General features: G+C 39.9%; 1 protein-coding gene across 1 annotated transcript; it reads left to right on the forward strand.

Annotated features, from left to right (window-relative positions):
* Positions 1-3,037: 3,037 nt before the first annotated feature.
* On the forward strand, positions 3,038-64,467 carry VIPR2 (vasoactive intestinal peptide receptor 2). Its single transcript, XM_082309580.1, has 13 exons — positions 3,038-3,164; positions 6,689-6,791; positions 20,121-20,228; positions 23,979-24,076; positions 41,866-41,963; positions 46,360-46,501; positions 49,521-49,671; positions 50,600-50,660; positions 52,005-52,074; positions 57,344-57,435; positions 61,849-61,978; positions 62,062-62,103; positions 63,780-64,467. The coding sequence occupies exons 1-13, from the start codon at positions 3,114-3,116 to the stop codon at positions 63,951-63,953; spliced, it is 1,320 nt and encodes a 439-aa protein (XP_082165706.1). The 5' UTR covers positions 3,038-3,113; the 3' UTR covers positions 63,954-64,467.
* The last annotated feature ends 60,770 nt before the right edge of the window (positions 64,468-125,237 follow it).

A 125,237-nucleotide genomic window follows, 5' to 3' on the forward strand; every position in this document is an offset into this window, starting at 1 on the left:
ACTCTACTGTCATGTACCTTTCCTTGGTAGGCAGACTTTCCCAACAGCTGGAATTGGAGCAAACCTTTTGGCTCCTGCACATGCCATGGGAGCAGAGAGCTTGCAGTACCTTGGCATTGCTTGCCACTAGGTCCATTACCTGCCACTGAACTTTCCATTTCCACTTTTACTGCTCTTTCTGTAACACCCAGGCTCTGCTGATTCAAAATAGTATCTATTCCAATCAAACTGCATTTACTTTTCTACCACCTCTGTTGCGAAGAGGGGATTAATTTCTCTCCATGTCTGGACTCCATCCTTTTCCTCCATGTCTGTGCAGTCCTTCTGTGCCTCATGGATACCTCCACAAAATCTCTGTCTTTGTTCCTTCCTTTGAATTTGACAGGCCATTCTTGGAAATAGCATCAAATCTACTATGACTGTCTAAATTTATATGACCCCTTGGTTCCTTCATAACCCTATCCATTCTTTGCTACATAAAAGTATCAGTCTCATTCGTATATATCTCTATATATCAACAACTGGTTTAGTTCCATTCTTGTTCTTTTTTCCCCCTCTACATCTGCTATAACAGAGCACTGAATTGTGCTACGTTTAAGCGAAAAGACCTTGAACCATGTTTTCTGGGCTTCATCCATCAATAATTTGTATTCTTTTCAGGAAAAAAAAACAGCACTTAGCTATATCTAAACAAAAATATTAGTATTTGATGCCTCTCTTTCATCTGATGTCTCTTTCATGTCAAAGAGTCACTGGGAACAGCAACAGAAGAAATGGTTGAGAAATAACTGATGATTTTTCTTTTTGCCTTAAAATGCTGATTTATTGAAAACAAAACATCACAAAAATCTGACTCTGGACAATCTTCTGACTCTGGACAATATTCTGATAGAACTGATACAAGTTTCAAAACTTCTTTGCCAGTTCTAGGGCACGTGGACTGCCTGCTACCTGAAATACTAGTTTCTGTCATTCCACAGAAGGAATAATGATGACAGTTCCCAAGACTGTTTCTACACAGAATGTTAACACTAATTTGTTAATTGGTTTCCCAGGCTACTCAGCTTCAACAGCTTAATGAATCATTTGCTCGAAGAATCAAACACTGAGTTTTGGTGTCTGGCAACTCTTGTGTCCTCAGCTGCTGGGGCAGTCCAGCTGGGGGACAGTCTGCCTGAAAGATCCTCTCCAAAGGGACTGCTGTTGGATTTACTGCTCAAGTACTTGAAGAGCCTTGACATGCATAAGTTTCACTCATGAGAGGGACTGGATTTAAAAACTGCTTTCTTAGCAGGATGCCAGTCATCACAAAGTGACTAAATTTCACTTCACAAAGTGAAGAAATAACTTCTGAAGAGAGAGAAGACAGAAAGGATTTTTCCAAAGCCTTGCCATAATGATAAGACATCAGATTCCTGTAAAATATGAGATTAGAGAAATGGTTTTGAAATAGTTACTTTGGAAAGACCTATAGCTCTTAAGAAATTGCTAAGAGCACCCCCAGACTGCATGTATCAATCACCAGGAGCCCAAAGAGGAACCTTGGACACTGGTCTTGGGAATCAGGGGGGTTGCACTGTGCAATTCTCCATTTCCAAGAGGTTTGACCTGAAAGTCTGCTTGGGAATCTCAGAGCTAGCAGCATAACCAGGTTCTTCTCCAACACAGCTGATTTAGAAGTAGGTGCAATTTGGCATTTCGGTCCACCTGTCACGTACAGATCAAAGTCAATCCAAAGGGGTACTATTTTCCTTTACAATGAAAATATTTTCATTACTTGATCACATGCCATCCTACAAGAAGTTTTTCTTTCTACATTAATGTTTCCCTCTGCTCTCAGCATGCAGGTTGTAACACTGCTGTTTATGGTTTGTGGTATTTCTTTTTAATGATATCACAGAGGTTATAATCAAGTCTTTCTTCTCAATATATGAAAAAAATTTTTGCAAATGCATTAAAAAATATGAAAATTCTCTTCAGCTTTTCCCTAGAAGTGTCCTTTGCTTATAGCTGGTTATTTTAGGTGGCATAAGGTTATTTAGGACAGTCTTATGTTGCCTGCTCAGTCCCTTTTAATACATAGTACTTAAATTACAGCACATATAAGCCAGTGGAAAGACAACTCTAATTTATTCTCATTCTCAGCTAAAAGCCAGCATATAAACTCTGCTTTTTCTACAACAAAAGGCATGGGGTAACATAAATGTCACTTAATTATATATTTTAAATGACTTGTGAGGCAAAACCAAGATCCATGCCTGGTGTAAGCTGCCAGGCAATAATACGGAGTTGCCTTAAACTGTTGGTCCTCTATTGAGACCTCGAAAGAACAGCTTGGGGGGAAGAAAGATTTTGTAATACGGTTGCTGATCTGCCCAGTGATAAGACTGACCCTGCCAGGCATCACTTCACTTACCCCACATCTGTGTGTGGGTTTTCACGTGTGTCTGGCCTGGGGGGACCGTGCTCGATTATCTTAACGCTTTCACGGGCAAAAGGCATCCCAGTGCCGGCACCGGTACGCTGTCGGGACGGGCACCCAGGCCCCTCCGATGTCTCTGCATGGGAAGAGGGGGCTTCTCCGGCACCTCGAGGCTGGCAGAGCCGGGTAAACGCCGTCCATAACCCGGCAGGAGCCCGGGACGGCGGGGGAGCACCTGCGGGTCGCCGGGGTGGGCGGGGGGCGCCCCGGCTGAGGGGAACGGCCCGCACCTCTTAGGGGGGGAGCAACCGCGGCAGGGAGAGGGAGGAGGAGGAGAAAAGGAAGGCGAGGAGAGGGGCTGAGGAGAAGCGGGAGGGAAGGGAGCCGGGGTCTAGAGGAGGAGCTGAGCGCAGAGAGGCGGCAGCGGGCAGGGACTCAGTCGGGCCGGGAGCTGACGGCCGCCGGAGCGGCGGGCGGGAGGCGGCCGGGGGCAGGTGCGGGAGCCGCCTACAGCCGCAGGGCGGCGGCCGCCCGCGGGGCGCGGGGCTCGGCTCGGCGCCCCGGCAGCGCGGCGGCGGCCCCCGGGCCCTATGGTGCCGCGGCGGGACCCGGCTCCTGCTCGCCGCCTTCGGAAGGGCTCCGCGGCGCGGCGCGGGGCAGCGGAGCCCGCCGGCCCCGGCGCTTGGCTGGCATGAGGAACCTGCCGATCCTCCTCCTCTCCCTCTGCTGGAGCCTGGGGCGGGTAAGTCACCCCGCGCTCCCCCCCGGCCCTGGGGGGTGACTCGCCCCTCCAGACCGCGGACGGGGGGAGCCCCGCGGCTCTTCCCGCCGCCCCCCTGCCTGAGGTGCCTGTGCGGAACCCCCCGGGCTGGCGGCTCCCTCACAGCCTCCCCCCTTCTCCGGCGCGGGGGCGCTCAGCGGTAGCCGCAGCAGGTGCGGAGACTTCGGCCCCGCTGCGCTCACTTCGGGAGACAAGTGACTCCGGCGGCCCGCGCCGACCGGGTGTCCCCGGGCGGGGATCTCGCAGGGGAGGCGGCTCCTGCGCCCGCCGGGACCCCCAGCCCGCCTCCCCTCCGGCGCTCCCGGGGACGGGCTCCCTGGCCGCAGGGGCAGCGGCGGGCCGGGCCCGAGGCGCAGGCGGCGGGGGGCGCCGCCCCGCACCCCCGGGCGCTGCTGAGGGGCCGGGACGGCTCCGCCCCGGCGGGGCAGCGCGGGCCGGGCCGGGCCCCGTCCCCGGCGGAGCGGCGCTGAGGGGGCCGGCGCCGGGCCGTTCGTCGCCGAGTCGCTTGTCCCCGCTCTCTTCCCCGGCAGCCGGTGGCCACCCCTCGTTTGCGAGGAGTTTTCACAGGGCACTGCCCTGGTGCAGTCCGGAGGGTCGCTAGCAATCAGAATTATCGTCTGGAGAAAAGGAGGCTCAGGGGAGACCTTATCGCTCTCTACAACTGCCTGACAGGAGGCTGTGTCTTCTCCCAAGTAACCAGCGATAGGATGAGAGAAAACGGCCTCAAGCTGCGCCAGTGGAGGTTTAGATTGGATATTAGGAAAAAATTCTTCACCGAAAGGGTTGTTAAGCACCGGAACAGGCTGCCTAGGGAAGTGGTTGAGTCCCCATCCCTGGAGGTATTTAAAAGACGGGTAGATGTGGTGCTTACAGACATGGTTTAGTGGTGGACTTGGCAGTGCTGGGTTAACGGTTGGACTCGATGATCTTAAGGGTCTTTTCCAACCTAAACGATTCTATGATAATATGAGGAGGAAAATCTGCATAATTAATTTCTCTTTAATACATACAACCGGATAACAACGTACAAAGCATTCAGAATATTAAAGTCCTCAAATTTAGGGCATCTGCTTTTAACATATTTATATTTTCAAGTGTTTCTTCAATTGTTTGTAAAAGTCTATAACATTGCTGGACACATGATTTATGAAAAATAAAAAAATCTGCCCTCTAAATCTTTCCATTTTTTGTTATTGTAAATTTAAAATAACAGATCATGTCCACCAAAAGTTGGGAAACCATACTGAAGGTAAATGCCATTGCTTCTCAGAAGAAATCTTTTTCCAGTCAAACTGCTCTTCTGAGTACCTTAAAAATTGTTAAGCCGCTAAGAACGCAGAGAGACTCCTCAGCTGGATTTCCAGCTAACTGTGTACCTTTACAATGCGCAACACGGCGCACACGGTTCTGCATGCAAAGGATTACCTGCCCTTGGTAAAGCAGAGGGAAAGATTGATGAGCACTAGCCCTGGAAGGTGGTGAGTGCCCTCAAAATCCATTTTGGGGTTCTTGATGTGTTTTGGGAAGTGGTTAGTACCACATAGTCTTGAACCCTAAATCTCTTTATCTTGGTGAAGTACATCTGAATGAAACTGGTGTATGTATTAGAACAAAGTATATTACAGTTTGGCATGCATCCCGGGTTTGAAAAGTAATGTTGTGTTACCTTTGAGTACTAACAAATTTATATTCTCAAAGTAACGTTTGCTATTAGATCGGCGATGCTGAGAAACTTGCAGTTCTTTCGTAAGTATGAGAGAGAGAAGTCACTTATTTGGCAGGTTTCTTACTTGCAGTAGCTACTTTGATTTACCCCTCATTTAGTTCACATTTCTATTTACTGGAACATACCTTTCCAAGACCCCATAATTATAATACTTTTTGATAAGTAGGAGATCTACTCTCGGTTACTGAATGCTTGCAATTGTAAAAAAAAAAAAAAAAAAAAAAAAAAAAAAAAAAAAAAAAATTCAAAATCTGTTATATGAAAGGAAAATGCAATTAAAAACATCATGTATACATGGGACTTTATTTTTCATGGGAGCTATCTGGATGGTAGATAATACACAACAAAACACAGATATTTTCAATATAATGCTGGACCTTCTATTATAAGTGCTAGAAATCCTAAATTATGTTAAGGATCTGTACAAATTCACTTTAAGAAGACAAAAAAAAATCTGCCCTGAAAACAGATAATTCCAATAGTCAATATAGAGAAAATGAAGTAAGGTTCTGGTGTTGTAGATGGTGAAATGAGACATTTGGAGAAGAGGCAGATTTTCATGAGTTTTCATAACAGCTCCTGCTGTTACGCTTAAGGCTATTACGCTGTATTTTTAAAAGCCGCGCAAGTGGCTTGCCCACAAGGAGACTGCAGAATAACCAGGTTCTCAGTCCTAACTCTGGGTCCTAGGTTCTGGGTCCATGATCACAGCTTAATTAATTAAGTATTGCCATTTAAAATAATAGTGTCTCACGAATCAGATACTATTACCAGATTCTGCTAATAAATGTCTCTTAGAAAAAGAGAGAGAAAAGGGGAGAGAGAAGCTTGGAGAGAGACCACCCTTTTCTTGGTACTACAGGTGTGACGATGACTGAAGTACAGCATAGTCACATTTTATTTCATTATGATGTCATTTCATTTGAGCTAATCTCACTGTCCCTTCAGCTCCAGTGGCGATTCCTGCTTTCCCATTTGTCACCTACTACAGTCATTTCCCCCGTGCAGTCTCTTATGGACTCTGCATGTTTCTCTCTTAGGCTCTGGGAATCCAACTGACTTCAGTACAACTTCCCAGTGTCTTCTTTCTCTCCCCGCTACTGCTATATGCGTGTCTCTTCCCATGGACATAAATAATCCTTTCTGAAAACCAAGGAGCTGGGGGCAGGGCTATAAATGAGTAAAGGGAATAGTACTTTCATTTTCAAAGGAGTGGGGTTTTCTTCCTGTGTAGCACTTGCTTGAATCAAATAATCATTCTCTGGGGCCTTCAGGAGGTAAAATATACTTGGTGGAAAAGGGAATAAAAGCAAAACTTACCACGTCAAAGAGAATGCAGTTTGATTGGGTTTCAGGTTCTGTGATTTGTATTAAACTTTCAGCTTCCTAACTTAGTACAAAAGCAAAAAAATCAAATGTGTTTACTTTCCTGCTTCAGTTTAACTCAGTTTTTCTGGACGAAAGTGTCTCATCAAACAATATTGGTGAATGCACTAGAAAGTTAAGTATTTTCTTGTAAATGACAGTTGGCCTTGAAATGCTACAGGAAGGAGCCAGTGAATGGTCTAGTAGATTATTTTAACATTTTATTTTGAAAAGTGTGAGAAGCTAAAATGGGCAATGATTGTGTCTGTAAAATGCCTAGCACATACTTGGGCAAAACCAGTGCCAGTTATGTGGATTTCGTTATTGGTATTTGCATCCTTCATAAAGCATTTTAATTCATGTTTTAAGACCCTGACCTGTTCATTTGACACAGGTGAATGGTGTCCATCCAGAATGCAGATTTCAGCTGGAGATTCGCAAGGAGGAAACAAGGTGCATGGAACTTCTAAAGAATGCAAAGCCAGTGGACTACAAAGGTAAGAAAAGATAAGCTGTAATGTAGAGACAACTGGAGTATTCAAGATTTTCTCCCTTTACTTTCTTTGTTGTTGCAGTTGTCTGTACCGTGCTTATAATTTTATGTATTTTAGAATTTATGCAGGTTTTGCGTTAAAGGTACAGCTGCAGCAAGCATGTTGAGAGGTGTGCCAGGCGCTAGGCACGCACTGGGTGGGATGCTAAATGGGAGCAAATGCATTCTCATGTTTTAAGCTGTTGCTGCTAGTATTTTCTGACTGGCAGAGAAGCTGCAGGCTGGTGATGACAGGACCAACAGAAAGAGCAAGTCTGAGGAAAAGTTGAAAGCCTTGGATTCTAGCTATGGTTAAAAGTCAAGTACTAGTGGCAGGAATGATCTCCGGGTTTCCCAGGCAGATGTTTCAGACAGAAGATCAGATTCACACCCAGAGTACTATAGAGTCATGCAAAGGAAGAGCTGAGCCATAGTGTTACATTCAAACCCCAAATTGTCTCTGTTACTTTATTGTTTTTATTTTCTCTCTACATAGGAAGATAAATATATAGATACAGATATGGCCAATTGTAATTTAATAGAAGAAAGAAGGAAGAGGAGGTGTAATTTATTATTTTTTTAATTTTAGATTTTACTAGATTTCCTTGCTACATTTTCATGTGAATAGAACATAAGATTATGAAAAAATGACATTTTTCTTGTAAGTTGGAGCTGCTGATAAAGCCATTTGTTCAGCAAGCAAAATACAAAGGTGACAGATAAATCCAGACAGCTAAATGAAAAGCAAATCTGTAACACTGAAGTAGCTAGGGCAGAACTTGGTTAAAAGTTTTTTGCTTTTTAGGAAAGTTGACAGTGTGTATTTATTAATTTTAATTTTTTTGTGACAAAAGTATCGATGTTTTATGATTAGTTATCTGTTGCAAACTGTATGCCAGAACTTGTGAGCAGAAAGCAGTCTCTATGCACCTACTGGTGAAAAGATACAAGTGCTTCTTGGAGTGCCTCGTTTGCATACGTTACCAGCCCAGCACTCCTCTGGTAACATGTGAAATATTGAAGGGAAGGGTGGGCTTTCAGTGAGACTTAGAAAAAGGGGAAAGAAATTTTAGATCTAAAGGCAACTGAACATTTTTCAGTTCAAAATACAATTTTGATTTTTACAAAGTAATGTCACATCTAAAACGACTCATTAAATTTCTGTTGTTAAATGATCTTTAAGTGGCTGAAAGTATTTAATTTCAAATTAGTTCTCCAAACCCTCATCGGTGTCCTGCTTTTTGATATGGTACTCCAGGTATGTATCATCTCAGAATAACTGGGCTCCTTGGAACACTATAGCTCTTGCAGCGCAGTTGTTTTCCCTTGGCTGAACTAGGTGATACATAGTGTATTTGTTTTTTCATATTCAGTCCTTTTTGAATGTGCTGTGAAGATGATTATGATACCTCAGGGACCTGCCATCTGCAGTGCCCTTTGAGCATAAACATGAGTCCCAACTTATGATGTTTTCTCCACCTCTCTTCTTGCTTTGAATGCATAACTCCCTCAGTGCATACTCTAATATCAGTTTGTATACAATAAAATAATTAAAAGGATCATCAACAGTTTGTATTTTACTATAATTTTTCCTTTTGATTAATCCAGATCAGTAATTAGAAAAATTATAATAACAGTGAATAGTTTACATGGATATCTCTTCCAAGCAAAATCTTACTGGAATAATTGATCTACATTTAGATTTTTTTTATTTATATGAGTGGTGAAGAGAGACAGCTGTTACATAAATAATACTAGTGTGAAGCCAGATGGAGGAGTAATTACTAGCACAGCTTAATGAATTAAATCTTGAATTAATAAATTCAGTATTAGCTATTATACAGTTTTGAAAGACAAGCTTTCTTCAAGATCCTCTTTTGTGATCCAGATGCTGGGCTGCTCTAAGGGTGTCCTTGTGATGCACACCAGTTTTATTTTGGGTTCCCTAGGGGAAGAAAGAAGTTTTCTGTCAATATTTTCTTCACAGCCTCTTTTCGCTGGAAGAAGAGTGCCTCCTGAAGGCAAACTACTGTGTAGGAACTTCATGTCTTGGAAGGCGACAGTATGTCTGATGGTGTTGATTCATCCCTGCGGGTAGTGATAAAACAGCAGTGGAAGGATTTATACATTTAATTGAATTCCTGGCTGAAACTAAGGGAATATTCCGTTTTGTAGGAGACTGGAATAAAGCCCCTGCGGTAACGAACCCTTAAAAACTATATGTTTAATGTTATAGGATAATTTGTCCTATGCTTCGTGTTATAGATACCTTTACCAAGACCCTGTTCAGAAGAGCCTATGTTAAATATACGTATTTGCATTTCCAAAAATATTCATTCTCTATGTGTCTTTATTTTCCTAATAAACTCTCTGTATTCATACAAAGATGTAAGGAGTATTTTGAACAAAGACTTGCAGATTGTCACAGTGTACTCTGACTTCTGATAAAGAAGAATTACTAATGAAAATTGGCAAGCTGGAACTAGTCCAAGACCTAGCTCCACACCTAAAACTTGTAGTACACTTGAAACATAATTCTTCACAATAAATTCACAAAACCTATTTCACTTTTTCGTGACGGTTATGCAGCCCTTGTTACACTTTTCTAACTTTAATATGTGCTACCTACCTCACAAAAGCTGTAATGAAATCTAGTGGAAGGTTCTGTCTAGAATTTGGAAATAAAGGTTCACTGAGATTTTCCACAGGAGGCTTGGGCCTCCATTATCAAAATCAGTGGGAATTTTTTCATTAACTTCTTGGGCACCTGAGAAGCCTTCACACCTCTATGTAACATGCTTCAGAATTTGACTGGCATGCACAGCTACTGAGTTTTGGAGGATCCAAATTTTATGGGACAGGCAGTTTCTCCTTTGTCCTAAATGTCAATTATGTATGGAATACCTTATCCTTCAGCCTGGAGAAGAGGAGGCTGAGGGGAGACCTCTTTGCGGTCTACAGCTTCCTCACAGGGGAAGGAGGAGGGGCAGGCGCTGATCTCTTCTCCCTGGTGACCAGTGATAGGACCCGAGGGAACGGCAGGAAGATATCCCAGGGGAGGTGTAGGTTGGACATTAGGAAAAGGTTCTTCACCCAGAGGGTGGTGGAGCACTGGAACAGGCTCCCCAGGGGGGCAGTCACGGCGCCAAGCCTGACAACATTCAAGAAGCATTTGGACAACACCCTCAGACCTAGGGTGTGAATTTTGGGGTTGTCCTATGCAGGGACAGGAGTTGGACTCGATGATCCTTGTGGGTCCCTTCCAACTCAGGACATTCTGTGATTCTATGATCTAATACTTCTCAGCTCCCAGTTAGGGAGACATAAAGGAAAGATTTAAAGGCGACTGTACTATTTTTTTTTTATGTAATAAAATGATGTTATAGTCATCTTACCTGAGTTGCTCATAACATGGGCTGAAGAATTTCACTGAGTAATTTTTGTAGTGCACCTAAAATCATTGACTATGAAGTCTACGAAGGATTTGCTTACTTCATGGCTTAATAAAGCAATAGTGTGTTTTGCAAGGAAACACTGTATAAATACTGTGTAAATATCCTCTGAACAATGCTAAGGATATATTAAAACCACAGGATGCAGTTTGTCTAAATTCTGCTCATTTGCCAACGTCAAACTGTTAGACATCCGGACCTCCTGCTTTGCACCCTTTGGGGGATTTTCAGGCATTAGTGCATACTCTTCCATTAGTAGAGAGCATTACACTCCATTTAGGGAAGAAAGTCTCTCTCCAAAGATCTGTGGCAGTGCTGCCTGCTCTGTAGTGCTCTCCAGCAGATCTCGTTGTTTATTTTATGAAGCCGCATTAGCTTCCATCCCCGTTTATTGTCTTCTTTCCTCCTATAATTTGACACCTGAGGTATGGATGCCCCTTAGCTGGAAGCCTAGGAGAAGGTTTTTTTTGCACTCTCATTTTTGGAGGGCAGATTAATTCCATTCTAAACAGCTCATAATAGCTACAGGTTTTGAGGTCCATATGGGAAAATGCTAATTTATCTTTTACCCAGTACCCATGGCTCATCATCTTAAAAAAATAGCTCCCAATAAAAGTGATTGAAAATACATAAAAAATGGCCAACTGCAAATTTCTGTCCTTATTCAGTATTTAAAATTTTACGTTAAAAATTAGTTGATTCATTTCCGTTCACCTTTAAATGAAAAGTAAAATCTTACAGTCAAAAATGTTAAAACTCAATCAGTAGACTTTATAACAAGGTTCTACCACAAAAAGTTCTAAAAAGATCTCATTACGAAAAAAATGAAGTCTGGGGTTTGGTTTTTTTTCATTTTAGACAGAGTGGCTGCACAGTTAAATGAGTCTTTTCGGCTCTTGCTTTCAAAAGTGTGTTTTTGTGAGACCCATATGCCAGACAACGTTTTTAATTTTAGATATGGCATCTTAACTTTGAGGAAGGGATGTAGACGGAAAGAGAAATGGCTTTGGAAAGAATTTCCTAAACCTCTCAAAGAGAAGCTTCATAATGCAGCTAGTAATGGGAAATTAAAACAGACAGGACTACCAAAATGATACTCTCACTTATTCATAAATTTAAAGCAAGAGGGACCAATGTCACTATGAAATCTAACCTCTCAAATTACACTGCCAGTAGAATTTCACTCAGTGATTCCAGCAGTGAGCTCATGATGTTGCAGATGAAACAAGAGCACAACTTTCTGAAAGCTCTTCAGAATGGTGGGATGAATATTCGAATGTTGGACCCATGGCAAGTTGTCCAAAAGTTAGTTTATCCAACTAACCTCTGCTGTTAAGGTTATTTCTGCAGTAAGAAAGGTGCCTATTTTGCATTCCAAACCCACACATACACACACACACATGTATCTCTCTGTATTGCGCAAAAGAAGGACTGCCTGTGAGCATAACTGAGCCACCCTGATGATCGTTCTCTGCTCCACATCAGTAAATAAGAGACTTACACAAAGCCAGATGAGGCCTTTCTTTTGCTATGTGAAAAGTAATCTCCTCAAGCTTCCCCCTTTCTTAATCCTCCCAATCTCATCAAGGTCTTCCATCATTTTTTGTTTGTTTTTCAGCTATTTTCTCTGTAAAATGAGTCAGTAGTTCAGACTGCAGTGCTGCTTAGAGTTACCTGAGGTAGCATTAAAGGTAGAATTAAATGAGATAGTGGGATCATGGAACTTCCTTTCATGCAGCACCAGTAGCTCTTGGCAGGACAACTTTCGCTTGCTTGAATCTCTGTGGTGCTGCTTATCTAGCTGTAGTACAGACATGCTGCTACTTTTTGGTTCACACATTTTTTTATGAGGGGAGCTGAAGGGGCTGCTTTGAATGTTTGCCTTTTTTGGCTTCCATTAATTGAAGTGTCATTGTTAATGACACCACATAAAACTGATCATCTTTATGGTGTTGACAATGTCTGGGCTTTGTGGAAGCTATACTTAATTATTTGAGGGCAGAAGAGAGGCAGAGCTGGCTCATCTTTTGAGGAAGCTGGGCAACAGGCGAGAAAGGAGTTGCTTACTGAAAAATAACCAACAGGAAATAAACGGTGAAGACCAAGAAAATGTTCTGATCATCCTCATTCAAAAATCTCACATAATGAAGATTACTAAGAGTGACAATGACAAACTTCTTTGGAAAGAAGAGATACAACATGTGGTCACGGATACATTCTACAATTTTGAAAGTCTGAAATTTCTCAACCCGCCCCAAACGTAAATAGAAATTCAGCAGTAGACTGTAATAAATGGCATTTGGAACCCTGAAAAAGGAAAGTGTACAGCCATAAGTGAATTTATTGTGTTTTTCAGAAGATTCTGAAAGAAATACTGCCCCACATAGTTTTGCGTTTGAGTCCTGGTAAAGACAGCTGTGGCCATGGCAGTCTACTCTCCATGACATCCAAAGTTCAAATACCACAAGGAAGCAATCTTGAATACCAAAGGAGTAAAAAAGCCCCAGCTAATACAACAAATAACACGGGTTAGACATAATCCAAACTAACAGAAATATATGGTCCTAATACTTTACAGAGATTTTAATATTTTGTGGTGGGATTTATATGAACAGGAAATTGATATTTAATTATATTTTTTGAAGAATGTACAGCATGTCTAAATTGGGGCAACATGAAGATGAAGGTACCTCTTACAGATTTGACTATACATCCATGAATATCTTTCCAATAGAAAAGAAAACGGTGTTCTTATGGTAAGAGGAGCGTGCTGTCCAGTCATACAAAAATAAATGCTGGTGTCTCCAAAGAACATTTTGAGCAATTGGAAAGCAGGATTTACTTGGTAGAAAATGTGGATGGAAATGTATTTTGTTTTTCAGAGTTTTTTTTTCAGAGTTTTTAGCTGGCAACTTCCTTATTTCCTTACAGTATGCTAAAAATATGTAAATTACATTAAAAACTAAAACTGGCCTATAGATTTTTGATTCTCTGATGGGAAGCTGTTCTTCAGATAGGAAATAAGGCATTTCTTCTGAAATGTTTCTTTTAGTGAAATGCCAGTAATCCCCTAGAAATCTCAGTAACAGTATTTTTGTCATTCCTGGTACTAGGACTAGCTTTTGAAAACCTATAAACTACAAACATTTTAAATGAATATGAGATAAACTCCACTGGTTTTGTCATTCTGTTTAGCTAGTTAAATCTGATGCGTACTGTAGCCTTCCCAAATTCTACTTGCTGTGTAGGAGTAGTTTTTGTTGTCCAGTAATTACATTCCCACTTCCTCGGTGTTTCTGCACAATCAGAGCTTGTGTGCACTCTGTACAATTTCACAACAGTGCTTTAGTTCAACATAGACATATTGGAGAGGCTTCTTGACCGTTCTCCAGCCAGCGTTTTCGTTTTCACAGGGTCACAGGCCGGCAGCTCCTTGTGGAGGGGGTTTGGGGTCCCTGGGCAGGCAGGGCAGGCAGGCAGAGCCTGAGCTTCGATGGGACTCTGGGCAGGCGCGTGAGGCTGATCAGGGCCATTAAGGCCTATTAGTGCACTCAGGGCCCTGACAAAAGCAGATGGCAAATAACTTTAGCAAAGTGCCTTGGAGCAACAGTATTTTTGGTACTATCTTCTTTCTATTACCGCTGTAAGCAGTTCTGCTGTGTGTTTGCTTTGCTTCCAGTTTGCTAGCTCACTATTTCTCTAGCGCCTCCTTTTCCTTTCTTTCGTAATACTTGTGTGAAAATGCAGAAAGAATTTCAGTCCGTATATGTTCATAAATTCTCATGCGGTCTAAATTACATGCTGGGGCGTTCAGACCTGCAGTCTAGAAAACATTGCCCATAAGAGGTGAGATTGCTTCTGCTTTGTCAAGTTAAGTACAAAAATCAAAACGTTTCCCTGTTCAAAAAATAAACCCTGGACTAGCTGACAACTTTCTGGCTGATTTTCAAAGCACTTTCTCTTTGTTTCATGTATCATGCATGCCTAGATAGTTTAAAAAATGCTAAACCTCTCTTTGAATTGGCAATTTTTAAAATCCAAATGCGAAGTGCCACCTAGTGGTTAATATATGGACAAAATGTATATATAAACAAAACTTTCTGGTACAAACTCAGCATTACACATTTTCCTAGATGAAGAAGCACGTGTAGGTAAGCAAATTTGTTGCTCAAAGACTGGATCTTGGATAGCAGGATGAGGAATGTGGTGGCAATACTTACGTAAACTGAAAAAAAAGAGAAACAAAAAGTAGTTTATAGTCTGTTACGTTTCCTTTCATTATAAAGTGTCTGCAAATGCATCACAAGCATTGAAGACCAAACATTCAAATAAAGTAAGTGATCTCATTGAAACTAAGTAAGAATAGCATCTGCAATATCATCTGGAGGAACGGGAGGGAAGAGTGGTAGAGGAGTGACGCCGTGGCCACACTTTTGAGCGAGTCATTGAGCAAAGGTTTTCTGGGAAGACTGATTGTTTCCTTGGATGTGCTGTGAATGACACACCAGAGAAACAAATGATGTAAAATGAAGAGGTTGAAAAGAGATTGTTATATGTAGGGTGCTGGGGAGTTCTAGACACCACAGCAATAGAGATGAAGAACCTATTTTTTTTTCTTTGCTAGCTTTATTAATCAGTAAAGAGTATAGTAGCAGAGATACACAGGAAAAGTTGGGGAGCTAAGGCAGATCAAGAGCTGGACTGGTTTCGTATGTGTACATATCAGGGTGAAAGGACAAAAACGTTCAAGGCTTGAGAATTTATTGAAGCTGGATGCAAACAGAGACTAAATCAATGAATGAACAGAAAAGGATATAAATGTACATTAAAATACTTTAGGGTACTTAGAAAAAACTTTTTAAATATGATAAAGAAAATTGCAGACATATGAAAATAAACGCTGGAGCAATTTAAGTTTTATTTAAAATGTGAGATATTTTCTATAGAATTATTGGTAGAATTGCCGCTAGAACTAAAACTTAAAACCTTATTTAAAGCTACGAATAAATACGTTTTGTATCTTAATTAATTAATATCCTTTGGAGATAGTAGGAAACATACCTTTCCTTTATGCAGGAGATGATAGGTAAAACTGCCAGGGAATGAGAGCGTGCATAATGATTTTATGGAATGCAGCGGTGATGGATGACAGTCCAGAAATCCTAACACTGAATGAATTAATGGCTGGACAGAGAGTAGTAGAGAGTAAGTGAGTAGAGAGTAGCATATCAAGCTTGATCAAGCTAGATATTCTATGTGCAGAAAGAGACACATTTAACACAGCATTTATCACACCTTCCTTTTCCAACAGTGTAGGTATTTATAGTACTGTAGGCTGCTGTATAGTCACTGGGGAGAAACAGGCAATTGTTGGGAGCAATTAATCGGGCCTATTTTCATGTGTTTTAGAATAAAGTGAATCATACTCTGTCACCCTCTGACAATATTGCATGTCGTTGTTGTAAAAGGATACTATGGTGGGTAAAGAGCAATATCTGCTTGAAGACCTGTGAAACTCACCAAGGTCTCCAGTTGTGCCACATCTTGAATTTCCAAGATCAGTGGGAAATTAATTGCTAGTTTCAATTGTGCACAATTAAGCTCGTGCTATACAATAGAGATATGTTGTTGGGATGGAAGAGACAAATTGATGCAAGTGTAGTAAGAATGGACTTGTTAATTCTATCCTGCCTCTACATAAGGGTGTGTTTTGCCAGGAGAAGAAAAAGATATGTGACTGCAATATTGTAAAAAATCTGTAGTAATAGGAGGAGGGGGAAATGAGGAGAGGTGTAAGTTGAAAGCCCAGAAAAGTGCATATCGTTTAGCAGTTTTACTTCTAACAGCCCCTAGCGGTGCACCAGTAACACCATCATTTCAGCATTCAGCCCTAGACCAGTTTTCAGAAGCACACTGTAGTCATTCAGTGACTATAAATGCCTCGAGGACATTTCAGCAGTTTTCTCAGATTTCCTGTACCATAATAAATAAGCCTGTAAATGTACATAAATTGAGGCTTAACGTTCTTCTTGGAATTCTGGTGACAGCCGCTCAAGTTCCACTCTCATGATTGTTGATGCATCTGAATGTAGTCTAGATGTAGGAAATACATCGTCCGTGTTATTTCATCTATTTGATTTAAGGAGTCTGGAAAAGTATCATTCTGTCCTGTGCCATAGATGCCTGTAAAGTCCTAAAATACTGAGGAAAAACTGAGGTAAAAAATACATTCTCCAGAAAACATTAGTGACTTGTAATGTTTTGAATGTCAAGAACTTGTATACTGATTTCCTTTCTGCAAGCTAGCTTTGAGATCTGATACAAATTTTGTTGATTGATTTTGGTGGGAATAGGACTTGGACCTCTGTTTTTCTGTATAATATTTCATGTAAGTGAAGCTTGAATAAGACTTTTGTGGGTTTTTGTGGAAAAGGTACTAATGGAGCTCTGAAGTCCACGTTGTTCAGCTGCCATTTTAGCAAAACCTTAGTCCAGTCCATATAGCAGTGTAGCAAAAATTTATAAAAGCTTCTAAACTGCTTGCAGATTACTGTAGCAAATCCACCATTTTACAGAGTACACCGAACAAAAGGGAAAATTTGTGATAGTCATCAGCTTTTATGGGTGTGCATGAACACTTTCATGACTCGACTCATCTCTCACTTGCTAGTGGAAATGGGGATGAACTAAAAAGGTCTGAAGTCACACAAGATGCTAATTATTCTTGTGTACTCCAGGGCTTGTTTATGCTGGCTCAGGCAGTACATCAATCAAAGCCAAGAGAGCTGCATTTTGTCACTATAGTTCTGAGTGCTGGCAGATCAAGAAAATAGTTTCTTTGTCTTTCTTGTATGTCACGTTGATGTTGCTTCTGGCTTAAATTCAATTGGGAAGGAAGCATGACCTGAATTGGCTGAAGTAAATATTATTTACTTTGCGTAAGCCCTGGTGTTGCATCATAGAGATGCAGGACTTGACTTTAATCCAGTACTACAACTCAGGAAGCACCTAAGCATGTTTAAGTTCCATTGACTTCAAAGGGTACGAAGATGACTTGCTCAGATGTAAACCTCTTAAATTATGTACACAAGTCAACATCACCTCAGAGATATCATTACTAATGAAAAAGAAAAGCCACAAGTGCCAGAGGGAATAGAAGGTAGTCAGGTAAAACAGAGCATAGATAAAACCCATGAGCTAATTCTTAAAGAAATGTATGAACCAGCTGTAGGGGCAGATACACTAGAAAGAACAAACTCTGCATGATCATCAGGAAAAAGGGAATGATTATGGAGTTCAAAGAGTCAGTTGCTAAAAACACTCCTTCAAGAGGTAAGGACCAGAAACCTGAAAAAAAGTGAATTGGCAATGGGAACACGAACTTCTCAGCCAACTGTGGAATACAGATAAAAAGAATGCCACTCTCACAGTTCCTAGTCCTAAGTAAATCTCCCTTACCCTAAGGAAGGCTAGAAGAAGGAATCTGATATATTGGTCTAAGGAGTCAAAGTTACTAAAGGAACCAAAACAATTAGTCCTCTTTAGGTAACCGGAGAAGTTGACAAGCTGAGGTTAGTCACACAGTATTAACCAAACAAGGGTGGGATTGATTAAACACAGGTACCTACAGTCTAGATTCTGCAACTGAATTAACAACTTTAGGCTCTCTTGGGAAGAAATAAGCATTTTTTAGGATGAAATTCTTCTGAACCATTTTACATATTTGCTTTAGAAATATATTAATTTAAACATGAGTCAGCAGTGCACCCTTACAGAGATGAGGCTTAACCATATACTGTGCTACATTAGCAGACTGATAGATCAAGAGAAGCAATTGTCTGTCTCTATTTGGCTCTTGTGAGACTGCATCTCAGCGGAGTACTGTGTCCAGTTTTGGGCTCCTCTGTACACGAAAGCCATTCATCGGCTCAGCAGAGAGCATGGAGATGGCAGTAGAATATGCAGCGTATAAGATGATTGACTGAAAGCCGGGGTTGTTCATCTTGGCAAAGGATGATGTGATTGCTGTCTTCACCTACCTAATGGGCTTATAGGGAAGATGAAGCCAGACTCTTCTCAGATGTGAACAGAAAACAAAAAAAAAAAAAAAAAAAACAAAACCAAACAAAAAACACAACAAGAAGCAATGGAAGCAACTTGCAGCAAGTGAAATCCTGATTAGATGCATGGCAAAATTTTTCATAGAGGAAATTGTGTGGGTGCAGGTTGCCCAGAGAGGTTGTGATAGATTGGAGATTTGGAATCTCCACATATCTTTGGAGATTTTTGGTGCCTGGCTGGAAAAGGCATTGAAGTGAGTATGGGTGAGTGTGTGAGGTAATGAACAGTAATACATTTGTTGCATACCTCTTTGGAGGTTGATACAGCATACAAGGCAGTGGACAGTAAGGCATTACATGTTATCTACCCACACAGATAAACTTTGTGAAGTGTTCCCATTAGTAATCCCCTATGTTTGGCATCATCTTTCTGAATATAGAACAGATGCTGCATTTAGACCTGTGTAATCCTAAGAGGAGTGAAGAAAGACCCAGTCTCCATGAACAAGTGACTCCTCTGGAGAATAGCATTTCCTTGGGAAACTATAAAGATGACTCTATGGAATTGGCGACCAAATGCAGAATTTAGCCCATAATCCTCCTCTCATCTTCTTTTTTCATCTCCAAACCCTATTCTTGGTACAGCACAGAGGCTTCCTCCCAACTATCACACTTAGATGTCTTCCAAAGGAAAGCAAGGCCCATGGGAATGCTATGCCACTGGCTCTCCTTCAAGCTACAGCTAGGACATACCCCTAGGGGCGAATCCGACTGCCAGTTCTGTAACACACTCTTGGGTTCCCTAGTTTACATGTACTTTGAAAGTAACTTAAACTTTGGAAGTAGGATGCTAGACACTTTAAGTCAACACAAGCTATCCAAGTTTAAGTGCACTAAGATGGTTTAACACAAATACAGAACTTTTAAATGTTCCTTTTCCAGCTTCATTTCATTCAGGTGGCTTGATTTTGGGCGTGACCTCACTAGCACAGAGTAAATGAATAATGAATTGCTAATACTATAAATATTCTGAAGAATAGTATTATACGTGGATGTGAGTAGTTCCTAAATCAAGTTTCATGTTCTCTGCTGAAGGGAACAAACTGTCCCTTATACTTTCTAATAATCTTATGGAGATAATACTGGTAGGATAAAAGTTTTGTTTCTCTCTTTAGCATTAATTACAAATTTAAATTGTCAGTTGTCAATTGCCTTATTTGAAGACATAAATGCCCAGAATTTTGCACATGATCTTTTTTTTTTTAAAAAGTTTTTACAAGTTGTTACTAGTACTACTATAAAACGTGCCTGTAACATTTTATGATCCCCCTTTCTGAAATAAATATACAGCAGCATTCTTTGTTCAAATCTCTGTTATTTAGTTTAGGAGAGATGATTTTGTTAGTCCATGCCCATTGTTCCAAAAATTCTCCAGTCACGATGCGCTCCCATTGTATTTGTGATGCTGAGTCCAATGAACTACTACTACTTTTTTTAACATTTTCTTATCTTTTCTTAGCATGATCCCATCAAAATGACATAGTTTTAATAAGACATTTTGCAAAGAATGTATTAACTGATGTAAAAATAAGCTGGTTAATCAGCAGACTCTTACAATTAACGTTTTCATAAAAAATAACATCTTTGCAGCTTTCTTGAAGGAGTCTAGTCTTTATTGAACTACTCATCCAAAGCTTCTGCCAAGTCTTTATAAGGTAAATACAGTAGGGTGATTCGGACCAGACAGAGCTTTCAAGTCTGTTACTGCTGATTTTGTTTCAGGATGTGTTGGAGTTTGGGATAACATCACCTGTTGGCGTCCTGCGAAGATTGGAGAGACTGTCACTGTCCCTTGTCCAAAAGTATTTAGCTTTTTTTCTGGCAAACCAGGTATTTCATTTTAAGGTGTATTTTTGCTGGCTTCTCTTTGGTATTTTATAACATAACATGCTAACAATGGGGTTTTTTTTGCAGTTTAAAGTTTTTATTTTCTTTTTAAAGAGTTAAAATAATAGATTCTTAACAGAGCTGTTCATGATACATCATGAAAAGACCAAATTGTCTTTGTGGTCCATATGGTGTTCTTTGAGTCAGATACTAGACATATATTCTGATATAGTGACACTCATCAAGGCTGAAGACATTGCTTCCTCTTTTTGACCTATTTATGTTAATTATTAAGGCAGCTGAGCCTGACTGACATCTTTAACAATTGCCAGCAGGTTACATGCAGGTTGTTCCTTTTGTGCCTAGGAGGGGAGCTCTGCTTTGCCTTCATGAGAATAATGAGCCAACATTAACACATAATACCTAAAAATTATCACCATTGCAATTTAAGGTAGTCATTATGAAACCTTTTATTCTGCTTTTTAATGGAACTTGAAAAGAGCTCATCAGTGTCTCAGACTGCTGGAACATTTAACTGTTTTAAGTCTACCATCTTCTGCACTATCTTGTCAGTATATCATACTGTGGTTTAATTTTGCACTTTGGCTTGTTAGTGGGGTTTTAAAAATAGATGATGCACACATAGCATTTCACATATGTATCTCAAAAGGCAGCAGGAAAGATCTTATCCCCATTGCTCAGGTAAGAAACCTTTGTCATGAAGAACTGGTGAAAGATGCAAAATTTATCACAGTGATTTAATTCTGCTTTTGAGGTCTCTGTGGAGAGCTTTTTAACAATATTACTTTTACCACAAATGCTAACTTGGGGTATGACTAAAATACCTTTATTCTCAAAACTGTTGATTAAGTCTTATTCCAGTAAAAAATAGATAACTAAAACAATCTACAGATGGGCAAAGGTTTTCATTCCTGGAGCTGGTGAATCTTGATTAGTTCATCATGGATAGTGTAAACAGTTTATAAAGGGGAAAGTATGTGTAATCTTCACTAGATCTTGTGAAATCTATAAAAGTATTGAAATGACTCGAAGATATTAAGGTGTTGTCATCACACAAGGCAAACTAATAACTATCAAAAATTCAAAATCTGAGTTAAATCACACTGTTTCTGTCCATTTGCCAAAAGCTAGAGCATGCATACTCTCTCTCAAGTTTGGATGTTTGATATTTAACAACTGTTAGTATCTTATATTACAATAACATTTTAATTTTCCTATAAAACAACTGCAATAAATATTTAAGTCTGAAACCTTCACAATGCATTTCAACTCTATCTCACTTGGGCATGGCATCATCAAGACTGAAAGATCACTTCCTTTTTATAGTTTGCTGTAATTTTCCCGTATACAGCTTTTTTTATAGCTACCTGGTTACTTCTTGTTTGTAGAACTAACAGGGTGGGTTTTTCAGAGGTACCTGTTCAATTAAGAAGATCTTTTATATCTTGTCTTTCTACAATTTCAGAGAAGGAAGACAGCAAAAATCTTGCATGGTTGATTCAATTAAGATCTAACTAAGTATCTCAGCACCTTTATAATTTGATTATGCTCAGGACTATATAATTTATTTTATTCATATATAGCACATTTCAAATTCACTTGATTCTTATGGCAGGAATTTATAAAAATATCTTTAAACAAGAAATCTACCTCTTTTTATTTAGCCAGATTTGCAAGATATATGTTTTAGTTTTTTCAGGGTTTAAGAGGAATTAAAATTCTACTACAAGATGGTCGAGACTACTTCATTTTTTATGGAAGTATTCCAAATCTTAAGTAGGCTTTTAAATACCATCAGTTCTTTAAAGGATTTCTTAATTTAAATTGTGAATTAAAAAGGTAGTTGTCTTCTCATCTTCACAGCTTTTGGAGAACTGGCTCTTAATTTCTTCTGTGATGGTCAAGGTTATAGTTTAAGCATACCACATAATCAATTCTCTGTTGAATATTAGTAACTTTATGTTAAATGACCTTTTACTGTAAAAGCAATCATATTATCCTATAATGTTTTTTCTGTATTGTACAGAATGATGCAAGTATATGAGTATCAGAAAGTTATTCTGTGAATTTTTTATTCAAATGTATGTATCAAGTTATAGCTTTTAAAGAGGTTGCCATCTGAAATATTTAATTGCATGGAATGATGGTGTAGAAATAAACAATGTGTGCCACAGAACATTGCCTAACTGTCTTTAAGTTAGAAGGCCTTACAGTACTTATAATAGAAAATGCTTCAGCATCTTGAGTACGTAGTCTTTTTCTTGCAAAACTGGCAAGAATCTTGACGTAATTTGTGGTTCTGTTAACACATTCCTCTGCTCTGCCTGGTCAGAGAATCTTGATGTGCTTTTAAAGTGAAGACTTTTCAGAGTGTATAAATAGCTTACCTTTTCTTTAAAAAGTGCCACATCTATGCCAAATGACAGAAGTGGTCCTGTTGTTTGAGGAGACACTGTGGTTTGAGGTCAGGGCCTTGTTATAAGCTAGAAAGATTTGGTCATTGGTTGGTCAACCATCTGTAGGATATTTACAACTTTCCACTGAACACTTTATACAAAGAAGATATTCCAGTAACCGATCAGCAAGATAAAAATCACAAAAGCTTTAGTTTGGAGTGTATATAAACACGTTTGGTTATTCTTGGCCAGAGTTGACCTGTGACACATAAATTTGTTCGTGTGTGGTGAAAAACAGGCATCTTTAAGTCACTTAAAGACCAGTGGGAAACTCCAAACCAAAGCAGTGTGTTATTATAGATTTCAAGTATCATGGATATAAAATTTGCTGTAAAAAAGGTGAGGGGAAGTTGCTTATGATTTAACATTGTAAGAGTAAGTAACAGTAATTTTAATGACTGTTCTTTGTTCTGACATCAAACTCTGCAGTTTTCTCCTATTGGAGCTATTCCATATTGTTTGAACATTAGTTCATATTAATTAGATTAAGGAGTAGAATCATGGGTTGCCCCCATCTCATCTGCATGACTTCATCTGGGAGAAGAGTCAACTTCTCTCAGTTCCAACCAAAAAATCCTTTCTGAAATTAATAGATGTTCAAAATTCCTTTCCAACCATGCTTGCACATCTCCTGTATGTTCCTTGGACTACATTGTTTCAGTGATTGGTTCAAAGACTGAGATTCAGCATGCGTATTTATTTCCTCGTTTTTCAACCTATCACATAATTTGACCTTTAAAGTGCATTACCAACTCTACCAACATTTGCTGTAGCAGTAATTCATCACCATAGTATCTAAGAGCTTTTATAACTCTCCAGTAGATCATTTGGTATTACCTTCTCAGAAAAGCTTAAATAGGAGGTTAGAGCAACTCTCACTTAAATTACTTTTCTATTAAATTACTGTGCCTACAAATTATCCCCTTTATAGAGTGAGCTGAAAGACTCCCTCCAGAATACTTCAGATAAAACAGCAAAATATTTCAGGCTTTTGCAGATGTAACAGAAATAGCTGTTGTACCAAAGCAGAAGCTTGCCATCACAGCTTGGAATTACTTTCGTTTTTCTTTCGTGCAAAGGCAACTCAGAGCAAGAGTAAAAGCTAAAGTAACATGAATGAAGAGCCACATGAATGGAAATGACTGGGTTGCTTTAACAGGAGTGCTAGGAAATACAGAGTGTTAACAGAGAATGACAAAGTTAGGTTGTCTAAAGATTCATTGATGAGGAGACTTTTGAATCTTTCTGATTTAAACTCTCAAATTTTGCTTTACAGGAAATATTAGCAAAAATTGTACGAGTAATGGATGGTCGGATATTTTTCCTGACATCTTAAGTACTTGTGGATATAATGACTATGAGGATGATTATAAGGTAGGAAAAATACTTTTTCTATTCATTTAGATGCTGGTGTTCAATACAGCTATCAGACATATTCTGCTTCTAAATAATTCCTGTTTTACTCTATCAGAATTAATGGAAATCTGTAGTAATTTTTGGTAGCATTGATTGCCATATGCTTGGATTGCAAATGTCATATAAGATAAAATGAGAAATGTAGAATTCAGTAACTGTTTGAAACTCAAGGCTATAAACAGTTGGAAATTGCAGTAATGCATCTGTATTTCTAATATTGCAGTGTTACTGGGCTTATGCACAGTCTGTTTTTCATTGTGTTATTTCTAGAATTTTCTATTACATCAAAGCCTCATACTGTAATAATCTGTTAATAATACATGCACCACTTGATTGCTGGTATGTGTTTAATTTATAAGTAAAATAGAATGAATTTAGGTCATTGGAATTATTGCAAATTTGTATTGGACTTTAAATTGCGTTAGCAATTAGAAGTGGTTCAAAAAGCTATCAAGATATCCTATTTCTTGTTCTTTTTGTTGAAGGAAGTACTTTTGCCATCACATTATACCTATTTTCTACCCATTTTTCTGCTGAGGCTAACAGAGCAAGATCTTGTTTACAAGGATGAGCCCGTAGTGTCAGTAAAACTCGTATGACGAGCGGATGAAATCCTCTCATGAATAAAGATACTCGGCTGGTTGGGTTTTTCTGGATTTTAGTATATATGGAATAGCTCTAGCAGACCTGTTCTATCTGGTTTGCAGAGATGTGCTGGCATTCTAGCTAAGACATGCAGTTCTTGCCATCTCCTTCTGCATTTAATAGCCCAGCCATTACTGTAGCTGAAAATAGATAATAAAGAAAATGGATAGAGTATGTTGTTTTCCCAACTTTTCTGAAGATACATTCTAAAACATTGGTATCATCTGACAGCTTGGGGACGCACACATGTTACTGCTAAAACAGCCATTTTAAAACACTGTCGTTCAACCCAGACATTGTCATGTGGAGCGAAAACGGGTCAAGACTTAAAAATTTGAACTAACAAACGATAACATTTCAAATAGTGAGAAGTACTTAATTAGCAGATGAACGAGTATAATAGAAAAGCAGTTCTTGTTTGACATATTCGTTAGTAATTTGAAGGAGAAGAATGAAATGCAAGTTGACTACACTTGCAGAAATGAACCTAGAGAAACTGGAAATAGGAAGCAGTAGCAACATTTACAAAAGCCTGGGAAAGAGCAACTAATAAACCAGTGAGGATAAAAATCAGAAGAGAGATGTGGAAAGCAGGTACTGAAAAAATGATCAACAAAAGTACAATAGATAGCCAGAATACAGATATCTAACATAGATAGTATACAGAATAAACGCATAGCATGTTTCAGGGAGGGAAAGAGGAATGCAAGCACTGATTACATTCCAGGCAACATGGCCCGAGGGCCCTGTCCTTTTTTTTCACGTACCAGTGTCATTGCTCAGGGAATATTCTTTGCCTGGAGATCATAAACTGGCTATTTCAGTGAGACAAGACAATAATTCTTTTCTAACCTTAAAGCTGACAAGTCAAAAAGTGGATACAAGAGTGCTGGCTTATCAGAAGATAAGCTGTTCCTGTACAAATATTATATATTTTGTAATTAAAGAAAGGACAAAAATTATCAGGATAAAATCTGAAAAGGGAAACAGGAAAGCATATGTTTAAATCCATCTCTTCATGGGAGACAATATAAAAAATGCGATTATCATGCAGTTGTGAAATTTCAGGAGGCATTTAAGGTTCTGCATCAGCCAACTGTTACATGGAAAGAAGATGTTGTCTTGAATTTCGTGAGGTGCTCAGTGGTAGCACCTCAAAACAAAAAATCTGTACTCAACATAAACCAGTATAGTTCATTTCTACTTGACCTAGAATTTCAACCAAAAGAACTCAAAATGAAATCCTAAATATTTGGATACAAAATATTTTGGACACAAAAATATCATGCAACAATATGCTTTGTGGGTGATGTATGAGGTTGCCCTCAAAGTTACAGTAACTAAGGAGATCATATTTTAGGGAAGGTGGGAAAATACTTATCTTGTGGTAAGTCTTAAATTTTCTTCTGTATGCTTTCTCTGAAGACAATGTTAAAGGAGTAGGTAGAAACTGTCTTTGGTGTCTGTTTGGTGCCTGCATTTTCACTGCTGAATGAATTTCCATTAAAAATCCAATTAAATATTTATTCCTTTTTTTTGCTGTCTTTTAGGATATGGACTTGTATCTTTACTTCAAAGGGGACTTATTTTTATACATATTTTATATTTATATGTATATATATATACACGCATACACACAGACATATATATCGCTCCAGATATGCATCTATTTTGGGCAGTTTTGAATATTCTAGAGAAGGTTTAAGTGATAGAGCAAATACCGCACAGGCAATTTATTAATAGGTACCAAATTTTTATGCTGAAAATGCACTGAAATGAGAAAGCTTATTTAAAAATACCGTAAGCATGTCATCTATTATTTGTCTGCCAAATTCACTGATATTGTTCAGGGTATGAAAGAACTTGTCTGCTTCCACAGTTTGCATTGATTTTACTCAAAGTTAAAACGTTCAATTTTTATTCCATGTCACATGGTGTATTAGCCAGTTCTATGAAAAGAAACAATTTGCTTAACATTTTGAAATTAACTATAAGTTCCTGGTACAACATCCTTAAATAGAATGTTTTATTTTATGTTAGATCTTCTGTTAGTATTCTTCAGTGATCCTGTCTGTATTTATAGGGGACCAATTTGACAGGTATGACAGTGTCTGAACAAACTATCTGTATGTTGTTATCACATCAAACTGTAGTTCTAAACCTTTATTATATACTTCCAGTCTCTTTCCTATATGTAAACTAGTTACTGCTAACCTTCAAGATCAAGTTTTAGATTCATCAAATGAGTGTCTTTTTTTTCCTTTTATATTTCTGTTGAGGACATGGCAGCACAATGGGAAAATTAATAGCTTGATTTGACCATGCTAGAAATACACGTCAAGGTGTGTTAACCCAATCCAAGCCTCACCGCAATCTTTCCTTTCATGTGGACGTATTTTGACATATTCTATCTAGACTGAACAAGCTAAAGATGTGTCCTAGCTGTCCTGAGAGGGTATTAAACTCTGTCAACATTATTAATATACGGCAAGATGTCTGGTGAATGTAAAGGACCGAAACGTGTCCACTTTACATAAAATAATGACTGGGTCAGTTAATACAGTGTTGTCTAATCTTAGCATGAATTGGCCCAAGGTTTATTAGATCACACAAAAACCAATATATACAAGTTACGTGCTATGTGATTTGAATGCGTAGGGTCATACAAAGACAAATTCATGGAGAGAAAGATCCTCAGGGCTGTGAAATGTGGTGATGCTGTTGCAGCTTGTGCATAAGTAGAAGCATCATCTATGGAAGAAGGATTCCCCTATTTGGCCAGTTTCCTGAAGCATTCTCTCTTAGGCTGCTGTCAGGGATAACATCCTGGGTGTGCTACCTGCTACCCAATGCAGATGCACTACGCAAGACAAGTGGAGTCGAGGCAGTGAGGTCAGGACTGACACAAACAAACACTGTCTTGAATGTCTGTAGGTACTTTTAGAAAACAGATGCATTACTACTGTCTGTGAAGTGGATCATTGCACTGGGTTAATGGACTGTTTGTATTGAGTCTAAATTGAATCCTTCCCTCTCAACAAAATGTAATGCAGGGCAGCCATCTACCAATGCTTTTTATGTGTGCCTATAAGTCATGCTATATTGATTTACATAACATTCTGCATTTTTCATTACTTAAAGATGCTACTATTATTAAGATATACTTAAGGCAATACTGGTCTCATCTTTTTTGGGTGATGTTTAGGCTTAAGGTGAATTGAAAGAGAAGCTTGTTGGAAAAGGGATATCATTAATTACTTGCATAAAGATTATTAAATACCATGAGGAATACCCATTTTATTACATATATTTTTCGTAAATTCTGTTTTGCTCTGCACCATTTAAAAAAGTGTACAAGTTCTTGGTAAGAAAAGAGTAAATTGTCCACAACATGTAATCCATCTCTTTATCTCAGTTTATGTTTATTCTAACTAAGTACTACAAGATTTTAGAAAAGGCTACTGTGTTGTTGAAGTTCATTTTGCAAAAGGAAGGAACTAGGGTTCTTTATTCCACTTTTATTTGCATTTGCTCATTTCAGTGTTTCTAAAGCACTGAACTCATTTGCTAGGCCCAGTTCTGATTTTAGTGTTTGTACAGTTTAAAGTTTTCTGGTATGTTCTTCTAGTATGAATCATAGAATCAGAGAATGCTTTGGGATGGAAGGGACCTTTAAAGGTCATCTAGTCCATCCCCCCTGCAATGGGCAGGGACATCTACAACCAGATCAGGTTGCTCAGAGCCCCATCCAGCCTGGCCTTGAATGTTTCCAAGGATGGAGCATCTACCAGCTCTCTGGGCAGCCTGTTCCAGTGGTTCACCACCCTGATTGTAAAAAATTTCTTCCTTATATCCAGTCTGAATCTGCCCTCTTTTGTTTAAAACCATTACCCCTTGTCCTTTTGCTATTGGCCCTGCTAAAAAGTCTGTCCCCATCTTTCTTATAAGCCCCCTTTAAGTATTGAAAGGCTGCAATAAGGTCTCCCCACAGCCTTCTTTTCTCCAGGCTGAACAACCGCAGCTCTTTCAGCATTTCCTCATAAGAGAGGTGCTCCATCCCTCTGATCATTTTTGTGGCCCTCCTCTGGACCCTCTCCAAGAGGTCTATGTCCTTCTTGTACTGCGGACCACAGAGCTGGAGGCAGTACTGCAGGTGGGGTCTCACCAGAGCGGAGTAGAGAGGCAGAATCACCTCCCTCGACCTGCTGGCCACACTTTTATTTATTCAGCCGAGGATACGATTGGCCTTCTGGGCTGCGAGAGCACACTGCTGGCTCACGTCCAGCTTTTCGTCTATCAGTACCCCCAAGTCCTTCTCGGCAGGGCTGCACTGAATCCCTTCATCCCCCAGCCTGTACTGATACCGGGGATTACCCCGACCCAAGTGCAGGACCCTGCACTTGTCTTTCTTGAACCTCATGAGGTTCACACAGGCCCACCTCTCCAGCCTGTCCAGGTCCCTCTGGATAGCATCCCATCCCTCAGGCGTATCGACTGCACCACTCAGCTTGGTGTCATCTGCAGACTTGCTGAGGGTGCACTCGATGCCGCTGTCTATGTCATTGATGAAGATATTGAACAGCACTGGCCCCAGAATGGACCCCTGAGGGACACCACTCATCACTGTTCTCCATCTGGACATGAAGCCATTGACCACTACCCTCTGGATGTGACCATCCAGCCAATTCCTTATCCACCAAACAGTTCACCCATCAAATCCATATCCTTCCAATTTAGAGAGGAGGATATTGTGGGGGACCGTGTCGAAGGCCTTACAGAAGTCCAGATAGATGACATCCGTAGCTCTTCCCTCGTCCACTGATGTAGTTACTCCATCATAGAAGGCCACTAGGTTGGTCAGGCAGGACTTGCCCTTGGTGAAGCCGTGCTGACTGTCCTGAATCACCTCCCTGTCCTCCATGTGCCTTAGCATAGATTCTAGGAGGATCTGTTCCATGATCTTCCCAGGCACAGAGGTGAGGCTGACAGGTTGGTAGTTCCCAGGGTCCTCCATTTTACCCTTTTTAAAAATGGCTGCAATATTTCCCTTTTTCCAGTCCCCAGGGACTTCACCTGACTGCCATGACTTTTTTGGATATTATGAAATGTACTGTGACACATGTTTCATGAAAATATAAGACCACAAATTTTAATATACTTGTAAGTAATCATATCTGTGAATACTAGACTCTCTTACATACAATATTACAGGAATATACTAGCCCACAGAATAAAGAAAATGAAGAGTCATCTGGGATGATAATGATTGTAGTGATCAATTATATTTTTGGTTAAATGAATAAAGAGGTGTGGGTTTTTCTTTCACATTAAGGATGACGTGGTCAATAGTAAAACTCCTTTGGACAAAGAATCAAGCCCCAAACTTTCTTCAGAGCGTTTTGTCCTTCAGCACTGAATTACCCTCTCACCCCTAGAGGTCCTTCCAAACCAAGGCTGAGGTTCAAAGATCCACTGGGTACCTGTCAACTTTGCCTAGGAAGCTTCTGTGCTCTGTCTATTCTGTAAATAAACAGAAGAACTATGTCTCTTGAATTCAGTAAAAATAGCATGAAACTAACTTTAACAGAAACATTAGCAGGAAAAGGTGTCTGTTCTAAGAAAACAAAGCACAAGTGTGTGCAAGAATAGATTTTACAAAAAAGTGTATTGAAGATAACACTAATTACACAAACTTGTAATAATCCGATTTATTTTTATATGTGTGTTTTTCGTACTCTTTTAAAACCTGTTAACATTAGGTAGCCACAAAAGAAGAAACATGTTAGGATTAGGTCTTTATAGTCTGGAAAGCAGTTACAGATTCTGTAAATGTTTCCATAAAATTGTTCTGAAAATCATAAGCCACTGATTTTTGCTGTGCCTGACTACCTATTGAGTTTAGTTTAGTGACTGTAATTTGAATATTTTCCTCAAAACTTTAAAAGTAAATTGTTGGATTTCAGTTTTGGAATCAGTATTGCTCAGATAATCATGTGACTATGTTGCAGAGGACAGCTGTTCTTACTACTGTTGCAAATGTACTATTTTTGTTAGACATGCAGAAAATCTCATGTCATTTCAATTTCATAATGGCATTTCAGTTTCATATGCATGGCTCGAATAAGTTTATGCTTTGAATACAGTTGCAAAATCTAAACAGGTTTTGATATTTATTCTGTGTTAAAATCTTAAAAATATAATTTAGTTTTAAATTCTGTTTTGGTCAATCTGTACCTTCTTTGCACTCATTTTACTCCTGCCAATCTTGCAAATTTTTTATAAATTCAGACGTTAAAGCTAAAGTTTAATTGAGAACTGGCTAATTATGGTTCACACAGAATTGTAAATAAGAGATAACATGCCTATCTTACATGAAAGACATTGATTTTTATGTGCTATCAGATTTGGTATTGCTTTGCCTGTTCTTTTGCAGCAATACAATATAAAGAGTTTGTTTATAAATGCTACTATGTAACATACAGGGTAGTGACAAATATCTAATAGGTATAACTAAGTCAATATTAATCTAAAGTAATTTCCTGGTTGTTTTCAACTACCACAACACAATGCAGAATTTAATTCTTTGTCTTTAAGGGGGTTGTGTGTATATTTAATAAACATAATTTCAGAACACCGTTTGCCAGTTTTTTTGTTGAGTCACTAGTCGTTATAGAGGTCTTACAGGCAAATTAAGACACTTCTATTTACGCTCGTACAGGAAATTTAAGTAGCATTTATGATTGCATCCTCTTTGATGCTGAGTCTGACAAAGTGCTTCATGCTAATCATCTAAAATTTTTGCTTGTTTTTGAAAATCATAACACCTGAATTTAAATAATTACAATTTTTGATGTTAATGGATTCAAAATGTAGTAGTGTTTACTTAACTTTGCAGTAGTTTGAGAAGCAGGGTTAATTTTTGATCAGTAGAAAATTTTAAAACATTTAAGATTTCTGACCATTATAATACTAGACCAATAAAATGGTCTGAAAGAAGGAAATGTGCTCATTAGCCACAATTTCAAGTGTAGAATAGAGAATAATTAAAAATCTATGTCATATGATAAAATAATTTCAATTGTGTAATTATTTCTTATTTGCCTGTACTTAGTTTGAACACAATGACCATGCTCAGCATTAAGGTAATGTCAAAGTACTCTTGGCTGATTAGCTTCAACCCTGACTTACACCTCCATGTAGCTGTTTCGTGTTCGTCCATTTGGCAGATGAATGGCCAGCAGATAAATTCGGTCCTGCTGACACTGACAGCTATTGTGCTGGACTAAAAGTACACAGGATTCTTGTTTTGATTGGAGTCAGACTATTTGTTGTAGGGGTCATGCGTGTGTACAGAATGCCAGAAACTTTATTTTAAATAATGTGGTTTTTCTAGAGGAAGACAACCTCTTCTATTCTCCCTAGTGGGTAGAAGTGATGGGAGTCATTTTACATCCGGGCTGCCTGACAGTTACTGTCAAGCTCAGAGTGCATAGCTAAAGGCTAAATTAGAGGCACGGTTACATCAGTGTGGCTGGACAACAGATGCTTTGTTAGAAAGTTCAGGTGGGGTTTCACCTTTTTTTCCTTCATTTAAGAATTCTGAAATCAGATACAAGTAAGATGGGTCCAATTTCAAAAGATTCAGTCAATGGACTTTTTCTGAAATCAAATCTAGACAGATTTTTCAAGATGGTACGGAATGGTAAAAAAATGAAACAAGTCCAGCTTTTTTGTTGGGCATGTTTCAATCGACCCAATGCTGTTTGAACCACAGCTACTTTCTTTATGCCAAAGTACAAATCAGTCTCTTATTATATAGTCTAATGGCTGAAAAATATTTAAAGTAATGTTTTCAGTTCTGTGATATCAACACCTCCCGTGCAAGTTTGTTTATAGATGGCAACAATTTTGGTAAGTTTATGCAACTGAATGCAATTTATGCATCTGCATCCACAGTGTTAGTTACTAGACGATAGTCCAGCTCCCAACTTGAATAATGGGGGTTTATGATGCCTTCAAAAATTGACAAGGTGAAGGACCTTTCAACTTTCAATTCAATGAACATAGTGAATATAGCTGGTATAATTCCATCTACTTCAAGAGGTGACACATGGCTTATGTATAGAGGGCATGACTCTTGGGAGAATGTAAATATAATGGCTCCTGCATTTCTTGCCAGTGATATATCTTGGCCATTAGATGCTTTCTAAGGGCTGAGATCATCTCAGTTGCAAGTTGATAATAGCTGAAGCATGAGAGAACTGGAGTAAAGGATGTCTCTAGGGAGCATCCTTTATTGCCTTCAGGGGATTTCTGGACCATTCACCATTCCCTTTAGCAGATGCTTTTACTACTGACTTTGGAAATTTACTCCTTACACGTAAAAATAATCTCAGAAATGATGTCAGATAAATTTGTGTTGAATTCTGAGACTGCCTGCATATCCATTTAAGCTGCTTTCCTTCTCTATGAATGTTTATGAACAATTCTTTTAAAATAACATCCTTCATTTTTTTCTTCGTATGTTATTCCTTTTGTCTGTTTATTTGATGCCTTTGCAAACTGACAGCCTCCAAAGTCGGTTAACTTAGCAGTATGATGGCAGATCATAGTCTAGCCCGGGCAGTCAAGAGCAGACACAAAAGGAACAATTTGTCCACTTAACCACGAGCACCAAGGGGTTATGAATTAGATATAAGCTCTCCAGGACATTGTGGAGGCATTATTACAAAGAGGTCAGTCAAAAACTTTGTGCAGTATACTTTATTGGTAAAAAGAGCAGGTAGTATTTTACTCATAAGGGAAGGAGTCCATCAGGCAAAAAATACCTTTCAATGATATTGTTCTCTCTCCCTCTACCTATTTGAGTTTAGATTCACATCTCAGGAAATAGAAGGTACAAGTCAAAAAGGCAAGTTATACGGTGAGATATTAAGAGGAGACATAGCTCTAAGGCACTGATTGTAAGATAAAAATGTGTTAGAGAAGGGCTTTTAACTCTTAATGTTTTTATGGAAACTTTTCCTCAAACAAATGCAACATAGGGATGCTATTAAAACCCAACAAATTTGAAATTAACATCTTGGTTTTCTTTAACATACTATAAAATCATTCTGCAGTATTGCCTTCTGCAAGATATCCTTTAAGAGAAAAGCACAGGATATTTTGAATAAAAATAACATCTGCAGTTTACAGCAGCTAGAACTGGAGCTGTGCTCACTACGTGCTCTGTGCCCATTTTAGACCTGGTGAGAATGACAACTCCTTTTGACCAGTGTCTTGCTTTGAATGAATGTAAATTACAGCAGAAGAAATGAATTAAAAAGACTAAGGCTCAGACTCTGGCTACCCAAAAACTTTAATCAGTTTAACTATGTGGTTTTGAAGTAAGCTGAATTGACGAACATTGTATTTAATTTTATTTAAAATAGGTTTACTTGAATTACCTTAATTTCTAACTCACAAAGTATATATCACCTGTGTGCATACATAGCTGTATATACATATTAAAGCCCCTGTCTATTGTGAGAATGGTGCAACACAAGATTAAAATACACAATTTTTATGTATTTCCCTGGGAAAACGGTATTTAAAGCATAGCTTAATCAGTAGCTTCTGACACCTGACCTTTTAGTAAATTACCCTTCAAAAATGCCTCCTCCCTGACTTCCCTGTAATTTCTCTGTACCAAGCACTACTGGTTGCTTTTGCATTAGTCTTTAGCAACTTTGAAGTACACACTCATTATATTACACGCTGGCATCACTAGGACTGTGTGCAGTTACCAGTAATAGTATGATGGCTGCTAATGTCACATCACAAAACTGAGATTTGTGAACAGTAAGCAAAAAATATGTGCTTTTGCATGACTAGAATTACAAGTCAAATTAATTTCATCTGACTAGATTGTACAATGTACTCATCTGCATTTAATCCAGTCAGCCTGTGCCTTCTCTACAGTCAAAGAAGATCTAGTCTTTGGAGCCTGAATGGAAATCATGTCATCCTAATTTCTTTGAATTACACTACAATTACACTACAACCACAACAAAGCACATGTAGAAGAGTCTGTTCTTCTCCGTTGACTCCCGCATCTTGGGAGGCAGTGATTAACTCTGTTGAGTTGCCTACCTTTTAGAAAAATTATATGCCACTGTTACATATATTAAGCTAAATGAGTCTTACCTTATTCATTTCACCTAGTCACCAGTAGTTATTTGAAAGGTTTTAAAAGAATACGTTACATTTTTTTCTTCATGTTATTATTGAAGAATAACAGACTTGTGGTATCAGAAATCCAAAAAGAAATGCCAAACTTCAAATGCTGGCCTTCAAAACAAGACTGGAAAAAAGAATAAAGGAAAAAATCTTAACGGAAATAAAAACCAAAGTTTTCTAGTGCTTTTACTGCCCAATGGAAAGCTGACCAAATCAGTGGAGAAACTCCTGGGACAGAGTCGTGTTGTCCAACTTTAGACATTTGTCATCTGCATCTGCAGTAGTCTCTTTAGGTTCCGTTCATATTTAATGCAGAAAAAGTAGGTGGTTTTACTTCACTGTCCTTTTAAATTTTTTTAAATGCCTGTCTTAGGATGACGTGAATAGCACTCTGCTGTTTCTATTTATTGGGTATAAAGAGAATCTTGATACCTCACTCAGATGGCCTCATCCCTGCAAAATTCAGTGCTATTAGTGCGTCTGTTTCTTTAGTGTACTGTCCTGCACTTTATTCTAACTTATTTTGAGGAAGTAAACAGGGGCTCTGCATTCCTGGGCATGGAAAACATTTACAGGAAGGCAAGATTGCTTATCGTAAAATCAACTTTATAGAGATCTCAAAAAAATTTATTCCACAAAAAATGGAAAAAATACTCAGTTGAATTACATAAACCAGATAAACTTTAGTGTTGTTACTCAGTGTAATGGATTCCAAGAAAAGGGGAAATAAAAGATACATTGAGTTCAAACTGTTCTTGACATGAAGCAATGCAGAACATATAAGCAGAATCAAGGCTTTCCCATGGGAACATTGGTCTGACTGCAATTTCCTAATAATGACTTCTGGTTCAGAATCATTCCTATAAAAACCTTAGTGCACGCAATCTAAAGACTGTAGTGACTGTGGATCGTTAGAGTCTGTAAGTCAGTTGATTCTGTGTTCTTAATTTATGGAAGTATAATGGGTGCTGTGTCTAGGACAGGAATGAGGGGAGGAAAAGAATGTGGGAGCAGTGCAATTCATTCTGAAATGAAGATGGGCAAAAATATGGAAAAAGTGAGGAACAGCAATGCAGACTAAACATAGATATGAATTGATATACTTGGCACCAAACAATTTACATATTTCCTAAACAAAAACTTCCAAGGCAAGACAAAACTTAAGGAGAATATACAGTCTCTGTCTAGATGTGGTATGCCTGGGCCTTTTAAAGGATTATTAACATCATAAAAATACAATACATAGATGAGAGAATTATATGGTAACACAAGTGGGGAGTGTTTTATAAGCAGGTAACTTGTTGAATTGCAAATAATTGCATCAGAAGAAGTGATCAGAAGACGAGATTTGTTATTACTCATTCAGAGTAGAAGTCGAATGTGAAACCTTTCACCTTATGCGTTAGGTTTTCTTATCTGGTGGGCACTGACTCGGCTGTGTTCAGAACATCAGAGCAGGTGCTGGCACAAATTTCTCAGTCATGGTCTCTCAGTCATGTCTGTGCCAACACAGTCAACCACATCAAATTCTTTCCAGTCGTTTACATTGACATACTTACCACATATTTTAAAACCTGGAAGGATGAAATTTAAATTGCAAAACAAAATTCCTGAAGTGAGATATTTACTTGAAATGTAGGTGTCTAATCCTTAGTGTGTGGAAACAGGGCTTGATGTGATTGCCTAAACATAGGTATCTAGTGCCGTTTGACTCACTGCTGCCATTCCAGCAAAGAGGTCCTTTGTCACATCTGCCATGCAAGTGTCTTGGATACCCTAGGGCATCTTAAGTGGTCCTAGATGACTACATTTAGACAAGTAGGTACGGTTTGTTCATTGTGTCAGTGGAACTTGTGTTGACCAAATGGTGATGTCTGCTTAAGGGTGGAATGTCTCTCTTGATGGCATTTTTCCAGGCCTTGGTTCTGTAATCAGTATCTCTGGCTGTGTAAGGAGGGGAGCTAGTATGTCTGTTGCTATGAAAGTCAGAAAAGTTGGGCAAACCTTTTGGTACTGTGAAATGTTGCAAGTGGGCAGATGAGAACCGATCTCTATCCTCTCTTACTTGGTAATAAATTATCATCCATGATAGCCAGCAAAGCTGTTCTTATCTCATGTACTGATCTGAAATCAGCTGGTGCTAAATCTGGTATGTTCATTTCAATGTAGTCAGCTTGTAGCTTCACTTTATTTAGTCTGGCCAGCAAAAAAAGGCAATTTGGTAATCGGGTTTTATTACTTAGATATTTTACAGCTAGAATGATGTTATTCTCTATTTCATTTTCCTTTGTGTATTTGGAAGGAGAGAATGAATGGCAATGAGTTGAGGTATTCTATACCAATGAGGAGAATGCACACTTTTGATGGACTGTGATTTAAGACATTTAAGACATCAAATGTAAAGGTGCTGATACAGCTTAACTGAATCATTATACGTGATAGTGAGACGTGTAGCATGTTCGCGTTTGTGTATGTTGTACAGCCTGGATTAGTCGTTCAGAACAATAAAGACATAATGCCTTAGTACAAGTCTTTGAAATCCACTCCCTGCACTAGATACATGAACCCCCTGGATGAATTAATAGTAAAGGATGTTATGACTCATTTTTAAGAAACTAATGTTATATTCAGTGTCAGGTAGAAGCCAAGGACTTGAGTAATGAGTTCTTAAAAATGTCAAACGTTCAAAAATAGCTACTTTCTATTGTTGAAAGGAAACGTGCAAGTTGAAATTACTTCTTATAGTTGCCGGACTCTTTGATCACTCATGTAAATATGGGATAAGTAGCCACTAGCAACAGAATTATACAAACAAAATTACTAACATCTTTATTGTAAGCTAAATATATTTTATTAATTCAAATATTTTTAAGGATCCCTGCATCAAAATAACAATTTTTCTAGTACTGCCAGCTTCCTAATAATTCCTGTGTATCGTATGTGTGCAGAGTTCTTTACCAGATCTGCAGAAAAAGGGGTTCCAGGCTGTTGTGGTTAACCCTGGCCAGCAGCTCAACCCCACGCAGCTGCTCACTCACTCCCCCACAGTGGGATGGGGGAGAGAATCAGAAGGATAAAAGTGAGAAAGCTCATGGGTTTAATAGGTAAAGCCAAAGCTGCGTGTGCAAGCAAAGCAAATTAGGGAATTCATTCACTGCTTCCCACCAGCGGGAAAGCAGGGCTTCATCACATGTAACGGTGACTTGGGAAGTAACTCCAAACGTCCCCCCTTTCTCCTCCTTCCCCCAGCTGCTGTTGCTGAGCATGAGGCCACACGGTGTGGGACAGCCCTTTGGGCAGCTGGGGGCAGCTGTGCCGGCTGTGTCCCCTCCCGGCTTCTTGTGCACCCCCAGCCTCCGCGCTGGTGGGGCGGGGTGAGAGGCAGAGAAGGCCTTGGCTCTGTGCAAGCACTGCTCAGCGATAACAAAAACATCAGTGTGTTATCAACACTGTTTTCATCACAAATCCTATGAGCTACTGTGAAGAAAATCAGCTCTCTCACAGCCAAAACCAGTACAAAGGCCTAACCCAAACATCAGCAGTGAGAAAGTCAGCACAAGAGAGTTTTTGAACGAAGCAAGGAGGCGATGGGCAGAAGTTTAAGTTCCCTCTAGCCAGAGGGACATAATCTTACGTCTGGAGTATAGAGACCATGGTACTTACAGAAAGGTATACAGCTGGGTCAGTTTAGTCATCTCTTTAACAGCAAATGCATGAGTTGGCATGTGTCAAACTCACACACTTCTTGTCTCAGAGTTATTTCTGCTCCTTAGGCAAACCTAAGACTGTCTTTGGAGCAGATCCTATAACTAACTCATAGCACACTTTGGCTGCCCAGCAGCAGAAAGGGACCTTACAGCTACTTTAAGATTTTCTAGCACAATGAGAAACCTGAATAGGAGGGAAGGAGTCATTTCTACTGGGCACTTTGAAGCGCCAGGACACAGTTTCCATCAGAAGTCCTGGTTTAAGTGCTTTCCTTTTGAAGGCTTTTAACAAATGCAAATTACAGGAGGCCGGTGGTTACTTTAACATGTCAGGATTTGTTAAGCTTCTTGGTAGTTCCCAGGATAAGAAGATGAGTAGCGTAAAGTTGTCCCTGTGTGCACTCTTACCAGGTGTTGTGTGCATGGCTTTAGCACACCTGGGGAGACCCCTGTCTGCTCTGCAGCAATGTGGTGTTGAACATCTCTGCTACTATTAACAGGGTGTATCTGCTAATCATTTTTTTTCCGTGAAAGTGAACAAGAAAACTTCCAATCAGTCTTTAAACAATGCAGATTCTTTGTCATTGCAACTTCTTTTGCAAATGACATTTATCTCCCTCGGATTTACATGGTGGATGTTAAGAATTTTTGATTTAGAGACCATTCAGGCTTCTGTTTGTACACTCAGTAGAAATGTGTTTTAGTGGTTTCTGCAAATGCCAACAAGTTGATAACAAATAGAACATATTGTGGAACCGCTGTGCATCATTTCTAAGCTTTACATTGTATTTGCAACTCCTGATGTGCACAAAGTCAGGAAATAAAACTAATTTTCTTCCAGAATACTGATGATGGGGACATGAGGCTGCCAAATTAAGTAATTAAGTCATTTCTTGGAGCATCCTTTTTCTGTGATTTTGCAGAGCAGGTCAGGTTGAATGAATGAAGGAGGGTGCCCAAAGTATTTGCAGTGTTCTTGGTGCCATGGGCTGTTGTAATTGCTGCTGAGAAACTGTTTATCACTCTATTCCTAGAAAATTGCCTGGAGACTGGCTGATGTTCCTTTTGCTATGACAGAAGCCAAATTAAAGAAGCGTAGGGGTGCTCTACAGTGCTTGTCTGTAGGCATACTTTTTAGAGCTGTCCAAAATGAGCCTAACTGAGGAGTATAATTCTGCCATTCTAGCAGGGAATTGAATGGCTGTTCTTCAGAACTGATTTTATGTGAAATTATGTTAATTTTGAAAAAAATATTTTTAGAATTGTATTTGAAAACAATTTTAGAAACATTGTTCAAGAAACATTGGACTACTACTATTTAGCAAACACTGGATTCATGTGGAAAACCAGGATCTTTTTGGTGTACCTGTCTAAGTGCAAGTACACTCTGGGTAACTACACTTGAATTAGTCACTGTGGGGCCCCTTCATTGTCTGCAGAAATATATCCAATGAATGAAGTCCATGCTGACTGCTTACATAGATATAAGAAGTGCTTCCTAGGAGGCCCTATGAAGATACCCTACATTGCCTTAGATATTTACATTTGCAGCGTAGACACCTAACGCTAGTTGAAGTAGAGCCTACGATTTATGCCCACAGAGCGTTCCTAGGGATGCAGTGGGGCTCTGCAAATATACAGCAAACTCTGTAGAGAGCAATAAAGTAATACCTTAGGTTTTATCATTTTAACCACCCGGGGACACCAATTTAAAAAAAAAAACAAAAAACCAAAAAAACAATATTTATTCAGGATTTTAACTGAGGAACTTTCTTATGGTCATTCTAATGGCACTGGAAACCTCATTAAGTCCATATTTTCCTTCTTTATCTCTGAAGTAAATGAATATTACGTAAAGCAAAAAAAACATTAAACAGTCAGGACTGTTGTCAAAAAGGCCATCACAGCTTACTTCTCTAATTAAAAAAAGAGATTTTTGTTTCCTGTGACACCTCGTATACCACTTGTAGCTCCTAACAAGTGTGACAGTTGCTATGAATACACAAGATCTGTGGCAGTTATGTTTCCCTTATTTTTCACCTTTAACCATATCTACGATAGTCCAGTTTCAAGATTCTTCATTTCATTTAATATTTCATTTAGTCTTTTCCATATCTGTACAATATTTGCTAAGTTAACGTCCAGCTAATTTCATCATGAATTGGGATGGCTAAAGTTACCTCTTTACTTGGCCTTTAAATAAAAATAAATATATTAAGTGATTTGCTTTTCCTTTTGCTATCTTAGTTTATTTAAAAGTATTGCTTCCTTGCTACTTTTTACAAACATTGTTGGAGAAGGTGAGTGATATAACCATGTGCACTAAATATTGACATTCTCTCTGTTATACGTAGCACATTCTACACTGCTATTAACAACTTTAATTTCATAACAGTAAAAAACTTTACAATTTTAATATTTTATCTAGCTTCAGTGGGAAATAATGCAGTATGACTTTGTTGTAGGCATAAATAAAGAAGCAGCTTAGTTCTGAGAATAGTTAGCATTATTTTTCTTGATGTCATTCAGAATAGGATTTAATGTAATATGTAGCTGCTAAATTTACAGATAACTGCAGTTAATCAGCAGACTGCGCACTTCAGTCTGCTTTTCCTCTGTTGAAAAATTTCCTTTCCAAGTTTTAGCATATAACTTTACTAAAGAGAGAAAGGGTTGTTTGGGTCACAATTTAATAAAGTATTTGAACATTTAGATTAGGAAAGTAATGAGACTTAAACATGTCTTTAAAATTAAACTCATGTATAAATGCATTCTGAAGTACACTGGAGCAGAAGGACTGAGAGACATTCTCTCTTTCAGAGATAATCCATTCTTTCAAACTGTGGCTCATTCTTTCCAGTTTGATTATGTTTATGGAAGTTGATAAATCTCATATTTTCTTTGACCTCATTGACATGGAATAATCAGCTGAAATTGTACCAGCTTGTGTGTCTAAGTTTTGAGTTCCTGAGGCTGAATTTTCTACTGAGGTCAATTGGCTTGAGGTGTTGCATTGCAAAAATGTGTTGGAATAAACATATTCTCATCACGTAGAGCAAAGAGTGAAAATAATGCTATTTATTTAGCCTTCAGAGCTATTTAATGGAAAACTATATCATTTCACAGTCAATTTTACATATCAGTAAGTGGTTTCTGCATATATTTTTTTCTGTGCAGGTCAACTTCTATGTAAGGGTGAAGGCAATTTATACCCTTGGACACAGCGTATCTCTGATTGCTCTTACAACAGGAAGTATAATTCTTTGCCTTTTCAGGTATGTATTTTTCATGAGTAAATATGAACAACAATAAGATAATTTAACTGTTGTCTCGTTGCTCTGATATTTAGAAAATGCATCGGTTTTACACTTTTCTCAATTAAACAGATGACAATAATGTAATGCTAACTTGTTTTTTGCTAGCACCAGTCATATTAAAAAATTTCAAAGCACTTTACAAATTTACAGACATTACAGCCCATGTAAGAAAGAATAGTCATTTAGGAACAGATTATATAAAGCATTTTCTATTTGATTATTAAAATCAACACCTTGAATTGCTCTTGAAAATTAGTAGGATGCTGGTCTCAACACTGGACAAGTGGGCAGCCATATTTTGCAGAAGCTTCTGAGTGGTCTCCAGGGGTACTATAATCAAAGGTAATCATGAATTTGTCCAAGTGGGGTTGTAGAGGTATGGATAATTGTGCTGAAGGATAGTGCTGGGCGTGCAATGTTTTTGTTAGGCAGTGTTAGGAAAGGCAGTACTGTCTGTTGGTTTTGCCTAATTTCTGGGAGTTTTCCGAGACTGAAAGCAATCTCCAACTGGTAAAAGAATTTGCAAATTGATATTATCAGTATCATAGCTTTTCTCAGTCTCTCCGCCTTCATGCCTTTGTGTATCACTTCTACCTGTCTAATAGAATAGCCTTTATATTCTCCATTATAAACTTCACACAACTTTTCCGTTCCACTCTGCACCAAGAAAAACAAGAAAATGCATGTCTCAGATTTGGTAGAAAAGAAGTGCACGTAATATGTAGAGGATAGCATGTTGTTTGTCAGAGCCTCATTCCTCTGATGAACTATTCCTATGCTGAGTTCTGTAAGCCTTTCAGTCTGCCATCAAATTTTCTCAATATTTAATTATTCAGAGACTGTTCAGAGCAGATACATAACCCATAATTATATTTTGGAACATCTTTGAAAAAAATTAATTGTGTCACCCATGGTTATCTTCTTTCTACCAGCAGATGCTACAGGCAGATCATGCATTTTCAAAACTGTTAAAACCTAATAACCCATTTAAGACAGTGTGTTACAGATATCTGAATGTTGTCCATCAATCACCAGAAGTCAGTTATAACTAACAGATCAAGAATTTCAGAGGTATACTCAAAACCTTCAACTTCAGTTTAAATATCCAAGTTGAGAACTCCCCAATCTCTCTATTGAGTCAGTGGAAAGACCCAGGCTTTTCAGGGGGGAACATAGGGTCTTCCAAGTCTGCCTCTAAAGAAGCCTGTTTCTCTGTTATCTACAGGGAGCATAGGGGCCTCCTGACATACTGAGTTAAATTAGCAACCCAAATAAGTTGTAAAAATACCCGGTTCAGAATAGTTTCCCAAGCACGTAGCAAGCATCCAGTTGTTTATGGAAGGGTGCAGCTGAACCAGTTGTAAATTATCAATAATGGAAGTGAATGCAAATAGCTATGTGTGTATGTCTATGTGTCTCTCAGACATGTTGTAGGTCATCCCATACATCATGGTCATTTTTAAGGACAGAGTTTGGAAAATAAGAATGTTTCTGTAAGTTTTAACTTCTCGCAACTCAGCTGGTAACACCTCCTATCCAAGAAACATGCGTTGCCCTGAAAGGTCCCAGGGTTCTTTATAGAGAATGTCAATATACTGTTTAGAAAGATCAATCACTCACCCCTGAAACACATTCACCTTTGAATGTAACCAGCAAACTTTCACCTTGCTGTGTTTAAAAGGGAGAGCAAAGAACAACTCTTCTAACTGAAACTATCTAAAGGAGATTTGGTAGTTAAGCAGTGAGTTAAAAATCAGAAGGTACTAATGCTGTAGGGTTGTCAAAATCCTGACTTCATCCAGCAGGATTAGGATTTGAGCTCTGGATTTTAGTAACACAAGAGATTATTAAAATTGTGCATTGCTGGGTTTGTATTTGTGCAGTATTTTTAATAAAAGAAAACATGGAATAATGTGGAGTTTAATTTAATTGTAGGTAATGTGTTCATGACAAGGAAGTGGAAATTCTTTTTTAAGTATTACGACTTGACTTCTGCGGTCCATTCTATATTGTTGCGTACTGTCTGACAGAACAGATAGAGCCTTGGGGCTTTGCAGTTGTTCACAATATCAGCTATAAACACATGAAAGGCCGAACTGTTGGGTGGGGAAAGGAGAGTTGTTTCTGAAAGTTTCCATGCAGTTGCAATATTCTGTTTTGCTTTTCTTCCGAAGAACTGGACTTGATTTTAATCTTTACAGAAACATTACATGGGTTCTCATTATTAATATCTGTAAAGGGCACATTTAGAACCATTGTAAAAGGAAAGGATTTTATATCTGGCTAATCTTTTAATCTCAAAACAAAGACATTAAACATGAATATCTGTAAATACCTTGCCAGACTAAGCTGACAGCATTTTTCAAGTTACTATGGTGCCACTCCCCACATAATACTCTATGCACTTATTATGATTAAAGCTAATTGGGAACTTTCCGGCACAATATTTTCCTGTTGGAGGTTGCCAATTTGTCAGGCACATTCTTGTTTCTGCAAACTTAATTTCTAAACAGCAAAGCTAATAATTCTGATTTTGTTAAAAGAAGTTGCTTTACCCGTCTTAGAATGCACGTTTCTATTTCTTATTTTTAATGTCTAAGTTTTAATATATCATAAAATTTTAGAAAAGTGGAAATCAAAATGATTGAAAATAAATAGTATTTTTCAGATATTTTAAAAAAGGTTGGTTTGTTCCAACTCAGAGTGAAAATAAATTGTAGAACAGCATATTTCTACGTAACACTGACATTCTAGATCTTACTATAGATCTCACTATACTTCTGTCAGGGTTTCTCCTGTATAACAAAACCTTCCAAAAAAATGTCAGTTTCTCTGATATGTGTTTCCTATCAAGGAGGAAAATATGAATCTCCATCATGTCTATAAGATGTGCTCTCATGTGCATCAACTGTCTGTAAACGTTCCTCACATGGTAGTTTTGTATCATGAGGTAGTCATATCAAAGGAGTAAACATGATAGCTTTCGTTTCATTGTTAAAAGAACAGCATTTCTTTGTTATTCTGAAGCATCATATATATCCCAAATAAAAATACTTTCTTGCCCACTACCTCCAAAATGTTGGTTTGACAGACTTTTATATATCCAACAGTTATTATTTCAGCTACTGAATGGGATGAAGAACTAATCATCTATATTAGTTACTCAGGAAAAATATTTTCTTCCCATTTGCAGCTTGCATGTATCTGAATTCCATAGGAACATACAATGCAGTCCAACATAATCGTGATATTTCACTTTTTCTCAGAACCCGTTTCAGCAAAGGACATGCATAGCCACAGAAATCACTGGATTTTTGACAACTGTTTTAAGTTCAGCCTGGTATTATGTCCTTTGCCGAACTGGGGGCTAGCAAAATGCATCTGTTATTTATTTCCCTACACTCACTGTAACTATCCTTGCTTTGGTAGTTTCGGAATGGATTATTTAGTGGTTTTTGGTAAAAATCAAAATGTGAAGACTACTTGGAAGCTGCCACTGCACACCACCATAACATCCTATTGCATCTTCATTCTTTCATTGCTCGTACTTGCTAAAATGCCCTGGCTTCTGGCTTATTTCCAGGTGCAGTTCAAGGTGCTGATTTTGACCAAAAAAACCTCTTAGCAGTTTGGTTTCTGGGGATTTGCTATAAAAAAAAATCTGTTAAATGGGAAAATCTGGAAGGGAATGTCTTTTAAGTGAAAAGCCCTCAACTTATAACTTGCTTCCCCTGAGCACTCATTCACTTACTTGGAATATTTAATTTGTCATTTGTTTGTCAGGCTTTCACATGGCTGCTGGACTAAAGAGTAAGTTTTACATCTCACTGGATAGAAAGGATAGGCGATCGATCTAATGTTTTGAATGCAAATTGTTCCTGCATACACTCACGTCATAGGATGAAAAGCCATTATATAGCAAAATGCAGGAGTTAGTTAGTTAAATAAAAAATTAAATCAGAAAATAACAGGTGAGAGCATGTCTGAAATATATCCAGGATAATCAAAGTTTTATTTGCAAGAAAAACACTGGGATCAGTGCACACACAGAAGAATAATAATCTATGTTTATTGTCATCTTATGTTAAAGTGTGGGAGAAATACCACTGGGATCTTTTGGTCCGTGATACTGAAAAGGAGTAAGAGATACTTTATTTGTATATTTTGGACAGCCTATAATGATGATGAGGATGATAAAAGAAAACAGCAAGGCAGCACTGACAATGTGACAGAGGAGGAAAGGGTAGGCTCTTACTCAAGGTTCATATTACTAAGAAATGACCAGAGAGTAACAGAAGTCTATTCAAGAGCTTTTTGTCTCGAAATCTAAAATGCCTGTTTTTAAATCTCTTAGAAAACTTCATTGTACTCGGAACTACATCCACCTGAACCTGTTCCTCTCTTTCATTCTAAGAGCAATCTCTGTTTTAGTCAAGGATGATATTCTCTATTCCAGCTCCAACACAGCTCACTGTCCAGAGGATCAAACCTCATGGGTAATAAACCTAATTTGCTACCTGGTATAATACTATTGTGTCACTAAATTTTCCTCCCGGATCCTTTTAAATATTTAGGAATACCAAGCTGTCAGTGTAGACAATTCTGTAGCGAATATAATGACTAGCAAAATGGTCTATTAGAAGTAGCCAGAGAAAGGAAGTTGCAGCACAAGTAAGAGAAGAGAATGTTGTTTTGAAGAAGAGAATGTTGTTTTGAAGAAGAGAATGTTGTTTTGAATGTCCATGAAGGGACAACATGTCATCTGCCAAAACAAATCATGACCAGCTATAGCTCAGAAGTATGGCCACTGCATTAAACAGCTGGGAGAGTTTAAGACAAACAGGGGTGCCATCAGCTGGGAACGATTAAAGGCAGCTCATCTGGAAATGTTCCAGCAGCTTTGTCACGGGTCCAGGAATTGGACAGGTATCGATGGAGGGAGAGAAATGAGTCAGGGAATTAAATATTTGCAGGAGATGTCTTTATTAACTCCTCTGTACTTTGTAGCTCTGACAGAAGTGTTGTCATCTGCATTCTTGGCAAGCTAATATGTTGACTGCATTTTCATGCACAGGGGTTAAAAAAAATCTCAAGTCTTGCTGTTAAAAGGCTGACCACTATATGATAGTCCCCATTCTCTGCCTCCGTTGTTTCAGTCAAAAGTGCTGCAGAACCCTACAAATATTGCTGAATACCTTCTGAATTTAATTTACTACAGTTTAAGCTTGTGAGAAAAAAATGGAAGGAAGTTTACATACATGCTTTATACAGTTTATATTGATAAAGTCATATTGTCCCAAAGCATAAAGTTCTTATTAGTGACTGCCAAGCTCTATGTATGAATTCGTAATCTGGGACATTTCTAATGATGACAAACAGGCTCTGAGTTAGTAGGCCCAAAGTAGGCAAAGTAGTTAGGCAGACTGCCAGGGGTAATCAAAAGTTCTTAGGTCCTTGAAAGATTAGTCAATGGACTCTCAAAATACTACTTGATTTCTGCAATTTCCTTTATTTTCCAGTTATTCTTGGCTGCACAGCATCATACGTTCCTATTTGGATATGTCCAGTTTTGCAGACTGTTGAGTAATGTCTGTTGCGTTACGTGGGCGATGCTCTGACACCAGCTCGGCAGGGCTGTTTTGTCTTGCGTTGGCTGGATGCTGCCTTTCTTACGGACCAGCATGCGGGGTTTGCCCCTTCAGTCACACGTGTGTGATGTTCCACAGTTCTGCTGCACGCACAGGTGTCTAAAAGCACACAATGCAAAATGCAGTGTAACTGGGTCCTGGATCTGAATGACACAGAGCCATAATTTTGGCTAACTCTTTACTGACAGATACCTTGGCTGTTCAGCATCTGGAAATACAGCTGATACAGGATTAACTGCAGGAGGAAGGGAAAATATTTTGATGCGGGGTTCTGGTATGTAGACCGAGAATATAATACAGGGGAGTATTGGAACTTAAAAGAGATTACAAAAATTTTAGACTCTGACTGCTAATCTGGTTAGAAGTAGTCATAAGCATAAAAGCAAATTTCAACTTGCATTTTGAAATGTTTCATTTTCTCCATGTTAAATTTTCTGGCCATTACTGGTCTGCAATGGATATCCCTTCAGTGGATACAAAGTCCAGAGGTAAGATTAGTCTTACCAAATGAGATGACTGAACTAAACTGTTTCTCTGGGCTTCTTTCTGCCTTTCTCACTGGACGGTTTATCTCATCTGCTTTAAGACTTTCTCTGGCCATGCCTGTCTCTCTTCCTGAGCTGTATAAGGAGCTAGTTGGCTGGTAGGTGGCTAGCTTTCACCAGAAACCTCGCTTGTAGGCAGCTAAAATTAGGTGAAATGAATTCAAGCCTTTGGGCCTTACTTAGTTGTCTATATAGGCGTGTACACAGGCATAAATGTAGGCATGTATGTTACTTGGGATGCACCGAGACATCTGAGACACCACAAGGGGCTGATGGATAGACAGAAGTATCTCTAGGAGGTCTGTGCCCTTCTGGCTTAGCAGCTGGTGCCTGGGGTCCCTGAGGGCATCTCACTGCGTAACAGACACCCATGTTTAGACAGAGGAATCAATCACTAAATGAGTAAGTTACCTACTTAGGCATTTGGTGTACTTGGAATTTTAACAGAAACAGTGGAGGTATGAAGGGTATTTAAAATGGGGAAGAGAGTAAAGCAGGCAGAAACTAGAAGTTTTATTTAGTCCGGTTTGTTTAGTCTATTACATTCACCATATCAACACATTTCTCAGCTCAGTCTCAGCAGAAACATTTTTGTGTTCAATTCTCTCATCCCAGATTCCTGCTGGGAAGTACCAAAGTAGCAGCAGCCAGCCCTGTGGAACATCAGCAGCACAGACTTCTGAAAATTAATTCTGAAGAGCAGCACACAGACTATAAGTATATTGGGACTTCATTTTATGATACATGCTTATGTGTTTTGTTAATTAAGAAACACTAAAGCATTTTCTAAAGGGAAAACATATTTTTTAAAGTCCAGTCAACTTTTTCTTCCAAAGATACTTAGAGTATTCATCATGTAAAGTTATATTTTTCACTCAGTTTCCTATTTAGCCTTGAAAAATTCATAAAGCAGTTTCTTTGTTAATTTTTACTATGTTAGGAAGCCAGCTGGGATTTTGAGATATTTATTAGCCACCTAGTGTATGGTCATCTAATCTAATAGCCGTTCATCAACTAACCATTGCAAATGTGTGCATTTCTTGATAACCACCACCTTTTACAATATTTATGCTATGAAGTTTTCAAAATTTCTGAGTGAATTTGCTATGAGAGCCATCTAAATTTTTTTTAATAATTCATTTTCTTTTTATATATACAATAACATTTACAATGTCTCAATTTGCTTGACTGAAGAAAAAAAGTTTCTACTGGACCTGGGTTACTAGTATTACATGGAGAGTTAAGACCTATGGGATATATTAATAATAGGATAATACAGCATCTTTCCTGCAACAACTTTGATCCCTATTCTCATATTTCAGGTGGGCTGCAAGGCTATTTTGGTGTTTTTTCAGTATGGTGTTATGGCAAACTTTTACTGGCTCTTAGTTGAAGGAGTTTATCTCCACATCCTCCTTGTGCTAATATTCTCCCCCAACAGACACTTCACAATCTACCTGCTGATCGGATGGGGTAAGAACTTAAACATTTTCCAATAATATTCTTTTTTCTGTATGTATGTGTTAGTCAGGTTCAAGATTTCATACCAAGGCAGTTATGCTGTTTCTGTTGAATGGCTCCTCCAGCTCACTCGTTCCTCAGTTCAGCTCCAGCATAGGCTGCAGCCGCTGGACCACGGGAGAGACTGGGCACAAAACTGCTGAAGCACAACTGCTAGCTTGCTCCTGGGCATGGCTCTGCCCTGTGCTGATCTGCACAAGGCCCAGGGCTTGTTCAGGATATAGGATGGTGCAAGGGCTGCCACCGCAAAACATAGGATACGGGCTGCCCTGATTTGGGAGGAAAAAGGAAGCTCAGCTGCACAGCCACAGGCTATGCTATGCTATTTGCCTTTTTGAAAAGCCCAATAATATTGTCCATCTGGTTTTAAGTACATGTATGCCTTTCATTTCCAGAAAGTGCAATGATATTTATACAGAGCACTTTAAAGCTTCCAGTAATAGGTGGTCATAAAACATTTAGGTATTGCTGGGAAATGGGAATAAACCAGTGTGTGGGAATGGTTCCTTATGAAATGATTTACACTTCGGTTTTATACTGTAGTCCTTGGAAGTGCACTGGGAATGCATAATTTGTATCTATCTCCCTGTAGGTCACTCTGACAGCTTGAAAGAAACCTAAGAAGGGCATGTTCTTTGTGTATTAGTCATTATGGCTGCATTTTTGTAAGAAATAAACCCGCTTCCCTGCAGTCTTTGATTGTAATACATTGCTTACATCACAGCTCATCAGACGGGCCTCTCTCTCCATTCACTAAACTGTTTACTATGTGCTGTATATTTGGGGAATAATTGGTTACTAGCAGGCTGAACTTTTTTTTTTTTGTTTTGTGGACTTATATTTTTGTGATCATCCTCTAAACCTCTTTGGGATTTTTCAGGAATTCCTACCATATTCATTGTTATGTGGACAGTGACACGGATCATTTTAGAGGACACGGGGTGAGTGTGTGGGGGAGAGAATGCTTCAAGCCTCCAGCTGTGCCAATACAACCCTTGCCTTGGATATGGTGGTGTTCGCACAAAGGTAGTTTGCTGTCCTGAAGGGGACAAGCACAGAACTGAAATTTCAGATATGGCCATAAAGGCAGAGGTGTTGAGGAGCTCTTCAGCATGCCGTTTATGCTTGCTGTTTATTTGAAAAACTCTAAGGGCAGGAGAGGGCAGTGAGAGGTTATGACTAGTCTTACCCCATGAGACCCACATTGAGAGCTATCTGCTTTGGAAGTCAAAATAATATTTCAAATACCAGTGGGGGTCCTTGGGTTCAGCACTGCAATACAGTGCAGTAAGATGCTGGGCATTCTAATTTGCTGACTAGCAAAAGATTGAAATGTAGATAACTTTGGGTGTATCTAAATTACATTCCCAGAAGTGAAGCAATGTGATGTAAACATACGTAAGATGCACGTAGTCAGGTAAAACTATGACTAACTAGAGCTAGGCCTGGCTCCTGGCATGGGAAAGGGAACTGAGATAAGAATTTTGTAGGAAGATCAGACTTGCTGCTCCTGCTGGCCCCAAGGAATGGGAGAGCATTCCTAGCCAGTGGGACAAACAGTTTTCACATTCCTTTTTTATAACCTGACTAATATTTTTCAATTGATTCTGTAATTAAACTAAAAAATCCTGTCCTACATAATTTCTAAGTTTTCTTTGCAAGACCTCTAACATGTAAACCGAAGGCTAAGTCCTTTTTCCTTTGTCATTATGATCACGGTTAGAGGAACTCTGAAGGGTATTGCCCTTGCTTAAGACTGATCTTTCAGAGCACTTACTCTCAGAGTATTTGGACCAAAAGTGCTGAGCCCACAGCGAAAATTAGATTTTCAGGTTTTCAGACAAAGTTTCAGGTTCAGCCTCACATTTTCCTAAACCAGTTCCAGCCATCTGTAACCTAAATATCCCACAATGAATTATGTCATTTCAATTGCATCTGTCAGTTGCTTTAGATCTTCCTGCTACCCAGAGGCTGGTGTTAAGTGCTTATTGGAAGTGTGTCCTTGCTCAAAGTGAAACTAAGCTTGGTTTCCCTGAAGGCCGGCATCCTCCATGATGTCTGATGGTACAGTCTAGTGTGCCTGATGTTTTAGCTGATTTGAATATGCATATTAAAACCAGGGAAATAAAATAAAAGCAGAAGAAGATTGAATGCCAAATTCGAGGCTAGAACAGGCATTATTTTAGTGTGCTTTGACTTGTATATAAGAAATACTTCTCCTCACAGGTCTTGCTTGCCAGATGATATTAATGTCAACATCATTTTCCCTCTTTTTTTTTTTGTAGTTGCTGGGATACAAATGAGCATGGTGGTCCCTGGTGGGTTATACGAATACCAATTTTATTTTCTATTATAGTAAGTAAACTTTGAAGCATGAATTATAGATCAGTTCAGCATTGTGCAGTGCATATAGCCATTATTCTTTACTGCTAGTTACAGATAAGCAAGAATTCTGTTTTAATGAAAAGAAATTGTGCTGTAGGAGAAATGTTAAACAGATGCCAAGGCCATTAAAATTTGTTGCCTCCAAAATTTATCTGCCTCCTATTAAATGAGCAGTTGCTTTTATTTGTATGTTGTTCTTTCTTTAACACCTCTCCTGTTTATGAGCCTGGGGGAAGCAAAAATCTAATTATACTTTTCAATTAATTGCAGATTTGACTTTGTGTGTAAATAGATAGCCCTGCAATTGAGAATCTGATATTATTGCAGCCATAAAAAACTATGGCTGTGTATATCTTTCTTTAATTGGTAGCCTGCTGAAATATATATTGAACATGAAGTATTTGCAAAAGAATACCATTTGAGTATGTTTCATGGGGTTTTTCCTATGTGGAACTCATTAGAATTACTGGAGCAGCATAATAAAATTCCTGTTCACTGTGATGATTGTATAATTAACTTTGGGCATCATATGCTATGGTTATATGTCCATTTCTGAAAACAGTCACAGTGCAAATTAATACGTTTCAGATACACTTGCTTTATTTTTAACATTTTAGTCAGAAAAATTAGGGCATTATTACATTACACAAGATTTCAAGAGTCCTCATTACGCTTGGGCTTGCCTTTCAATCTGTGCCTGCTGAAAATCATTTTGAGGGAACTTCTATTATCTTCATCAGGGTGAATTCTACAGAGTAGGCATATGTGTGAAATGACATAAGGTAAGAAAAAGTGTTTTCTGATGTGAAGAAATGGGCATGCAACAGAACTACAGCATGAATACCTGTACCTCAAAGGAGCTGGAGATGGTCCAGAGTGAAGAAAATACGCTGAAAGATAAAAGCAAAACAAACCACCTGGTGTTTACAGAAGATGAAGGTCTATTCTCTGGATGTTCAATTTAAACAGCGATCTGGTAGACAGCTGAGACTTCATGTGCCAGAAAGCAGTGCTTCTCCAAAGAAGTCCTAGACCTGGAAATGGAAGTTATCCAAGTGCTCATTGGCAGACTTGAATTGCAGCTGGATCTTGGCAAAGACTGGGAAAGGAGTTGTGAGTTAAGAAAATGGAGTACTAGTCAGTCAGCAAAAGTCCAGTATATCATAAAACATGGACCAGAATCACTGTTTGAGGCAAAGGAATGGTCGTTCTCCTTTTTTTTTTTAATGGTTCTATTACTGATTTGGTACAAAGGGATTGTAAGACATAGGGAAACATTTTGAAAGTGATCGTTTCTGGCTTGCCAGGTGCGCATGTTTAGGATCTGCTGTCTCCTTCCAGATATGCTTCTTCTCTTAAACAGCATGTTTTAGGCATGAAAGCAACTAAAGGTGGCCAAGTGATTCTGCAGTGTGTACTGTGTGAAGCCACTTCTGCGATTAGATGATTCTTCAGCTGTTTGATCAACTACATTTTACATTTGGGAAATTGAGCTGTGAAAGGGAGTTATAAAAGCAGTGATGCTCACCCTTTCCTGCTGGATAAGTAACATGTCTTGTTGGAGCATCAAACTGCAACCAGCACGTTCATTGTGGCAGCTAGGATGCTATGCAAACTTACTGCTGTGCAAAGTAGAGCGTGCATTCATAGAGCAAAAGGAGCTAATGAAATGTCATGTAAAACTGGTCATTGATGAGTGAAAAGCACTACATTCATGAGAACATAATTTTCAATATACATACACCATGATAAGCCTCAACATTTCCTGTTACCTTCTAGAAAAAATAGAAGTTGAAGATTCAAATCTTTGAATAATGAGGTCAGTGCTGCCTGCCATTCAACAATGAAAATAGATCATTGCGAGTTCTTTGGATAGGTGTTGTGAAAGAGTCGTGATGTTTCTCAATAAAAGAATGATGCAATTACATCACACTCACTCACACAGTGCCTTCAGTCTGCTCGAGAATGTAGAGAGACTGGAAGACTGACAGAGAATGGTGGCAAGGATGACCAGCAATAGCAAATGGCTTCAGTAGCAGGAAGGACATCTGTGTAAGCAGTCAATGCAGTGAACACAGGAAAACCCTGGAAGAATCTGAATTTCAGGAAAATAAAGGGGAGCAGAACACCTACGCTGAGAACTCTCATCGACTGTCTTCTGTAATGGCATGAAAGAAAGCCCAGAGTATGTCTGATGTTGAAAATCTTTAAGAGGAGGAAGAAGAATGAAGAAAAGAAGAGCAGGATAGAGCCTGATTGTGAGGATGATGCCATGAATATACTTTTGAAAGGCAGAGGAAATCAAGCAAAGGTTTTAAGGAACAGTGGTTTAACCGCATTAGATGTGACAGGAAGTCCGCTCAGTCTTCATGCCATATTCACTCTCTTCCATCAATTTCTGTGCTAACTCCAAACATTTTCACCACTTAGAAGATGATACTTTCTATAAGGTTATTATCCAACAGTAAACAGTATTGTGAGAGCAAGTTCTGAAGTCACTTCTCAAAGTGGGAATGGCTTCAGTTTATTCACTGTGTCAGAAACCTCCCCTGGCATCTCCTCCTGACAATTTTGGCTGAGAAAAGTTACTTGGCAGGCTTCCACGCTTCATGCTGTACACATTTCAGAGTTATTTAATTGAGGTGACTATTCCAAACAGTTAATGTGGTGTTACCCGTATTCTCCATTTAGCAAATGCCTCCACAGCTGCCTTCTCCATACTTCCACTTGCATAAACTGCTCTCATTTGGGAGGGAGTGGTGTTCTGGTGGAAACAATACTTCTGTCACATCAGAGTACCTGGAAAATGTTTATCTTGTTATCTCACATTGCAGGTAGTGTAAGGGACTAAATAGCAAGAAAGAAGAAAGATGAAGACAGTTTAAATGATACGTGCTCAAGCAATGTGTTTAGACTCAAAGACTTGGTGTCAGAAGAAGGCAACCAGTAGAAAAGGGTACCAGCAGCATCTTGCTGTTACTCCACTAGAGAAGCATCATTTGTCATCACTCTCTTGCAGTTTCTCTGCATTCATGTTATTTTTTCATTTTCCTGTTCTTAGATGTTCATTGAACAGTATACATATTCTATTTTATTTAAAGACATTATGCTCAAATGATTTTATAGGACTGAAAAGCTACAATACTAAAAGTAAAATTCCAGGGCACTACTTGTTTCATATTTTATTGAAACATACTATTCTAAATCAGATATATACTTTAAAGGATTTTAACAAATGATCAATTCGATAATAATCTTAGAGAAATTAATTTGCTCCACTGTAGTAAGTCAGTGGCAGTTGCCACCTTTAGATCTTAATACCCATTTTCAGCTGGCTGGATTTACAAGCTCAGTAGTGCCAAGTACTGTTACAAACTCCAAACAAAAACGTATGTTTTTCATTAATCCAAGATTGTGCTTACAGACAGAAAGGTATGTGTTTGAAAACAGACTTAAAAGTAATATATGAATGTCCATCAAGAATGTGAGTCACCTGAGTGTAGTTTTGAAGATGATTTGATGCTTCAGAAACCAAATGGATGACAGTTTATTCTGTTACAGTAGAAATTAGGAATGCCTGTGAAGAACAAGTTATTCCGCCAATCCCTTTGCAAATACAGAATAAAGATTTTTTTTCCTTCTCCTATTTTGTGGCTAACAAATATCCAATGAAATGGAAGCTCCCTTCTTGTCCACTAATACTGGCTCCAGTGCATACGGCAAACTAAATGTATATCCCTTGGTCTGTACACTCTGCTGTGCTAAGTCTGTAGATACAATCAGCAATAACAGGCTTCTGCCGGTTACTTTTATAGGAGACTTGCACCAAGGAAAACTTCTAAGTCATCACCTGCCTGAAAAATGTATGTTAAGTTCAGTAAAGGTCTATATTTTCTAACATTTCTTTTTTGTTCTTTTTTTTCCAAAATATTAGATTTAATTTTCCTAATTTTTTAATTAATCCCCGTCAGTTCCTGTCACTTTCCTTCACCTGTCATTTCAAACAAAATATTAAATACAGAGGGGCACGCAGTTGCTATGGTCATAGTTTATTTATTAACATCACAAGTTGTACTGGGTATGTCGGAGAAGACACGGAAGTTCACTGAACTTGAAAAGCTCACAGACAAATTGTTAAGACTGGAAAAAGAAGAGTTCCAGCAATGCATCAAGGCAGAGACTGGAGGTTTATAGCAGTGAGGCAGGCACTGTCTGGTGGGGTACCCAGCCTCCTGATTTGGGGCTTTGGGATGAGCATAGTTAAAAACAATAAAATGCTCATTTTCACAGTGATAGAAATTGTTCTCTAGGCTGGTTTCTTCTAAAATGTGTGCGTTTGATGCAGCTGTTTATGTAGCTGTAGCTGTAGTTTTTAGCTGTCGTTGTTGCTGTGAGGGCGTGGATTCCAAGTGTTCCCTCACTTTAGTACGGCCATGCTATATTGAGTGTGTGGTTTTCTAGAGCACACCAAACAAACACAAGATGCCAAAAGCCAAGGATGAAGAAATAATGGGAGTGAGACTTAGGATCTACTGAGTTTTATACTTCAGTTTTCTAGATTGATCAGGATCTGATCATAATCTTTTTTATGGAAGTGCCTTTCTATGAAATAAAATAATACTGCTGTTCTATCTCAGAGGGCTGTCACAAGAATTAGACTGCAAGGATTCAGTTCCTTCAGTGATAATGTCTGCATCAATGCCCAAGACAGACTGGTACGTGTGAGAGGCCCTTTCTATGCTTGATTGGAGTGCACAGGTCACCTGTGCAGCAATCTTCTCTTCCCCTAATTCAGGCTGAAAATATTAAAAATGAAGGCGAGAGGCAAGAGAGGGCCAGCACTGTGTATGGGACTCACATTTTCCTTTGGGCTTCTAGTTGTGAATCCACATGACAATTTAGGACAATGCTTCATTGCACCAAATCACATCCAATGTCTCGTCCTGCTAGGAAACCTGCCTTCAGCTGAGGAAGGAGGGCATTTCTGACATCTGGGGCTCTCAAAGGCTTTTGCCAGCCAGACTAGAACTGGTGGCCATGCAGAGGTGCACTGGGCGTAACAAACCTAGTGAGGCAGAAAACAGACAATCAGGTTGACAAGTGTAGAGCTTGATGTGTTCTGGCAGGAGGTACACGACGCCCACTGCTGAGTTGATTTGTCTGACTTGATAAGCATTTCTTTGTGCTGCGTATTCAGTGCAGAAGTCAGAAATCACCATTGTATTTGCTTTCTTTGCAGGTGAATTTTATACTTTTCATTAGTATTATAAGAATCTTACTGCAGAAGTTAAGATCTCCAGATGTTGGAGGAAATAACCAGTCACAGTACAAGTGAGTCATATTTTTAGATATTATGTACAGAACCAAAATCTCTGTAAGATTTCCTCTGCTGAAACCTGCTACCAACAATTGCTGTGATACTATAATTACATTTAATTCAGAAGTACTTTTACATGTGGTTTAATAAAGATCTTATCACTATGCTGAAATGGAGATGAACATAATTTTTTTTGTCAAACACTAAATTCAATAAAAAATGCACAATGTCATAAAGACCAACAAGCGATTCTTGAATTTGAGTTTAATCCATGAATGAATATGCTGATACAAAAAATATTTCATTCATTTCATTTCAACATAACAAAAGTTTCAAGATCAAAACACTTTGCTTCAACCTTCTTAAAAACTTTTTTTTTTCATTTTTTATTTCTAAAATACTTTTTGTTGTAATATATACATATATTTTAAGAGCTGGAAAGAAGTTACGTTGTTCCCAAAAAGTAAAAAATGAAATATAATGTTTTATGTTGATTTAAAATAGCATTGTAATTTTTTTAGAGGAAAACAAGTGTTTCTGATTTAGATCAATTTCATTTATGTTTAGGCTTTCTTCTTTTGTGTTTTGGTTTGAGCATCAAATCCTAACATCCATTGTTTCCACAGTTTTAGAATCAAGGAATGTTGGGGGGTAATTTAAATACATTGCTAAAATTGGATTTGTTCTTTATTATATTGCCATATCAGTTATTGTATTATAATAGCTGCTGGCTACTGTAATACAGAATCAAGAGTCTGTTGTAGTAGGTCTTATTTTAAAGCTCAGATATGGACACTGAGTTTGACACTTCAGGATGTTAATATGATATTTCAATGACAAAACCTAACATGAACACCGAAAATTCAAAACCATGCAAGTGGCCTTTGAAAATGTGCTCCTGGATAACACCTTTTCTTTATTTAAAAAATGCTGAATTCCTGTTCTAAAAGCAGATAAAACATAGAATCATAGAATCATGGAATCGTTAAGGTTCGAAAAGACCCTTAAGATCATCAAGTCCAACCATTAACCTATCACTGCCAAGTCCACCACTAAACCATGTCCTCGAGCACCACGTCTACCCTTCTTTTAAATACCTTCAGGGATGGGGACTCAACCACTTCCCTGGGCAGCCTGTTCCAATGCTTGACCACCCTTTTGGTGAAGAAGTTTTTCCTAATATCCAACCTAAACTTCCCCTGGCGCAGCTTGAGGCCGTTTCCTCTCGTCCTATCACTTGTTACTAGGGAGAAGAGACCGACCCCCACCTCGCTACAGCCTCCTTTCAGGTAGTTGGAGAGAGCGATAAGGTCTCCCCTCAGCCTCCTCTTCTCCAGGCTAAACAACCCCAGCTCCCTCAGCCGCTCCCCATAAGACTTGTGCTCCAGACCCTTCACCAGCTTCGTTGCCCTTCTCTGGCCACGCTCCAGCACCTCGATGTCCTTCTTGTAGTGAGGGGCCCAAAACTGAACACAGCACTCGAGGTGCAGCCTCACTAATGCCGAGTACAGGGGCACGATCACCTCCCTAAATGGTGTCACCTCCACGCATGGTATGCTGAAGTACAACATATCTTCAAAGCTAAGAGAACTAGGACCTTATGTGTTCTGTAAACAATGTGATGCAAAAAGTGAAGAATTCTGATGTGCCATGGAAAAGGTGACACGACTAGATTGACATAAGGCTTTGCTTCACAGAGCTACAAGAGTCCTTTTTTGTGTTTGCTGCTTGAATTAACTAAACGTGTGGGAGAACGAAATCAACCTAGATGACATTATGCAGTTTCCACATTATTATTTAGCACAATGACCGACCTATGGGCAGGAAATCCCCTCAGGTTCACTTCTTGTGACAGGAACTTTTCTTTGTGTCTGTGTGCTATTTATGTATTTTATGAAAACGAGGCATTCCCTTCCTATCAGTCCCATAATTTTCCACAGATTACTGTAGCACTTCATAGTATAAAATGTTCATTAATAGCAAGCTTGTCCTTCATTATTCAGCCCTGTGAATTCTTTGCTTTTAGCATTTGATTGCCTGATTAAATTTGGATTGGATGGTCTTTAGCCGATACCCATGGGAACAGTAAATTAGCCTCCTTAAGAAATACTGCATCTACAGAGCAAATTAAAGGTCTGGAAGGGTTGTTTTTCAAAATGCAAATGCATTTTCTAAAATTCAGAGAAGAATAAGGCTATTTTATCTGTCCCTTTCCTTCATTAAAATGTCAGTGCAGTATAGAGAAAGCAACAGCAGCTAGACAAAAATTATTAAAACAAAAATGGAGTGAAAGTGAAATATGAGTCTAAAATTAATGCTACTGATGCAAGTCACCATTTTTCTTCCCTTCCTCTGTCCCACTTGCTTGTACCTGGCTCCATCCTTTTTGTTGGTCATTTTAACTCTTGCAGTGGGTAAGGTTAAGTTCGAATAAAATCAGTTTTCCATTTCACTTGGGAAACCAGGAAATTTGCTGCCATCGTCATCTCCTCCAGTTGTAAATTAATTTCTTCTGCTAAGGAAATCCTATTTGTCCCGCTTACTGCTATCACTGTTAGATGTGAGGGTTTTACTATTCTTGAGAAACTTTGCTGTCAGAACTGATTATCCCCACATAAACAGATGCAGCCTCTGGGATATTATGAACAGAGGAAGGCCATGAAGACTGACACAGAAAAAAATAAAACTGCTTGAAATACCTTGACTTTTCTGTTAAAATAGGTGAATTCACAACAGCATGCTTTCATTGTTGAATCAAGTTATATTCATCAAGACAGTGATGAATTATGGGACTCAACTTTGTAACTTCTTGAATTTTATCTGATACCAGACATCCATAATCATGCATGACTGGCCCTGTATAATATACAAAACTGATGTTATTAGAGTGAAATAAGTGACAGATAAGGGATAACTAGCAATTCGTCATTTCAGTGGTTTCACAGGCAGTTTGTCAGAGCTGCTCTGCTTAATAATTTAAAGTTCTCCTTCCTTAACTTCAGTAGTGTCTTGTGCTAAAATGTATTATGTAATTGACAACAATAAAAATTAGTTAATGTTATATGCTTAATGCCACCAGTATAGTTATGAGATTTTAGTGTTTGGGGGTAAATCTGAAATTGCTCATGAAAATCTCACAGTTGAGATTATTCTGGATTTCCTAGGTACTGTTTGCATACTGTGTATGTGCAATGTACAGGCTAACCATACAGTTGCACATTTAAAGGAAATGAACATAAATTAATTTCAAGAGAGAGACTTTACCTTCCATACGAGGGGATCTGTCAGTATGACTTTGCAGGAAGGCACTCTGAACCCTTTATGCCAGGTAAAAAATATCTTGGGAGATCTGATGGCAGCTCGTGACACTTTGTCAAATGTGGTCCTGTGGAATAATGCAGTAAAACCCCACCCCCAAAAACTGTGCCACGAAACCAGGCTGGGAACTGAATGTGTGTTGAAAAGACCCAGCAGAGGGCAGGTCCTACACCTCGCTGCTCTCCAGAGGGCAGCTGAAAAAGAGTCTTTCGCTTTAGAGAGGCTGTCCTGGTTTTGGCTGGGATAGAGTTAATGTTCTTCCTTAGTAGCTGGTATAGTGCTGTGGTTTGGGTTTAGGATGAGAATAATGTTGATAACACCCCGATGTTTTGGTTCTTGCTGAGCAGTGCTTACACCGGTCAAGGACTTTCCAGCTTCCCCTGCTCTGCCGGGTGCACAGGGGGCTGGGAGGGGGCACAGCCGGGGCAGCTGACCCCGACTGGCCAAAGGGCTATGCCATACCCTATGGCATCATGGCCGGTATATGAGCTGGGGGAAGAAGAAGAAGAAAGGGGGGACGTTCAGCGCAATGGCGTTTGTCTTCCTAAGTCACCGTTACGCGTGATGGAGCCCTGCTTTCCTGGGGATGGCTGAACACCTGCCTGCCAGTGGGAAGCAGCAAATTAATTCCTTGTTTTGCTTTGTTTGCGTGCACAGCTTTTGCTTTACCTATTTAACTCTTCTATATTCATTTTACTTCAATTATTAAACTGTTCTTATCTCAACCCACGAGTTTTCTCCCTTTTACCCTTCCGATTCTCTCCCCCATCCCACCAAGGGGAGAGTGAGCGAGCGGCTGCGTGGTGCTTAGTTGCCGGCTGCGGTTAAACCACGACAGAGGCCCCGCAGTCTTTTGCCAGCCTTTGGAAGAGTGCAAGGTCAACAAGATCAAGTATAACATGGAATTGCAGACATTAATTTATGAGGTTACTATATGGCTAATCTCATAGCAAGCCTGAAAGGAAAACAATTTGCAATAAATGACTCTAAGACTGTTTATAAATCTGAAGTCATATGAGGTTTATGTAAACGACATTGCATCAGTTTCTTATCTTAGTAAAACTAAAGCTTATCATTAAACTCCAGCTTTTTCTCTTTTATTTACCCAGGAGACTTGCAAAATCCACGTTGTTGCTTATTCCGTTATTTGGAGTTCACTACACAGTGTTTGCTCTATTTCCTGACCGCAGTTCCAATAATTATAAAATAATCTTTGAGTTGTGTTTGGGATCTTTTCAGGTAAATTTTAAAGGTTTTGTTCAAAAGTTTTATTGACCTAGGTTGGTGCTGCCTACTAACTAAGGAATATTGTCTCTTTCCAGGGGTTGATTGTTGCAGTCCTGTATTGTTTTTTGAACAGTGAAGTAAGTCTCACCTTTCCTGCTGAGGATGTTAAATATTGTTTTCAGTAAATGTATAAGTGCCCCTATAATTCCACTCTGATACATGAAGCTGGTTTAGAAGATGCTTGCGTTCCTATTTATAGAATATATATGTGGCAGTTTCTACGCAACAGGAGAAATTAGTGTATTTGGGTGAAGAGTTAAGAGCTGTTTGAAATCTAATTCCTTGCAAACCGAGGTGTTAGTAAGTGTGTCTTCTGTTATTTAACGTGATCTAATTCTAGCTCTGTTACAAGCAATGTGGATTGTGCAAGTGAGGTGCAATAAGTCTAGAAATTTATCCAAAACTTGAAACACCATTTAGTAAGTATTTAGGGGTGATCTTCTGACAGAATCTAACCCCCAGATTTTCAGAAGTGCTCAGCATGTAGCAGCTTTCCTGATCTCAACTGAGGAAGGTGCAAGGAATTCCTTTCAATGCAAGCCACTTTTTAATGTAGAATATACATTAAACAGCATGCAGTGTCTGACAGGAGGAATCTGTCTGAAGAAGACACCTGCTTGCACAGGGAATTGACATTCAGGTCTCCTGAGTGCTATTCTGATCTTTGATATTCATGCGATGCCCGATTTTGGGCTAATCATTTGATTCTACGCTTTAACTACATGTGATTAATAGCTAGATACCAAAAGCTAGTGTTGCAGCACCAGTGATACGAAACCGATTTTGAAAGTGGCCTTGGGGCATCTCCTCAAGACAGTGTAGACAGTCTTTGCTTCAATTTTGTAATCTTTGTAAAACTGATTTGATACCCTAGAGGGAAGGGAAGCCATCCAGAGAGACCTTGACAGGCTTGTGGAGTGGGCCTGTGTGAACCTCATGATGTTCAACAAGGCCAAGTGCAAGGTCCTGCACCTGCGTCGGGGCAGTCCCCAATATCAATACAGACTGGGGGATGAAGGGATTGAGAGCAGTCTGGCAGAGAAGAACTTGAGGATACTGGGGGATGAAAAATTGGACATGAGCTGGAAATGTGTGCTTGCAGCTGAGAAAGCCAGTCGTGTCCTGCATTAAAAGAAGCGTGGCCAGCAGGTTGAGAGAGGTGGTTGTCCTCAGTACAAGAATGACATGGACCCGTTAGAGTGAGTCCAAAGGAGGGCCACAAAAATTATCAGAAGGCTGGAACACCTCTGCTATGAAGGGAGGCTGAGAGAGTTGGGATTGTTCAGCCTGGAGAAGAGAAGGCTTTGGGGAGACCTTATTGCGGCCTTTCAGTATAAAAAGGGGGGATTATAAGGAAGATGGAGAAAGTTTTTTAGCAGGTTCTGTCGTGACAGGACAAGGGGTAATGGTTTTAAACTGAAAGAGGTAGATTTAGATTGCATGTAAGGAAGACTTTTTTCTATGAGGGTGGTGGAGACACTGGAACAGGTTGCCCAGTGAAGCTGTGGATGCTCCATCACTGGAAGTGTTCAAGATCAGGTTGGGTGGGGCTTTGAGCAACCCCATGTAGTAAAAGATGACCGTGCCCACGGCAGGGGGGTTGGACTGGATGATCTTTAAAAGTCCCTACCAACCCAAACCATTCCCTAATTCTATTCCTAGACATTCCCATTTGACAGCCAATAAACATGGAAAAGTTCGTCATGTAAAAGAACATTTTCAGCTCATCTTGTGCATTTTCTTTTTAACACAGGTGCAAGGGGAGCTGAAAAGAAAATGGCGGAGTTTGTGCTGGAAGCAGACAGCCGGCAGAGATTACAGACTCCACAGCTCTTCGATTTCTCAAAATGGATCAGAAAGCGTTTCTCAGCTCCACCGGAATTCAAGGGCTCAGTCATTTATGCAGACAGAGACCGCCATGATATAAATCAGCTAGGTCCCCCAAAACATGAAAAACTGTGGGATGTGTCATTCATCATGCAGCTTGATGTGATATTTTATAAAATGTACAGTTTAGTGCTTTGCTTTTCTACATGTTGGTATTTGGGAAATTGGTTTGTGCAGCCAACCAGTTAATAACAGAGACACCTGCCCCATGGATGCTTTCTGTTTTTTTTAAATGGTATTCATATTAATTCTGATGTTCTCTTGCCGTTTACTAGCCGTAACTATTCAGAAACTCATTTACTATAATGGTCCCTTTACCCTCCAACGTGTCTACAAGATAGATGTATGGTATCCTGTTCAATGCAGACTGCTTTGGTACATGTTGAAAAGGTTAAGATGGGAAGTAAGAAAATTTCTTACACTTTATTTATCCATAAGGAAACATTTCTTTCCTTAAGGATTAGGAAATTCTTTCCTAAATATGGAAAACAAAATAAAAATAAAGAAATGTAAGACTATGATTAACTGCACTGGGAGTTTAGTGTGCTAACCCAGGAAATCATTAACATTATTTATACAGAGGGAATAAAGGTAGTACTTCTCGGCTAATTGTATACATTTCAGAGATTACTTTCTACAGAGTTTGATTCCAATCCTGTTGTTCCTTTCAAAAGTGCCTGGTTTTATGTTTGGGTGCAGAAAGTAGGGCAGTCCATACAGAAAAGGCTACTGTAATTGTAATTGTAAATCAGCATTTTCCAGTAGTGCTATTGCAATCACCAGTTGTTCTCTTCTGTTTAAAATCAGAGAGATTTGTGTTGATCTTTTATTAAACAATTTTCTGAAGAGGTGCTTTATTGCTAGAGCAGTCTGGCATAGGATAAACAGCCTTGGATAGCATATTACCTATTGAAAATATCATATTTATATAATATTTTCATTGAAATAATGTCTCTAGAACTACATACTTGGCAGCTAAAACAAGGAACATTGCAATAAAGTTACAACTCCTATTTAAGGAATAATGTAAAATCTGTTAGCTTAGTTGTATTCTGTATCTATCTGAGACCATTTAAAATTTAGTCCCGAGCATGACTCCAGCAAAAAAAAATTAGACAGAATCCCTAAAAACTACCATAAAAGGCATAAATAGAAGGAATTCTCAACAACGCCAAGCCTCTTATGTAGCCACTTTATAAAACAAAGACATAGAACTGACAGATTCTTATAAATATACACAGAACATCTGCACTCTTCAAAAGAAATAAACCCCATGATGTTTACTTCGCATGTCATGTTTAACCATGTCCACTCTAAATCGCAAGTGGGAATAATATATACTTGCATGAGTACCTCTGATCCATAACAGTAATAGCCCCGAAATTTCAGATAACAGATTGTATGGAGCTAGCAGAATCCAAAGTCCATAATATTGCCAGGTAGAGGGAGGAGCAGCAACAAGGGCATGTCTTGGCAGGCAGACACGTTCTTGAAAATGTTACCAGTACTGGGAATATCGTTGGCAGCCGTCCAAGTGTCCATAAAGCTCTCGGTCTGATTTAATTTAGCTATTTATCAGTTAAACACAATTTATTTTAATGGGATTGCCCCGGAGTGATACAAAGTTATGTCAGACCAAAGATGGCAAAGGCCCTGTGGTTCACATGAGCACTGCAGAACAGTTAACTCCGTGAATGTTACATGACACTGAACTTTTCATAGTAGGTATCGTTTGAGTTAAACAGTAATCACTTGATGAATTGTTACTTTGCCAAATTTGACTTTAAAGAAGCTATTGATCACCTCCAGTCATTCAGAGTGTTTTCTGCTGTCACTTGGTGAAGTAACTATGAGATTCTGGAGTGAAGTAGGCTGCCCAATGACAGTCCCAAGGGATCTAAAGATACGCCCCTACACATGTATTTAAACTAAATATATTCCCAAAGGCTTTAGACTCAGAAACCGCTGCGAAACTTTAATATTTTTCCTGGGTCTCTGAACAACCTTATCAACAAACTCTTAACTGCAAATATATGAAGACACATTGGAGCTTTGGGGGCTGCTCCTGTACCTAAATTAAAATCATCTGTGCACTTAGGCTCCTTTGTCTGAAGTGGCATTGGGACTGCTCGGCTCCCTGGGATGTGACGTGCAGGATGGACTTTTTTCCCCAAATTTCTAGGGTAGAAAGGCACACTTGACAAGCATTCAAGTGTACTCATCTTTATGTTCAAAGGAGGTTCTTTGAGTGAGTTGGCACACAGACAGAGTGATGGTATAGAAAGAAGAGATTTCAAGCAATCGGTTCCCTCAGTCTGTCCTGCATGATGCATCACCAATTATGCGTGTTTATAATTCATTGTATCCTAGAGAAAAGTGTCTTTGTTCTAATTAGGTGAGCATGGAGAAAATCTGCATTTTAATGATTTCTGGATTATAAACCGGAAAAGCTTACATAAGAAAATACATTTTAAGTTGCAACGAAACAGCATAGTTTCCTTTAACAGGGCGCAGATGCATTTGGACTTGATTCAGCCTTTCCTGGAGGGAGTAATGCCACCTGAGACCATGAAGTTGCACCAGTGGGAGAACATAGATGGTATCACAAAGTCTGTAAAGCACTCCGTGGCCATGAGAAGAATGGCACACAAGGCAGAGAGGGGCTGCATATATTTTTCTTTCAAACCAGTGAGAAGTGCGGTACTTTGTAGAACCTCGTCCCTCTACTAAAAATCATAGAATCTAATACAGAAAATATGTTTTCTGTGAAACAGTTTAACTTCCTAATGCTTTGTGCAAGGATTTTCACGTCGGTAAAGGCCCAGAGGGCACTGTGCTCGCTTGCTTTTACTCCCAGAAAATTCTGATTTCCAAATAATTTTATGCAAAGTGACAGCATCAACCCCATCATCACCTGGTTGACTTTCAGGTGCCTTGTCACACACAGATACACATCATATTAAAACGTATGTAAAAGCTGCAAAACACTTTGACAAATTTAGTACTTGACCAACGTTTTGCATCTTTACGACACCGAGAAACAAGATAGCTTCTCATGGCTTTGTGTTTCATTGCATTTTGCACAGGGGTGTGGAGTTAAACACTCCTGCTCTGTGCTGCGGTGACTCTAAGAGTCAAAAGGACAGTGCAAGAAAACATCATTTGGCCTTCTGTCATCCCTAAACCTAGTTCTCAGTCCTAGCAGCATCAGGAGAGGAGGCAGAGGCAGCAAGACAAGCATATGCTTTCCCAGCACAGCCTTGTCTCATAGGGCTCCTCCCTTTATTCCTTTACTGGCTTTTGATTGCATCAGGGTCCAAACTGAGTTGTAAAGTCTTCAGAGCAGGAAACCTGGTTTTTTGTCCCCACTGAAAAGGCAGTAGCACATCATGTAAAGTTACTGAACAAGAATGGTGATACAATTCACTCTCGTGCTGCGGTTAATCGTTGTACTTTACTTCCCTTGGAGCTGCCAGGGCAGCGCCATTCATTCTGAGTGATTTGTATCATTACCTGCTGCTGATCCCTGAGGGACACGGTGATAGGTTACTCTCCAATGGCTAACCATGATCAAACTCTAAATATATAGCAAGCGTTCACTTAAATTTTCCTCTGTAGAGTCGATTTCAGCTATGTGCTCAATAAACTCAGGTGAAATTCATCTGCCCTGATTTCAGTATCTAAAAGCTGGTGTCTGTCTCTGAGGTAAAGACTCTTTGTAAGTGCCTTCCATAGTCATCACAGAGAAACAGGCACCAGCTGAAGGTGATTCATCCCATGTTCAGCTGGGGATCTAAGGTAGGTAAGCTGAATCACCTTGTTCTCTATCCTTACTACAAGATGAGCCGAGGGTAGCTAGCTAGTACTTAGATTTCTCACTCTACATCTAAAATTAGGTAAGATAAATCTCTCCAGAAGAGGCCATTCAGTTATCTGGCTAATATTACCCAGATACTCCTTTCTAAGCCAAGTAACTTGGGTTGGCCAAAGTTATCCTCCAGGAAATGTGCATGAGGATTCAAAAGTTCAGGCAATGGAGGATCCCTCAGTTCATTTGGTAGGGTGTCCCTGTGGCTGGCTGCCTTCCGCGGTAACGCCAATAGCCTTGTGTCCCATTTTCATTTGCCTCACTTCAGCTTTCAACAATTGTTTCTTGGTTTGGGTTAGGTGTTTAGCTTTTTGTCTTTTGTAGAGGGGTCATATGCTAAAACAAAGTGCTTTAGAGTACCAGAAATTTTCTTTATGTGAAGTCTCTTGAAAATCACTCTTTAAATCATGTCTTGATTTCCTCTCTGAGAAACTAAACATGTCAAATATTTCAAATTCTGTCAGAGAGGCATTTTCTCAAATATTCTTCCTGATTCTCTTCTGTGCCCTGTTCCATTCGTAATAGCTTTGGCCAAGAGAAGCAAAGAAAGTTTTTCAGTATCTCCTTCAAGAGTGCACACCGTTGACCATATTTCTCACTCCCACTTGCAGCTCACCTGGTCATACCTTTGAAATCTTTGACTTTACATAGTCATTTTAACAGACCAGGAACGGGCTAGTGACATGCAATGAGATTATTGCTGCATGGGTTTTGCCATATAAACTGGTACCTTTTTAAAATACGTTGGCCTTGGTGTCTGGGTCAGGTGCATTAATGTGCTTTGCAAAATAACCTTAGGAATATGGAGAGCACCCTTTTGGCTATTAAAAGCAGCTCTGGCTTTCATGAAATTTTAATTTGACATGTGCTTAAGTATGTGCTCCATGCACTCCTTGCTGGAGCGCATGAGAGCCCAACAGCTTGCCCCTGAACGGCACGGTGATGGGCGCTGCAGGGAGCCAGCCGAGGAGCTACCCGGTTTAAGCATACATTGGAACTGTACTGTACCAGCAATAACTAATTGGTGGCAAAAAGCATTACAAAAAACCTTCTGCAGTCAAGCTGGAGGCCGCCTGCCCCACTCTGTAGCATCTACTTCGCGTCCCGATGCACCCCAGACAGGCCTCCCGCTGCCTGTAACGTGAGGAAGGGGAAAGCGACAGGCGCAGACCCTCAGCAAACCGGAGAATCTGTCTGGGACGGCTTTAGGAAATAAGGCATTGCCGAGTGGGCGTCTCACACTCCACGCATAAGGACTGAGGTGAGTCATTTGCATTATTTGTCTCCTATTTTTGTGAGTTCTCAAAAACGTCTTCTGTTGACTGTGAATTTGTCCATTTCAGCAAAGCGATTGTGAATGAACTCCCAATTCACTTTTTTCAGACATCTCTAATGAAAAATCAAGCATTAAATATGTCTGATAAAAAGGAAAAACTGGCAAGTAACCTGCAGAGAACGCTGCTATGTGTATAAGGGTTGTTGTCCGAGCAATTGCTGCCTGCGCATGGGGATATAGGAAATACTCGTACTGACAAAAGTACCTTCACGTGACCGTGAGTGCCTATGTAAGCTGTGGGCCGTCAGTACTACCCTGACGTAACCAAAGAGCAGAAGTTAGTATGCAGTGCTATCTGTTGATGAAAAAACAATATTAAAATAATAATAACGTGTTCTAACGTGTATGTTACGAGAGTACATCAGGATAACATTTAAAAGGAGCATTCTGTGATACGGTCTAACCACTCTGTGTGGAAGCCGGTTCTGCCCAGGGATGAGAGTATGTAGTTAAATCTAAGTCAGTAAGACTTCCACTGTCAGCTAAACCAGTGGCTGAAATGTCCCAACCCCCTCTATTTCCCAAAGCACTGTAATAAGTTTATGATAACCTGCAGCATTTTTTTCCCGGCACAGTAGTGTGACTATTGTTTTGAAATTCTTTTTTGTCGTCTTTATCAATAACTTTTTATCTGTCAAGTATGGTAAAAATTAAAGGTGATGTACATGAATGTGATTATTTTTTACAAAATGTACAGACTATGATGTTGTATAGATTAATGTGTGTAAATAGATTTCCTTTTCATACTGTAATTCACTATACATTTCTTCTGGTTTTGGTTTTGGTTTTGTTCTTTTCTGTTTCCAGTTTTTAATGTCACGTACCTAACAGCCTTCTCTGAGATATGTTATATATAGAGCTGTGAACAAATAAGCGTTTACATCTTTATGCTATTAGAGAGAATAGTAGTTAATAGCACCATAATGGACTGAAAAGGAATCGGAGAATAAAAATTTTAAAGGTTTTGCACAGAACTTCTTTTATTTATGTGATTTATGTATTTAGAAGATGCACTCACAGACCATATTTTCAAAACTGAAAATGGTCCTCCTGCCTTGGCAGCTCAGGGTTCCTCACCAATGTAATTAAAATTTAATTGTATTGCATGGAAAATGAAAGGCCGAGACTGCTCCTGCCACGGGACCGGGCAGAGGGAAGAGACACACTAGGGCGAGAGCGGCGGTGGGGCCCTGCTGGTGGGGCCAGCCGGGGAGGTGAGCACAGGGAGGAGGAGGTGGCCCCTGACGGGGCAGCATGCCTCCCCCAGCAGCAACACCCAGCAGGCAGAAAGGACGGAGTGCCGGTTTGCTGTCTCATGGCCCAGAGAATCCGTCCCCTTCTGTGTGTGTCTGTATGTATGACAGAAGCTACATCACCAAGAGGGATCTTCTGATCCTTTGCGAGACCTGAGCTCTCATCCTCTCCCACCTGAAGTGTGTGCCTGTATGAGCTGCATATCAGTCTGAACCCTTTTGCATTGTTACATGACTGCAAAGCACTTCAGTGTCCTTTCCCACATGCATGTCCTCTCTCCCCCACTGCTAACTGGGGGGCTCCACAACCAGATCACCCCGATGTCTGCAAGTGAGCTGCTTTAGGGCTGATGAGCCTGAACGTGCGGGAGAGGCAGGGTGCAGGTGAGCAGGGGGGCTGGCAACTGGGCTGATTCCCAGCGGTGCTGGCAGCAGCACCTGCGGGTTTCCATGGCAAGTCTGAGCCCTGTCAAATACAAAAAGTGGATCCCTGTAAAAAAATCTGGATAATTTTAACACTATCAATGCTGACAGAGTCCTGTAGCTAGAGAAATGGATGTCCCCAGAATCAAAGCAAAATCAGTGTATTGGGGAGGGGAGAGAGTGAGGGAGCCTGCCCTCAAGAAGCAGCTTAAAGAAGTGAGCTTCTATTACAACTTCTGCACGGTTATGCTAGGCAGTATCAGCTGCAGGAGTCTCTTAGCTCTGTACCCGTAACCACTGGCCTGCAGGCAGGCTTGAATAGAGCACAAAGCTCCCAGTTTTCTCTGGTTGTACCAAGGAGCTTCTAACTGGGACCTTTGAAAAGGTAAAGGAGGTCAGGGCCTGAGATACATAGATAGTAAAAGAGTCCGTAAGACTGGCTGCACGCCCCTCCCCTCCTCTCTGTAAGAGAGCTGAGCCAAAGAACTACAGCAGACAGCAAAAGAAAAGGTATTGCAGACTCTGTGTATGTGCTTATGTACGTGTGCGTGTCAGTTTGGGTGTGGACTGCAGAAGGAGGTTGCTTTTATAGGACATCTTGTTTTCCCTTGGCAGCATGTAAGCCGAATCCCAGTCTAGCTCCCAAATCCAGTTCTGTTTGCTTGTACCCGGGCAGGGGTCAGCCCTTAGGTGATGGAGTGACAGTCTAAAAGCAGATTTACACAGACGGCGAGGAGGAACCGGGTGCTCGGTGAGAGGCCCGAGAGCCTGTGTTCAGGACAAGCAGCGACCCACACCGCGAGCTGCAGGCTGCTGTACAAAGGCAGGGCCTGCGCGTAGCCTCCCCGCAGCGCTGCGTTGCCAGTGGAGTTGGGGGTGGCTTTTACTGCAGTGACTCCGTGGCAGGACAGAGGTCGTTCCAGCTTGCAAAGGGGATTCCTTGGGCCGCACAGTGCTATTGAGTTAATACAAAGTTCCAAATAATCAGACCCTATGTGTCCAACTGAATAAAATAAAATGTTTTACATGAATTAAGTTCTATTATTTATAATTGACTGTATTTTAATACCCTCATCTTTCATTAACAACATAGGCTGGGATATATTGTGAGCTAGCTGACATGCAATTTAGGTTGAACTATTTTATCAAACCATTTAATAAGTAAGTATATGTTGTATCAAACCATTTAATAAGTAAGCATATATTGTATCAGACTAGTTATAGATTTTTCACATAGGAAATATTTTTCTAGTAGTATCCTACAGAATATAGTCAGTGCCCTAGGATATTCAATTAAATATGAATAGTGGATTTGGAAGACAAAAGAAATCAAAATGAAGAGCTGTGCTTTCTGTTGAAGCCCTTCTGTATTTCTGAGCTGGTGCCTTTGTAATTGAGACTGCTTCTCAACACAATCCTGTTAAGCTTTGAAATTCTCTCTTCAGAAAGGCTTTATTTAGCAATAGCCCTCAGCCACTGCTTACCCCTGGTTTCCTGCTTACATTCTTCACCTGCTCTTAATTAGTGCCTTGGGCTTTGGCTGCCTGTCTCTGTAGGATATGAAAAAATACTCTGCAAATAATGAGGGAATCAGTAAGCAAGTTTATAACAATATAATTAATAATGGATCCTGACTACTAGGGGACATTTTGTTATAGAGAGCTGTATTCATGAGAAGCAATTTGAAAATTAAAATATAATCTGAGTAATACAGAAAATTGTGCTGTAGAGGATGATTGTGTCTTAGCCAGGTGATGAATTGGACAATTTAATCATTCCTGCGGATTCTAGCTTCTGTTATTCAGATAAGTACCCAAACCATATGGCCTCTGTTAAAAAATACTTAACTTGACCTTATTACTCAACAATAAAAACACAAAGAAAAATACTGTTTCGCTCAAATACACAACATCTTTAAAGAATCATTCTCATTTTGCCTATAAAGACCATAACATCCTGTTTCTTGGGTTAGGACAACAATTTATCAGTTTAGACACCTGGAAGTACCATTTTGTCATGTAACATATGGAATTAATATTGTTAATAAGTTCTTAAAAACATCCTTTAAAAGCCCAGCATATACCTTGCTCAGGGTATAGCTCTGGTTACTTGTCCTGTTGCCCCAAATATGAGCTGACTATAGCTTGGAAGACACAGGCAATACTGTTTTCTTGTCATTTAGGCCCAGTTCACTTCTATCTAACTTTAAACATCTCAGTTAAGTGTTCTATTTATAAATCCCCTTTTTGGCTGAATGCAAAGCCATAAATCCAGCCCGCGCACTGATCCTGCCTCTGGGATGTCTCACGTCCGGCCCCGAGGGGGGGCTGCACTAAGGACCTGCCTGACGCCTGCGAGGGGCTGCAGCGGGGAGACCCCCGTCCCCGCCGTGGGTTCAGCAAGCCCTGACGGTGCTGCTACCCCTCACGCACACATTTCCCTCTCGTTGGCAGTCTGACAGCGTTGTGCTATAGATATGTCGAGGTTTTCTCATTCTTTCAGCTGCTTATGAAATCTGAATCTTAATTTAAACTGGGTGATCGCTAGTTTTATTGTCCCACTCCCATGACATTCAGTAGGAAGATATTTACTGTACAACCTTCTCTAGCTTCACTGCAGTGAAATGTTGAATTTATAGCAATGCTTTGAAACAGCCTAATGAGGAGAGGGAGGGTTTTATTTAAAAGGATTAGTAACAACTATTCTCGGATGCACAAATGTTAGCAGAAGGAGTTTTTTATGGTTCTGCTACCTATGCAAATATCCATACAAAAGTCAAATATTGAGTGGCATCGCATAAACTGAGGCTGGAAGTCAGAAAGTTATTTGTAATCACCAGAGGAGTGAGGTTTTGAAAAAGCCTCATGGCATCCAAGGAAAATTCCACTTTTAGATTCCTGTTTATATGGGTTAGAGGGAGTAATATGGTATGAGTCTAAAACAGCAGGGATTAGACCTCATGACCCATGCACGTATACTTCCTACACCCCCATAACACTATGGGATCTTAACTGCATTAATACATCCAAAGTTTTGGAAAGAAATAGGAGAAGTTAGAAAAAAGTTATAAACTTTTCCAAATCTGAGAGTTTAAACATGTAAATTAATCACAAAAATCATTAGGTTATGATCCTTTGTCACTTGCTATCATAAACCTCTCTATTAATGCTATTTCAGTCACTTGTTTCAGCTGTAGGTTCAGTCTGACATGGCTCTTTTGTTCCTGGATGAACAGAAACTGCTGTTGACGTAGATACTTTGGAAGAAAACGTGAGTACTATAAAGAGTTTTTTAGTCCGAGTTCATCTTCTCCCTCTATTGTGCTCTGCATTCATCCCTAGCCTAGAAAAGTTCTTCCAATTACCTATTCATGTACTGATCCATGAATAGTATGACTGTACTTCTATGTATGTTCTCCAAATGTCTGCGCTGAATAGTTTAGTTCCTCTGGGTTGTAATTATTCTTCTCGGCATTTGGCGATGTTTTTGAGTGGTTTTAGCTTTCCTCATGCAATGTGTCGTCAGGTTTAAAAAATAGTGGTTTCTTTGGACCATCATCTGAAGTATTTGGTTGGCTCACAGGGTGGAAAGTGGCTTCTCCCCTTCACAACTAACTTTCAGTCGACTGCTTTAGTACATTTTAAAAATTTATCAAAATGATAAATTAAAAGAAAAACATACAGAAAAAGGATGCGAAGCTGGGGAATAAAATGGGGTCAAAGCTAGGATCTTCTGAATCTGAATTCTCTCAGTGCCAGGAGGCACACAAGGCGCGAACATCGTTCTTCCACTTCGATCGGTCCGCGGCTGCGTGCTCGGGAGTCAAGGGCCACAGCGCAGTCTTCCGTCGGTTTCCCCCTCAGGACACGACCGATCCAGCTCCATCTCCTCCTCCTCACTTCGTTACCGATTTTCTCCATCATTTCTGATGCTCGTCATTTCTGCAACTTTTTTTTTTTTTTTTTTTTCCGGGAGGAGGTAGTTGGCCTCCTGCCGAACCCCCATGACTTGGAGGGCCAGTGGTTTTTCTGTCAGGGTGGCCTTCCCTTAGGCTGCGTTGGTTCGCGGCACCTTCTTCAATTTTATCCGGTGCACCCTCCAGAGAGGGATCCCCTACCCACCACCCAGGGGACGCGCCTTCTAGCCGTGCAGCCCCAGCCGAAGGAAAGCTAGGATCTTACTTTGAGGAAATAAGATCATACTCTAGGAAGATGGAAGAGCGAAGGGAAGCTTAGTTGGGGGGGGGGGGGAGGGGCACATGTAGTACGAGGTGGGCGGAAAAGGGTTGTGATAGCAAGTCAAGAACTTTGCTGAAGATCCCACTTGAGTCAGTCACTCCCTGGGGACCATTTTCATGGGGAGCTGTGAATGGTCTTCCAAAAAACTTGACATTGTATATGTATGAAGCTAAACTAGAAGCTAAATTTTCAGAAACGTGCACTGCATATAAAACCTGAGCAGTTTTGCTCCGGGTAGCAGCTAAGTTATACAGGCTGAAAAGTTGAGGTATTCAGGTACAATCCACCTACCAACTGATGGTCTATATTTTCTCTCCTCCTGAATAGAAATTTTGCATATTTTAGGTGACATGAAGGCCATTTTTTGACTCTCTACATATGACAAAATGGAAACTTTTCTGAGTAAAGAATAGAGCTGGGGTTGTTCAGCCTGGAGAAGAGAAGGCTGCAGGGAGACCTTATTGCAGCCTTCCAGTACCTAATGAGGGCTTATAAGAAAGATGGGGACAGACTTTTTAGCAGGGCCAATAGCAATAGGACAAGGGGTAATGGTTTTAAACTAAAAGATGGTAGATTTCGATTAGATATAAGGAAGAAGTTTTTTACGATGAGGGTGGTGAACCACTGGAACGGGTTGCCCAGAGAGGTCGTAGATGCCCCATCCTTGAAAACATTCAAGGTGAGGTTGGACGGGGCTCTGAGCAACCTGATCTGGTTGAGGATGTCCCTGCTTTCTGGAGGGGGGATGGACTAGATGACCTTTAAAGGTCCCGTCTAACCCAAACTATTCCATGATTCTAACACTGATTCATCTGCTAAGACAAAAAAGGCAAAAGCCTTTCACACCACCAGACCAAGAAAGCATTTTTACACCAATAAGCAAATAAGGTAATACATTTGGGAGTTATTTAATATAAATCATGATTCTTGGTCTCATCACCAAACTTAAACACTGTGGTATTAACTATGCCAACTGAAGGATTATGTTTGCTGTGATTCCCAAAACCAAAATCAGTAATGGAAAAATAAAATTCTCTAGGCTTTCATACAGCTTGAACTATTTCCACTGTCAGAGATTTTTTTTCTGGATGCACCATGGCTTTATTCTTCCATTCTCCCAACCCAAAACACAATAATTTTGGCTTTCAGTCTTTCACTAGTGTCCAGGTTGTACCTGTTTAATTGCAAGCCGTTCACTAATAGTACAATCCCAGTAGCCAGCAGGCTGCTAACCATCAAAGTATAGCTCAAAACCAGCTAAGCAGAATGCTGTTTTTTTATGATGACTCATTAATTTGCCCTTCAGTTTTCTACTTGTGAATAGTTAACATTTTGTTTCTTTATTAATACAGTTTAAAGTTTGCTATCTGCCTTTGTAAAGCCATAAATTTCAGACATGCAGAGTCAAATTCCTGCAAGGTAACCTACTGCCTATCCCAGCCTCAACTATGTCTCTGCTATTCCTGATATATTCATTCCAACTCTTCTTCATGTCCCTCAGCAACAGGGACTAAACAACCTTCCCAGGGCAGAAATCCCATAAGGGAAGGTTTTTGTCACAAACTGTGGCTGGTGAAAGACCGATGCTTTGTGTACAGCCCTTCCTCAAGTGGGATCCACAGATGTCCTGGTGTCATTGTAGTTTTTTGCAGGAAAATAATTGCTGCTCTAAAATAAGTCTTCTGCAATATGTTTTAGTTCAGCTTTTGCAATGAACAAAAACCCAAAGCAACAAAAACCAGAAGCAACAAAAAGCATCTGGGTATCTGTTTACCATAAAGTTTTCTTGCTTTAAATATTCAAATTTTCAACTACTGCTCTACTGTATCTGCTGGGGGCATATAACTGGCAGTATGGTACCAGCCAGGAATATGTGCCCATCTCCTACAAAGGAACACGCTCTCAGGCCTCTTCAAATATCTAGCTGAGTACATCTTGAGCTTTAAACTATATTTAAGTCCTAACATCAGCGGATGTTAAGGAGCTGTTCTGGGGTTTTGCTGATCATAAACACAGTTTAGAGCTACAGTGCTTGTTCTTCCCCTGCTTATGCTTCATGGTTTCAATTATGTAAATTATATATGATCTTGAGAATCCCTTACCAATACTAACCCACCTTATAGCATCTGTTTGTAACTCATCTTTTGCATTTCCCCAGGATACAGTTTCTTCTTTTGCAATACTGTGAATACTTTATGAGGTTGTACATAGTTCCCTTTGATTTATATAGACATTACTTCTTTGCTGGCATTGGCTGGCACCTTATTATTGTCTCTGGATACATTTTCAGAATCATTATGGCAGGAGGAAAACAAGATCAGAGCTACAGCTGAGATGAGACAGTCATGAGATCCCTCAGGGCAGGAGACTGAGGCTGGAACATTAAGCTAAGAGGGTGAGTGCCAAGGCAGAGAGCTGGAAGGCCAGAGCATGTCAACATGCTGCAGGAAAGAGCCTTGAGCACCCATACTGCCATGGGCAGAGCCAAGGAGATGCAGCCAGAGCCTCCCACAGAGGGGTCTCAATCCCCTTCCTAGTGATCTTGGGGTTGATATAAATTGACAACCCACTAGAAGAGCATAAGGGGAGGGCTTGGATCGACTGCACCAGTGCTAAGGGAGCTCTTCTGAAGGCTTTAGTTGACTTATTTCAGCGGGTGATTTTAAGGAACAGCAATCTCATCTGGGGCCATTGGACAGCAGTGAAGACAGCTCCAGACTTGCAGTATGACCTCGCAGTTGTGGGTTCCAGCAGGATCTCTGGCTCATACATCAGAAAGTCCCGCTATCATTGCTCAAGATTTCTGTTTATTATTTCAGATATCTTCTTGCAAGTGTTTGTTTTAACTCCTGACATGGTGTTTCAAGTACTGAGGTGACTCTTAATTATGGATCTGATGTACAGCTTGAGAATATCATGGGAGTTACTTAAATCAAGATGGCTTTTATCATAGTAAATTACTAAGAGCTTGAGAGATTTGATGTAGCACTAGTTGGAATAGTTTCTACCAGGCCTATAACTATGTTACAGTGGAAGGAGAGAGCTTGAGTAAATTAAGAACAGTTTCAGATGTTGAGGATACAGGATGCACTGTGCTGTTCATGAGACATAAGAATGACCAGCCAAGATACTGAGGGCCATTAGGCCAGATTTTGTTTCTTCTTTTCTTGGTGAATAACTCGGAGCTAGCTTCTAACAGAATTTCAACTGACATTAAACAAGTAAACACTTTTGCAAGTCCATCTAGGTCCCAGTATCACTTACCCTTCTTCAAAAATCAGCCATTGTAATGTAGATGAGGAATTTAAACATGTGGAGACATGAACCCGCTAGATTTTCCTTCTAATCTCTAATGCAGTCCTATTTTTAGAACTGTTATGTGTTCTGGATGGATAATAAGAATAGTAGTCTTGTACAGCTGAGTAAGTCTGAATGACATTTACAATAATTCCTGCTTCTTCCTACAGCCTTGTTTCTCATACATCGTTTCTTTCATCTTTTCTCCCCCCCCCCCCCCCCAGCAATATTGTTTCTGATTTATCACATGCTGTTTTAGTACCAAATTAACAAACCCCAGAGGCGATGACTGGACAGCGAAAAAAATAGGACGTAAATCACTGACACAGGACACTGAAGTAGTGCAGAAGTTTCTGTGCAGTTAATGATTGTACTTGAGAATGGTACAGTGTGTTTAAAGTATTTCAAGATCTCCAGTAAGTCTCACACCATGCAAATGACATAATTGTTGTTAAAGTCATGTCTTTGATGGGGAAAAGTAAGAAAGCTAGGACTTGTGACTTTTTCCAAGTCAACAGCAATATCAGTGATTGATTGAAAAACAATCAATAGAAATTGACTTTCTATTTGTCTGCATAGTGTCAGATTCTCATAAATTTACTCCAAATACCATTTTACTCCATGAATCATTCAACTGGATTCTATGAGATGTCCCCGCAAAGGGAAATAATCAGTGTAAAACAATGATGAAGGCTGCAGCTCTCTGTTATAAGTTGAGTATCGTGCATATGTCTGCTAGTTTCCAAGAGGTTTTTTTTTTTATTTGTTTACCTATTTACAAACATTTCTGAATGCATTGCTATATCATAGATAGTACAGCATGGCATACTGGATCAAATCAATGATCTTACAGTCACCTATACAACATGCTTCAGGAAAAACACATCTGAACATTGTTACAACCTCTGCTTGGCTTCTTTCTAACCCAGAGTTAGAAAGAACCCCAGTTCATGATCTGCACCGGGACACATGCAGCACCCAGCTCCCTGTGGTGCATTTTAACTATTCCATAACTCTCCCTCAGGACTTATTTTTTTCCACTGCCACCCCACCATAGACAGTTCTTTCTAAAGGGTAACTTTCTTTTCAGCTACGGTTGTTGAGCTCACCAGTGCATTTTCGAAGTGCAATGTTTCCATGCTATATAATACAATACTTCCAGTAGTCTAAAGTTTCCAAACTAAGACATTGCATTTGCTTAATGGCTTCTAGCCTTGGGCTCAAGTGTTGCTCTGTGTTGCTCCACGCTGCTTTGCTGCACACCAAGAGATTTGCTTGCTATTGCTGGTCACTGGAAGATGTTCCTTCCCCTTGCCCAGCCCTTAAGATAGCAGTTTCCAGGCTGCTTACGCAGATGAAAACACTGTGATGTACCAATGCTTTTTTCAGGATTTCCACTCCCAGAGGAATGGAAAGCTTCATCACACATCAAATTTCTCAGACTCTACTGTTTCATAAACCTTACAGATTTGCAAGAACAGTTAAAATTGCAAAATATCAGCAGATTATTTAATAATAAAAACCTTCCTTGGTTGCTTTCATCCCAGTTTCAACCAAGATGGAATTAACTTGTGACGTTAAGATGAAGTTTTAAGACTGTCCAAAGCAGCAACTTCTTCTTGCTTTCCCTTGCTTTTGTCCCTCTTTATTGACAGGAGGCAAAAGCCAGAATTTTCATGTGCTCACGCAAGCTAGAAAGCCTTGTTGTGCCCATTTGTCTGTTATAAAACTTCGTCTCTTTGTTTCTTGCTGTTGCAAGGGAACACCTTAAGATAGCTCATTTTCCAATAAGGAAAATTTTCTCCTTGAAATTGTGTAATATTCCCCATTTTGTACTTTTATTCACATATTTCTGCTTTCATCTGTCATGTCCTTTTGAAAATGCTCTAGTAAAACCTTTTACATCATCACATGAATAATTTTCAAAGAGTATTTTTTGCCAGATTCAAAGCTCTTTTCTCCCTGTAAGGCTGTAAAAAGATCTAAAGATGATACCACAGGTGGTGAAACTGGAACAAAGCTACTTAATTTGACTAATATCCCTTTCCCTAATACATAGTGTTTAGGACCCCATTCCATTCATATCCTATTCTATTCATGAATAAATCATGGGCATATTGGCAGTATTTGTGCGCTTCAGCTCACAGTATTTAGTTCTGAGGGTGACATCCAGAACTTAAATAATGCAGCATACCCCGCGTATTGCCGGCTCTGGCTGATTTTGTGTGAGGAGGTGCAGCTTACTTCTGTGTGGAGCTGGAAAGAGCAATTGAACTGCTTCTGTTGGAAAGGAGCAAGACTGTGATCAGGCAGTTAATTAAGCAATCAAAGTGTTTTGTTTATGATACTGCAGGGGCTGTCAATTCACGTTATTTGTTAGATTAGTTTCGCTGGAGTGGAGCTGAGAGCTAAGGGGTTGGTTTCTGTCTCTCTCCTGGAAACCAGCAGCAATAGCTGGTGCAGAGCAATCTTCAAGTTCCTGGTCCAGCAGGCAAAGGAAGGGAATCACAGTATTTTAGCACAGGGATGAGGTGTGCTGCTAAGCGGTCTGACCTTCGCTCTCTGATACCTTGGCACAGGCATAACTCTGCCTCTGTGCACACCTATCCCAAAATAAAGTCACTCTGCCAAATACGGTTATTTTTAGCTTAGAGCAGTTCCCAGCTCTGTTCCACCATGCTGCCCAGCAAATGGTTAATTTGGCACACTGAGAGTTGGTGTAGGCAAAGGAATGGGTGTGCTTAAATGGGTCAGAGGCTGCTTAAACCAGAAAGAAAGACTTGTCACTCTGTGACCATGTGTGGGGACAGTATAAGATCCTACCTGTGGCCTTTCAGAGGAGCAGGAGCAATAGGTAAAGTACAAATGCAGGGAAATTTTAGTAGCTTGAACAGAAGGGACTGAAGAATGAATGATGAAGAGAGAAATCAAAGAAAATTAATTTTATCAAGTGAAAGATAAGATTATACCGATATTTCATATTTAAAATCTGCAGTGCATGAATAATTTAGACTCCTACCAAGAAACAGAATAAGTTCCAGGTGTAGACACCCTGTAATGCACAGTGATGAAATTTAATTTATATTCATCTTTTGCAGCTCTATACTGTCTCAAACAAGTGTGTCAACGTGCTTGAAAAATATCAGCTAATAAATTCTCTCAGTTTATTAGCTTGATAGAACTAATCACATTTTTCCTAGGAGGAAAACTGAATACTTCAGATACGTTTAATTCATACAGCAAGTGTGTGGCAGTCCAGGATATAGTCCAGACCTTCTGAATCCCAGCCCTGCTATTTAACTATGAATTCAGCTTTCCTTAGACTTGACTTGTTTTGAATCACCTCTTGTACTCTGAAATAGCCTCCTCCCCTGCCAAAGTTTTAATTCAAAAAGGATTAAGGGTACAATTTTGGGGTGGATTTAGGAACTTTTGGTGAAAATATGCATGGAGACAAGCCTCAAATTTACCAGCAGACAGGCTGGCTTGACACCAATAAGGAAGAGAGAACACAGACACTTCAAGAATAGACATTCTGAAAGTTTTAAATTGACGTGTTGCAGGGTTGCATCTAAAGTGTACTAAGATGAAGCATGCTGTCAATAACACCATCTACTCTTTTTTCTGGATGACAACAAGGCCAAATCAGCCATTTGTCTGCTAGTTTTCTCCTTTTCAAGAAATATGTGCAAGTTCACTAAAACCATTGTAGACTGCCCTGGGCTATTCTTATGAAATCATTCTGGAGGAGATAGATAGTCTGTGCAATGTGATTTTCTTGAGAGCTGAAAATTCTTACTCTCTGTTCCCTCCTTAGCTGCTATCACAGTATCAGCATGATAGAGTCTCTCAAACTGTACAATATTCAGAGCTTTGGTAAAAAAGTAGGACTATAACATTGCAATGTATCCTGCAGTCCAGACTGCAGCCACCCCAGAATCCCCTCTATATTAGGTTTCTTGATCTTTTACTTCTATTCTATCATCTTATTTATTTTTTGAAAATGTTAATTGGTCTAGCTTATCTTCTACTAAAGTTTGATGCTGTGTTTAAAACCCCCACAAATATTTTGTGTTTTATGACGCACTTCTTAGAATTAAAAGGTCTAGGCAGATGCATCCCAAATCCTGGCTGACTCGTAGTCCTATCTTGCTCTTTTAGCACCTTTTTAGGTCAAAATTAATCTTTCTTGAGCACAGGTTAGTACAGCTGTATAAAACATCCCACTTGGAAACCCGCATTTTCCCAAATCACTTCTTATTTCTACCTCACTAAACACCTGGGACTGCAAGTTCTTCCTCAGAGTAGCAATGGCAGTTCACAGTCAATGAATGATGTTACTAATACATCGGTCTTTCGGTCTCTCATTCATTCTCATAGAAACATAGAAATGTGGCTAGAAAAGATCTCTGGATCCTTGGTCCAGACCTCCTCTCAGAGGGAAACTGTTACCACTTTGGATGATGACAGCTTTAGCTTTGTCTAGCCAAGCCTTGGAACCTCCAAGGATGGCACTTTCGTTCATAGCCAAAGTTTATAGCAGTAGACCTTTGCACAATGGGCTTCCATCTCATGTTACATTTAACCCCATTTCTAACATTTTGATCCTCAAATGCCATGTAACTATATTTTCTTTACACAACAAATCACTCTATAAGGATAATTTTTCTTCATTTTGTTTCATCAGTAGGTTTCATTAGTAAATTCCTAGATTTCTGGACGAAGGCCTTATGAATTTAATTCATGATTACTGTTAAATAAGATTAGTCTCAACTGATTCCTGAGGAATTCCTCTGTCATCTCCCTCCACCCTAAATGGAACTGCCTGCCTTTCAACACTTTTCTACACTGCTTATACTAATCCCCATCTTCTCTGCCTAACTCACATTTTTAGACAGTCACATGCCAAATGTTTTGCACTAATTCAAGTACATATAGCGCTCTCTTTGCCTAAGAGATCAGCTGTTATCAAACAAGGATATCGGATTTTCCAGCACAGTTAGCTGTGGCAAACTTATATTTGATTTCCTCCCATTTTCTATTTATTCCATTCCTTAAGTTACTTTTTCCTTAAAAAAAAAGAGGTGTTTTAAGGCTTTGCATCCCATTCAGGTCACACTGCTCTTGTAGCTGTCTGTCTGATATTACTTCTTTCCATATATATAGTTACTACACCTGCTATTCTCTAGACATATAATATGTTTGCTGCTTTGGACTACAGACTTTTTGCTAGAAGACTTACAGTTTTGTGTGCCAGTTAGTGATATAAATTTGTAGTCGGCACTTTTAATGGCAAGTGACACTCTGACCATGAGCCTGACTCCTGTGCCGATGAATTAATTCAATTGATTTAATGCAGTTATTCAAATCTATTTCTCAGAAACATGTGTAGCTACATGCTGGTAACTATTTAAATGACTAGAAATGCATTTGTGTTTATTTTCTGGCCAGAAAGGGGCCATTTTTTAAGTCTCTAGCTCCAAATTTTTGTTTATAGAAACCAGTGGAGATATCCCTGAAATGTGTACTATTGTAAATGAGGACAGAGTTGATTTATCAGTTCCCATGCAGCTATGGCAATGGGAGCATTCTGCTGGAATACTGGAAGTGAGGCAATGCTTCTGACCCTGTGAGCTGCACACCAGGTATTTCATGTGGTCTAGAGCCATGAGTAACATTCGACATATGCTAGACAGATAACTAAAAAGAAGGGGATCTCCAAAATGATGTGAATGGGTGAGATCATAACAGCTTCCATGGCTTCCCCTGTTTCCATCCAGTTTGAGGCTTTTCAGGGTCCTATAACAACATCATGACTAGTGCCACTGGCTGTGGCTGGCTCATTTCCACCCAAAAGCCACTCAGTTTATCTGCCAGCCCTCCTGGCAGTCCCAGGGGGCTGTCCTGGCGTGCAAGCACACTCAAATGATTTGCTGGCTGAATGCAGCTTGAGAACAGCCATCATCATTTTTGAAAGTTCAGGTTATCATTTTAAAAGTTAATTGAAATATTATTTGAGTGTCAACTTGTCCTCCTTTTTTTGCTTGCTTCAACTGGAAAATATACAGAGCTCTATCTGTCTCCAAAAGGATCAAAGTCAAAGGCATGTATAACTGGAAGCATACCTGGAAGTATGCACCTAGCACGATTCTTCATGACAGTGCAGCCTTGCAAAGCAGAGTGGGAGAAATTGCAGGGCACCGCGACATCAGCTAGTGTCTGAGCTCATGAAGGTACCTTTTGTGCATCTCCCAGAACCTCCATTGCCTTTCTGGTCTCGGTGCCTTTTCTGTGCTGGTCATAGCTAACTTTCCCAGTCAAGCAAGGTGCACAGGACTTGGCAAGCTGTCTGTGAAAGGGATGCGTTCCAGCCTGAGGAAAGCACGAGTTCATCATTAAAGACTTGGTAAATAATGACCTGCTCATAAAGAACAAAAATGGAAGCAGAATAGCTTGGAAACTCATGAGCATTTTGAAATGGCAGGAGCCATGTTACCCAGCATCTGAAATACATTTAAATTACTATAAATGTTATGGATCAATGATCACTAAACTGCATACTGGAAGGAAACTGGTGATATAAAAAGTAATGAGAAAAGCCAGAACTGAACATTAGTAATTTTCTTCATAAAAAGCAAGTTTCCATGACTCATTCATATACTATCAATTACATGTGTTTAGAGGCTGAATTTTAAGATTAAAATAGTCAACTAAATTTAACTGTGCCATTATCTTTATGTTCTTGCAGAAATGTTTTGCCCTGGCAATTGCAGAGAACAGCAAAGTGATTGTGAGCATAGGTTATGATAACATCCGCCCATAAACTGCATTTACTGCTTATATAAATGTGTGGATAACATTGAAGGTTTTTTCCATTCTTCTAAATATTTGCTTGCCAAGGTGACACTGTTTAAGTCACATCTCCAAAAAGCTTTATTTTCACAGATGCATTTTTAGTCTTTTCATAAAGATGTTATTTGTGTGCAATGTGAACTGAACTTCCTAATGTCCTGGACTGTGATGTTTAGAGGTTGCAGCAGCCATACTGGCTCACGTCAGGCATGATGATTTTCACTTCTTCCGTCTTGGTTTGTGTTCACCAGGCAATAACTTCTTTGCGAATAAGAACATAAATGCCATACTATATCAATCCAGAGATAAGCCCAGGTGGTTAGTCTGTCTCTAGCAGGAATTTGTGGTGGATGCAGGGGAAAAGTGATGGGAAGAAAACTATGGATAAAATGATTCTTTCCTGCATGTGTTCTCCCAGTTTGCAGCTTATAGTAGTCTGGGAATATCTTGAGACAAAGTTGCAACCAGCAACTGCTTACTACTTAATACTCACTGTTAGGTTTGTCCTGCATGAGTTGGACTGAACATAATTATGTCTTTTTGACTGCCACAGCATCCTCAAAGACTGAGTACTACAATTTTACTATGCATTGTCTGAAAAAGTAATTATTTTTATTTTAACACTGTAACCTAATAATTTAATTGGATGTCCCTTAAGTTCTATATTATGAGAAGTTGTGAATAATGCTTCCCTTGTTGCCCCATCCATGAGTTGATGCTAGGGTACCTCTCTGCAGCCATCACTCTTCTAAACCAGGATGCTAGGATATTGTCCTGGTTTTGGCTGGGATAGAGTTAATTTCCTTCATAGCAGCCCGTAGGGTGCTGTTTTGGATTTGTGACCAAAACAGTGTTGATAACACACCGATGTTTTAGCTATTGCTGAGCAGTGCTTACACAGCGTCAAGGCCTTCTCCGCTTCTCACATTGCCCCGCCAGCGAGGAGGCTGGGGGTGCACAAGAGGTTGGAAGGGGACACAGCTGGGACAGCTGACCCCAGCTGACCAAAGGGCTATCCCATACCATATGACGTCATGGTCAGCAATAAAAGCTGGAGGAAGAAGGAGGACGTTCGGCGTTACGACGTTTGTTTTCCTAAGCCACCGTTACCTGTGGTGGAGCCTGCTTTCCTGGAGATGGCTGAACGCCTGCCTGCTTGTGGGAAGTAGCGAATGAATTCCTTGTTGTGCTTTGCTTGTGTGCGGAGCTTTGGCTTTCCCTGTTAAACTGTCTTTACCTGAACCCATGAGTTTTCTCACTTTTACCCTTCTGTTTCTCTCCCCCTTCCCACCAGGGGAGAGTGAGCGAGCAGCTGAGTGGGGCTGAGCTGTGTTGGGGTTAACCCACAAGAGCTATTTAATCTGTCCCAACATGGTAGATACTCTGTCCCTCTGATCATGTTCTTCACCCCTCTTTGTATCATCTCTAGCTTTGCTGCATCCCTTTTCCAATAGGAATCAGAGCTGCACACAGCAATAAAGAAGCGGGTGCACCACTGATTTCTACGATGACTTACTAATTATTTTAGTTTGTTAATAAATACATATTAAAGGATCTTAATTCAAGATCCTTACTTAATATTCTCTTTGACTTTTGAGTACCACTGAGCACCAAGACAGCATTTTCACGCTATTGTCTAAAGGCACCTTTCTGAGTGGGTAGAGTTCATGTGTGTGTGGCTCTAGCCATATATACATACAGCTAGGGGTTTTATTCCCCATCCGCATTCTTTTGTCAGGAGTAGCTTCCAGAATAAAATTGACTTAAAGCAAAAAATGAACCTCAGAAAAGAATACATCAGAAATTTCTGAACACTATCCATAACGTATTCAATTTCCTCTTTTCAGAATGCCCTACCTTGAAAGCCTTGCAGCACAGAAGTCCTATGGATTTACATGAGATATTTGAGCAAAAAAGAATTGTTGAACATGAAGCTGAATCCTTCTATTAGCAGAATATTCTTTTCTGTAACATTTGGTCTCTCTTTTCATTATATGGCATAGCAGGAGTATTTTGAGTTGATTGAAAAGTAATTTATAATCAGTGGAAAACAGAACATAAAAAGCTGAATATAATATCCATTTCTTTTCACATCCATCTCCTGATGAGCCTTTCACTTTTTTTCTCACATGATTTTGCCCGGTCTTAGGAAATGCTGCAATTACAGTCAAGTAAAATCAATGCAGCCCTTAATTAAAATAATTTGATTCCTAAGGAAATGAAAAAAAAAAAAGAAACACAATAAGTAAACCCAGTTACTTCAGCTACAGATTTTTGGTATGGCTGTATTTGGAGACCTTGTAACAGAATGTCTCTTCCTTCAATAGAAATGGCTTTATTTAAATGAACAAAAAGAAGAAATTCTAATTCTCAAATATTAGCTCTAAGTGCTTTTCACTAACAGTCATGATCAGAAATGGTTCAGAGATGGTGAGAGGAGCTTCACTTAAAAGCAAATCATTCTTATAAGTTTATCATGGATTATCAGAACGGTTTATAAAATGGGAAAATATGAACAGGTGCGTAATCTCATGGAATTTTTGTTAATTAAATTGGATGAATAAAAATAATCTAATGAAGGACTTTTCTAGAGAGATCCAGATTAACTGGTCGTTAGGTGTTTTAAACCTAACAGAAATCCTGCTATTTTTCTCTTTACAAATACGTAGTTATTAATAACAGGTAGTTAGATAAGGCTATGTCTTATCTTCAGGAACATCTGAGAGCCTAATGCAAGGCTTCCCAAACTCAGTTTAACTGAATGACAGGATCAGTTTGAAAAATATTATGGTACATGAGTGTCTGTGGTTGCTTCCTTTCTCTGCCAAGTCCTGATGTGTCTTGAGCAACAGCTGCCTTTGGAGCCACTGAACTGCAAGAGCCAGCCCTGATGTGGGTGAGGAGATACCTCTTTAATCACTGTTATTTTGACCAGCCAGTATCCATCTTGCCAAATCCTCCCAACGTCTGGTTTAATAATGAAAGTAGTGGTTTTTCCATTCTGTTTCTGTCTTCACCCTCTCTTCCACATCACAGATTCTTTCCTTGCTCTTTGTTTTTTCCTATATCTAATACTGATTTGATGGTCATTCCAACACGTGCTTCCTACAGCTATTCTGACTTTGTATTTTTCATAATTGCAGTGTACATACAATTATGATACTTCATAATTTCAGAACCTGTGAAAAACAACAAACCTGCAATGATGTTCTGCAGGAACATTGAGGGGGAGGAATACAGCCTTTAATTTCACCTTTTTATATAGTTGGCTTAACAGTTCATATAATTTTATTTGGGGACACTTCAGTCATTTGTTGCTTTTATTTAACTGTTTGTTGCTTATTTTGCCATTGTACCTACAACAATTCAAGTTTTAACAAGATGAGATTTTAGTACCGTACACTCAAGTGACTTTAAATTCTCTGACACAAAACATTTTATTTCTTCTTCCGTGCTTTTGCAATAAATTTCTTTCAGAACCCGCATTTTAAGGAGATAATGAGTTATTTTTCTCTAGAGTATTCCCCAATCCAGGGATAAGAAGCATGGCACTCAGATCAGCATTTCTCAGAGGAAGTGTGTCTTCCTTGCAGTCCCTGAAGGACCTAACTTCATACCACACTATTGCCATGGCAGTGTTTTGTCATCGGGCTTATCTCAGCCTGGAGAAGAGAAGGCTCTGCGGAGATGTTATAGCAGCTTTCCAGTACCTGAAGGGGGCCTACAAGAAAGCTGGAAAGGGACTTTTTACGAGGGCACGTAGTGATAGGACAAGGGGTAATGGCTTTGAACTGAAAGAGGGTAGATTTAGAGTAGATGTAAGGAAGAAATTCTTCACTATGAGGGTGGTGAGGCACTGGAGCAGGTTGCCCAGAGCACCTGTGGATGCCCCATCCCTGGCAGTGTTCAAGGCCAGGCTGGATGGGGCTTTGAGCAACCTGGTCTGGTGGAAGGTGTCCTGCCCATGGCAGGGGGGCTGGAACCAGATGATCTTGAAGGTCCCTTCCAACCCAAACCATTCTATGATGCTATGGTAAATGATTTGCTGCTATTGATGAAACAGGGTTGTGATTTTTCCCCACACTAGATGATTTTATACTGCCTTCGCCATTGTGATGAATATCCTCAAAGCAACTTTAAACTGGCAGTTTTAATTTATCTTTTAGTCACTTGACTCGCTGAGGTGCTTCCTTCATTTCTGTGGGGTTTAGCAGCGGTTATTTGTGAAACAAATCTGAATGCTATACTGATGTCTTAGATAAAATGTGGTTACCTGGAATTCCTCTGGTGCTCTTAGTCTTTTTCATGTTTAATTCTTAAATAAAAAGTCTTTAGATCTTGAAAAATATCACTGAAAAACACTGTTTCTTCCTACCTGCCCCTGCAGGCCTGGTTTCTGGGCAGAGGGTCAGGGCCCCGCAGGCCGGCAGCTCCCTGTGGAGGGATTTGGGGGCCACAAGGGCCTCTGGGCAGGCAGGGCAGGCAGGGCGGGCAGGGCGGGCAGGGCAGGCAGGGCAGGCAGGGCGGGCAGGGCGGGCAGGGCAGGCAGGGCAGGCAGGGCGGGCAGGGCAGGCAGGGCGGACAGGGCCTGTCCCATCTCCAGCCAGGAAAGCTGGGGGGACAGCAGGGGCAGCCCCAGCCTCAGGCACCTCCCTGGGGATGGGGACAACCAGGAGCCTCTCCCCACAGCCCAGGGACGGGGACACCCGCAGCCCCAGGCAGCAGCAAAACCCCTGACACCGGGCTGCTCTTACAGCCATGACAGCCTGTTTTGTCTGGATTTAGTAAGGATTATTCTTGAACAATGCCAGATAATAAATTTCCCTCTTAATATAAATTATTTGTAGCGTTCTTCGTTAAGAATCACTCGCAGCGTTCAAGGCCCATTCTCACTTGCCCATTAATCATGTATTATGCACGTAGCAAGAGTTCCCAGGCGTGGGCTTGCTTGATGAAGGTTTCCATCAAAATGCAATGTGTTTGTGAACATATTCTCAGTAGATATTTATCTGTGAATATTAGCACGCGGTTACTCCAAAAGAAACCTATGAAGTGCCTCATTTGCTAAGTACTTCGGTGAATTGAGTCAAGGCATAAATTGTCAAAGTAAACAAATCCATTCAGATAAATCCAAATCTGCCTTCTCTCACAGTTTTTAAACAAAGCCTGTATTTGCGCAGTGCCTTGAAGTCTGCAGTTGTGCTTGTCATGTGCCATTTGTAGAACAGGTAATTAAATTGCTTCACGGATAGTCTCAAAATTTGTTCAGAGAGTTTAAAACAAAGCTTGGTTTTATGATCATTCCTTATCTCAGCATTAATGAGATTATTGCGAGATCAAACATTCAGGGAAGAAAAATCATAATTAATTTTTTAAAATTATTTCATTAGCTGCCCAAGGAAAACAAGTGGAATATATGAATTGTTAATCTCACATTCAGTAGCTCATACTTAAACCAATGCACCCTCAGCAATAAAAGTCCCAGTAAAACACATCAGTTTGTGTGGACACCAGGGATAACTGGTGATGAAGATCTATGTAACGCCAGCTGAGTTGCTGCTGGGTTGCTACAAAGCTATTTAAGTTAATTTAATGGCACAATACCCCTTGTTCAGTGTATTCAGTGAATTAGTATTGAATTAATTCAAGTTACGAGGAAATGCCTCAGAAGCCAAGCAGCATTAGATAATTACCATTATGTGCTGACAGGATAATCTCATTTTTTTCATAGACCTTGACTAAGCAAATCACTCATGTGCCTGCTTCCCTGGCAAAACTTTTATATTCGATTAAGAATCCCATACGCATGAAGCACGTGCCTGAGATACAGTATGACCAGTCATCACCTGTTTTCCAAGAGATTTAACTAGTCGTTAGATCAAGTCCCAGACTGCAGTGGTCTAGTTCCTTACAACACTCTCTTAACTGATAAGAACCTGAAAAGGTCCTGAAATTTTATAAGGGCTACGTAACTCAACAGAGTGAAGAGAGGGCATACAACACTCCATAAAGTTAAGTATTAGTGTGCTACTTCCCAGTCCTGCAAAATATTATTACATATTGCTAAAAATATTATCTTCCATTGCTTCTATGTTCCAGTTCTTTGAGCTCATGGTTTGGTCCGCAAAAGGGACACTCAGGAACGGGCTGAAGCATTCTTTGGACACAAACGTTCAGTGTACATGTTGCTCAAGCTGGGATTTTTTCAAGCGGACTATAGAAGTCAGCTCATAGTTATAATACAGCTTTTATGTGTGCTAGTGCACAGTTTACATATGCAAATAGCCACCTGCATAGTTTACATGACTCAAGGTTGAAGGCCTTTGAAAATGTCACCTTCATATCAGAGAGAGTTGCAGAATGACATCAAGAGCTTTTCACAAATAGTAACTGTGGTGGTGTATTTCTACCACAGGCAAATAACAAATGCGAGAGATTTCCTTTGTTATCCTTCATATGAGATATGTTGCTAAAACACAATACTGAGTGTATGTGTGAAACAAATCAAGTCATTTCACACACAGCAGTCATTTAAGTGTCCGTTTATGTAACCTTGGTGAGAAGTACAACCCACATCCTTATGCTGCTGGATTCAATTGATTTCATTTGTCTGTTCATTTTGCTGCTTTTATGTTTGAGACTTTTGACATCCACAGAAAAAGATGTCTTTAGGCAAGACGCACCGCTTAGTGTTCTATAATGAAATAGCACTGACCTACAAATATTCCAGCAATAGCATAAGGAACACTATACAAAGAATATCAGAAGTTCATTTCCTCCAAATTTTGTTTAATGAGTTATTTGAAAATGTTTGATATATTGTTGGTAAAGGCTTATATGTATGTGAAATCCTTCTTTAGTCAGTTCTGGTCTTTTTTATGCACCTTGTGAGGCTCTCTCTCAGCTCTTATTAACATCTATACTAAAGGTTTTCTATGTCTTAGTTTGAAGTTGTATAATTTACAGGGAAAATAGACCTTTGACATTTGCTTCTGCAGAATGGACTATAACCAAACAAGATGGGCAGTATAGTTTAATGCAATATAGCTATACCCAGTATTAAATGCCTTTTAGTTAATATGCTAACAAGCACTCCATGCAGTCTTAGAACAGTGGCAGAGATAAGAAACTTGTATCCATAGCAGCAATTCATAGTAACCAGTCTCTGTTTCTGCTTACTGTCTATTGTAAGGAAATTATTTTATGTAAGCATAAAATATTCTGCTCAGCAGGGAGGAAAGAAGCTAGTATCCCACTTGCTGCTTTTGTTAATAGGGAAGTGGAGTCATTAATCATTAAGGAACAAAATGTAATATATTTTGTGGGAACAATGATGCTGTCCTTAAGAGCAACACAAAGGGCACCTATACAAGTAACAAATCCATGTTAAACAATGTTGGGGATTATGGTATTTTGGATAAAAATCAAGACTGAATTCCTAACAGTTTTCAAATCTGTGAATGTTTTTCATTTTTCTAACTTCTGTGTAAGTGTCTTGAGGTACAAAGACCATCTTCTACCACCTCTGAAACCAAACTCTCAAACATTTTTTGTGATATTTATTCCCTCTTTAAAAGAGTGGGTTTACCCTGCAAAGTGACAATGTTCAAATGATCTTATTCAGCTTGCCACTTTACTCAGCTGTTCAGTCCCAGAAGCATATTTCAATACCATATTGTTAATGTTTCTTTTGGGGTTGCCTTTTCATTATTTCTTTCAATTAGCTACAGTGTTTTATGATTATTTCTACAATGGCAGACTAAACACAAAAAACCACAGGCACTTAGAGAAGAAACAGAAGATATGCCAAGACAGTAACTTTTAGTGCAAGAATGCAGGTTGTTAATTTAGTTCTTCAGGTTGGAATAATGAAGGTAGGCCAATGCTCCCTCATTCTTTAACCTAAACTGGAGACTGGGATGTGAATCACCTTCTGAAAAGCTGCTTTCAAACAGCCATCTAGAGAGAGGGAGAGGCTTCTTTTCTCATTCTCTGCAAGGGAATTTTCTCATTTTCTTTTGCAAGGCACAGAGGCTAATAGAGAAAATAAGATGGAGACTGATGTTTTAGAAGTTATTGGGGCTCCAGTCCTGACTCCCACTGCTGCTCATGTTTTTTGTATTAAAGACCATTGACTAGAATACATAGGTGACTGGGTGTCACCATACCCCAAGCCCCTTCTCCCAGAAAGACTACTCATCAACAAGCAGCACTTTGGTTCCTATTTTGTGACTCTCCCTTTCCATTTCAGCCTAATGGCTTAGCTTCACTAGCAGGGGTGAAGGGCTGCCACATTTTACAATCTGGTGTTAGTCTTTAAGCAAGAGAATGATAGCACTTACGTATATGACTGAATTGTCTAAATTATTGTTTAATTAAAATCAAGTCAGTGCTGTATAAAATAGGTACCCCATGTTACAGTTACAGCTCCTTCTGTACTTGGCCAGGGACAGGAACGACAGGAAGACTGTGACTCTAGGACTGTCTCCTTTCTGTTGTCCTCATGAAAACAGGAACCCCTGGGCCCATCTTTTTCTTCATGGGGCATTATAGATCGTCAAAGAAATTCTGTATTTATCAATATGCATTGGATTAATTTCCATCCTGCAGTTTTACTGGGTTCTTTTACACTCAGGACCACCATGTCCTTGAGCAATGACACTGCAGTTGGATAGAACAAGTCACAGGGCTTGGAGCAGGTACTAGCTTGACACATTTTCTTCCTTTCCTAGAAACCTTTGGCTTTGGAGTCTTCAAAGCATGGGAAGACATCAGGGATACGTATTCACTATACTTATCTGGTGTATGCTTAAGAGACAGGTTTAAACTCTAGCAGCCTGGGAACTTGTCATGTTATCCATCGGAAACGATAGAGTAGTTTCAGTAAGTTTACAATGGAACAGACATATCTTAGTTGTAATATTCTCTGGGAAAGCACTTCAAAGAGCTAATCCCTGGAAGAAGAGCATGAAGTCACAGACGATAAATCCAGCTAGTGTTTATAAAATATGTAGAGTTTTGAAACTACCGAATAAAACATACTCGCAGAAAATCAGACAGAAAAAAGACCTTTTGTTCTTGGCCTTATAGTTTGTTTGTCAGTCCAAATGAAATGTGGGGTGAGGGATGCTCCTGCTGTACCAAGGGCAGGAGGCAAACATTTCACTAGTGTAGGTGTGGGCTGTCCAGAGTCATGTCTAGGGTATAGAGCAAGGAGAAGATGAGGGAGTGAATAATTGTTTTTTTCTGAGGCCCATAGCACTTCTCACTGGTCCTGAGTAGTTCATTATGCACCAGGTCCTTTCTGAAGATGTAGATATTCCTAAAGATTTTCTGTTAATGAAAGTTCAGAGCAGAATTTTGCTCATTCAGTGTCCAGTTGAGGACTGAGAGGTCACTCTCTGCCCATGTGCAATTGAAAACTGAGACATGGCAGGTCCAAAAGGAGTGAGAAATCGCCAAAAAGTGCTGCCCAATGAGCCCAGGATTACTGTAGACCAGAGGAGTGACAAAACAGTTTTTTCTCCATTTTGTCCACTTTGTCCCAAGTAGTCCTATACAGGATGTACGGGACCAAAACACACTGTGGCCGTAACTGTAAGGTACTGGCCATGGGAATGCTTTTCATTACAGCCTCTCATAGAGCTCTTCTTTCTGAAGGTCTTTTTTCTGTTGCTGACTCTCAGGCTGTCTAGGCAGTGGTCAGCTTTCAAAATCACTGTTTCACAGTGTTGTTGAGGTAGGTTTTTGTGGTTTGGTGTTTTTTTTTTTTTTTTTTTACTGTAAAAATCTTTGTTCTTCTCTAATAACCTGAAAATAACAATTGAGTTTGGTCACTACCAGGCAAGTCCTGACTCCTGGTAAGAAGCTGTGGCTTTTCAGCAACTTTGTTGATCAAGCCATTTGGCAAGGAGTCTGACACTGTGATTCTGGAGAGACGTAAATATGTTATCAATCAGATGCCAGTGGATGACTGGGGCCCCAGAGAAAAAACCTCATTCTTCCAGATACATAGGTACCACTGATGACAGGAAGACACTTTAGAGAAGACAGCAGCTGAGAAGATGTGTACTAAATCACAAATAGTTCTGATGAAATGTTAAACTTGCAACATGTCATCAGTGACTACATTGCAGTGGACTCCAACCTGCACCACTCCAAACCCTGCCACCTCTTTTCCCCAGAACACCCAACAGCCAGCTCATGTGCCCTACCTGAATCAGGACACCTCACGCTTAGCAAGGATGTTGTAGCACATACCCTGTAGTGGTGGGATAAAGTCTTTTATCCATCAAAGCCATGCAAATTTCTGTGCATTGAAGTAAAGTATCAATATCTCAAATATAATTTCCATAAACAGCTGCAGAAATAGAAGCCTTTAAGCTCCTGATGCAGAATGCTGTTCTACTTTTATTTATATATATGTATATATTACTGTATATTCACAATATACACACATGCATTCCCTTTAACAATGGAAAAACACCACCTACGTGCGACAGATGGTTTCTTATTCTTTTCTGTTTAGTTAAATATCTATTTAAATAAATAATAAAGCCTCTTGAGTCATAATTTCTTCAAGATAAAAAAAACAGGTTGCAGCATAGTCTCTATTAATTAATGAAAATATTAATAAAATAATGCATCATCTTTAATAGCAGAAAAGGAATTGAACCTAATAATCTGTTGTAATTAAATGAAGGGCCACATAGGAGATTTTGTCTTGGAAATAACTTTTACACAGAAAACAGAGAGAGTAAGAGTAAGTCAAGAAATCAAAAGAAAGAGAAACTCAGTACACAGCTCACAATTCAAGAACATTTTCTGCAGTAATCAGTGATAAATGTTTCTTCAGAGATATCTATCTCTGCAGGAAGAAAAAACATCTAATGAAATATATGCTGCTGTACAGAAAATTAATGAGTGAGTGAATGCGTTGAGTAGAGAACATGCCATATATAAAAATGAATCAGCATACAGATACATCAACACCATGATATTGGCATTAGCATAAATATACAAGAAAAGAAAGATAATTTCTCAGTGATGTTCACACTGAACTTTAAAAAAAAACCTCCCAGAAAGCTGATTAGGAAATTTATTCTAGTTCTAGAGAGTTCTGCCTTGTCATTTTTTTATCTTAATTTGTCCACTTAATTTGCCTGGTTTTGTAAATAGATCATAGAATCATGGAACCTCAAACCTTCTGTAAGAAATCTCAAGAAATCAGCTGACTTGCAACCTCTCTCCTCAAGGATCAGCTGAATCTAAACCACTACTTCAGCGTTGTTGTGGCATGAAGACTGAAGGACCTCTCCTGCGAAATCTTGCTAAACGATTTCTGAAGCATATTGCCTCATCTCTACTAAAAATCTTCCATTAACAGAAATTCATAAAGTCACAGGGCAACGTGCTCAGCAGCCTTTTTCTTTTTATTCTCAAGTGTTCAATATCTTTCAGGCTATTAGTCCCCTGATAAACTATTTTCTGCTATAATGGAGATTGGAGTTTACACTCAGAAATGACTGTTTGCCTTTAAATTACATTTAGGGAGTCCAGTGTACAGTTCATTTATACTTCATTCTGAATTTTTATGGAAATACCCTGTGGCAACTGCGGTAAAGGAGATGCAAGCCCTGTCTTAAATCATGCCATATTGTCATCCCATAATATTTCCCAGGACATCATAGTTCTGCTCATTTTTAAAAATCTCAATAGAAGAGGGAAAAAGGGATCAAATGATATCAACTTAAATTTCTCACTCCTTAATTACTTTCACTGATACTTACATGGCAGTACTTTTCATATATTTCAGTTTCCTAAATCTAGGACTGTTTGAGAAAATCGCCTAAGTAATCATTAGATCATTATTGCCATTCAAAGAGAAAGCATTTAAAATGTCATCGCACCGCTTATCCCATAAATAAAGCACTCAAAAACTGAGTACAGTTTTATGAGGGCCGAGCAGTATTTTGCAGTTAGTATGCTTTTCTGACAATGAAATATAAAGGGACAGCTCTATTGCAGTCAGAGATATCCTCATGTTTTATAGGAATATGTTCTGTATCACTCCCATAGCTTGACTATTCTCTAATTTAAACTAAACGAGTCAGTGCCTTCTTAATGACTGTTCTCTATATTTGTTATACTTTACAGCTTGCTCTTGGATGTAACAAACATACCATATATCTCCCAGAGCACTTGAAAAACTATGAGACTTCCCGTGCAGTCTTCCAGAGTACACAGCTCTGGAGCCACAAGCTGAGGCCACGTTTTGTCTTTTTGCTTGCTTCACTTACTTTTGAGGATTTCCCTTCAGTTAGAGTTCAGCTAGCCAGTACCACCAACGCACCCGCTGGCTTCTCCTCTGCACTGAAGATGCTCCATGCATTTGCTGTCTCATGTTCGTGTAGAGATTATGTTTGCATTTCACATTGATTATCAAGTCAACAGATTATGCTGGGAAAAATTGCTCCATTGGGTAGCATTTACTGTCATTTCAAGTGCTATTGAATACTAATTTCTGCATTGTGCTCTTCCTTTATTTTTCTGTCATATACTTATTTAAAGAGATGATATGAGAAATAATACTCATTTGGGGAGAGAATAACTTTCAAACTTTTTCATGGCTGATGGTAGAAAGCAAAGAGAAATTTACCTTTGTGTATTTTGCCTACCAGAGAGAGCACAAAGACGCATCTGCATTACGGTGAGCGCAGAGTTGATTTCAGCTGGCTCTATCTCCGGCCACTGCTGCTCCCCCTGGCATCGGGTCCAGGCTGGGGTTACCGTGCTCCACGCTCAGGTTCATTCTCTGTGTCTGGGAAAAACCCAGCTGGGAGCATTTCCTTCCAGCTCTCAGTGCAAAAGCCCAAGCCCAGCCTGACAAACTTAGCACATGCAGAAGTATCCTTGTGCGTGCCCTGGGTCTCAGACTAAATCTGAACCTGAGTGCGTTTGCATGCTAATGGTGTGAATGGTAAAGGAGGCTGGGCGTTAGACGAGGTCTGGATATACATTTAACCAATGGTAGATGGGAGAGGAAGAGGAGCAGAGGGTCTGGTCTGAGTAAGAGTGAATGTGATGTCACCATGATGAGTTCAGTGGGGAATGAGAAAGCATTAAAGAAATCTTTTCCAGACATGCAGTTACCCTCATTTCCCTCATAAGTTTTAAATTTTATTTCCCCTTCATCTACTGAGGTGAAAATCCCTTGGGACAGTCTATCAGAAGTTGAGCACCGACTTTTTTTAGGCAGTGCTCCTTTCTCAGGAACATAGCTGCAACCATCCTTACAGCAGACTCCAGTGTCATTAAGGACAACCGGCTCAGCGAGGAATGACCGTTCTGCCTAGCAGCAGATCTTCCATTTCCTTTGTTTTCCAGACAGCTTCTTTCCACTGTGGCCAAGGACTGTGTGTTCAGCCACGGACACTCAGTGCGGGCCTGCAGGAAGGGGAAGATGCATGATTTATGCTGCAAGCCAGCACAGTGTCTCGCACACTTTCAAACAAGCACTTCCTATTTCATAACTTTGGCCAATTCCACAGCTGGAGAGGGCTTCTGTCCCATTGCACATAAGCATCCTTTGCATATTTCAAAGTCTTTGTTCTATAGCAGAATTTCTTTATTTAAAGGGAAATGAAAATTTCCTTCACGCCACCAGTAATCTCAAGCTAAATGTCTTTCTTGGCAGGCAGCTGCAGAGAATAAGTGCTAGCCCAGAAAGGGAAGGATGTACATCTTGTTCCAGGTACAAATTCTAATAATCAGAGAAATTCTGCCCTCATCTTCAGCAACAATTAATCTTTGGCAGGACACAAGCATTTAATTTTCCTTGTTGCTTTGTTACACCAGGTGTCCTTCAGCCCCAGCTGTGGTACGTGTAACCCTTTTTTGCTGCCCAGTGAATCGAGTACAGATGCGAGCCTGATGACCCAGCGAAACACATTCAGATATTAAAATGCAGACACATTGCATTTCAGTCTGTCTTTGCAAAGCTATGATACCTGAAAGACGCTGTCAGTACTTAGGGCAGAAAATAAATCAGGATTGAATGGTAGCCAGCATAACTGAAAGACTGGTACTTTTTCCTCAGCAGAAGCCAAATAACAGCACTCAAACTGATGCCGTGGAAGTTTCATGCTGGACAGGAACGGTTAGAAGACAGAGAAAAAACAGGATAATTATTTTATGAATCGTCTTTTAAATAATAATATATTAAGTGGTGCTATATTACTGGCAGTGGGTCAGTCCATGACAGATTTGCTTTGTTTTGTCCTCAGAGAGAATTGTGATAGGAATAGTTAATGGCATTTTAAAATAATTTCATTTTCAGTGCAAGTCATTCTATATTTTCATTCCCTTTATACAGCTTGAGTTATTTAATGGGGAGTTGTTGCTGTAGTACAGCATTTTGCTCTGGACATTTCACTTAATGTTCTAGGCAAATGAGAAACTGTTTAAAGGAGAGAAAGAAGATAATAAAAACTTTAGAAACCCTCAGCCTCATAGAAAAAGTTGGAAGAATTATCTTTATTCATTCTAGAATAGAGAAGTGTCACAGAAACATGATAATAGTCTTCACATATGCGCAAGGATTGTTACAGAGTAAGATAATCCATGTTTTTCCATTTCCACCAATGTAAAACAAGATGGAATCAACTTCATTTGCAGTCAGAGGAGTTTGGGTTAGGAAAGCATCTGTGCTATAGGAACTGATAAATCCTACAGTAGATCACCAAGGGAGATGAAAGAATCTCCAACACGTAAATATACATTAAGATTTATGTCTTGGATTATACCCTATGTGTGCATGTCTTAGACATATATCTGCTAACGATGGGCTGCTCTTACAGATGCAGAATGGGGTAATTAAACATCAGGCCTTTCCCAGTCCTCCTTTCCATAATTTATTTGAATTTATAACAGGGAATCTCAGGACAGAATCCAGCCCACTCAGCAGTTAGCAAGGCACATAAATCATAATGAATCTTCTAGAGAAGATTTCTAGCTTTCACTTTCTAACAGTATCACTGTCTAGGCAGATGCTGAGTCACCAAGAAATCAGCTTGCTCGTTTTTTTAAGCAACATAAAGACATGAAAAGGTTGTCTATGCTGCACCTCCCATAACATTTACTCCAATCTAATTACTCTAATTAGTGCTGATGGAAAGGTCAAGAAGGACAGGTTGCTTTTCCTAAGCTGAAGGCACTGACTCATCCCTTGGTTTCCCTGCTGCAACTGGGACAGCAATGGGCATGTTGTAGAGTAGAAAACCACCCCTTGAGTAACACCTTCTCTATAAATCGTGCCAGGTTATCTCAGAAAGTTCAAATTGAAATCTTACCACCATGGAGCTTGATGGGAATTTTTCCACTGGCTTCAGCAGAACCAAGGTTTTACTCTCCCGTCTGGGTTGGATACCTTCCAGAATGGAGGATGTTTAGCTGTGAACTGTCTGCACCAACTTCATCACTTTCAGCTGTGGGAACACAACCTTGCTTTGAAAGAACAATCTGAATCTCTGGAGTCTGTAAAAGCTCATCTGACCAGACCTGACAGCTGTGAAGTGCTTTCACTGCTTGAGATAGGGAATACTGGGCCGGTACGCTGTACCATCAGGTTCTTGTTTTGAATGTAACCAAGCTGCCAACATTTTTGTAGGCAGTGGCTGCATTTGGAATAACTTCAGAAAGTCAGCGGGAGCTAAAAAGCCCTGGAAATCCTCCTTAGCTCCTTTACTGGACCCTAACACACTCATTAAAATTACACAGCAGCGTCACGCACGTTTATATACTTCTCGCATCCCATCTTGTTTCCTAGTAGGTGCAGCTCTCCACTGTGGGATCACCCATGCCAGATGACCCAGTCTGGGTCTCAGCCACCCCTATATACAGCAAAGATGCATCCACTAAAATAGTAATGATGTGATGTACCACATCTACCACCACCACACACCTGTCTTCCTTATATATGTGAACTAATCATTCATGCATGAGGCAAAGGTAATTTCCTTCACCAGATATAAATTTGTTTGATCAATCCTGAATGCAAAACATGCTTCCTGGCACTAAAAGTATGCTACTGGCCTTTAATTCTTTACCAGGCAGTCTTTTCGGGATTTCACCCAACGTTTTCCTTTCTTACCAATTCCAGATGTCCCAGAGCTTGGAAACAAGTGTGATTTCCAAAATGTGCAGCTTAATCAAACTGCTTTTGAGATTGGAGAAATACCATGGTATTCACCTCACTGACTTTCTGACTTTCTTAAACCTCCCTAAGGATCTGGCACCAGAAGACATGTATTCCCTTCAGTTGATTTCAGGCAGTCAGCAATCTCTGTCAGATCCAGTAAGTACCTACAAGCTTTTCTTCTACAGTCCTCCCCAGCATGGTATAAAAGTAAATATTTAAAAAGATTATTCCTTACTCTAAGATTCCTCAAGATGCTGTGAGGTGCTCAGAAGGCAGACTAACAATGTATTTTTCTTCCAACGTTCTCAGGAATATTTTACTGACTCATTTTCACATTTAAGCTTTCTATGTCTATACCTATCCTAACTGTAATCTCTTGTATGCTGTTGGAGCTCTTGACTTCTGCCTAAACTGGTATGTCTGCATGCAGTGAAGTAAACTTTAATCACTCCAACTTTCCTTTTCCATTACTTACCATTGTGTATAAAGATGTTCATAGCCATTGCATTACTCTCTTGAATAGCTCTCCTTAAAGTCTACCTCTGCTATAATTACTACAGACAATTTAACAAGAGTTATATAGATGGAGTTGCCATATGTTATATGTGAATTGCTGTTCTAATAATTTGAGGTACAGACATTGTTTATGAGGTATGAGATGCTATTTTTAGAATTAAATATAATAAATCTTCAAAGGTCAGCTTAGCAAAATAGTGTCTCGAAGATGGAAATCACTGAAAAGAAATACATTAAATCAAGTGAAGCAAGTTAAGGTAAAACTGTAAACAGCAGTTTGATGGCTAAAAATAACCATCCAGGGCTCTTGTAGATATGCCAAAGGTAGAACAAAGCAGAAGGAGGAGAAACTGAGCCAAGTTAATAGAAAAGTACTGCTGCTGATGCTGGTTAGCAACAATAGATGGTAGAAACCTTGATAAAGGTATTTTGAAAATAGCCAGACACAATAGAATACTATAGAAAGGATTTTTCATTTTAAAAGTGGTTACTGCACTTCTGAACTATAAAAGAATGAAAAAAAAAATCCTAAAGAAATATCTTGCAGGACACATATGAGTTATGAGGTCACACGGTTCTTAATCAAAAACTGAGAAGCCCAGAAAAGATGCAAACCCACACAACAAAATTTAAGCTAGCCTTCCCATCCCTTTGCTGTAACAAGAAAAAAAGAATTGAATCACTAAGAGGAAAAGTTATTGAATTTGCACACCCCACTCTTCCATATTTCTCTGCTTGACCTCACTGCATTTTCCTCTGGGATGTCCTGTAACCATCAGAAACTGAGCTACTACTGCTTGATGCTGCTGCTCTCCACAGAGCTGCTGAGCCAGCACTTGCTTTTTGCTTACCTTAACTGCAAAGAAGTGAAATGAGTCAGCTCAAACCACCTGACTTGTCTCAGCACCTTTGGGACAGTCCAAAAGTCAGTAAACAATCAGTTGCAGGAGCTGAAATTTGCTTTGCTGCTGGCAGCTGAGGATGTAATGTGAATAGCCCCTCCGATGCAAGGACTGTCCGCACGCTCAGCGTTTATGACTTCTCATACTTGTTTGAAAAGAGGCACATGCTTAAACTATTTTTTGTATGTGAGCTCCTTTGTTTTCAAGGCTGAGTACTGCCCATCTCTGAGAGCTGAGCAGTACTGTTTCTCCTGGGAACAGTCCACACAAACTGCCACCATGGCTACCAGCAGTAATATAATGAGAGGAAGCTTATCAGAAGATTTTAGCATGGGCAAAATTATACATAGTTAACTGTCTGTTCTGTCATGCTGAAACACAACCAGTTTTGCACCAAGCCTGTGGTCTCCTTACTGTCCATGCAAAGTGTGTGACGGTTCATCTTCAGGCTCCTCTCTGGCACAGGTCAGATAGCTCGAGGCAGGGAAATGTGGCTGGAACTGGAGGCTGGAGCTTTTAGGGATTTCTCCTTGTACGTAGGATGGGTATGACCAGTGACCAGGGTACAAAAGCAGCTATACTCTCTTGAGCAGAAAGGTGCCCCAAAGCCACTTGGCAGAGAATTGGAGAGCAGTTCTTAAATAGTGGCGAGCAAGCAATGATTCAGCCATGCACTACAGCACATACTTGCTTTCAAGTGAATGCTTAAATCCACCCTTAGTCAACAGTTTCAGTTTACCAAGGGTTTGGTGAATCCTTACCTGAATTAATGTCAGAGCGCCAACTTGCCTCTGAGGTCTCAGAAGGAGTTGGAAAAAAATGTGTTCTCCCTTCCTTCTATGCAAACCAATTTTTGTGTACAATAATGTACTGCACTTTAAAACAGTGATTGGAGTGTTGCACACAGCAATCCTAGCCAGGCTTTGGTTGTGACAACCTAATACTAATGTGCAGGCATTCAGGATTTAGCTATTTTTCAAATTGTAATGATGATCAATAATTGTTACCAACCACAAAAAAAACCCACACCTGAAGTGGTATTAATGCCCAGCTTGGCATTTGCACAGTGAACATCATTGTGTATATGTGTGTGTGTGTTGTGTGCAAACGGTACACACAACTGACAGCCAAAGCAAATAGGGCTTATCTTCACTCCCTGACTCGGTGATGATTTCATCCTTAATAGCTTGTGTTGAGCTTCTTCAGTTTTCCTTTCTCCTATAGTATCACCGTCCTCCAAAGGCAGCTGATGGGATTATGAACTTTGCTTATGTATTTGGGCTATTTCTGTTCTGCCACGGGAGCACACAGCATCGCGTGCCAGTTACCCACTCCTGGGAATCTGTGGGCTGGAGGAAGAAGATGGACAGGAGTTCAGACACTAGCAAGAAGCAGGAGCACCATACTGTGCTCTTCATAGCAAGTGTCAAAAGACATTTAAAAGGATACTTCAGTCCAGCTTGTGCTGCTGGGTGGTGAAAAGCACTGAGCTGAAAAGGAACGGGCTGACTTATGCGTTATTTTTTGCAGAGGGAAAAATTTCAGCACTCAGCAGTGTATCACGCAGGAGGCTGTTCTGTGTGATACATGGGTGCAGCACAACCGTGGCCAAGAGGGATGGTGACGACATGAGCCAAATAATTTCATTTATGACTTCAGTCTATTAGCAAGTACTGTTCCACGAGAGACGAGCAAATGGCACGCTTGCTGGCAGCAAACCATGTACATGCAAACTCACGCCACTTAACCCCACCTCCCCAAAGGAAAAAACGTTTCTGAGTTTTAACGGACCTGAATTCAGAGCCACACATGAGTAGCCTAGGTGACCAGGGTAGGGATGTGAGAAGTGAGATTAGCTGAGTTTAACCACCACACTCTAAAAGTGACCTCCTTTCCCGTGCTCAGCTCCAGAGTTGCTCCCCCAAGAGCAGTCACCAAGTCAGGTCCTACCTCTCACCATCCTCTGTCGTTGGGCAGAAGTTTCAGAGAAATATATCAAATCACGATCTCATTGATGCCGATAGAAATCTCTGGAATTGGCTTCAAATTGTACCTATGGATTTCAGAGGTCTTTCCAACACTACTTACCATTAGCTGGTTTCCTGCATTTGTAGCAAAACTGAAAGTAAAACCCACCCTTTTGGCCATCTCTCAGAAATCTTGTGCCCAAATTGGTCTGAATTTGGGGTGACTCCTGCTTGTTGGGAGCTTCGTGAAACAGAGGGTATGTTAACCTCAGTGCAGCAACCATACGTTAGTCCTAATCTTTAGTTTCTCTCCCTGTTGATGTTCACTTAGTGAGACTATTGTCAGCTCCATTTTCCAGCCTGCTCAAAGCTGCTAAGTAGCATTTTGGCAGTTTAGGGCCACATCCTCGTTCTTCTTTGTGTTATCTTGGTATTTTAGTTTCCATGAAGGCATTGAAAAATGAAATAAATGTCATTTGTTATTAAAAGGCTGTCCACAGAGCTTCACAAATGCAAGCTGGTCTCTGGAGGGGGGACTCTGATTTTACCCCTCTGAGACAGAAAAGTGAGCAAGCTTTAGATAGTCAGCTTTAGATAGTCAGTGAGAGGACAGTTTGTCCTGTTTTAAAAAAGGTGTTGAAGATCTCTCCTCCCTTCCTCACTCCACTTAATAATATCAGTATTTGTCTGCTGTAAAGGTCTTTTTTGCAGTGCTTTGTTCTACCTGACAGTGGAGTTGCTCCAAGTGGCATGGTTCCATCTATGAGCAAGTGAGAAAAACCAAGGAAATTGTGTTTGTGACACTAATATTACCAAAAAAGAGGCGCTCTGCTGACAGACAAGGTTAGACGGCAGCAGTCATCTTCTCTGTAGCTGTATTTTTTACAGGGAGAGATTTATAGAACTAATAACACAATGCTTTAAGTTTTTTTGTGTGTATATGAATTTACTTCACTCTTTTGCAAAACTTAGGAAAGCTGTGAGCTGATTTTAGTCTTGCAAGTGGCCAAGGTGAAAGAATAGCAGAACAGCCTTCTCCTGTGTGCACAAAGATGAGCTGCAGCCTCAGCACATTGCCATCCCTTGGGGGCTGGGAGCCTTGGGCTGCTCTCCCTTTTGCTGACCCCAAAATGAGCCCTTCCCCTCCCAAATCCAACAGAGACGCCAGACAGTTTGCAAGGATGGTAAGCTAAAAAGGACTGGTTTAGACAATCCAAGTATAACTGCTACTGCCTTTCACCCTCCAGGCCCATCTGGAAATCTGCACATAGCTGTAAATAAAGCCTTTGCTGCTGGAAAGAGCCAGTGCTGGAGGAGTCACCATCACTCAGGCACAATATACGGTAGCATGGCAGCAGTCCAGAACCCTCATCTGGGACTCACACCTCACACGGACTGAGGGCAAGGCAGTCCTCCAGCTTACACCTGGCAGCATTTACATGAACACATTTATTTTTAGAAACAGCCATAAAAAGATTGGCTGGTTATTAAAAATAAAATAAATAAATAAAAAGTAGCTAGAGCATTTCAGTTTCAGAAACATTTGAAATAGCATTTTTCAAACAGCTAAAATTCTCCTGCTTAGTCCTGACCCCTTCCTGCTTTATCCTAGATGGCAGACAAAGGGTACTTCATTTGCTCTATTTAGTTATTTGGAGGAGTGGTGCATTACAAAGTGCTTGCATTATAAAGTGAACAGTAATTTTTCACTTATCAAAATATCAGTAACATATATTTTAGAATATTGCCATTTATTTAAGAATATTACCACTTATGCATGCATTTTTTCCCTTATTTATAGTAATATCTTCAGACTGCCCAGGGAAGTGGTACAACAACAGTCCAGGGAAGTATTCAAAAAATGCATGGATGTGGTGCTTAGGGACATGGTTTAGAGGTGGACCAGGCAGTTAGGTTAACAGGTTGGACTCGATGATCTCAGAGGTCCTTTCCAACCTTAACGATTCTATGATCCTATGATTCTATAATAGGCATTAATCTCTGGGACTGGGTTCACCTTGGCATATAATCTCTCCCCTCTGGTTATGATGCTGAGAGGAAAGTCCTGTACACCTCAGTCTTTGACATACAAGTACAAAAGTCTGATGCAGGGATGACGTGGGTAAAGGAGAGATCTCAAAATTCAGCCCTCCTAAGTGATACCATAAATCAAATACTGTTTTTTCATATTTTAGCACTGCTTGGGTTTGCAGGAGGGTGAGGGATGCGTGGTGTCCCTCCACCAAGCTTTGGGCCAAAGTGACTGCAGCCACTGGTGTTGAGCTGATGCCAGTGGACACCACGAGCACTGCGAGTCCTTCTCTTAGCAAACCTACAGCTATAAACTCCTTGTTTCAAATGCCAGACAGCTTTCACTATGAGATAGGTGCAGCCAAGACATGACACAGCAGCATTTTAGGTGCAAAAGTAAGTTTAAAAGCTTTGGAAGTGACACTTGAAGAGAAACCAGAGGGAGTGAGTTGCATATGTCCAGTAGAAAACACTGTTAGGTGACTGTTGGTACCTTGACAGGTCTGCACACGTCTCGTGATCTTCTAAGCACCGGTGCCACTTTTAAAATGGCATAAAACTCACTGAAGTGCTTTTGAAACTCCTACCTGCTTTCGCCTACCTACCTCTTGTGCTTACCCATGATCAAAGAAAATGCTTTCTCTGCCCCTCTCCAATTTATCGCAAATCTTTTCAGTCCCAAGGTCATTAAATGAAAGCTAGTTGTCCTAATATTGAATTATAAACGTGTTCTGCTGGCTCTGTTGTCAGCTGCTGCTCCAGAGTGGCACTCAGCGTTCTTGCTAAAACAGAAATAGATGGCGATCATCCAACCAAAGTCACTGCAGGAGGCATCGGGGAGCTGGCACCCATCCGCTCCCAGAGCACGGCTCCTCTGCCAGCAGGCATCATGCTGGCCCCAGTGCCCTCCATCCCCTTCAAAACACCTCCATTCTCGAGCATTTGAAAAACACATAATACACGTTAATGTGTAAGTACTGTCAACCCGCTTCCTTCCGCCTCAAGATCAGCTTGCATACTATTGAAAATATTTTGAGGTAATTTCACCATAACAACATGTTTAATTAGTTCAGCCATTTTGTTATGTCAGTTTTAGCACAATTAATTGCTCTCCATTATTCCATTTATTCATGACAGTGACACGATTTTGGGAGATAAAAGGTTCTCAATCACAGTTTATTAGGTAGGCAAGTGCAATCAAAGAGCAGCTGTCATCAGGAAAAATGAAGCACAAAGACTGCCTGGCTGGGAATGCAAATGAAGCAAGCCACACGTATGAGAGACAGGCACCGTGGTATCAGCCCGTGAAACAGCCCCTCTCCACCTGCGCGCGCTGCTTCTGCCGCGGCGCTCAGCCCGCAGGGGCTGGGAGGAAGGCACCGGTGCCAGGGGTTCTCCTGCACGTGCCTCTGTCCCTGCGTGCTCTCTGATGACTGAACTGTTGCTGGCCCCAGAAGCTAAGGACAGGTTTGCTGTGAGAGCATTACAGGATAAAAGCGTTCTGGAGCAATCTTGAAGTTAAAAGGAGGTCACAGGAGTACCAGGATAAGCCAGCCCTGATGCATTGAGCAGATGATGTCCATTTCTTTGCCAAACTCTCCCTCTTGCCACCGCCCACGTGTGTGCAGGGAAGCAGGGCTCTTCAGCTTCCTCTGAGCTGCCTCCTTTTGTCCCTTCTTGTCTCCTTTCCGAGCATTTGCTGGGCACAGGCTCTGTCTCGTACACCTTTGCAATAATTGAGCCTGAGAAACTGCCCTGCACCCATAAGGGCACGCTTACACACCACAGTATGCACTTTTCCCACAATCCCAGCTTTCCCCACACTGCATACTTACAGTTCATCTTTCCAGGAATCTTAATAGCTGCGACACACAAACACAAACTATTTTTATGAAGGATTGTTAATTAGGCTTTCTTTACTCTTGATATCACAAGAAATGAATTGGATCCAAGCACACACCCATGTGCCAGTTTTGATTTTAATTTCTTTGGTGCCTGTCAGGACTCGGGTTTTCCTGTGAAGTTTCATGTTCCCCCCATTGAACTTGTTCCTTATGTTTTTTACCAGAATATTTATCTTCCTCAACTCATGTCAGCTTTTTTTGACTGCTCCTATCATCAATAAGTGTCCATCTCCTCATAAAGACTATGCATTTGCTCTTTGATTATGGCTTTTCGCCTCTCTCACAGATAGAAAACTGATTACCTCAGTTTGGCTGCTCTCTTTGCCCAAATAAACCTGGTCCATGAAAATGAAACAAAAATGCCTGTGACTGTCTCTTGTCCCTGAAAATCCTGCAGGGATACAGAAGAAAGGATGGCAAGGGAATTGGGGTCTAGTTAATACCAAAGGTATTTCCACCCCCTCCTCAAAAGGGCACTACCCCGCAAAGCCTCATGTCCTTCCCAGCAGCGCAGCCGTGGACCACACATGGTCCACCATCCAAGGGTGCCCAGGTGGGTAATGTAATTCCAGCAGGTACTTCTATGCAGATTGAGCGGAAAGGGGTCAGTAACATCTGCAGTACTGACAAGCCATTGGATTGTGGCACTTCATTACATTTTTACAGCTATCCCAATGCTTTTGATCTTTTATAAGCATTTTAATGAATGGAAATGATGCAAACACAGGCAAATTCACAGGTGTTAGGCAGGACTTTTTTTACCTGCACTCTTTTCTAGAACTAGCCCTTAATCCTGATGATATCTATGTGATATCCATAACGTATGTATCTCCTGAGGCTGTTAGACTGAGCTGGCAACAGCCAGTCTTTTGCATGAGTTACCTATAGCTTACTATTTCCATTTGAGCTCGAAGTATCACACCAGGAGCTTTCCTGTGGTGGAGCAGCAGCCCATGCCAGCCTTCACTCAGTGCTGCTGGGCATTATTTAGGAGAAAATGAACAGGAGGATATTGTGAACTTCAAACAACGGTCACCTTCCAGCTTTGTTCAATGGCCCAGGTGCAAAAGGCTACTACCATTGCTAGCTCATAGCTAAAGTTTCAGGCATGAGGCACAGCTAAATCACAGCAGATCTGCAGTGGGACATAGCTCTCACTCCAGAGCCGGGTGCTTGTGAGCTCGTGTGGACGCCTAAAATTTAGATACCTATAACCACAGGGTAAAGCAAAAAGGTACTTAGGGCCCTAGAAGATCAGCAGAGACTACGTGGTATCAAACCCCAGGTGGAATGAAGGTAGAGCTCATATTCCAAATTGTTTTTCTCGTAACATTTAGTAGGACTCGCTCTGTCTCTTGTTCCCAATTCATTGCAAAGTGAATCAGTGTCACAGCTAAAACTCGGAGAAATGAAGCATCGTGTGTGCATTGCACAGCAAAAAAGCTCCCGGTTTCTGCTCCAACCTGCCTGCTTTCCACGCCAGCCTGTTACACGAGGATTGCACCCTGTCATTCGTCCTTCTATCATCACTGCTTATTTCAAGATAAAGAAGCGTCACTCTGGTGAACGGCACAATCCTTAGCTTCATTACTTTTCTAACTACTGCCAACTGAATGTATTGGACAGACTGTTACAGTGCTATCATTTATGGTACTATTACACTTCTTTTAAGCTTTTTTTCAGCACTCTCGGCATGAATCTTTGCAGCCAATGCTTTTAGACTGAGCTCTAAGAAAATACTGGAAATCTCAAGGTTTTGCAAACACTGCCTTTGCCAGAGATTATTTTTTTTTTAAGAAATGATTCTCTTTAAGAATAAAAATGTATTTTACCATCTAATTGCAAGCAGATGTGAGCATCCACCACCCTCTTACTGGAATAAAGGGTGCTGTATTAGAGTGTGTCTTGTAGTAATTGCTAATGTCTCCATTGCTGGCATGTATTGTTAGTTACATTTTATCAGTGCAAAGAAGATTGTGAGATACTGTGTTTGGGGATGAGAAAGTGGCAGAAAACTGAAAATCTCAAAGAATTATTGGGCATTAACACTCTAATGTTTAGAAAATTCTGTGTTTGCTAGTGATTCACAGTGAGACATGGATGTGTTATCTTTACAGTTGGGTATTGAAAAATACCGATCGCCTGTTACAGAATTCAGCAGCAGGCTGAAAGCCCCAGCTTTTCATCAGGGTGAAAAAACCAGAAACTGTCCATGTGCCATTTGCAAATCAGAATGGCAAGTTCAGAAGGGGATTGCTTTACTTCACTTTTTATATTGTCAGAAAGTATTTACCTCACAAATGTTGCATCATCCAAATTCTCAGGAACACTTTTCCTCTTTTTAGACAACTTAATTTATTCATCTATTTATTTTTATTGAGATCAAAGTAACGGGAACTGAAATAACCAAGATCCAAAATAGTGAGAGGACAGATTACTGTCACTGTAGCTGTATGGAAGAAGAGGACAGACCATATCTTAGAGGGTTGTTGGCCTCATTTAGACAGACTGATCGTGAGGATGCTTGGAGGATCCTGTGGAAAGACGGCTGCCAGGTTTGGGGCCAGCCTGACAGGAGGGATGGCAGCACACAACGTGCTGGTGCAAGGAGGTGGCCGAGGGGGGTGAAAGGTGGGAGGAAGCCAAAAAAGGAGGCAAAACTATAAGTGAGAACAAATAAAACTGCTGTCCAGTTGAGAGAATAACAGATACCAGCTGATAATGATATGCTGAGGAGTTAGACAGAAGAGCTGAATCCTGCCAAGCCCAGCAGCCAGCCCCTCTCAGAGCTCGTGTCCTTTCAAGGCCAACAACAACCACAGGTCCTGATCTGTCAGTGCCTCACACCTTGTCTCGTCCCTTGCCTTCATGCAGAACTAGAGGAAAAGAGACTGGTAGAATTTTATGCTTATTTTCTACTCATTTGTAGGTATTTTATACTTATTTTCCACAGGTGCAATACTTAAATTTCTGGCGTACATCGTTGCAGCAGCATAGCAGTATTGCTCTAACACCTGTGCTTAATTATTTTCACAGGCTCACGACTAGATGGTCATGGTGGAAAACTGGATTCAAGCAGCAGGGATGACTGCGCTGTTCTATATAAAGTCTTTCAAGGCAGCTGTTTCCATGGTGTTTAAGCATTAAATACAGTAAGTGAGATTCCAGCAGCTCCTTGCAAGGCGGCTGGCCAGTCACTGCAGTTAGGGGTTGAAAACATAAGGGCTTTCATTCGGATGATGCTCAGAACTTTATAAGGCAAATGGAAAACAAATGCTAGTAAATCCAAGATGTTTTTATGCGTGATCCAGCACTACAGTCTGTTTGGTCTATGTATATGTCAAGACACATTTCACTAAACTCCCAAACTCTCTGTGGGCAACTTTTTACATTCGGATGTATCTGCCTATCCTTTAAGCAACCTGCATAAAATATTTCCCCTTCCTTTCCTTTTTTGTATTGATGATTTTATCATCTATGTTAGAAGCATTTTTAACAAAATGTTAAGAAGTGATGTTACTGCCACTATTGCAAATTGATATATGTGCTATCACGCAAACAGCCTGTGGGACAATCACTGTGCTTTTGACTACATTTTAAAGGCGTCACAGTGATTGTTAAGTAGGGCATTATGGATGTTCAAGTTTTTAAACTGTATTGATTTAAATTATGTATGCTAATGCACCTATCAACATTACAAATGTAGTTTGCAGCAAACTACTTATAATATATGAATGATAAGCCATAAATAATAACTATGGCTGTAAATTAAATTACTTGATTATGCTGCAAAGATGCACTCTAATTTGGAACAGAAAATTACTTTGAAGTGATTTCAGCAGCTGATAATGCTTTTAGAGCAGCACAGCTTTATGAGCCATAGTCTTCTTTCAGTCAAGCATCAAACTTTCTGATGGATTTTGCCTACTGACATGTTTTGTTGGGTATTGCTATGCCCTGAATGCAATGGATGTGACAGACTGACAAAATAATGAGTGAAGGCATTTGTTAACCAAAATATGGAAATGCTTTAAATCAAAGACATGAATGCTTTTCTGATAGAAAGTGAACAACCTTGGGTTGGGTATCAGCAAGAGCTAAGCTCTTAGGAAGCCCTTAGTTTTGAGAGACAACAGAGACCCAGTGTCTCTAAAGGAGTTACAGATACCTTGGAAGTTTTGAATATGCACAAAGGAATAATGGTATTATAAAAAAAACAAAACAAAACAAAACAAAACAACAACTATAGCAGAATTTAATATGAGGCTCTGAAATAGAAGCTGAACAGAAATGCAATGTTTAAGCACTACTCCCATCATGTCTTACATTGCTGGTATAGTAGATTAGATTCTGGATGAATTTCAATAGATGATAGAATAACAAAAATAACTTACCAAACATGGACTTCTGTACCCAAAAGCTGCTTTGATAGTTTGCATGTACCTAAATGGAAAGGGATGAGGTTGTGGGAAAGTACTGGGGAGCTTGTGTTCAAGGAGCAGTGAGCCTTTTCTGTATATCCCAAGTGAAGTACTGCACCTGCCTGAAAATCGGAGGGATTGTTAAGGCACACGGTAACTGCTCAAGGCGTCCCTGGAGCTCAGGGCAGTGGTAGCACTGCTGTATATCCCTTCTCAAACCTTCTTGGCCCTAAAGACTCCCTAGACACTTGCTGGGGCATGTAGATCCCTTGGGGATTGTTACAGTGTGATAGTGGTTTTTGTAATTTGTGAGCTTCTCCTTTAGAGTCCCCATTAAAACACACTAGGCAAGGGCAAAACAGCTGTGATTCACCCGGGCTGGATGAGCAATCAGCTTTCTCGTTACAAAGTGACAACAAAGAGACACTAATAAACAAAATATAAAAACAATTGGACTTTAAGAACTGTGGGTACTTCTAGTTGTTCGGTGCATTTATTTTTTTTCTAATCCAGTATCTCTAAATGTCCCAGCTATTACAAGTGGGGTTTGGGTCCACCTCTTCCTTCTGAATTCTGCCACTAGATCTGAACTTGTACATTTGTTGCTCTGAAGCCAATTGCTAGGTACCTTGGGTGTGGGTTGGGTTTTCCCCCCGCTTTGCTCTAGTAAATGCAAATGCTGGAAGATGGTGTGATCGTGCATCACAAGATGTTGACGCATTCAACAGTGTTGCAAGTAAATGGGACTTGTTTGTTTGATCTCTCACCCTGATATTATAAGTCATTCAACAGCAAGATTTGTTTTTTTAATTGTATTTTGAATGCTTCTCTGCAGGATCTGGTTGGGCAACATCGGTTCTAACAAGGAACAAATCAGAAATTTGGAAAGCTTCATCCGTCAACAATTTGTGAGTTCTAATTTGGGCAGTTAAGAGCATATGGGCAAGATACATCTGGTGTGAGAGGAGGGAATGTGCAGCATGAACATATCCTCCCCATACAGCACTGGCTTGCCCTCCTGCTCCTTCCTCCTCACCAGCACGTGGGTGAGCTCCCCACCTTCATGCCCTTCCTCCCTCAGGGGCAGCCCCCCAGGGTTCTTCTGTCCCATGAGGAGGGTAAGGAGGAGAAAGTCCCTACGATCCTGATCTCCTTCTACAGCAACGCGGGCACCTCTCCTCTCACTACCTCCTGCCATGCCATATGGAAGCTTTCGTCTCCACCTTCACCATGGGATGAAAGAGATTGAAGAGGCAGAACAGATGCCTTAGGGTACAACCCATAGGTGTATCCCTGTTATACCACTGGGGTCTTCATGTGCTCTCTCCGCAGCCATTGCAATTAGACCACAGACACCGGTGGCCCCAGCAGCCAACCTGGCGTCCTGAGATTCCCCTCAAAAAAGCAGCGGTATTTCAGGTCGCGCTGTCAGAGGAGAGCTTTGCCAGATGTCTGAACAGAGGTGCTCAGTCTCAGCACTCCCAAGGTGCAGTTCACTGGTTGAAGTCTCTTCCAGTGTGATTCTAATGCAAACACCCCAAATCTGTGCTCCTTTTTTATTCTGCTTCTGGGATGCAGTAACAGCACTTCCCTCCCCTGGCACGCCCTGCAAAACCCATGTTTTTTAACGCAGTCTGTCAGACTAGTGATGGGGGTGAGGAAAATAAAGATTTCAAATCCACGTTCACACAAAGGAAGACATTTATGAAATACATGTACCTACTAATTTTGCCTTGCTGTTCCATTTCATTTGAATCATGTCACTTTTCCTAGAAACTTTTCATGACCATTCTTGGAGATCAGACATTGAGATCCCCTGGGAGAGCGTGTTCTAAGTCTCACTCAGCTGCTGAATGATGCAAGTTATAGAAATATTGCAAATGACTCCAATATCAACAGCCAGACCTGCATAAGCCTGACATTGCAGGTTTTCCTTATGTCAGCTGTCAGCCTTTTAGATGCCCTATGGGCCATTTGCTATATATACCTATAGTGCCTGCCCATGGGGATGGTATTGGCTTCAGCGCAAGCTGGCTGAAAGGCAGAGCAGTGAAGAGTTGGGTAGCCCTTTCTGAGGCAGTGCCAATTGCTGTACCCTGCAATATTACCTATTTGATCTCTAAGAAATGTTTTGCAGAGAAACTACTAAAACAGTGTTTCAGAAACTTCAGTTTCAGCAGCTTTCCGTGATGAAATTTTTATTGTCTTGCCTCTGTTGTTTGAGATCTGGAGGTAATTATATTGTTATAATGAAACCCCGAGTCTGTCAGACTGATGATGGGTTGAGGGGAGTAGATTTCAGATCTGTGCTGACATAGATGAAGACATTTATGAGATTTACGGTGACTAATATTGCCTCGGTCTCTCTTCATTTCATTTGAATCATGTCAGTCGTACTGTGCCACTAAAAGCTCCAAGAAATGTCATAGAGGAACATTTTTGTCCGTGTTTGAAATACATCACCCTGAAGTCCATTCTCTTGGGACATTCCAGGAACCTAAGAAAACACTGAATCCTAAATCTGGCTTGTTTTGCTGTTATGCAGAAGTGACACCTCTTGCCTGGCAGAGACACCAGTAGTGCCTGTCCCTGGCCCCGGGCTGACTGGGTAAGGGCAAGCCTGACTGCGAGAGGAGGCAATGGCCACGCAGCAGGCGGTGCCTATATTTACAAAGCAGCTTTTTAATCTAAAGCTAAGCAGCTTTGTAATCCAAATTAGATCTCTAAATCACCTAAATCTAGATATCAGGTGTCTAAGTTTTAGATACAGAGAAATGTATCTCAATGTTTATATTATTTAATTAGCATTTATATTTAAAACCTCCATTGATTGATTGATATTTCCCATATTCCTTTCTCATGTCATTATTTTACTAGTGTATTTGAAAGTGTGTTTTAAAAACAAGATAACTATACTTCGTCTTTGGTTCTTTCTTAGCAATTGAATGATACCACTGTTCTCCATGACCTTTTGACTGCAAAGATCAATACTGATCAACAAATTGTACTTTTTTCCTACAATTTCCTACAAACTGGTTAAGAGCCAGTTTAATCCAATAGCTGTCAGCTGCTAATATGTGTTACACCTTGACTCATTCTGATAGTCTAATTTCCACCTCAAAAGATTCAAAATGGTAATATTATGGATCAAACAAATATTATTTACATTAAAAAGATGCCTACTGAGGCGTGATTAAGAAAAGGAGAATTACTGTCTTCTATAAAATCAAAGATAATCTGTTCGTTTCTAAATAATCACAGCTTTTCCACTGCATTATGCAGAGGACTCATTCCCCCACAGACTCCACCAAGCCTCCTATAACTAGCTCAGGCTTGGATATCTGTTTGGTTTTATTTTTGCACTTTGAAATGGAGCATCTCTCTTGAGACACCGAAAACCAAAACAGTAAAAGGATACACACACTTATGGTTGTCAAAATGATAAATCTTTCTAACAGTCAGTCAAGCAGTCAGCACCTAAGACAAAGCTAGTCCATCCTTTAATAGATGAGGCTTATTGGATACCTGTACAGCTACGCCGAAGGACCATCAGGAGTCACAAGAACCCAGAGTTTGTCTGTCCCTGAGGCGTGTGCAGATTTGGATCCTGTAACTTAGCGTTCACAAGCCCAAAGCTTCCACTGGTTCACAGGGCAGTTGTTCTTTGCCAGGTTCTTTGTCTAAGGATGGTAACCCCTCCACTCGCTTCAGCCGTCACTTGTCCTGCCCCAGCTGCAACGTTCCTTGCTGTCTGCTCTGCTTTGGAAATCTTCAGTCTCTAAATGAAAGCTACCTTTCTCATTCCTCTGGGGGGATCAAACTGGTTGACCTACCACATCACTAGCCTTATTCGATGCCAAAATATGGATTCCTTATTTTAAAAAGTAATCACTTTAAGAGTAATCACGTATTCTATTAGTGACCTTTACTGGAGTCAAATAGGCTGCATCTACCTTGTGCAAGGGCTGAAGCTCCCAGGCTCTGCTCGAGGGTAATTTCAACACGCATCTACTTTCCTTCTCTAAACAAGTGTCCTTGGAGCAGGGTCTGACGCAATTTACTGGTATTCCCAGGTGTGACTATTACAGAAAACACCTTTGTAGCTGAGACCACATTTGAGCCTAAATCATGCTCTAAATGCAACTTACCTCAACATAGAGATGAACAATGAATATTTGGAAGAGTTTCTCTATGAGGAGTCATTAATAGACAGAGATAATATGGGAAATAATAATTTCTCTATTTATTTCCCAGCTAAAGTTTCCCTTTTCAGATAATACAAGATCTAGGACATACATAGTTAATGAACTGATCAGCCAGTAGGCTTAAAACAGAAGTATTTATTTACACAGTGTAATTATTCGGTGGAATATATTGCACAAAATTTTTGGAGGCCAAAATAAAAATAGGTTTTAAAAGCTATTGGATGAATTAATGGGAAAAAATGCCTCTCTTTCTCTTAAACACTGTGATCTGCTATGATCTGAGTCAGAAAGCTCCTATGCCACAGATTGCCAGAAGCCTGGAAGACATACCATACTTGGAAGAAAAGTATCATTGCATGCTTCCTGTGTTATTCTGTATTTTCTTTAGCATTTGCTGTTGGAGCATGTGGATGGGATAAGATCAACCTGTTGTCTGAATACTGGCTATTTTAATGTATGGATAGATTTTTTAGAAAAACCTTAAACTTCAGGGATCAGTAAAGACACCAAAGAAGTGAAGTTTTTTTGTTTTTAAAGACATGGATGCAAGGATATGAAATGTAGTATATTGTGAAATCCTTATCTTTGTAAAATATGAAAAGAATGCAAACGGGAGCTTAAACAAATGTAAACTACTCTTAATGTCTTTGAAGATTGTGGATAGGTAGTTTTCAGTTGTATCTGTACAGCATGGACCCCATGCAGCCAGAACATAATTAGTAATGTATTTGCTTAATGAATTGACCTTGCTGAACTCCAAAAATTCTAAGTATTGAGCAAGTAAACTAAAAGCCTAAGGAAACTTAGGGAATCTACAGTAACGTACTGTCTTTCTGTAACCTAGGTCCTGCATTCCAACCCCAACAACCCCAGTGAAGGAATTCCATTATACTCAACGTGAATTTCATCATTTTGGATTAATCAATCTTTAAATGAGGCCCTTTGACACTGTCTTACAATGTGAAAAATAGTTGGATATCTAAAGTAACCTCAGTAATCATTAATTTTCTAAATGAAGGTTTGAAGGGCAGTTTCAGATCCATTTTTTCTTTATCCTGTTTTCCGGTATTAATCAGCCTGTCCTTTGGCTCAACTGCACGGGCATTAAGAGTATCATGTTACCATTGCAAATAAATGCAGCAATCAAAAAAAAAATATCTTTTCCACCTACATCAGATATAAGCTCTGTGAGACAACGACTCTTTTCTTGGTCACTTATTTCAACAGCGCAATAGAACTTGACTCCCAAATGGTTGTCAAAAATTATTCTAGGTGAGGAAAGTTTATTAAATTTTTCTCTTAATTCTTTGCCCTTAAGATATGGCATTTGAAATCTGCAATACTGAGTGTAGTCATGGTAATTCACATCTTTCTTTATGCAACTCATTGTAAGGGTTTACTGTTTGACTCTGCTACTGAAAAGTGATAGCAAATGTCTGATTATGGACTATCCATTCTCTAAGCTTCTGGAAGAGTTTCTCCATGTCTCTACACAACTCCATTTTACTCAGCTCTCCGTTCTTCTGTCTCCAAGAATAACCAAGTGGGTTAAAAATGCGGCTTTTAAAATGTGTGTCTAACCAGCTGCTGGGTTATGTGGGTTTTTTCTATAACAAAGAGAAACAAACATTGCAGTTTGAGTTAGAGGCAAGTTACGAAATCCCTGATGTGCAGCAACTGTTGTCTAGATGAGTTGAAAGGGTTTGCCTGGTCGCAAGACAGAAAACGTAAAAGAGGAATAGCAGCGAAATTATCCGCTGGTGAAGCAGAACTTTTGGCTAAGACGAAAGACCTCTTAAAGAACACTGTAGCCACCTCAAAGCTAAAAAGACTAATAATATATTCTAACTAACTGCTTTTTATTTATTGTATTAAACCTATTCAGCAGCAGCAGATTGTCTGCCCTGTGCATGGGATTAGTTTCCAATGAAGCCGTTCTATTTCAGTCTCCTAAAAGCAAACCCCACTTGACATTTGGGAGAAAAGGGCAACAACTATATCACAAAATGTAACGAACCCAATAGAAGTAAGGGTTCAACTAAAGGTGAAAAATAATGATGTTATAAATGTCAATGGGTAGTATAGGCTATTACAATATTACTTTACTCCTGCTTTTACTAGGGTATCATTGCTGTTTTCAATTGGGTTGCACCAGTGTAAAACTGGAAAACAGAGTGCTTAGGCTGCTTTCCTTTATAATAGGATATAAATTATTTGGAGCTGAAATTATATCAGTTTAATGGCACAGTATCAAAAAGTTTAAGCTACATCCAAGAAAAATATAGATTTTTCTATGTCCAAGTGTTAGTGCATTTATTTGAGTCTGTATTTGACACTATGTCAATAACCAATAGGACAAAAAAGTGCACAGATTTCCTAGCTCTCAAAATCAAGCCCATCAATGCTACCACACAATCAGACTCTCATCTGCCTCTGTAAATCTAGTCTGACGCTCTCATGCCAGTCTAAGGTCGGTTTAACTCAGGACCACATCGCACTAAGCCACTGAGATGGACAAACCATATTTTGTGAAGAAAATGTGGTTCTGCTTACAAATGGACAATGTGTACACAACGCAGCTCCTGGAGTGTCTGAACTAGCATCGTCACAGAGGACAAGAAGGCACTATTAAACCTGTATTTCACATGTTCCCTTCTTGTCCCAAAAGCAGATTTGATGGAAAGCAGGACACTCTGAGCTGGCCTTGTCTTGCTGCAAATGCTCAGGAGCACCAAGGTCACACCGAAGGGCAGCCAGGCAAGAGCAGCGGTGGATACCCGCTTCCCTGCCTGGCCAGGGACAGCCCGTGCTCCCCATAACATGGGAAATTGTGAGAGGGATGGAAACTGAATCCAGATCTCATAGACCACAAGACTTGCTCATGCCTCATGCTTGTGTAAGCATCCTAACAGCACAGGTATGCGATAATGTTCAGGATTTAGCATAAACCACCGTTGCATCCAGAAGAGAGAAGGATCTCCAGAGGAGAGAGCTGGGACCTCGGTAAGGAGGCAGGGTGGCCAGGTCTGGCCGCTCTTAGCAGCTGGAAATCGATCTCACACACACCTGAATTCTCTGCATTTTGTGTCATTCAATTCATTCTGAGCATTTTATGGATTTACAAATTACTTTCGTCTTATTCAGAGATTTTTTTCCACCTAAACCACCTTAAACTATTGAAAACAGATTGAGTGCTTTTCTCTCTCTCAGTGGCAGTTGCTGGCATCAAACCAATGTTAATGTTGACCATCCAAGAGAAAACAATAGTTTCTGAAAGCAAACAGAGAAGAGGCGGGGGGCAGCAGGGGAACGATCAGTCCCTATAAGTACATGTATATAAATACAGGAAAAATAAAGACCTGCAGTGAGAAATTTGCTTTCTGTTACTTTTCACAGCCTGTGTAGGAGAAGCGTAAGATATACATGGAAACATTTCCATTGATTTCAGTTGGCTTCCATTTGGTCCATGAGGTATAAAGAAATTCTTTCATTCCAGACGGGTTCACTATTGCACGCTGTCCGACACAGAGAAAGCCGGCATTGCCACTGCCAGTGCAGTATCTGCTGTGGAGGTAAACATCTCCAGCTCCCAGTGCCAGCTATCGAAACACTTTAAACTGTTCAAGATCTCAGGTGATCTGATTAAGGGATATCTTTTCGCCCCCAGTATAGTGGGCTTGGTACCAGTGGCTGCAGAACGTAAAAAGGAAAGGCTGAATGAATCACAGCGTTTGTAGGAAAGGCTGTGGAAAGTACTGCAAGGAGGGAAGGAAGCGTCTCCTTCCTCCCAGCCATAGTCACAGCTATTTGCAGAATTGCATTTGCTGACTTCTTTAAAAATAGCTAATGCTGGGCATGGCCGATCTAAAGAAAAAATTATTATTTTTACCACTAAGAGTATACGTAAACACTTCCCCCTTCACGCTAAGCTGTTGCAAAACATAATCAGAAGTGTAATTTCAATAACTGATATGATTGTCTTTTGCTTGGCTTGGTTTGTTGTCACTCTATTTCCACCTGTAAAATCCTGTGGGATGTAACCACTACTGTGTCAAGTGAACTTTGCTTTGGTTTTAACAGCTTAAAGACTGGCAAATGCTGTGAACTAGACTGCAATTGCTGAAGCATCAGACACCGACAACGTATTTTTCTTCCCCTTCATGAAGAGGACATGGTTGGTAACTGGAAGGCTTGGGTGAGGATACCTTCAGTATCTCCCCGCAGCAGCAAGCAGGTGTCCTAGTTATTCGCTTTCAGAACAGCCTGAATGATGTCCAGCTTCCAGGACTGGGCAGCCCACATCTCTTCTCCACCTTTCATGCCAATGATTAACATGGGAGAGGTGAGCAGGAAAACTCTGTAGTGATGCTAAGAGACTCTGAGTAAAAAACCAGTCTGAAATATAATTCATACTTAAATAGCTCCAGAGGGATATTTCATGTAGCATTAAAAAAAGGATAAATAATTCCACATGCTACTCAGTTTTCACAGAGCACCACCTAAGTCACCACTTCCTATGCTGCAACAGCAAGACGCTGGCCCTCTGACAGCCGTTTGAATAATGCACGAAAAGGCCTACATCAGGAATTAGGGTAAGAGACTTTCTATTGATACACTTTCTGAGATCTTCAGGAACTGCTAGTAAAAGAGAAGTTAGCTGATTTTTTTAAGGGGAGCTGTAAATGGAATTGCCGTCTTCCTTCTCACAGCTGAGGAGGCTCAGAAACACACGGACAAATGAGCATTTGTCTATAAATAGACTCCTGATAAGCCTGAGTGATTGGAAATTAAGCTAGCAATGACGACATGGCTCATTAGCCATTCTCCTGTACCTTCACAACTTTTCCTGGCTTGCATGCCCCCAAGCATGCCACTGATGGCCAAATTCTGGTTCCTTCCGAAGTGAATTTTACAGATAGGCCTATTCCAAGAGTCTGTGTAATGCAGTGACACTTTAGTATTTGCTTTAGTCCAGCCGATTTCTACACCTAGAACAAAACTAGATGGACTTTCTAACTTCATCAGGAAAAAACCATCTGTCTTTAAAAAGAGTAACTATTTTTATGATTTAACTGTGTTCCGCTAAAAATATTCCAGCTATGGAAGCTACAATGCTCCTGTATCCTTCAACACTTCTTAACTAAATGACAGCTATGATTAATTACGGCAAAATTGCGTTGGGTAGGATGGTCACCTTCAGTACAATTGAAAAGAAATGTTCTGGTACAAAAGAAGAATCGTGCTATTTCTGTTCTCCCAAGCTCTACTGCAAATATAGGCTGACAGGTTAATAAAAGCATTTCTAAACAGTTGTAGGAAATCAGCCATCTGATTCAAGAATTCTGTTCCTCAGTTAACTTATTATTCAGCTACTGAAAACTTCATTTTCCCATCTGAGAGATGACAAAATCCAATGAAAACAGTATTAATATTTATGTTCTAAATAGAAAAGGCTTTCAAAGCACGTTCATAAAGTGGAAAATAAAAGCAGAAGTTTATCCAAAACTTTCTGGCATTTTGCATATTTAAAATTTTTCAGCCTTGCTGCCAGGATTTGTTGGCTTAAGAGCAAGAGGTTATATTTTATAAAAGTTATTAACATGGGTGGATAGTGATTCAACTTTTATATCATTTGAATGGTAAGCTTCTATTATATGGGTCAGTTAATTTTAACTACAGTTCATTCTGTTAAGAATACGGATTCCAAAATTGCTCACAGGTGGAAAAAAAGAGATATATATCATTGGGGCTATTTTAGATGTTTCACAATAGTGGTGTTTACCTCCTATATAAAGATCATTCAGTAGAATATGTATGCATATGCACACATATCAGAGCTACTAGTAAAAATCATATGGATATGAAAATAATTTGGAATTAACAGCAAACTTTTTTTCTTTCGCATATGGGGTCATGTTGTTGCTTGCTTATGAAACATGAGCAAAATCCAATACCTTATGTTAACAATACAAACTTGACCATCATTAGAAGTAGCCAATGGAAAATTCAATATTTTTTTGTTTGAAACAATTTTGTAAGTCCTTATGCACGGAATGCTTTTCTTGTATTGCAGCCTACCAATACTTCCCACTTTTCTGATCAGATACGTGCTCAAAAATGGTTACATCAATACACCCAACTGCTAGGATTACACGGAGCATCACTCTAACGGTCTCCATTTGCCCAGTGAGAGAACGCACCAAAGAGCAGCAACTTCTACACATTTTTCCCTCGCATTCTCGTAACAGCAACTGTCAGCATAGGATACATTCATATTATTACATTAGTTTGCAGTTCAAGAGAGAAAACTCATCAAGAAACACAGGCCCAATGTGGGAAATGACTCACACTCAACTCACCAGGTTGTACAAGCATAACTGGCCTAAAACGTTTGGATCTTTGAATTCAAGCATACCTGTTAACAGCAGCTCAAAAGTAGCGACAGGAACTTCTGTGTGAAGGTTGACATTATTTTTTTCTTTTTGCATATTGGAAAAAGCCCCCCCACCACTGCACGCAGCACAAGGCAGAAAACCCCCAACCCTTTGTTTACAGTTTCCATGTGCACAAGTGGCTGCAGTAAGAAAATTCAGGATGGTAAGTCCTGAAAGTCATGAAACGATAATAAGAAAGAGATTTCTTTCAGAAGACTAGTATAATTTCAAAGCTTAATTTTGATCTTAAATTGGGGAGGGAGGGAGTGGTGGGGTATGTGTGTCTCCCTGAGAGAGAAAGAAGAGAGAGATTTGGGTTTGGTTTTTTACTATGGCTCTCAGTAGCAATGATCTGCTACCTTATTGCAGAAAAGTACCTGCCGTTTGTTCTTCATCTGAATTACTAAAGCTATTCTAATTTAACTTGTAGTGTATATTATCACTGTATAAACCCAACAATAAAGATGAGGAGAGTCATTTGTGTTTATGCCCATAAAAAACCAGGGAACTAGGATAGTGAAAATGGCCTCTGAAATATGCATCCCTCGGACAGTTCATCAGGCTCTCTGGATTGCAGCCGCTGCTTTTGAGGAAAGGGGAACGTGCAATGGACTACAACAAATTCATTCCCAAAGTGGTGTATGTTGTTTATATAAGGCACTCATTTTTTACTCCTGTGACTTGGCACCATCATGTGGCCACTTTGAGTTTGCTCAATTTAAGTAACAATTTACAGAGAAAAATGTTTGCAACAAATTAATTAGAATTTACAAATTGTTTCAGTCTACTTTAGAAGGAGATGGTACATATCTTAAATATATGTTCACTAAATTCTGAACACATTGTCTTCCAATTGTCCTTTTCTTCCCTGAACCTGTGCTCATTTAATCATGGTTTTCCTCATGATCTTTAAATCAGAAGTTGTTAGGCTACAAAAGTTAAAGACATTTTCTGTGGTTGGTCTTGGTCCAAACTTTACCAGTAGTGTACAAAAATCAGAATAATATTGTAGACAACTATCCTCTTCCTCACTACACGAGCTTTGGGAATGATTTTCAGGATTAAACAGGACAGTATTTTCTGTTTTACATCAGAAATCCCAAAGGACCTAGAATTTCAGTAAATCTCACAAGCGTATTGTTTACATAGTTTGATCCAAACAGGTAGTGTACACACCAGGACAACTTGAGTTAGCTAGGTATCCCTTTTGCAAAGTTTCAGGGTCAATATCAGAAGTGAGGTATTATGTGATGCAAATCTGTATTCTGGTATGTTTGCATAATGTTTTTAGGTGGATATAAGTAAGTTTTGCCAAGTGTTAGTGTGTAAAAGGCCCGGAGGTAGAAGGCTCCATACATTCAGGTTGCTTATACAGGGGCACAACTTTATGCTCACCAGACAAAGGATTGCTATCATTTATTTCAGAGCAGAATAATGAGAAACAGCAGCATAATTTATAGGAATATATTTTTAGTATTT

The sequence above is a fragment of the Platalea leucorodia genome (genome assembly GCF_965183815.1).
Source record: "Platalea leucorodia genome assembly, chromosome: 1".
NCBI lineage: Eukaryota > Metazoa > Chordata > Aves > Pelecaniformes > Threskiornithidae > Platalea > Platalea leucorodia.

What these genes read in the sequence shown, in the direction of transcription:
- VIPR2 (XM_082309580.1), top strand. Translation starts at nt 3,114, where the DNA reads ATGAGGAACCTGCCGATCCTCCTCCTCTCCCTCTGCTGGAGCCTGGGG. An exon ending in TCTGCTGGAGCCTGGGGCGG is followed by an intron (nt 3,165 to 6,688) that starts GTAAGTCACCCC and finishes CATTTGACACAG; the next exon opens with GTGAATGGTGTCCATCCAGA. An exon ending in CTACCTGCTGATCGGATGGG is followed by an intron (nt 49,672 to 50,599) that starts GTAAGAACTTAA and finishes GGGATTTTTCAG; the next exon opens with GAATTCCTACCATATTCATT.